Source organism: Schistocerca nitens, chromosome 6 (genome assembly GCF_023898315.1).
Source record: "Schistocerca nitens isolate TAMUIC-IGC-003100 chromosome 6, iqSchNite1.1, whole genome shotgun sequence".
NCBI lineage: Eukaryota > Metazoa > Arthropoda > Insecta > Orthoptera > Acrididae > Schistocerca > Schistocerca nitens.
The window spans coordinates 49,522,489-49,666,667 of NC_064619.1; the positions used below are offsets into that span (position 1 = coordinate 49,522,489).

A 144,179-nucleotide genomic window follows, 5' to 3' on the forward strand; every position below is an offset into this window, starting at 1 on the left:
GCTGCACATAGGCCAGAATGTAGGTTGTGGGTGGCAGGGGGTGTGGCCTGGAAGGGCAAATGCCTGTCCGTTTGGTGGTGGATGTGACCAAATCCACCTTGTGAGCCACCCGCAGACCAAAGAGGAGTAGAGGCAGAGTAGAGCTGTAGACCAAGTTGCAGAGAGGGAAATGATGGCAGCTTGTAGAGACCTGTATTATTGCTCCACCATGCCATTATTGTCGCAAGATTCTTGAATAAACTGTGTGAACTGCCTCCTGCAATCAGTGGTGATGTTGCAGGGGGTTCTTGAAACATGACACCCATGTGTGTATAAAGGCCTTTGCCACTGTGTCTGCGGTTATGTCAGGCAGAGGTAGTGCTTCAGGCAAAACCAATTTTTTCTTTTGTTTCCTTTATTGCTTGCTCAATATACATATTGAATAACATCTGAGATAGGCTGCAAGCCTGTCTCACTCCCTTCTCAATCACTGTCTCCCTTTCGTGCCCCCCTCCCCTCCCCCCTCTCCCGGCTCTTATAACTGCCATCAGGTTTCTATACAAATTATGAATAGCCTTTTGGTTCCTGTATTTTACATTTTACTCGTGCCACCTGTAGAATTTCAACAGGAGTATTCCAGCCAACATTGTCAAAAGCTATCTCTAAGTCTACAAATCCTATAAACATAGGTTTGCCTTTAACCTATATTGTATGAGAAGTCATAGGGTAAGTGTTGTGACAGTGCCACGACATTCAAAAGTGCCGCTACGTTAGGACGCGAACACGGCGATAGAGGCGCTCCGCAGCTCGGCCGAGCTCGGGAGCGCCACCTGGCTATGAACGGCGCCGGCTGCATGTCACGGCACGGCAGTCGAATGACGGACACGGAGTTAGTAGTATGTAACCCGCTAGTGTTTCTACTTTTGCAGATCCACGCAAATTATTAGTGATTAAAGGTTATAACATTTTGGCGACGAGGATGGGATATTTTTTTTCCTGCCTTTAACCTTGGGTGTTCGTGTCGGGGCAGACATGGAACAGCTTCTGCAAGCGCTCATTGAGCAACAAACACAGCTGACGGCTGCTATTCAGGCGTTGTCGACGTCGCTTACTCATCGTCTGTCTTCCTCTTCTCCGCCTCCGTTCCCTCCTTACGACGAGGCCGCTGAAGACTGGGAGGATTATGAGAAGCGTTTGCGGCAGCACTTCTTGGCTTTCGGCGTTGTCGACGCTCCTATGTGTAAGTCTTTATTTCTCTCTTGGATTTCCCCACGGATCTATCAGCTGCTATCTCAGTTAGCCCCTCTGCGGGAACCTGCCTCTCTGTCCTTCCAAGAAATGTGTGACTTATTGTCTACCTATTACCGAAAAAACACCCACGTCGTTGCCGCCCGCGTGGCGTTCTACCGGTGTCGTAAACAGCCCCATCAATCTTACCAGGCTTGGGCGGCGGAACTACACGGTCTGAGTAGGAAATGTCAGTTTGTCACGGACACTCATCATGAGTCTTATGCTGATTCAATGGTTCGGGACGCTATTCTACGGCTTGCTCCTGATAAAGAAGTTCGGCAACGTGCCTTACAACTGCCAAACCCGTCGTTGTCGGAAGTTCTCAGCATCGCTCAATCTTTTGAAGTGTCTCACGCTGCTGGTGCGCAAATAGACACGTGGTGTGATGTGGGCGCTGTACAGACCACTTTCGGCGCGGACAATTTGCCTGTTTCACAGGGGAACGACGATGTGGCAGCGGTTCACTCGCGTCAACAACGTCGCGTTGGGCCACCACGCTCGCAGCGAAAACAGCAACCACAGAAGAAGGTTCGTTCCACACTTCCTTCTTGTCCACGTTGTTTCGTACAGCATGACAGGGCCGCGTGTCCAAAACGTTGGGCCACGTGTAATTCCTGTAGGAAAAAAGGCCACATTGCTTCTGTGTGTCAGTCCCCTAAAGTTCCTGTCGACGAGGACGAGGCATCGGACATGGATGTTAACTGTGTGCTTTCTCAAACAAATAAGTTGTTTGTTACTGTTCGTGTTCTGGATAAAGACATTCGCATGCAAGTGGACACGGGCTCTGCAGTAACTCTCATTAATTCTCGCACGTATTTGGAGTTGGGCTCCCCTCCCTTGCCTCCCGTTACGCGAAATCTGCTTACTTATAATAAGCAGAAAATTCCTATCGTTGGCCAGTTTGATGCTTCCACTGCCTACAAGTCTGTTGTTAGGCCCCTCACGTTTTATGTGGTGGATCATGCGGGCACGGAAAACCTGTTCGGTTATGATGCTTTCCAGTTGTTCGGGTTCTCCATTGATGATGATGTGCACCTCATATCTGAGGATATTCCGTATCAACAACTGGATGGGTTGTGTTCTGAATTCTCGTCCGTGTTCTCTGCTGGTCTGAGTCGTGCCAAGGATTTTGAAGCCCACATTACTCTTAAACCTACAGCTCGCCCTAAGTTCTTCCGGGCACGCCCTATTCCGATGGCGTTGCGTGCGCCTGTCAAGGCTGAGACCGACAGGTTAACAGCTTCAGGGATTCTCCTTCCGGTTACCTCCAGCGAATGGGCATCGCCCATCGTGGTGGTTTCTAAACCAAACGGGAGTCTGCGATTGTGCGGTGATTTTAAAGCCACTGTCAACGCTCAGAGCCTCATTGACACTTATCCTCTTCCCCGTCCTGAGGAGTTATTTACTAAGCTCTCTGGGGGCCAGTTCTTTTCCAAACTTGACTTATCGGAGGCGTACCATCAGTTGCCATTGGATGCGTCTTCCAAGGAATTTCTCGTCATCAACACTCCTTGTGGATTGTATCAGTACCAGCGGTTACCATTTGGCGTCGCTAGCGCGCCAGCCATTTTTCAGCGGTTTTTGGAACAGCTCACGGCTTCCGTTCCCGGCTGCATCAACTACCTGGATGACATTGTTGTCACGGGGGCCTCCACTGAGGAGCACCTTCGCAATTTGCGTTCACTGTTTCGGGTCCTGCATTCAGCTGGGTTGAAGTGCAATCTGGACAAGTCACAGTTTTTCCAACCCTCCATTGTGTATCTTGGTTTCCACTTGTCCCGTGAGGGTATACGTCCTCTACGACAGCACGTTGCGGCCGGATATCAACGTCTTCCAAACACGATATTTCAATGTCATTACTTGATGTCTTCATCAGATGTTCCCTGTTATCAGGGAACACCTGATGAAGATGTCAAGTAATGACGTCGAAATATCGTGTTTGGAAGACGCTGATATCCGGCAGAAAACCCGATTTCCACGAGAGTTTTGTGTTATTTGTTTGTAATAAGTAAAAAGTGAGAAATGAAGACTATGGGTTATAAAAATTGTGATGTATGCTGATAACTGAAATTACATCCTATTAACTGTATTTTTAATGTATGTGTTGTAACCATTTATTGAACAATTGTTTGTAGTTGTATACCAGGTGATTTAAAGATACAAAAGTTGAGACATGGGCGTATTAATCATTATAATTTATACAAGTTCAATGAAAATAAAAACAAAATATTGATAAACAATATTGTTACTAAAATCTGATTAGTAATGAACATATCCTGTACAATAATGACTAGATTCAAAGCTGAATAGGTCTTTGTCAAGGGAGTTGCAGGGAAGTTTTATAGTGAAGTATCATCCCAATATCACATTACATTCTGACTTACAATCTAATTAGTCCATTATACAAAGAAATTAAAAAATAGACAATCAGATAAAAAGATATACAGAATCCCGTTTTTTATATTGTTTTTTGTTTTTCAACTTTTAAGGAATCCTAAAGAAAAGGTCGTTGAATGTACTGTATAAATTACAAAAGCATACTTCAATAACCAATGAAACTGTAACATTTTGAACTTTAAAACTGCTCTCCTGAAAAATCTATAAAATGGACTTACCCTTTCTTTCCATGTGGTCTTCATTATACAATCAATCTGAAACCTTATGGTGTCTCCTGGTTTCTTCCATGTATATACCATCTTTTGTGATTCTTAAAGTAAGTGTGATTAACCATGCAAAATTCTACCAGGCGGCTTCCTCTTTCATTCCTTTTCCCCAGCCCATATTCACCTACTACTTTTCCTTCTTTAACTTTTCATGCATTTGAATTCCAGTCCCCCATGATTATTAAATTTTCTTGTCCAGTAACTATCTGAATAATTTCTTTTATTTCATCATACATTTCTTCAATCTTCTCCTCATCTGCGGAGATAGTTCGCATAGAAAGTTGTACTACTGTGGTGGAAGTGGGCCTTGTGTCTTAGCTTGACTACAATAATGCTTTCACTGTGCTGTTCGTATCTGTGTTCCTATTTTTTTATTCATTATTAAACCTATGTCTGCATTATCCCTATTTGATTTTGTACTTTTAACTCATTATTCACCTGACCACAAGTCCTGTTCCTCCTGCCACTGAACTTCACTAATTCCCACTATATCTAACTTTAACATTTCCATTTCCCTTCTTTAATTTTCTTACCTACCTACCCAATTAAGGTCTCTGACATTCCAGTTCCGATCTGTAGAATGCCAGTTTTGTTTCTCCTGATAATGATGTCCTCCTGATTAGTCTCCACCCAGAGATCCAAATGGGCAACAATTTTACCTCTGGAATATTTTACCCAAGAGGATGCTGTCATCATTTAACCATACAGTAGAGCTGTATGTCCTCGTGAAAAATTAAGGCTGTAGTTTCCTCTTGCTTTCAGCCATTCACAGTACCAGCAGAGCAAGGTGGTTTTGGTTCATGTTGCAATGCCAGATTAGTCAATCATCGAGACTGTTGCCTCTGCAACTGTCGAAAAGGCTGCTGCCCCTCTTCAGGAACCACATGTTTGTTTGGCCGCTCAACAGACACTCTTCCGTTATGGTTGCACTTTTATACAGCTATCTGTATCGCTGAGGCATGCAAGCCTCCCCACCGACAGCAAGGCCATGGTTCATTTGCCTGTGGGTGGCCTTTCTTTCGATCTTACACTGATACTTCTGAGTTTTATACAGCTATTGTTATCTGGACTGTATTGAAAGTCTCCTAATCTAAAAAACACTTGTGTGCACCCCACACACAGTCCGTTCCCTTAGTAGCAGCCTCCAATGTGTAGTGCACACCTGACTCATTTAGGAGGACCCTACAGTTCTGAACCCTATGGCACAAGCCCAGGAAGTCACAGCCAGCTTGTCACAGAACCTTCATAGTCTTTGGTTCAGTCCTACAAGTGTAGTAGTTCACCTACTCTCAGAATATCACACCATCACCATTAACAAAATGATGGCCAGTTATCATGTGGCTGTGATATGTTCTTATGTTTAAAAAAGGAGTTTGTGATTACTAAGCCCATACTGGCACAGAAATCCAAGAGTTGTTTCCTGTTCCTGCTGGAAAATAATTACATTTTAAGTTTAGAAGTGGTTTATGTTCAATGTGAACAATTTAATCTTGGTTTACAAGTAATATTTCTTTCTACAGCAAGTGTTCAAATGGCTATCACAATCATTTTTATTTTTCACGATACTGGTGGAAGCATGGTTCAATACACAGGGGCACTTTGCAGGAGCAGCATATGTATTTTGTTCTTGTTTCCAGCTTTTGTAGAAGACTTTTGGCATCATCTGTGTGTTTTTCCCAAGATAGGTATTTGATCTCTTACTTTTGCCAGTTGAACATGATTGAATACAGTATTCTTGGTTAACAGGTTTACTGAGTGGTCTTTCTCTGTGCGGAATGTGAAGCCATCTATCAAATGTTTTGCGACTAATAATTAAAAGTTCAATTGATCTTCATATTATTCTTGCCCTGTATTAGTTTCGTGCAATATAAATGCATTTATAATCACCATGTCTAGAGGGAAGTAGAGAATATGATGCCACCACTTATGAGAATGTCGACCAATTGCATAACGTTCTCTAAGTTGATCAAAGTGTTTTACACCTCCCACTATATTATTGTCTGTTGCTACAGCTTGTGGACAAGTAATATTGCTGGCAGTACCACCCTTATTCTTCCTTGAGACAAATATGGTGTCTGTAGGGTTGCCCAAAGTTGTCAGAATAGTGACAGGTTTACTGTCCACCCATTTTATAGCTGCAGGACCATGTTTACGCTGGAACTGAAAGTCTCCTCTTTTCATGGTAGATTTCTCTTTCATCATTGGAGGCAACCCTTTCGGTTTGCTATCTTCAATAGTGTTTGTATTAGATTCACAGTGGTGAAGAAGTTGTCAAATGCTACCATATTGTTACTATGTTTCAGGTCTTTGGTTAAGCTAATGACTACACACTCTCCCTGAAACTTTTCTGTACATCCATCGGCTGATTTTTCCTATGTAAATATCAAATTTTGTGCTAAATACCACACATTGTATCCTTGTTTGACTGGCTTCAAAGGCATGTACTGCTTGAGTGATGTCCTTCCCTTGAAAGGTATCATGCTTTCATCCACAACCAATAACTTACTGGCAGTGTATGGCTTACAAATTGTGTTGTTTAGAAAGATTGTCAGAGGTCTGGTCTTATGAAGTTTATCATGGCGGATTCAATGTATTGTCATTTATGTGAATAGTTTCACATAACTTTTTGAAATGTTTGCATTTCATAGGCTGCAATTTATAAGGATTACCTAAAGCAGGTTCTGAACTCCAGTAGTGCACCATTCTGGGTAACACAATGATATCCATCAAGATATTCATTCCAAGCTAGGCCTGTAACTCGTCTATTAGTTAAACTTGTCCAGTTGTTTGTCACCTCACGTGCGGTCTGGCCAGACAACCATTTTTTCTTAATTGCTCTGCATACAGATTTGTCTGCTGAACCACATGCTCTAGCATCACAACTGTAAATAAAGAAAGGAAGTAGTCCGGCTCAGTTATTTTTTTTTAAAGTGGGCGGTTGACAACTGATTCTTGTTGTGTATACACATCAAAGAAAGTCAAAAACAGCAATGTTACCAGACCATTCCTCTTCTGCCAATGGATCTTCTTCTGTACTTATGGTACCATCACTAGAAATCTCAACACCCATAGTGCAGGAACCATGTACACTATTATTGATATCAGGCTGTGGAACAAAACATGGATCAGGATCCTTGCACAATGTCTAAAACAAATTCATTTTCTGTAGCTTTATCACTTCCTATTTCGTAGTCCTCAGGATTGGTAAGTAGTGGAAACAGCAACTCCAATGCTTCTTCTGGCGTGTATTTCTTTGTATAAACATATATACATTATTCTTTGTCATTTTCCTTTAAAAAATGATAAACCAGTTTTCAAATTATATTTGTTACTGGTATTAAAGTTTACTTAACAGACTGTGAAAACAATCCTAGAAACTTTGTCACGCAATAAAGGTATGAGCTGATACAGGTCACAGCAATGTATATTACAGAAGAGAAGTAATGTGTTCTGACAATAGAAGTGATCCCATGAAAAACAGAAAATGATTATTGCTGGAGTTTTCACACACCTCGTGCCCTGTACAACCACAAGATGCTTGGCATAGACAGAGGTGGTAAGATGTATTCCCAAAAGCTATGGGATATCAATAAGTTGGTGGTTAAGTATGCTTCCCTGGGACCATATTATTTTATTACTAGGTCGGAGTCATTTACCAGCCATGACTGGACAGACTGTGTCAGGGTTACATATATAAGATTTGGTTACAATTTTATACAACATAAAGAAAAGTATTCACAATAAGGGCAGATACAACATATTATGTCAATATTATTTTGTCCATTCACTTTGGTCAATCTTGAAAAATTCTTCAATAGAATATAATGAGTGTTCTTCAAGTCCTGTGCACCCTTCTTCTTCTTCTTACTTTTTTTAACACCTCTTTACAACCTGAAGATTGTCCCCATAACAGCAGACTATAATTAATATGGCTATGAAAGAGTGCATAATAAACTGTTAATAGGTACTGGTCGGTTAACACACCTTTTAGTGTTATTAGCAGGTATATAACACGAAAGAGCTTCGAACACACATACTCTGTGTGCTTGTTCATTGTCAGTTCGCTGTCTGTCATGAAGCCTAGTAGTTTGACAGCCTTCATGTTATCCTGGCAGCCAACGTTGCTGAGACTGCATATCATGTGTTGTGTTTTTTCTTGATTCATTTATTTTTCGATGAACCACTCTTTAATGCTTTCACCGAGTACGTCTGCTGCCAACAGAGTTGGTTCAGCCGTTTTCCCTTGGCAAACAGTGTGGTATCATCAACAGACTGTAGAACGTCATAGATACAACGTATATTATTGACATAGTAAGGAACAGGAGAGGTCCTGTGACGGATTCTGGGGGTACACCTTGCTCTAATTTTTGCTCTTGAGAGATTGCTCCATGGACTGATACTATTTGTCTTCGGTTTTCATGATGGGATTGAAGAATAGCTAGGACCACACCTTCAATACCATAACATTTTAGCTTATTAATCAGTATCTTGTGTGAGATGCAAACACCTTGCTCAGGTCGCAGTGTGTCAGAGCCATATCATAAAAGACAGGTTAATCTTGTGGTAAGTAGGCCTACACTTCCCCGACCTCCTCCAGAAGCCACTTTGGTGGTAACTACACTAAATAAGAACCATTAAAATACCGTTGTTTGGTGGGAAATATACTTTCCACAGTCCTGAACGTTTTATTTCAGTAAGAATCTGCGGCTGGTGCCGTGGACTCCCGCTAGATGCCAGGAGCGTACCAAAGTGGGACACATATTCCCGTAAACGCTGTAAAGAAATACATTTAATGGGAAATATATCCCCTCCCGCAGCGCGCGAAATGGTTGAAATATATGATTCGTGGCTTCATTAGTTGAATTTAGTTCGTACTCACCGCCACCCGAATACCCATCTTTGTCCATAATGTCTCGGGGCGCCTTTTCATTTCGTAGTGACAAACTTTTAACTTTTATTTTTTTTAAAAAATGATTTAACAGAAGCTTCATATTTTCTGCCGGCCGCAAAAGTTTGTGCTCATTCTGGGCTATAGGTTACATGCCTCCCATTGCTTCAACTTTTACCTAGAGGTAACTGTTGCACCAGTTGCTGTTTACGAACTATTCAAATAAGGCGCTATTACTTACGTAATGCGATGTAGAATTAAGCGGCATTTCTTCCTTCAAAAATTGTGCTAAATTATTGTATCTTTTCTTTAAAACAGTCGTATTATAAAGTAACTTTCCAAATTTAATTTTTCGCAACATCAGCATATTGATTGCCATTAATATAAAGTGAACGTGAAACAAAAATGACTAGTGAGTTAATTGGCAACCCTGAGGAAAACAGATCAGACGACGCGCGAAGTACATTTGTTATGATACTTTCTGACAGTCGAAGTCGTATAACGTAATTTACCGGTAAATATTTGTATTGAATCTTAAATTCTCCGTATTGTAAACATAACCTTCTCAGAGGACATTCGAAGTGACCTTGGAAACAGTGTTGCGGAGAGATAACCGATGCTTGCGAGTTAATAACTTGACATACTCATGACGAGATTAGGATTGTTCTTGTGTCTCGCATCGTCAACAACGAAGAGAACTTTCGCCACAATAAGTACAATGGAACGGAAAATAATAGCAGTCTGTCAACTTACAGCCACGAATGACAAAGATAAAAACTTCGAAACCTGTAAATCTTTAATCGAAACTGCAAAAGAAAGTCGTGCACAGGTAAGGCTGCTAACAAAAAACGCAGTTTTGCAGAAATCACCCCTTTCAAGCTACACCACTGTTCGAAATTTGATTACTTTATAAAAATTTCTGTTGACCTGGTGTTCAACACTTGTAACTCTGGTATAAAATCATTACCAAAAATTTTCAAAATACAGAAAACACATTGATGTCTGTGTACTATTTGTATAAATAGTGGCACGAAAGGTGTTGTCAGGGAAAATATGGATGAAAACAACACTAGAAACAAGCCAGGTTCCAAATATAGCAGCAAACAATGCAAAGAAAAGCTGGGAAATCAGACAAAAGTGAATACGATAAAAATTTCAATAAAGTACTACAAACTGCTGGGCCCAAGCCATGACAAGTTATTAAAGACTGTACAATTGTTTGTCAAACAATCCAGTTTGCTGTGTGAAATAGTTTTACGATCTGGGTTGTGCCGAGATCAACTTGTAGAAGCAACCACACTCACTGTTTATTTGGCTTACACAGTGCTGTAAGCCAATAAATGTATAATTGTTATTAGTATGTAGGATAATAAGTCATATTCAGCGTCTAAAAAATGTTTTTGTGCATTACTTTTATTAATTGCATTTAATCCCTGTGTCACCATATCTTGTATTTAGCAGATGGGTTTGTTAACTGTGTTCACCAAGTTAGTAACTATTACTGGTTCACTCATTCCATGTGTTACACCATATTCAGGTATAGAAGAATGACATATCATTGTCTTGCACCATTAGTTACTTCTTCCATAGATCTAGGGTGTGACCGTGTGTTATAGTTTGAGTGGCAGCATGTGGAACAGAATGATTACTAATCAGTGGTTTCAGTTGTGAGGATAATTGGATTATGAAACTTAAAATGCAATGTAGAAACTAGTGGTGCCCACCAGCTTCCTCTGTTTAGGGATGGGTTTTCTAACAGACTTAATGTGGGTTATCTCATGTAACCTACTATAACTTTACCTCTAATTCATGTAAATTTCACAGTACTTTCCTATGTGTTCCATCTTTCACCCAAACCACTTGAAGAAGTCACAGGGCATAAGATCTGGACTTTTGACAGACCACACAAATGGTAGTGAGCGACATTAAAATTTTTATCAATAAATTTAGACATGGTTGCCATTGTTAAAATTTGGGCAAACAATGTGCTATTTGAACTTGCCAGGACTGAACATTGACTCATGACATAGAATGAGATGTCATACATACTGGTACAAACCCAGCAGGAGCCAAACATTCATAGTATTTATTTTGCTGTTATATTATTTTTAATGTGTAGATTGTAGTTACAGACTGATCTGTAGCAAAGCCCAATAATAATAATAGAAATAATAATAATAATAATAGTAATTTTATTGTCATTAGGCCATTACAGCAATAGATCATGTCAGGCATATAATACAATATAACTGTTAAGTCAAAGAAAACAAGAGGCATGTCATTAATACTACAGAATTATATTTCAGTTGAAATAATCATTTATGTCATAGAATGGGTGAGCAACTAGCCATTCATACAGTTTTTGTTTGAATGCTTGTTCAGTTAGTTCGTGTACATATTGTGGAAGCTTATTAAATAATTGCCGAAAATTAGATGGGTAGATCACGTAACTAATGAGGAGGTATTGAATAAAATTGGGGAGAAGAGGAGTTTGTGGCACAACTTGACAAGAAGAAGGGACCAGTTGGTAGGACATGTTCTAAGGCATCAAGGGATCACAAATTTAGCATTGGAGGGCAGTGTGGAGGGTAAAAATTGTAGAGGGAGACCAAGAGATGAATACACTAAGCAGATTCAGAAGGATGTAGGTTGCAGTAAGTACTGGGAGATGAAGAAGCTTGTACAGTATAGAGTAGCATTGAGAGCTGCATCAAACCAGTCTCAGGACTGAAGACAACAACAACAACAACAACAACATTAAATAATTTGTGCTGTCAGTTCATAGCTGTTAAGTGACTTTGACCATCTGTGGTAAGAAGTATAAATGCATCTGCTCTTTCTCGCGTTGAGGAAATGTATATTTTCTCTACATTTTGCTTCCAGTAACTCTTTTTTTGTGTGGAGTAAAACATGGTAAATATATAGGTTTATTACAGTCATGATTTTTTATTCACAGAACAATGGCTTGCAGTGTGCTTTATATGGAGAACCAGTAATTATCCTAATGTTTTTCTTTTGTAGTATTAGGATGTCACGCACTGAACTAGAGTTCCCCCATAAAATAATACTATATGTTAGGATGCTTGGGAAAAATGCAAAATACAACGTTCTAACATAATTTTGAGGTACACAGTCCATAAATCGCCATGACAGAAGCATCGCTCTAGATAATTTACCAGTAATATATTGTTCATGTTGGCTCCAGGATAATTTTTCACCTATATATACCCCTAAAAACTTAACACAACTAGGAAAATCTGATGGAGGCTTCTGTTTTACACTGATAACTATGTGCTGCATTTTGTTATCATTCAGTAGGAAGCCATTTGCTTTAAACCAGTAGGCTGCTTGAGCCATTGTCTCTGCAACACAAGCTTTGAAGCTACTGAAATCATTACTACAATGAAGGAAAGTTGTATCATCTTCATGTAGTACTGTCGTGGACTCGATGAATGGTAGCAGATCATTTATCATCTGCATATAGTACTGTTATGGACTTGATGAATGATGGCAGATCATTAATCATTATTGAGAACATAAAAGGCCCCAGTACAGATCCCTGTGGTACACCTGTTTTAACTAATTCAATACTGTACTTTTCTTTACCTACACAAACAGCTCACTTGCGATCCTGTAGGTGTGGTTTTAATAGATTAAGACTGTTACCTCCACTGCCGTAGCACTCCATTTTTTCTAGGAGTATTTTATGCTCTACACAGTCAAAAGCCTTACTTAGATCACAAAAGGTGAATTGAACAGCAAATCCTTTATCCTCAAAAACTTGATGTATGTGTTTGACTGCTGAGTCTATAGCATCAACAGTTGACAAGTTTTTCCTAAAACCATACTGTGATTTGCTAATTATTCATGCATTTTCAAAGGAAACAGATAATTGGTGATATATTACTGATTCAAACACTTTTAGAGAGAGCTGGGACTATGGAAATTGGTCTGTAACTTGAAGGTGAGTCAGTATCTCCTTTTTTGTCTATTGGGACTACCCTAGATACTTTTAGCTCATCAGGAAAATATCCCTCAGATATACACTTATTTATGCAGTATGTTAAAGGATACACAATACAATCTATTACTTTTTTTAGTATGTCTAGATTATAACTATTTTGGTTTCTTGGTGGCAAAGCTAACTAATATCAGTACAAAATCATAGTGTAGCAGTAAGTCTTACTTAGGAAATACACAGAGTTGTAATAGAAGTGTGGCAACATAGGAATGGTCCTAAGTCGGCTGCATGTGTGTGGAGTAGCGTGCAATGAAAAATGTGAAAAGGCTAAGTAAACAATGCATAATTATTTTATGGTATCAAGCTAACTTATTCCAAGTATACACAAATGTAAGAGAATTGAATAAACATGAAAAAACCCATCTAAACAGCCAAAATCAAGTGACTTCCAAATTATCTAAAAATCAGGAACTTAAGGAAGTAGAATCTGTCAAATTCCTGGAGATATTTATAGAAAAAAATTATCCTTGTCTTTCCATATAAGCTACTTGGCAAAGAAGCTAAACAGTCTAGCATTCACAGTGACAATATTGCCCTGTGGCAAGTGGCATTGGCACTAGGAAAGCTGTTTACCACAGCTGTTTTGAAGCCATTTTCAGATACGGAATAATCCTTCAGGGGAATGCAAGTGATGTGAATAGAACATCATTACTTCAGAAATCTCTCTTTATAAATGTGTGTAACATTAAGTCTAGAGGATCATGCCCACCTTTATTCAGGGATATAAAAATTTTGACTGTTTCATGTATTTACATTAACGAACTTTTTGTCTTTATCCACATCAGTCCAGAATTATAGTAGAGGGAAACATTCCACGTAGGAAAAATATATCTAAAAACAAAGATGATGTGACTTACCAAATGAAAGTCCTGGCAGGTCGACAGACACACAAACAAACAACAAACATACACACAAAATTCAAGCTTTCGCAACAAACTGTTGCCTCATCAGGAAAGAGGGAAGGAGAGGGAAAGACGAAAGGATGTGGGTTTTAAGGGAGAGGGTAAGGAGTCATTCCAATCCCGGGAGCGGAAAGACTAAGGTAAGTCTTTCCGCTCCCGGGATTGGAATGACTCCTTACCCTCTCCCTTAAAACCCACATCCTTTCGTCTTTCCCTCTCCTTCCCTCTTTCCTGATGAGGCAACAGTTTGTTGCGAAAGCTTGAATTTTGTGTGTATGTTTGTTGTTTGTTTGTGTGTCTGTCGACCTGCCAGGACTTTCATTTGGTAAGTCACATCATCTTTGTTTTTAGATATATCAGTCCAGAATTATTTATAGAAAACCATTTTTAACATATGTATAACACAAGAAACAAAGATAATGTCGTATTTCCATCTCATAGACTAAAACTCTACTCCGGAGTCCTCATTAGATGGCTGTGAAGATTTATAGTAAATTAAAAAACAAATAACTTTCATGGTATGGAATTAGGTTTACTGGAGATAAGATTATGCATCATCGTAGTTCAAAAATGTTGTTACCCATTCATGAAACTTTTAAATGATGATGAAGGTTTCTTTGTTGAGTAATGATTTTTGTAAATTGAGATTGTTTTTGTTCTTTGTTTGACACATTGTGTGTATCTCAGGTACATTATGTATATTTATAAGTCTCCTGTATTTTAAGTGAATGATTTACGTGTGTGTTTCATGAGGCAGTAAAATTCTGATTCTGTTTATTGAGGAGGCAGTCCCAGACAGTCACATTGTAAAAGACTGCAAAAATAAGCTTTCGGGCAAATTCTGTAATGGCACATATTCACACAAGCACAACTCATATTCACATAGCTGCTGTCCTACAAACTGGAGCCTGACTGCCATCCAGGACTTTCCATTGTCTAATCTACGAGTAATAGAATTGTATGTTAGGTATAATCAACAGAGCTAGTTCATTTGTTAAGATATGGTCCTCGAATTCTGGAGGATGGAGGCTGATATTCAGTGCAGTCATCTTGATTTATATTTTCTGTGGTTTTCCTAAATTACTTCATGCAGTTTCTGGGATGATTGATTAAAAAAGATGACAGCTGACTAACTGCTCTCTTCTCTCCTGATTAGACATGTCTATGTTCATAGTCTGTAAATATGATTTATACTTTCCTTGTAGTAAGCTCTCACATATATAACTGTAAATTGATAATTGTGCAAATATCTTACTAATACTGAGATTGAAAGGGTAGAGTATGGTTGTGAGTTGCCAAAGTCCGTTAATGTGCTGTCCTGGATGAATGAGAATGACTGTAATTCTTGTTGTGAATAAAATAGAACAGAATAGAATTTATTCATCCTTGGACAGTTTACATGTTATTGGTGTAAATATTTACATATAAATCTAAGAGACATGTACATAAAAATTTGATGATATTTACATCAGTGACACATTGTCACATGTAATGTGAAAATTATATATGTGAGAACCTTTTAACCAGTGATTTATTGCAGCTTAGTATGACAGTAGTCAAAACTTTGTCATTTAAATCTGATTCCTCATATCTTTTATGAAGTGGTTCACTTTCTTCTTAAACTAATTTGCTATAAAAATCTTAAATGCGCTATAGGAGACAGAATGGGAAGATAGACTCCCAGTCTATTGAAAAATCTGGAGCCTAGATAGTTTGGCTGTTGTAAACCTTAGCTAGCCTGCTTCAGGATATACCATTTGATTGTTATATAATACAATGAATGGGAATGGACCCATTACTGAGCCCTGTAAAATGCTTTTTGTAACAGGAAATGAGTTTGAGCTTTGGTTGTTTATAGATACCACCTGCTCTCTGTTGCTTAGGTAAGACTCGATAAGGCGAGTAATGTTCTCTCCTACTCATATTACTGGAGCCTTTCGATAAGTGCACTATGAGAGGCCGTATCAAAGCTTTTCTCGAATCTAGAAGAGTTGGACAGAATATTTTCTTAGTCTCAAAAGTAGGATGTATTTTTGTGATGATAGTCTCAACTACTTTGACAAAGGAAAGATGAGGTCTGAAACCATATTGTGAGGAGCTAAATAGATCATTTTGGTTGATGTGCTGGTTCATCTGTTTGTGCATACAGTATGCTATAATTTTTGATATGATTGGTATAGTGAGATGGGACGATTGGACAATAGTTATCAAGGGATGCTTTATCACCTTTCTTATGGATAGGTGCCACGGTAGTAATTTTTGGGCAGTCTGGGAAAATTCCTTCATGTAGCATTTGGTTGGTGATTTTGGTTAGTTCTTTATATTTTTATTACTTAATTTGGAAGTCCTTTGAAATTTTCTGCTTTTGAGTTTCTAAGTTGGGCAATTGGTTCACTAACTTGTCTGTAGGGTACACAAGACCAGCAGAAGTTGTCATGTTGCTTACTGTCTAAAGCTGGGAGCAAAACTACAGCTTTATTTGAATCTTCATTCAGATTTTTATTTGCGTCAGAACTGGTAAAATGTCCATTTAAGTTATTTGGTTAGATTGGAATATTTTTGTGCTTATTTTTGGAGCTTATCTCTGTTTTGTTAACTTTCCGCACCGCTTTACACTTATTTGTTGAACTGAATATATAATTGTCGTTGGCTGTCCTCTTGGCAACTCTAATTTCTGGTCTATACAACCTTCTTGCTGTTGTGTAAGTTTCCTTCTCAGCTTGTCTCAGTTGCAGTCTGTCATAGTGTACCATCATTTCCCCCTAGGTTTGCTCAGGTATGGCATGTACCAGTTTCTCAGTTCTTGAACTTTATATAACACTGGTTCTGCTTTGTGTATTTTTGTGATACTTGGGACAACACAAGTCAAGGTTCTCCACTAATAATTCTAAAAATTAGTGAGTACTGTACCCCAGTTTATGTGATTAAGATTGACTTTTAACTTTCGTTGATTGGTATGGTTATTCTCCTAGGTCACTTGAAAAACTGTATGTTTTGTTGTTTAGAGGTTGCCTTAGCCAAAGCCCTGCATGATCTGATATTCCGAAGAAAGCATGCATTGTGCCTGGTGGGTTTGTCATTTAGACCGTAGAAGTTTAGCAATCTTAATGTGTCTAATAGGTGCTTCATATGTTTGGTCTTATACCTAATCTCTACTTTCATATCGCCGAATATCATAAATCTGCCATTTTTATATTTTAAAAACATTTTTGTCAATTTTTCAAAATTTTCTGTAAATTATTCTATGTTATTACTAGGGGAATGGTACACTGATACAGCTGTTAGTTGTCAACTTGGCATCAGTATTGCTGAAACATCAAAAACTGTTTCTATACATAAAAAACTTACATCTCTCACTTCATATTCTAAATTATTTGTTTCTTTGATATAGATTGAAATGACCATCGTGCTTCAAATTTATTCTACAGTAACATGTCACTAATTGGTATTGATAAGGTACACTTAAAGATTCAAATTCACTATGAATTAGCCAATGTTCATTTTCTAGCAAAACCTGACAATTTAATTCTTCCAACCATTAATCCATTTCTGTAAGTTGATTTTTAAGTGACTGTACATTAATATGTGAGAAAAACCCATTTTTTGCATTGATATCTGGCTGGCTAGACATGCAAAAGTCTTGGATACTGTCAAGTGGCTGCCCCGATGAAATGCATCAGATGACATATGCTGTGCCTCCATTGGGTGACTCACCATAAAAAATGCTGAGGTTCCTTCCTAGTGCATTTCAGATGAGATGTTTTTTCTGCAGGTGTTGTTGATAATGAAGGTGTTGGTGTGGTCTCGCCTGTGCTGTGAGAATGCCAGTTTAAGATGATTTCCTGTTGGGTATTTGGTTCCTGTTGTTGATGTCTAATCTAATTGTTTATATTTTTAACAAGCAGTTTTTCCCTAGGCCATTAAGGTTTATCCATGTAGAGTGTGTAATCAGCAGTCGTGTTGCTAACATCCAGGATTTTTAAATTTATGAAATGTGTGCATAATATTGATATTTGTTTATTGGCAGCAGTAATTTCCTTGTTTACTCATGACTGTGGAGATCAGTCGTATCGACATGGGACATTCAGTGTGAAAACATTTGTGTGTGTCAGCTGTCCTGGGCACTTTTTTGAATCTAGTTTTGCTTTTTAAGTTACTTTTTTGTTTACGTCATTTGACCAACTGCAAACACAACATAATCTTTCGAGGACAAACTTATTACATCTGTGGACCATGGTGTGTATTTTACTGATATTGGTATTCAGTGAGCATTTTATGTCTTTGTTTTTTTTGCTGCTGTCATGGGGAGACAGACTTGTTGCCAGTAGTTTCTGTTTTTCCCAAACTAGCATCCATACTGTAATGAAATGGGGATGAGATGCTGTACGTATCATTCTGTCATATTATGTTGCTTATTGTCTTTCCTTGAGTGTAAATTCTCACTAATAACATAGTTTCATTGTTTTTTTTTCTTTAAGATGGTCTTTCTTCCTGAAGCATGTGATTTCATTGGAGAAAGTAAGGATGAGACATTTGCATTGTCAGAGCCTTTTCCAGGCCCATTGATGCAGAAGTATTGTCAGTTGGCCAAAAACAATAATGTGTGGCTCTCTCTGGGAGGTTTGCATGAGAAGGTAAAATAGTTTTCTTTTTAATAAAACTGTGATGACTATGCTGTACATATAATCTGATTTACATTTTTATTTTCAGGTGTCACCCACTAAAGTAAGAAATTCACATGTTGTGATAGACAGCTCCGGAAATATGGCAGCAATCTATAGAAAAACTCATTTATTTGATGTTGAAATTCCAGACAAGGGAGTGAGGTTAAAAGAATCAGATTATGTTGAAAGAGGGAAAGAGATAATAGCTCCAGTTGAGACACCCATTGGAAGAGTTGGTCTCGCTATTGTATCCTTAAAATAAACTTGTTCTCAGTCATATTATCCTCTTGATGATAGTATATGCATGTGGTGCCCATATTTTAGGGCTTCTATTATTACTAATATAGAAACATTTTGCTACTGTTTCTACGTGATAAATACACTGCTGGAGAAAGAATTAATAGCCCTGGAAAGACATCAATTTTGATCCGATGATGGCATATAGCACATGGGGGATAGTAGACATCTGATAATGGTTTCAGCATGGTCCACCAACAGATAGCATAGTGGCATAGCTACCAGAGCACCATCTATCTGTGTCTACATTTTAGTAGGAAATGCTCGCAGCCAGAAAGCTCAGTGTGGTGTAAACATGTGAAGCAAGCGGGTAACCTTGCATGATGCACTCGTGTTTCGTACTGGCAAATGAGTGAGTTTGAAAGGAATTAAATTGTGGCCTTCCGAGTGGTAGGATGGTCCTTTCAGAGAATTGCCACTCAAGTTGGACGTGCTACGTCAGTGGTCACGTGGACATTCTCACACCCTAGATGAGGTTCTGTTTGTCCACACAGCACAGATGCCCACCAAGATCATCAAGTGTCAGACTGTGCACTATCTCAGCACAGATAAGAGGATTTGTGAGCCTAGACACATCAGCATGGCCTGTTACAGATTGATTATTAGCTGTGGGACTACAGGCACGCACAGTCTAACGCATTTTCCAGTCAGTGACTTGCTTGGCTCGGCTGGTGTCATCTGAAGATCACTTGGAAAATGAAATGGAATGCTGTGGTCTTCAATGATGAAAGCAGATTCTTTCTTACTGCAAGTGATTGTCATTTGTGCGTACAGTGTAGACCTGGTGAGTGCTGTCTTGTAGAGTAACACTCTGGCCCCTGCAAAAAGCTATGACTCCCGTTCAACTTTGATGTTTCTGGAGGGGATGCTAAACCAGTGCTTGGTACGTGCAGAATGTTGTTAGGCCTGTTCTTTTGTTGTTCTTGCAATAGGATGGTGGTGTGTTGTACCAAGAGAATAATGCTCGCCCACACACTATCCCTGAAGCTCAACACACCCTGCAAGATGTACTGCAACTTCTTAGCCAATGTGATCTCCGAACTTTTCTCCAATTCAGCACGTGTGGGATACGATATGACAAGAAGTGACTCACACACCTTGTCAATCGACAACAGTTACAGAACTGTGTCAACAAGTCGAGTAGGCATGGCATCACATATCTCATGACAGTATAATTGCCATCTGTATGATTGACCCTGTCATCCAGGGTCAGCATCTGCATTCCCACCTGTGAAGGCTACGCCACTTGCTGATATGGATGTTTCAGCATGAGTTGATACCTGGTACCTCAGATCCACTTGTTCTATTGATTTATAAATGTAATCACTTCATGTACTCCATATGCACTGTTGCAACAATAAATCTTGAGTTAATTGGAAACCTGTAAATGGGTGTATTAAGTTTTTTCTGGCAGTGTATTTTGTACTATGTTATATGAAACCACAGAATCGTGGAACTAATAGTTTTTTATTTTTGGACCACTGATTGCACCTTGTCCATATTCTCGTATTGCACATATACTTCATCAGTTCTTTAATGTTGTAAACTGTACCACTGTGAACACTTCCTTCAGGCTCTTTTCAGCTTAACATGTATATTTTTTTATTTATGTACTTGTTACTTGCAGTAACATAAAAGAGTGTGTGTGTGTGTGTGTGTGTGTGTGTGTGTGTGTGTGTGTGTGTGAGAGAGAGAGAGAGAGAGAGAGAGAGAGAGAGAGAGAGAGAGAGAGAGAGAGAGAAGTTGAATTTGCATGCAAGTGGCTTACTTATTGTCAAATGTCCTGTACTGCATCGTCAGCAGCAGCAGCAGAGATATACATTCATGTTGCTCCTGCACGTTTTCTACTGTCATCTGCCCACCTTCCATAAGGTATATTTCTCGATCCTTTTTTCTCTTGGAATCCAACAAAAACTTTTCATGGTCCGCCAATAACCCATTTGCAGCGCTATGTATTCTCTCTACATCTTCCACTCCAGTTGTGACGTTCGCCTGTTTTATTGTCTCGTTGATAGTCCTCTTGGTGTTGATGTACTGAGTTGTTATACTGGCTGAAAAATGGGGGGGGGGGGGGGGGTGGAAGTTCAACACTGAATACTGTAAATGATGTAGCCGACAGGTGCACATTTGCGTTTCACCGTTATTTTCTTTCACTGTTCATAACCCCCCAATATTACACACTTATATGGCCAGTTAACTACTGGTAAATGTTGATAAGCCTCATTAATAGTTTGCAGGCATACGTCAGCATACTGCTACAATAGTTTGCAGTTGAACATCTATGAGCAGTAAAAACCTAACCACACATTTCACAGTCTTTCAAATAAAGTGACTAGACACATGCCCTATTTGAGTTACACTTATTTCACAGTTAAGTTGATGCATTTTTGTTGTTCTAACCAACACAGGTTTCTTGTCTGAAACTCGCCCGATGACTGACTGTCTCGAGACCAAAAATCAGGCCTTATATAGCATTACAGTTATAGGCTCTGAAACTGCACATTGTTTGACATTTAATTGACAGAAATTACAATTGAAATAATGCTTCATTCAATTAATTGGATATATAGCAAAATTCCGTCTTTTTAACAGTTTCTTCTTCAACACAGGTTAAGCTGAATTATTTGTTTAAATGATGAAATTAAAAGATACAGTTACTCAAACAATATTTTTACAAGACTGGTAATTACTTTGAAATTAATTAAGGGCTTGCTCTGCTAACATGTTTCGAATAGATCCAAATAGAGGCTTTAAGAATACTATCAGTTGTTCCTCCAAATGTTTATAATTAGTACAGAATTATATTTGTTTATAAGTCAACAACAGAATTTAAGTTACGAAAATATTACTAATTTCATCCTATAACAAAAGTATTAACTAGGAACAGTTGAAATAAATTAGAAAATCAATTACATACATAAAACTTAAACACAAAATTAGATCTGGTGTTATGTTCTTTAAAACTGAGGGCCAACCTTTCTCTTTTATGAAAATGCAGATTATACTCACGTATGTTAATGGTAATTAGCCAGACATGAAAAAATGACTTTTAAGGAGGCAGATGGCAAAAAAAGAGGGGAAGTAAAAAGATCCCAGCTTGCTTCGTCACACAGTCCATCCCATGATGTATTTATTTCTTTTTTTGACTCTCCTATTAATTTCCATCAAGCATCTCCGAATTGCTCACAGGGAAACCCTCAATTTTTGGATTGTTTTTGCTTTAAAAGCCTGTGTCTGATTGCCATAAGTTAAAATTGTCAACATACACTGAATGTGAACATTACTTTTCAGGAAGTTGGTGTTGGAAATAATGTAGCTTCTCAAAAGCACTCGAAGCCATTTTTACTCTTATGGTCTTTTGCTGTTCATCCAATCATAGTCTTCAGCTGTTGTAAATACAAAAACACTTTAAACTACTGAGACTAAATCATCAGTATGGCTGTGGAAATTACACTGTGTGTCAACGATTTAAGAAAAAACATAATCTACGCAGTCACCTATGCATGGAAGAGAACACTTGATATTTAGAAACTGCATCAACATACATTCCGTATTATATATGACATTTTGTTGTTGGTACCTGTGCAATTTCTGGTTGCAGAGTGCAGTACTGCGTCATTTAAAAATTTCATTACTACTTCAACAATGATGGCAAGAAACTGTCTGTAGAGTTGATGCTTGTAGTAGAAGAAAAGAAATTGTATATTGTTACAAGCTTAGCTCTTCCATACATTAATGCTTCGCAATTTCCAATTTCACTCAAATTAGTAGGTTGAAGATGTTTGAAGCTTCAGATCTGTATGCTGTATATGTAAACAACTGTAACTTATTTAAATTACTAATTTTTATAACTAAATAATTAAATTAATATTTAGTTCTTACATCTGTCAATTGTATGGCCTCTAGGCCTATTTGGTAAATGTCAGACCACTGATCCAAATTTCAGTATTAAATCTTCAGTTGGTCCTAGGATTGCTTGTCACTTGTAGTTTCTTTCACCTGTGGCAATGATATATTAATGTGAAAAATGCCAAATTGCACTGTGACTCAGAGCTCATGATAAACTATTGGTCTCTGTATAACTGAGGGTTCAAAGCGACATTAGAGTGAAGCACAACACAATGTTCTAACCAACCTTGAGGTTGAGGACAACTCTTCTGTAGTCTCTCTCTCTCTCTCTCTCTCTCTCTCTCTCTCTCTCTCTCTCTCTCTCTCTCTCTCTCTCTCTGTGTGTGTGTGTGTGTGTGTGTGTGTGTGTGTGTGTGTGTGTGTGTCTCATATGCGTGTGCTGCCCACTATTGTGTCATGTGGGATTGGTTAAAGATCATGTAGTTGTGGTAGCATGCTTTCAGTCAGAAGGTCCAGGTAAATATTTGCAGTGCTTTGGCCTACTTCACTAAAGCTCCCTAATCATGTGGAAAGGCTGTGCTGATCTCCAGATGTACATTTTTTGTGTATCCAAGTTCCTGAAAGATGAAAGATTACATTATCTCTGAAACAGACTCAAGTAAGGAAAATCTCATCCGCAGACATTTATTGCAGCATGTTAACTCCAAACCCTTTTTATTATAGTTAATCTTTTTGTTGAGTGCCTAAAACAACTGCAATTTGTAAGGGTATAAATTTTGGTACAGTGATTCCTGTACAGTCTGACAGACATATAAATAGCCTTTTCAACAGAGTGATTGAAGGTTTATCTTACACAATCAATATTCTTGGTTATCTACTCCTCTCAAACCATACACTGTCCCTGTCTCCGTAAATTTCTTGTGCTTTATACAAACTGATGGATGTTGTGATGAATCCCCTCCATATTTAGTTCTGAAGGTCTGTCTGTACATCCAATTTTGATTCAGTAAACCTGTGCCTGTTCTTGGGGAGTTATATAACTCTTGTACATAGACCTTCCGTACTTCAGTTGTGTTTCATTGCTTAGAAGCTATTTTCCATCCTGAGCTCTTGATATTCATACAGCTGCTTCTCTTTCCTCCAAAGGCCTCTTTAATTTTCCTATGCACTATATCTATATTTGCCCTAGTTATACCACTTCTATAGACCTGCATTTGCCCTCTAACCATTCCTTGTTAGTGCTTCTAATTGTTGGTGTTGTTGTGGTCTTCAGTCCAGAGACTGGTTTGATACAGCTCTCCATACTACTCTATCCTGTGCAAGCTTCTTCATCTCCAAGTAACTACTGCTGCCTACATCCCTCTGAATCTTCTTAGTGTATTCATCCCTTGCTTTCCCTCTATGATTTTTACCTTCCACACTTCCCACCAAAACTAAATTGGTGATCCCTTGATGCCTCAGAATGTGCCCTACCAATCGATTCCTTCGTTTAGTCAGGTTGTGGCACAAACTTCTGTTTTTTCCAATTCTATTCTGTACCTCCTCATTAGTAATGTAATCTATCCATCTAATTGTCAGCATTCTTCTTTAGCACCACATTTCAAAAGCTTCTACTCTCTTCTTGTCTAAACTATTTATCGTCCAAGTTTCACTTCCATACATGGCTACACTCCATACGAATACTTTCAGAAACGACTTCCTGACACTTAAATCTATACTCGATGTTAACAAATTTCTCTTCTTCAGAAACGCTTTCCTTTCCTTTCCTTGCCATTGCCGGTCTACATTTTATATCCTCACTACTTCAACCAAATAAGTTGTGTCATCTACATATATTTTATCGCTTTTTCCAGTTGTATAGTTGTTATATTTGATATTTCGGTTGCCTTTTCATCAACTTTCTTGCTCTGAAATCACCTCTCTTGTTGGCATTCCACAACTAGTTCTGTCTCATCTTGTTATGAAAAGTTTTGGGTGATATTCCAACCTAATTGTTTGTTGTTGTTGTTGTGGTGGTGGTGGTCTTCAGTCCTGAGACTGGTTTGATGCAGCTCTCCAATGCTACTCTATCCTGTGCAAGCTTCTTCATCTCTCCATTCCTACTGCAACCTACATCCTTCTGAATCTGCGTAGTGTATTCATCTCTTGGTCTCCCTTTATGATTTTTACTCTCCGAGCTGCCCTCCAATACTAAATTGGTGATCCCTTGATGCCTCAGAACATGTCCTACCAACCGGTCCCTTCTTCTTGTCAAGTTGTGCCACAAACTCCTCTTCTCCTCAATTCTATTCAGTACCTCATTAGTAACGTGATCTACCCATCTAATCTTCAGCATTTTTCTGTAGCACCACATTTCGAAAGCTTCTATCCTCTTCTTGGCCAAACTATTTATCGTCCATGTTTCACTTCCATACATGGCTACACACCATACAAATATTTTCAGAAAAGACTTCCTGACACTTAAATCTATAGTCGATGTTAACAAACTTCTCTTCTTCAGAAACTCATTCCTTGCCACACCCAGTATACGTTTTATATCCTTTCTACTTCAACCACATCAGTTGTTTTGCTCCCCAAATAGGAAAACTCATTTACTACTTTAAGTGTCTCATTTCTTAAACTAATTCCCTCAGCATCACCTGATTTAATATGACTACACTCCGTTATCCTCATCTTGCTTTGGTTGATATTCGTCTTATATCCTCCTTTCAAGACACTGTCCATTCTGTTCAACTGCTCTTCCAGGTCCTTTGCTGTCTCAGAATTACAGTGTCATCTGCAAACCTTAAAGCTTTTATTTCTTCTCCATGGATTTTAATTCCTACTCCAAATTTTTCTTTTGTGTCCTTTACTGCTTGCTCAATACGTAGATTGAATGACATCAGGGATATGCTACAACCTTGTCTTACTCCCTTCACAACGACTGCTTCCCTTTCATGCCCCTCGACTCTTATAACAGCAGCCTGGTTTCTGTACAAATTGTAAACAGCCTTTCACTCCCTATATTTTATCCCTGCCACCTTCAGAGTTTGAAACTATATGTGGAAATTAATACTTGGTACATATGTCTGTGAAAGTAATGGTGATCACACATTCCAAGATACAGGAAACCAACTACCAAATGCAGTATCAATTTCAGTTTTACTTAAATTTATGGATTTGTTATGAGAAATTATGTATTATTCTTTTAACAGGTTAGTAGGTGCTATTTCTGTATTTCTGTGTCACAAAATTTTAGTACTCCAATAAGTACGTATTCTGACACATGTACCGGTATACTGATTATGTGTAGAAATTACAGTATTACTGATCAAAGGAAAATGAAGTGCTCCAAAAAATAATAAATCAAGAACTTGTTTGATACATATTCATAGGTACATGCAGCTATGGTGAGGCATCAGTAAGTCAATACAATAGCCTTTTGTTGGACAGAGGAGCAGATGTCAGTACAGATAGTTTAATTAGCTTCACATTTGTTTCTTGTTTTGTTTATCCTGTTTCATTTGAAGTTAGTTATGTGTAGGGAGGTGCAATTTTGTCAATTGCAATACTTGGTAGAAAGGTGTGAGGAAAACAAATGTATTGTTATATGAGGCTGGAGGCGTATCAGCTCTATACAACATTCTACAATTTGAAATAGTAGTGTGGAATTGTGAACATAAGTACTATGATTGACGCAGCCTGCATGCTTGAAAACACTAATGTGTCCTAGAAAGAGAACAGACTCAGTATTTATCTCCCTTCAATGTTCTGCATTGAGAAGAAGGTGCCAATGTACAGGGAGTTATCCAAAATTAACATTCGTCTTCTTCAGATGACACAAAATTTCACTAGAAGAAACATGTTTCATTATGCATTGGGTGGAACAATGGCAATTATCAGTGGCTGGACTGCATTAGCTCTCTCAGAGTTTGCCAGTGCCAAGTTTACAAGCAGGCGCTGTGGGAGCTGTTAAAGTTTGCAGACCATAGAGAATGCTGTCATGGCAGTCCCAACAGCTCACAAACTTATGAATGTTATGAACTAAAAAACTATACAGACTGTCATATCTAAATGAACTTTACCTAACTCAAATGTAAGCTAATACTGCTTAAGCAGGGACACTTTGAATTAGTAGTCCAGTATTGTCTTTGGATGTTGAGAAAATTAAATTTCACCAATTAGGATAGACATGTATATGTGTATATTGTGTTGTTTTAGGTACCTTTGCCCTCATACTTAGAATCAAGACAATCAAGTAGGTCTTCCTGAGCAAATGATGGCTGAGATGCATTTCCAGGAAGAATTGTCTGTTTAATAATTTTAATACTTGTTGTATCTTTATGTTTTGTCTACAACACGTTGCTGAAATATTGCCAAGACATTGGACCACAATCCAGCCTCGCACCACACTGCAGCTAATGAACTTCAATGCTATTGTTGTTGATGCACTTCCTGGCTTGTCTTCCTACTTCTTCGGTAAAATGAATACCAAAATAATGAAGTATGACTGATATAATCCCAAATTGGAATGTCCTACACCCAGTTTTTGTGTTGATTTTCTGTGGGGCATGGACAGATATCAGGATGTGAGCCAACCCAGTGCACTTAGGAGGCCACCAGTCTGAGGATAACAAAACTGTTTAATTAATTAATTTTCAAAGAAACTTCAATTCTAAAACTTGTCTCAGCTCACTGATGTGTCCTACATACTCTCTGTAGACTTATTTACAATGACCTTGCCATACATGGCTATTTTCTGGGCACTGATTCAGACACTGTTATTCCCAGGTGTCAATGTTTGGTCCACACTCAGATATGTCTATCTTCCTAATGCACTGTGGTAATGCACTGTGGTCTTCAATCTCTGTTCGACTGTATGTTGTGCCTACCATGAGGGCACTGACAGTGTTTTCATGCACTGGGAAGTGGTTTGTATTAGAGTGCTCCCGTGCCTGACAAAGTTACAATGTTCTCTAACACTATTATTTGCGTACATTAATTGCCAAGAGGTATCCACCTCTAGAAGTCAGTTTGTGTTTGGCTCAATAAGAGTCAGGATCTATTATTTTTGCAGTTTATTTGTAATTAACTGGTGTTCAGCAAAACCTGTGTTATTGAAGAAGAGGACATAAAACAATATTATGAGAAGGAAAGTTGATACTCACCATATAGCAGAAATGCTGAGTTGCAGATAGGCACAACAAAAAGACTCTCACAATTAAAGCTTTCTCCCATCAAAGCCTTTGTCAACTATACACACACAGACGTGCGCGCGCACACAAACACAACTCACGCGACTGCAGTCTCAAGCAACTGAAACCACACTGCCTGAAACTGCAGTCGTGTGTGTGTGAGGAGTTGCGTTTGCGTGATCTCTGTGTGTGTGTGTGTGTGTGTGTGTGTGTGTGTGTGTGTGGTTGATGAAGGCCTTGGTGGCCAAAAGCTTTAATTGTGAGAGTCTTTTTGTTGTGCCTATCTGTGACTCAGCGTCTCCGCTATATGGTGAGTAGCAACTTTCCTTCTCATAATATTGTTACATTCCATCCAGGACATAAAACAAGTAGCCTTAGCTCCTTCATCAGAGAGTAAAGGGGGGATAGGTTGGTGAAGTCTGGAACATACCTGTTGGGTGAGTGAGAGATACAAAGATAATGTGTAACTAGCATAGAGAAGCATTACAACCAGTTGATGAGAGTGAATATCTAGGGTAGATGGAGCTAACATTTGGATGAACATAAAAAGAAAGAAAGAAAAGAATAACAAGATTTTGTAAAACTAAACAGGGTTTAAAAAGTTTCTTATCTATTGCAAGTGGAATGCCTACAATCACTGTACTTACCAGTTTTGACTGTGAGATATGGACTTTAAATACAAAATCCATCCTCAAACTGATAGTTGCTCAGTGAGCAATGAAAAATGTGTGCTGGGAATTACTAGGAGGAACATTAAAAGGATCATGCAGTACACTGGACTGAAGTAATAATGACTACAATGAAAATGAAATGGGGTGGGTAAGTCATGTAGCCATGAATGGGCAGCAGATGGACCAAGAAGTTCTTTACTGAGCCCAAAGGAGAAAAGAGAGAGAGAGAGAAGAGTCAAGTTGTTGACAAAGTGGAATGTGTGATGATCACATTAGAAGATATGCTGGAGTGAAAGGGACACATTAAGCTGAAGATCACAGTCCATGGACAGTGGATGCCAATAAAAGTTCTTTACAATTGAAAAAAAAATATTACATAGGCAACTGATGCAATATCTTCCAACTCAGTGATTCTGAAGTTTTTAATTAAACTACTTTCGCATGTTACACATACTGTAAAATGATCTCCCTATAAAATGGTTACTCCCCAAGAGCAGGCACAGGTTTATTGAAGCAAAATTGGATATACAGACAGACCTTCTGAACTAAATATGGAGGAGATTCATCACAATGTCCATCAGTTGTATATGGCACAAGAAATTTACGCAGATAGGGACTGTGTTTGATTTGAGAGGAGTAGATAACCAAGAACATTGAAGGCAGTATTATAAAAAGGGAAGAGGAAGTATATGAAAATGATATGGGAGATATGATACTATGAGAAAAAGACTCAATTCAAAGCAAGGTCCCTGGAGGAGACAACGGACCCCCAGAACTACTGATATACTTGGGAGAACCAGCCATGACAAAACTGTTCTACCTGGTGTGCAAATTGTATGAGACAGGTGAAATACCTTCAGGCTTCAAGAAAAGTGGGATAAATCCAACCTCAAAGAAAGTAGGTGTTAAAAGGTGTGAATATTACCGAACTATCGATTTAATAAGTCATGGTTGCAAAATAGTGACACAAATTATTTTCAGGAAAATGGAAAAACTGTTAGGAGCCTACCTTTTGAGAAGATCAGTTTGGGTTCCAGAGAAAAGTAGAAACACACTAGGCAATACTGACCCTAAGACTTCTCTTTGAAGGGAGATTAAAGAAAGACAAACTTTTGTTTACAGCATTTATAGACTCAGGCAAAGCTTTTGACAATGTTGACTGGCATACACTGTAAAAATTTTGTAGGTCATGGGGGTATAATCCAGGGAGTGAAAGGTTACATACACCTTGTACAGAAACCAGGTGAAAGTTATAATAGTCAGAGGGCATGAAAGGGAAGCAACGGTTGAGAAGGGAATGAGGCAAGAGTTCTAGTGTGTACCTGATTTTATTCACTCTGTACATTGGGCAAGCAGTAAAGGAAGACACAGAAAAATTTTGAGAAGGAATTAAGGTTCAGGGAGAAGAAATACGACATTGTAATTCTATCAGAGACAGCAAAGGACTTAGAATATCAGCAGAATGGAATGGGCAGTATCTTAAAATGAGGATCAACAAAAGTAAAACAAGGGTAATGAATTTAGTTGAATTAAATCAGGTGATGCTGATGGAATTGAATTAAGAAATGACACACTAAAATTGTTAGGTGACGTATACTGTTTTGGCTGTAAAATAACTGATGATGGCTGAAGTAGAGAGGATATAAAATGTATACTGGTAATGTCAAGAAAAGTTTTGTTAAGAAGAGAGATTTGTTAACATCAAATATAAATTTGAGTAGGGAGGAAAAGATAGATTGCTACTTACCATAAAGGTGACATGTTAGTTGCAGACAGGCACAACTAAAAGATACTTACATATTAGCTTTTGGCCACATCCTTTGCCATAAAAAGAAGCGCGCGCACACAAGCCAGCACACCTCATGCACATATGACCAATACCTCAGGCAGCATCGGATTGGAATGCAGCTGATATGTAGAATGGAAGCAGCAATCTGGATGGGGTGAGAAAGGGGAAGGGATAGCAGTGTACTGGCGGGCGGGGTGGGGGGGGGGGGGGAGGCGGGGTGGAGAGAACACTGTATGGTGGGACTAGACTGCCAACAGGCACAATGTCAGGAGGCTGTGGGCACAAGGAGAAGGGGGGGGGGGATAAGGAGTGAAAAAGGAGAGGAGTGAGGTGAGATGGGCAGTTGCATTGGCAGAGGATGACACATAGAGAATGTGGTAGATGAGAATGGAGAGGAGGTGATAGGACAGAGGGGGTGCAAACAGTAGCTTGGAGGGTGGGAGGACAGTATGCTACTGTAGGTTGAGGCAGGGATAATTTTGGGAGCGGAGAATGTGTTGTAAGGGAAACTCCTGTCTCTACGGTCCAGGAAAGCTGGTGGTGGAGGAGAACCAGATGGCTTGGGTAGTGAGCAACCAATTAAATCAAGCATGTTACATATAGGTGCATGTTGTGTCACTTTGCTCTTGGTCATAGTTTGGCAGTGGCCGTTTTTCCTGGTGGACAGCTGGTTGGTAGTCACACCAGTATAAAAAGCTGAGCAATGATTGCAGCAGAGTTGGTATATGAGATAGGGTAAGCCTGTGACAGGACTGGCATAGGAAGTGCTAAGTAGGTAGTTTGGGCAGGTCTTGCACCTGGGTCTTCCACAGGATATTATCCTTTGTGTGTGTGTGTGTGTGGGGGGGATTGGAAGTGGCACAGGAATGGACTAGAATGCTTTGGAGGTTGGGTGAGAAACAGAACACCACCATGGGCACCTGCAAGGTGCTCTCCTATGCCAACCTGTTTATGGGCCATTTCCCAGCCTCCTAAAATGCGAAACCCCTGGTCTGGTTCAGGTTCACTGCTGATATCTTCCTAATCTGGTCTCAGGGCCAAGACATCTGGTCTTCATTCCTTCACTACCTCTTCACCTTCTCCCCCATCCACTTCAGCTGATCCTACTCAACCCGGCATGCCACCTTCCTGGATGTAGAACATCTCCTCTCTGATGGCTCCATCCACACCTCTGTCCTCATTAAACCCATCAACAACCAACAGTCCCTGGATCACTCTTACCACACCAAAAAAAAAAAAAAAAACCTATCGTACTGCCTGGCCACCCGGAGACAGTGTAGTATTCTGAGGGGGCTCACGAAAGCCTTTACAGACAAGGACTCTCCTCCATACCCAGTCCGCAAACAGATCTCCCATGCCATTTTCCCTCACACACCCAACCCTCACACTACCCATAAGAAACAGCCATGAAGGAATGCCTCCTTGATCACCCAGCACCACTCTGGTCTGGTGGTACTGGAACAACTGAATCACATTCTACGTCAGGGCTTTGATTTCCTATCATCATGCCCTGAAATAAGGGACATCCTATCCAAGATACTTCCCATCCTTCCTAAAGTGATGTGCAGTCACCCACCCAACCTCCACAACATCCTAACACATCCCTGTGCCACTCCCAATCCCAACTCCTTGCCACAAGCATGTGGAAGGTCCAGGTGGAAGACCTCCCAATCCACCCTCCCAGCACTTCCTATTCCAGTCCTGTTACAGACTTATCATATCCCATCAGAGGCCAGGCCACCTGTGAAAGCAGCCATGTTATATACCTGTTTTGCTGCAATCATAGCACAGTTGTTTATATTGGTATGACTGCCAATAAGTGTCCATCAGGACAAACGAGCACCACCAAAATGTGGCCAAGAGCAAAGTAGACCACCCTGTGGCACAACATGCAGCTGAACATAACAAGCTTCATTTCAATGGTTGCTTCACTATCCAAGCCATCTGGATCCTCCCCTCCACTACCAGCTTTTCTGAATTGCAATCTCCAAATTATCCATGCCTCAAGGCACGGTAACATACTGTCCCCACAGCCTCCACCAAACAGTTTCCCCCCCAGGGGATCCACAACTCTTTTGTGGATACGTGCGTAGCGAGCACGGGACCCCGAGCTGATGTGGCCTTCCTTCCTTTCCGGGCTGCATACCTTCCCTTTCCGCATCCTTCCCCATCCCCCATCTTCGCCCCCCCCCCTCACCTCTGGCTCTTTCCTTCCTTTTCTCCCCCTCTGGGGGAATGGTTTGTGCCTACGTCCGGAGACGGACGCTTGTAAATGTACCACATTCTTCGCCTTCCTTACTTGTAAGTCTTCGTCCTTCCTTTGTCCCTCTCTTTTCCTTACCTCTTCTCTCTACCCTTTTCTCCGCTGCGGCGTTTGAGACCTCTTCTTTCCTTTCCCTTTCCCTTTCTTCCTCCCTGTGCGTGTCTGAAGGCCGACCCACGCACTTCCATGCGTAGCCGGTGACGGGGTAACGCGTAATTCCCCGCCCCGGGTAGACAGGTAGGACACGTACGTACCCCCTGGTAACGGCCAGGCCCAGGGAGGGGTGATTACCCGAGCTGATACCTTCCGAAAGTGCCGATTGGTCCCTCCGTCCGTTTGTCGGGAGGTGTGACCTGAGGTGTGAACAATCACCTAAGGCGGGAGTGCCCTCAGAGAGGGCCCCCACAAGGGAGGAGCGCGCCATCGGAGACGCCGGTAATCATGGGGGATTCTTCCGCAATGGTTTCCTCATCTTCCACTATGTCTGCTCACAAACGTAAGTTCACTGAGTCTCAACCACAGTCAGTTCTTCCATCGTTGCCACAGTTCCTTGTTGTTTCTCGGTCTGACGAAGGTCACGACTTCTCCACAGTCAACCCTTTCATAATTCAGAAAGGTGTCGATGCAATTGCAGGTCCTGTAAAGTCTTGTTCCAGATTACGGAATGGCACCCTGTTGTTAGAAACACACAGTGCCCTCCAGGCACAAAAATTGCTGCGTACCTCACTACTACACACTTTCCCTGTCCGGGTGGAACCGCACCGTACCTTAAATTCCTCGCGTGGAGTTGTTTATACACGCTCCCTCGATGGACTGTCTGACGAAGAAATTCAGCACTCCCTGTCAGACCAGGGCGTAACGGCTGTTCATAGGGTTATGAAAAGGGTTGACACGAAGATCATTCCAACCCGCACTGTCTTTTTGACATTTGACAAAGTGCAACTCCCATCGAAAATCAAAGCAGGCTATGAGATAATTTCCGTTCGTCCTTACGTCCCAAACCCTACGCGTTGCTATCGGTGCCAGCGATTCAATCACACCAGCCAGTCCTGTTCTAATCCGGCCAAATGTGTTACGTGTGGCAGGGATGCCCATGAGGGTGCTTGTCCACCTCCATCCCCTCGCTGCATCAACTGTATGGGTGACCACGCTGCTTCCTCTAGAGATTGCCCAGTTTTTAAGGACGAAAAGCTCATCCAGGAAATAAGAGTGAAGGAAAAGGTGTCGACCTTTGCTGCTCGGAAGTTGTTCGCCAGTCGACAGCCCACCGTGCCTCAGACAGGCAAATACAGCACTGTCCTTGCTTCTCCTCGGCCAACAAAGGAGGCGGCCACGCAGACTTGCGACCTCACCTTTAGTGCCACGGTCGTCCGATCGGCCAGCGCAAAGATCGCCCGTTCAACTTCACCACTTTCGCCTGCCCACTCTTTGGCTCACCCTTCGTCGGGTTCTGCTAAATCTCGAGCCCAAAAGTCAGACACCAAGTCTTCGAAGAAAGAGCATACTCGTGAAGAGTTTTTACGTACGGCAACTTCACCACCATCGGTTCCTCCTTCCTCTAAACCTCATACTTCCAAGAAGGCTACAAAGAAACCCAGTTCCTCTCCTTCTCCGCCAAGGCGTGTCCCATCCACAGCGCCACCTGGTGGAAATCGCCCTCGGCCGTCTTCTGTGTCGCCGAGGCGCACTGCTGGTGGCCGGTCAACCGGCCGATCGCTGGTGGCAGGAGCTGCTCCTGACCAACCTATGGATCAGGATCTTCTGCCTTCGGCCGAATGCCATTCCATGCTGTCGGTCGCAAGCTCTGAGCAGTCGTTGAGTTGACAGCACCCTTGGTCACATTCCTCCATTTTCTGTTCACCCTATGTCCATTATCCACTGGAATATCCGCGGCATTCGAGCCAATCGGGATGAATTGTCGATCCTCTTACGATCCTACTCGCCGGTCATCTTCTGTCTTCAGGAAACAAAGCTGCGTCCTAATGACCGCTTTGTTCTCCCTCATTTTCAGTCCGTCCGATATGACCTCCCCTCTGTGGAAGGCACTCCAGCCCATGGAGGACTCATGATTCTTCTCCATGATACTCTCCATTATCATCCAATCCCCTTAGACAGTTCCTTCCAAGCTGTCGCCGTCCGTCTTTCCCTTTCTGGATACACGTTCTCTCTTTGTACTGTATACATTCCATCGTCCACACCAATGGCACGAGCTGATCTCCATCATCTTCTTGGTCAGCTTCCACCCCCCTATTTGCTGGTTGGGGACTTCAATGCCCACCACCCGCTTTGGGGATCTCCACATCCTTGTCCACGTGGCTCCCTATTGCTAGACGTCTTCCACCAAGCGGATCTAGTTTGCCTCAACACTGGGGTCCCCACGTTTTTGTCTGCCTCCACGACAAATTTATCTCATTTGGACCTTGCGATCGGTACTGTTCCGCTTGCTCGGCGCTTCGAATGGTTCGCCCTTGATGATACACACTCGAGTGACCACTTTCCATGTGTCCTTAGGCTGCAGCCTCAACTGCCATATATGCGCCCGCGACGCTGGAAGTTTGCCCAAGCCGATTGGACACTTTTTTCGTCTCTAGCGACATTCGATGACCGTCGCTTTCCCAGCGTCGACGATGAGGTCACACATATTACCGACGTTATTCTTACAGCTGCGGAACGTTCCATTCCACGCACCTCCGAATTGCCCCGGCGCCCCCCAGTTCCTTGGTGGAGCGAGGCATGCCGTGACGCAATCCGTGAGCGGCGACGTGCTCTTCGCATTTTCCGTCACCATCCTACTTTAGCAAACTGTATCCGCTATAAGCAACTCCGTGCGCGATGCCGTCGCGTCATCCGCGATAGCAAGAAGGCAAGCTGGCAATTCTTTATTAGCTCCTTTAACACCTTCACTCCCTCCTCGGAAGTTTGGAGTCAGCTTCGACGGTTCTCAGGCGCGCCTAGTTTCTCCCCGGTCTCTGGGCTCACTGTCGCGCATGATACCTTAGTGGACCCCGTCGCAATTTCTAACTCATTGGGTCAGCACTTTGCTGAGATTTCGAGCTCTTCAAATTACCCGCCAGCGTTTCTCCCGAAGAAACGTGCAGCGGAAGTGCGACCTCTTGCTTTCTCCTCTCAAAATCGCGAAAGCTACAATACTGTTTTCTCCATGCGGGAACTCCAACATGCCCTCTCTTCTTCTCGCTCCTCCGCCCCTGGATCGGATGGTATCCATGTCCAAATGTTGCTGCATTTATCAACCCATAGTCTGCGTTACCTCCTTCGCCTTTATAATCGAATTTGGACCGACAGTACCTTTCCCAGACGATGGCGGGAAGCTATCGTCGTTCCCATTCCGAAACCTGGAAAGGACAAACATCTCCCCTCTAGTTATCGCCCCATTTCTCTCACTAGTAGTGTCTGTAAGATTTTGGAGCGTATGGTGAATTACCGTTTAGCTTGGTGGCTGGAATCCCGCAGTCTTTTAACACCTGCCCAATGCGGATTCCGAAAGCATCGCTCTGCAGTTGACCATCTTGTTGCTCTCTCCACTTATATCATGAACAATTTTCTCCGGAAACGCCAAACAGTAGCAATATTTTTTGATCTGGAGAGAGCATACGATACCTGTTGGAGGACAGGCATCCTCCGCACACTGTTCTCTTGGGGCTTTCGAGGCCGGCTGCCCCTTTTTCTTCGCGAATTTATGGCAGAGCGAACATTTAGGGTGCGGGTGAACACTACTCTCTCCCGTACTTTCTCTCAAGAAAACGGGGTACCCCAGGGCTCCGTGCTGAGTGTTGTACTGTTTGCCATCGCTATAAATCCAATTATGGATTGTCTCCTTCCTGACGTCTCGGGCTCCCTCTTTGTGGACGATTTTGCGATCTACTACACCTCTCAACGGACCAGCCTTCTTGAACGACGTCTTCAAGGATGTCTCGATCACCTCCACTCTTGGAGCCTCGAAACCGGCTTCCGTTTTTCTCCCAGTAAGACCGTTTGTATTAATTTTTGGCGACGTAAGGAGTTTCTTCCGCCCTCCTTACATCTAGGTCCTGTCAACCTTCCGTTTTCAGACGTCACTAAATTCTTGGGTCTTATGTTTGACAGAAAACTGTGCTGGTCCTCCCACGTTTCCTATCTTTCGGCTCGCTGTCTGCGAACGCTCAACGCCCTCCGTGTCCTGAATGGTACCTCCTGGGGAGCGGACCGAGTGGTCCTTCTCCGCCTCTATCGCGCCTTAGTGCGCTCGAAATTGGACTATGGAAGCATCGTCTACTCCTCTGCTCGGCCGTCTATTCTTCGGCGTCTCGACTCTATCCACCACCGTGGATTACGTTTAGCGTCTGGAGCTTTTTACACTAGCCCTGTGGAAAGCCTTTATGCTGAGACTGCTGAACCTCCGCTGTCCAATCGGCAAGCGGTCCTTCTGAGCCGTTATGCTAGCCATCTGTCTTCCATGCCTGCTAATCCAGCCCACGACCCTTTTTTCGACGCCTCCTTTGATGTAGGGTATGCAGGCCGCTCCTCCTCCCTACTACCCCCGGGAGTCCGCTTCCGTCAACTGCTCCATTCTCTTTCCTTCCGCTTTCCTAAAACCTTCCTGACAACTTGGGGTACAGCACCGCCTTGGCTTCGTCCCCGGATCTGTCTGCTCCGTGATCTTTGTCAATTTCCCAAGGATGGTACGCCTTCACTTGTTTATCGTCGGGCATTTGCTGCTCTATGTGCACAAATGACAGACGCCACCTTTATTTACACCGACGGCTCGAAAACATCGTTGGGTGTAGGGAGTGCCTATATTGTTGGCGACGCCCCAAATCACTTTCGGCTTCCCGACCAGTGTTCTGTTTATACTGCGGAGCTTTTCGCTGTTCTCCAGGCTGTCCACTACATCCGCCGCCATCAGCGGATACAGTACGTAATCTGCTCAGATTCTCTCAGCTCTCTCCTCAGTCTCCAAGCTCTTTACCCTGTGCACCCTCTGGTCCACCGGATTCAGGACTGTCTGCGCTTGCTCCACCTGGGGGGCGTCTCGGTGGCGTTCCTCTGGCTCCCGGGACACGCTGGTATCTGTGGGAATGAGGCGGCTGATATAGCAGCCAAGGCTGCAGTTTCTCTTCCTCGGCCAGCTATTCAGTCGCTTCCCTTCACCGATCTACGGAGCGGTTTATGTCGCAAAGTTGCTCATTTATGGCATGCGCATTGGTCAACACTTCCCCGCAATAAATTGCGGGAAGTGAAAGCCCTTCCTTGCGCTTGGACCTCTTCCTCCCGAACGCGTCGTCGGGAGGAGGTAATTTTAGCTAGACTCCGGATAGGGCACTGTCGTTTTAGCCATCGGCATCTTTTAAGCGGCGATCCTCCCCCACTCTGTCCCCACTGCTCTCAGCTGTGGACGGTAAGACACCTTTTAATTGAATGCCCCTATTTTAATCCGTTACGCTCCCGTCTACAGCTATCGCCTGATCTATCGTCGATATTAGCAGATGACACGCGCTCAGCCGACCGCGTTCTCCAGTTTATTAGTGACAGTGAAATGACGTCAGTCATTTGAAGTTTTATCGGGGACCATCAACCCCTCTCTGTAGTGGACTTTTAAGCCTTGTTTCTGCTTTTCGTGTCCAATTTTTTGAGTTTTGTTCCCATTTTTGCTGTTTTCTATTTTCAGTTTTTATTCTTTCCTCAGTCGCGGACCGGGCGCTAATGACCATAGCAGTTTTGCGCCCTAAAACCAAAATAAATAAATAAATAACCAAACAGTTTCCACCCTTCTGTCCCATCACATCCTCCCTATTCTCACCTCCCACACTCTGTGTGTTGCCCTCTGCCAGTGCACACGCCCATCTTTCCCCACTCTTCTCCTTTCTCACTCTGCTTTTGTAACCATAGTTGCTACAATGACGTCATGATCGCTAATCCCAGTTTCTATACTGGCATTCTCAATGAGGTCCAGCCTATTTGTAACTACAAGGTCTAAGATATTTCTGTTGGGTGTGGGTTGCCGAGCTAGCTGGATAAGATAGTTTTAAGAAAACATGTCCAAAAGTATTTTGCACCACTGTCTGTCCGTATGCCCCACAGTTTATCCTTAGACATCCCATTCTGTATCTGGTAGGTTAAAGTCACCACCAACTAGAATTGCATGATCTGGGTATTTCTACACTACTGGCCATAGACTTTCTTTGAATGACTCTAGAACTGTCACAGCAGAATCAGGTGGCTGGTAATAGCATTCAGCAATTAAGTTGGTTTCACCTACGTCTTCGACCAAATAACTTACTGTTGCACTCAACTTCGACATCAATAGAGACAATATTTTTTTAAACTGTAATGAACACTTCCCCTCCTACGGCCTCCAATCTGTCTTTCCAATATACATTCCATGCATCGCTAAATTTCTCGGACCTTAACACTTTAGGTTTCAGCCAGCTCTCGGTCCCAGGAATAATTTGAACATGAGAGCTTTCCTGGAGGGCAGTAAATTCGAGGACTTCGTAACAAATACTATGACAATTTACTGATAAAGTTATGACAGTTGAAATGCGTTGACTCGGAACATGGTCTGACTCCCCCTGCTGCATATCAACTGCACTATGCATCCTGCACCATGCACGCTCGACGCTTGACATCAGGGATCACCAATTTAGTATTGGTGGGAAGTGTGTGGGATAAAAATCATAGACGGAGATCAAGAGATGTAGAGTAAGCAGATTTATAAGAATGTAGGTTGCAGTAGTTATTCAGAGGTGAAGAGGCTTGTCATATTTTGTGGACTGTTAAGATGCACTTCTTCCTTCAAAAAATTGCCTCCTAAATTCAGGTGCCTCTTATACTCGCAATTAATATAAAAATGTCCAGTGTTTGAAATCAAATTCCCACTAGTCTTAAAAATGGCCATATATCCGATGCCATGGGAAACATCTCTCTATCTGGCAACATTGGATTCCATTGGCACCAGCAGTTCACCAACATGACTGCGAGCTGGCTGAAACCCAAAGTGGAAAGCTCTGAGGTATTTAGCAAGTTCTTGAACATTTATCAGAAAGATAGATTAGAGGCCATAGGAGGGGGAGTTTTCATGGCAGTTTACAAAAATATTGTCTCTATTGAGATCGAAGTTGAGTGTGACAGTGAAGTCGTCTGGTCACATGTAATAGGTGTAGGTGAAGCTTAGTTAATTGATGGATGTTTTTACTGGCCAACCGATTCTGGTGTGGCAGTTCCAGAGTCATTCAAAGAAAATCAATGGTCAATAGTGCATAAATACTCAGCTCAAGCAGTACTAGTCGCAAGTGACTAACCTGTTGAGTATAGACTGGGATGTCTATGAATTCATTGTGGTAGGCACAGACAGACAGTCATGGGAAATATTTTTGAACATGTTTTCTGAAAATTGTCTTGAGCAGCTAGCTCGGCAGCCCGCACACAATGGAAATATCTTAGGCCTTGTAGCTACAAATAGGCCAGACCTTATTGATAATGTCAGTATAAAATTGCGATGATGTCATTATAGGAACTTCGATTTAGAAAGTTAATAAATTAGTCAAGAAGGCTAGGAGAGTGTTCTTGCTAGACAGAGCAGATAAGCAGTTATTAACATCTTACTTAGACAGTGAATTGGATCACTTAGTACTAGTAAGATGGATGTAGAGAATTTATGGGCAAAGTTTAAGCAGATTGTAAATCATGGTCTGGAGAGTTACATGCCTAGTAAGTGGATAAAGGATGGAATAGACCCACCATCGTTTAACAGCGAAATTCATAAGATGGTGAGGAAGCAGAGGCTGTCGCACCTTACGTTCAAAAGGGGATGCACAGTTGACAACAAGCAAAGGTTAATAGAGATTCATGCTCTGTGGTAAGAGCTATGCGCAAAGCAGACAACAGTTGCCACCATCACACTTTAGCAAAAGATCTGGCAGAGGACCTGAGAAAATTCTGGTTGCATGGAAAATTGCTAAGCGGGTCTAAGGCTTCCATTCAGTCCCTTGTTGATAAGTCTGGTGTGGCAGTTGAAGATAGCAAAATGAAAGCCGAAGTTCTAAATTTCATGTTCAAGAAATCATTCATGCAGGAGAACCATACAAACATACCATCATTTGACCATCAGACAGACCCCCATTGGGAGGACATAGAAATAAGCATACATGGTGTAGAGAAGCAAATAAACACCAAATCACCAGGTCTGGATGGAACCCCAGTTTGATTTTACAAAGAATACTCACGGCATTGGCCCTTACCTAGCTAGTGTTTATCGTGAATCTCTCACCCAGCACAAAGTCCCAAGTGGCTGGAAAAAGGCACAGATGACTCCAGTATATAAGAAAGGTAAAATAATGGACCGGCAAAATTACAGACCAATATCACTAACTCCGGTATGCTGCAGAATCCTTGAACACATTCTCAATTCGAATATAATAAACTTTCTTGAGACTAAGCAGCTTATGCCCACGAATGAGCATGGTTTTAGAAAGCATCGCTCATGTGAAAATTAGCTTACCCTTTTCTCACATGTTATACTGGGAATTATGGATGGAGAGCAACAGGCAGATTCTATATTTCTAGACTTCCAGAAAGCATTTGACATGGTGCCCCATTACAGGCTGTTAACGAAGGTACAAGCATATGGAATAAGTGAGTGGCTCGAAGACTTCTTTTTCCTCAGTGGTGAGTGTTCATCAGAGACAGCAGTATCATCAGGAGTGCCCCAGGGAAGTGTGATAGGATTGTTGTTCTCTATATTCATAAATGATTTGGCAGACAGGGTAGGCAGCAGTGTGCAATTGTTTGCTGATGACGCCACGGTGTACGGTAAGGTGTCGAAGTTGAGTGACTGTAGGAAGACACAAGACGACTTAGCCAAAATTTCCAGTTGGTGTGATGAATGGCAGCTGGCCCTAAATGTGGGAAAATGTACAGCTTGACACACTCAAGTCGTTTAAATATCTAGGCATAATGTTGAAAAGTGATATAAGGTGGAACGAGCTTGTGAAAACTGTGGTAGGGAAGGCAAATGGTCAACTTCAGTTTATTAGGAGAAATTTAGGAAAGAGTGGGTCAGCTGTAAAGGAGACTGCATATAGAATCCTGGTGCGACCTATTCTCGAGTATCGCTCGAGTGTGTGGGATCCGTATCAGGTCGGATTAAAGGAAGACATCAAAGCAGTTCAGAGGAGGATTGATAGATTTGTTACTGGTAGGTTCAAACAGTTACAGAGGTGCCTCGGGAACTCAAACAGGAATTCCTGGAGGGAAGGCGCGTTCTTTTCGGGAAACACTGTTGAGAAAATTTGGAGAACCGTCATTTGAAGCTGACTGCCGAACGATTCTGCTCCTGTCAATGTACATCACGTGTAAGGACCACAAAGATAAGCTACGAGAAACTAGGGCTCCTATGGATGTGTGCAGACAATCATTTTTCCCTCGCTCTATTTGCGAGCGGAAAAGCAGGGGAGATGACAAGAAGTGGTATAGGGTACCCTCCGCCATGCACCTTACGGTGGCTTGTGGAGTATCTGTGTAAGTGTGGATGTAGATGTACATGTAGATGCGACAAATATGAGTTGCGGGGATTGCTAACACTGTCTCCATCCCACCCGCCATCATAAACACAGAGCACTGTCCAGCCTATAATGCATCCAGTCTATGGTGCCAGTGAACTTGAAATCGAGTTGTGTTATCAGTAACAGGACAATACTTTTGTTATAGTTAGTTTCATAATGGAAAAAAATAAAAGGTATTTATATGGTGCAAGCTGTAAATTGAAAATAAAACAATGGAAAATCCTGGCTGGAATGTAACAATATTATGAAAAGGAAAGTTGCTACTCACCATATAGCAGAGATGCTGAGTTGCAGATAGGTACAACAAAAAGAATGTCACAAATAAAGCTTTTGGCCAGTAAGGCCTTCGTCAACAGATGCGTGTGCGCGTGCACGCACGCACACGCGCGTGCACACACACACACACACACACACACACACACACGCGCGCGCGCGAAGCAGTGTGGATTCAGTTTGTGTGTGTGTGTGTGTGTGTGTGTGTGTGTGTGTGTGTGTGTGTGTGTGTTTCGTCTATTGTTGACTAAGGTCTTACTGGCCGAAAGCTTTATTTGTGTTGGTCTTTTTGTTGTGTCTATCTGTGACAGCACCTCCGCTATATGGTGAGTAGCAACTTTCTGTTTCATAATATTGATAAATTGAAAATAATAGCATAGGCAGAACAACATAAAATCAGAGCAGCTGAGTGACATTTTGCCCCTCCACCAATAGAAAAAAAACCATTCACCATGTACGAACCAGTAAAAAAGAACTGAAAAGAATGAGGAAGACTAAATGCCCAAGTAGAGAACTGAAAGCAAAATGGCCAAATCTGGAAGACGAGAATTTTCAGGGATTTTAAAGGTCAGTTCAGTTTTACAAACTAAGAATTTTTTTAGTCTGGATTTGCAATCTAATAAGAAAAATGTTATTTTTTAAAAAAATTACGTAAACATTTTGGTGTGTCTTATAGTGGGTAGCGTCTTATAATCTGTAAAATTTGGTACACAGGATAGAGTAATGTGAAGAACTGCATCAGACCAGTCTTCAGCCTGAAGATCACAACAACAAGCATTATTAAGCATTGCTAGTTAGGTCAATTTGCAGTATTTTATGTGTCTTACTGCACATCAAAAACTCTAAATACAAGCAAACTATTCTAAATTTGTGAAGTTGGAAATTTTGAAGCATTAATGAAAGGCAGCCAAGAATGGCAGTATGCCACTGAACATGTCATACTAATTTAATTAGTTAATAGCATTAAAACAGATAGATGTGGTTAATACAGTGTCACAGAATGGAAAAAGTTGATTTGAACTGAAATGAAGCAAAAACTGAGACATCAGCACTCAGGAACTAGAAAGAAAATGATTTAGGAGTTAATTAGATTTAAGAATGTGAAAATATTATTAACGAAGATGGAAATAGAACACACAAACAATTAATGGAAAGAGAGTGCAAAAAACGTGAGAACAAAATATCATAGGGACAAACTGAGAGAGAGCAAGTGAGAGAAAAAAGATGCATGAATAACACAAAACATTATTTGAGATGATGATAACAGTGTAGCAGGTGATGAATGGAGATAATGACAAATAGAGAATGGCAACAATAAGAATAATGGCAGGAGTAGTTACTGGAAAACAAGCAGCAAACAGGTGGAGGCATTAATTTAAGCTGAAGCCTGTTTGTGAATTGCACATACCAAATATGTTCTCACCAGAAAATTCTGAGTTACTGTCATTTGGAAGCAGAAACATACATGAGAAAGAACCAAGATTTCTACTGTTGTGTTTTATACCTGTCAGTGTGAATGTGCGGCAGCATTAGGCTCTACCTGTTTCTGTTAATTGTTAATTGTAATTTGGTGATGATGATGCCAAACCATATTTATTTCACAGATGAGCAGTGTTTTTCAATTTTTCTATGTTGGCATGATGATTACGAATTTGGCAGCAATAATGAATTGATGTAGTTAAACCTGTACTTATAATACACTTTAACCTCCCCTAGCTAATGTTATACATCACAGTATCATCAAATGGCACATATTCTACTGTAAGACACTTCAAAACTTTGCAGTAGAAATCAGCTCTACAACAAGAGACTGGTTCTCACCATCTACTTGCGTAAGATATACATCCTCACTATTGTCTCTCTTCTTTTATTCCAGTCTCTCTCTCTCTCTCTCTCTCTCTGTGTGTGTGTGTGTGTGTGTGTGTGTGTGTGTGTGTGCGTGCGTGCGTGCGTGCGTGCGTGCGTGTTTGTTTGTTTGTAATTCCCCCTAAAGATCTCCACACACCTTGACTATCCCAACAAGGCTCACTCTGTACTAGAAACCTCTCTTCATTTTGTAGTTTTAAATCTATGTTTTTCCTACCATCTGATGTTCGCTTGTGTCATCAACATATATTTTATTGCTTTTTCCAGTTGTATAGCTGTTATATTTGATATTTTGGTTGCCTTTTCATCAACTTTCTTGCTGTGAAATCACATCTCTTGTTGGCATTCCACAATTAATTCTGTCTCATCTTGTTATGAAAAGTCTTGGGTGATATTCCAACCTAATTGTTTGTTGTTGTTGTTGTTGTTGTGGTCTTCAGTCCTGAGACTGGTTTGATGCAGCTCTCCATGCTAATCTATCCTGTGCAAGCTTCTTCATCTCCCCATTCCTACTGCAACCTACATCCTTCTGAATCTGCTTAGTGTATTCATCTCTTGGTCTCCCTCTATGATTTTTACCCTCCACGCTGCCCTCCAATACTAAATTGGTGATCCCTTGATGCCTCAGAACATGTCCCACCAACCGATCCCTTCTTCTTGTCAAGTTGTGCCACAAACTCCTCTTCTCCCCAATCCTATTAAATACCTCCTCATTAGTTATGTGATCTACCCATCTAATCTTCATCCTTCTTCTGTAGCACCACATTTCGAAAGCTTCTATTCTCTTCTTGTCCAAACTATCATCCATGTTTCAATTGCATACATGGCTACATTCCATACAAATACTTTCAGAAAGACTTCCTGACACTTAAATCTATACTCGATGTTAACAAATTTCTCCTCTTCAGAAATGCTTTCCTTGCCATTGCCAGTCTACATTTTATATCCTCTCTACTTCGACCATCATCAGTTATTTTGCTCCCCAAATAGCAAAACTCCTTTACTACTTTAAGTGTCTCATTTCCTAATCTAATTCCCACAGCATCACACGACTTAATTCGACTACATTCCATTATCATTGTTTTGCTTTTGTTGATGTTCATCTTATATCCTCCTTTCAAGACACTGTCCATTCAGTTCAACTGCTCTTCCAAGTACTTTGCTGTCTCTGACAGAATTACAATGTCATCCGCAAACCTCAAAGTTTTTATTTCTTCTCCATGGATTTTAATTCCTACTCCAAATTTTTCTTTTGTTTCCTTTACTGCTCACTCAATATACAGATTGAATAACATCGGGGAGAGGCTACAACACTGTCTCACTCCCTTCCCAACCACTGCTTCCCTTTCATGCCCCTCGACTCTTATAACTGCCATCTGGTTTCTGTACAAATTGTAAATAGCATTTTGCTCCCTGTATTTTACCCCTACCACCTTTAGAAAATTGAAAGAGAGTATTCCAGTCAACATTGTCAAAAGGTTTTTTCTAAGTCTACAAATGCTAGAAACATAGGTTTGCCTTTCCTTAATCTTTCTTCTAAGATAAGTCGTAAGGTCAGTATTGCCTCACGTGTTCCAATATTTCTACGAAATCCAAACTGATCTTTCCCAAGGTTGGCTTCTACCAGTTTTTCCATTCGTCTGTAAAGAATTCATTTTAGTATTTTGCAGCCATGGCTTATTAAACTGATAGTTCGGTAATTTTCACATCTGTCAACACCTGCTTTCTTTGAGATTGGAATTAGTATATTCTTCTTGAAGTCTGAGGGTATTTCGCCTGTCTCATACATCTTGCTCACCAGGTGGTGTAGTTTTGTCAGGACTGGCTCTCCCAAGGCTGTCAGTAGTTCTAATGGAATATTGTCTACTCCGGGGGCCCTGTTTCGACTCAGTTCTTTCAGTGTTCTGTCAAACTCTTCACACAGTATCGTACCTCCCATTTCATCTTCATCTACATCCTCTTCCACTTCCATAATAATGTCCTCAAGTACATCGCCCTTATATAGACCCTCTATATACTCCTTCCACCTTTCTGCTTTCCCTTCTTTGCTTAGAACTGGGTTTCCATCTGAGCTCTTGATATTCATACAAGTGGTTCTCTTTTCTCCAAAGGTCTCTTTAATTTTCCTGTAGGCAGTATCTATCTTACCCCTAGTGAGATAAGCCGCTACATCCTTATATTTGTCCTCTAGCCATCCCTGCTTAGCCATTTTGCACTTCCTGTCGATCTCATTTTTGAGATGCTTGTATTACTTTTTGCCTGCTTCATTTACTGTATTTTTATATTTTCTCCTTTCATCAATTAAATTCAATATTTATTCTGTTACCCAAGGATTTCTACTAGCCCTCATCTTTTTACCTACTTGATCCTCTGCTGCCTTCACTACTTCATCCATCAGAGCTACCCATTTGTCTTCTACTGTATTTCTTTCCGCCATTCCTGTCAATTGTTCCCTTATGCTGTCCCTGAAACTCTGTACAACCTCTGGTTTAGTCAGTTTATCCAGGTCCCATCTCCTTAAATTCCCACCTTTTTGCAGTTTCTTCAGTTTTAATCTACAGGTCATAACCAATAGATTGTGGTCAGAGTCCATATCTGCCCCTGGAAATGTCTTACATTTTAAAACCTGGTTCCTAAATCTCTGTCGTACCATTATATAATCTATCTGATACCTTCTAGCATCTCCATGCTTCTTCCACGCATACAACCTTCTTTTATGATTCTTGAGCCAAGTGTTAGCTATGATTAAGTTATGCTCTGTGCAATATTCTACCAGACGGCTTTCTCTTTCATTTCTTACCCCCAATCCATATTCACCTACTGTGTTTCCTTCTCTCCCTTTTCCTACTCTCGAATTCCAGTCACCCATGACTATTAAATTTTCGTCTCCTTTCACTACCTGAATAATTTCTTTTATCTCATCATACATTTCATCAATTTCTTCATCATCTGCAGAGCTAGTTGGCATATAAACTTGTACTACAGTAGTAGGCGTGGGCTTTGTGTCTATCTTGGCCACAATAATGCTGTTTGTAGTAGCTTACCCGCACTCCTATTTTTTTATTCATTATTAAACCTACTTCTGCATTAGCCCTATTTGATTTTGTATTTATAACCCTGTATTCACCTAACCAAAAGTCTTGTTCCTCCTGCCACCGAACTTCACTAGTTCCCACTATTTCTAACTTTAACCTATCCATTTCCCTTTTAAAATTTTCTAACCTAGCTGCCCGATTAAGGGATCGACATTCTACGCTCTGATCCGTAGAATGCCAGTTTTCTTTCTCCTGATAACAACGTCCTCTTGAGTAGTCCCCACCCAGAGATCCGAATGGGGGACTATTTTACCTCGGAATATTTTACCCAAGAGGACGCCATCATCATTTAATCATACAGTAAAGCTGCATGCCCTGGGGAAAAATTACGGTTGTAGTTCCCCCTTGCTTTCAGCCGTTCACAGTACCAGCACAGCAAGGCCGTTTTGGTTAGTGTTACAAGGCCAGATCAGTCAATCATCCAGACTGTTGCGCTGCAACTACTGGAAAGACTGCTGCCCCTCTTCAGGAACCACACATTTTTCTGGTGTCTCAACAGATACCCCTCCGTTGTGCGTGCACCTAGGGTACGGCCATCTGTAACACTGAGGCACGCAAGCCTCCCCACCAACGGCAATGTCCATGGTTCATGGGGTGTAAGGGGGGGGGGGGGGACCTAATTGTTTAAGAAGTTTATTTTCATTTGCACGTGTTATTTATTTAATTTTTTCTGGAACAAAGGGGCTCCGAGTGACCAAACCATTTGAGTTTATACTTTTGTATATGGGATGTGTTCTTGATTTGCTCCTATCTGAGAATGTGGGGGGAGACATTTTGTTCTAAATAGGTTGTGTTGATAATCCATTGTTCGCAACACAGTAAGATTGTTTGTCATTTACTTTCATTCAACTTATTTGTCAAATATTCAACAATTGATAATACCTTAATTCAGTCCATTGCTATGATATGAGGTTTCCAGAGCTGAGTCTGGTGTTAGCACGACATGGTGCACAGATTCTCACCTACCCTTCTGCATTCACATTTGAGACTGGATCTGCTCACTGGGAGACACTCCTAAGAGCCCGAGCCATAGAAAGCCAGTGTTATGTTGTAGCTGCTGCCCAGACTGGCAGGCATAACAAGAAGCGGACGTCTTGGGGGCATGCTATGGTATATCTTTTTATCTTTTCTTGCTTGAGAAACCTGCCATGAAATGGTTGTTGTGACAGTGAACAATAATAATCATTGTAAGAATTAAGTTCATTTAATAGTTAGCTTCTAAAAATCATACATTTTATGAAGATCGTAAGTTCCACAAATCTAATGTTTATCATTTGGAAGAGGGATTGCTATTTAGTCTGCAAGTGAGTTTGTAAACTATGACTAGACTTGAAGATTAAAACTTTTTCTCTTATATGAACATATCTCACAAGTCAGAACTATTTGCTGGACCTGGTCCCAGATGCAGTTTATTGCCCACAAAAAAGCAAATATTTGTATTTGAGCTCTTGTCAGTTACACAGTTTTAATTTGTCAGAAAGATTCTTATTAATGGCAGTTTTAGAATAACTGATAAATTTTTAAAAATGTTATGATGCCAACAAAATGTAAGTTAACTTAGCCATTTTGAAAGGTTTTGTTAATTATTACAAAATAGTTATAGACCATGATACGGAAGCAAATAAGGTAGGCAGAATGGATTTTTAATAACAAGTGTAATCACAGATAGGTACCGAAAATTGGAAAGTTACATCTAGGTACCAGAAGGGTCTGCACAGGAACCCTGAGATAGCAAATGAGTGCAGGAAAATGCACAAATGAATAGGTGAGAGTGGGAATTGTAAGGATGAAATAGAAGAAAACCTAGATCAAACACTAATTATTAATGAGAAAAACCTAAATAAGACAATATGTATTTATTTTTATAAAATACACACTTTTATGCTTTACTTACATCTTAATAGCAGTGTTTTATTAGGCATGACGCATTTTGGCAGGATGCTGCCACCATCATGTGCCCATCTACTAATTGCACGTATTTTGTGTGGCATAAGTTTTTTGTTATTGTTGCTGTGTCAGTGACATTAGATGGAAAGTTTAATTTGTTCTGCCAAAAAGTGTACTGAAAGCTGCAGTTCAACATTTTTTACTGTGTGTAGAAGATCTTTAAGTGCTTTTTCATATTTTTCTACAAGTTTTACTGACCACTATCTCAGCTAAAGGAAGATACTGACCAGCTCACTTTGCTTTATGTGACTGTAACATATTCATAATGTATAGTCATGCACATGAATCAAAAACCAACAAGAAGGGAGGGACACAGATTTATGGCTGTAGGTGAGATTTGATTTTCAATTTATGATGCCCTTGTAGTATTTATTCATTAGAAGTATGCAGGTGGACAATTGTCAGCACACATGTACGTAGCTATTGCCATTTATTTGGGCTTCTTTATAACTTACTTTTCCCACTATACCTATCCAACACTATAGCTTTATTTTTCTGTTCCAAATCATTAAGAATCTTCTTGCTCACTGACTTCAAGAACTCCCCTTTACGAACACACATCCTTTTTATCTAACTTTCTCACAATCCTTTTGTTCTTGTTTGTTTAATTCACCTCTCATGACTTAAATGAAATCTTATTTATTCTTTTATTTGTCCCCTTGTCAGCGTTCAGTCATTTAATGTATGTACTTATGTATTCCACAAACCATAGTGGAGTGTGTTGCAGAGGACACCTTGTACCAGTATTAACTACTTCATGACTCCATTCTTTCATTTTTTAAGCAGAACAAGGAAATAATGACTGTAACTGTATGTTTCTCTTTGTGCCCTATTCTCATGATACTTATGTGAGATGTATGATGGAAACAATAAAATTGTTCCACAGTCTACCTTAAATACCAGTTTTTTGTTAGTTACCAAACAAGGTCTGAAACATGTAACTTTATTTTCCAACAATGTCCATTTATATTCCGTATAAATAAATGTGATGTAAGAAGGAAATACTTGTATTCAGAAATAGGTAGATGACAGTAATGATGACAATAGTGTGTTAATGACATTTAATCTACAGCTAATCAGTTACTATCCCTAAAGTACTTACTTAGTGAACCTAGGTAGTTATCAATCATTTGTCAGTGTTTTTATTCATTTCATGCTAAATTCCATAATCTATGTTTGGCCAAAGCATTAGGTGATATCTTGACAGTTCTTGAAAGAGAAGCCTTTGGTTTTGAAAAATTTGGAGATATTTGCTGTTAACTCTTTCTGTTGATCCTACTGTAATATTTAAAATGTGTGCTAGCGCAAACTATCTACATTAATACAAATTTAAAAATAGAGGAAAGGAACTTATGAAATGCATCACTGTGTGTTGTTTCTTTCTTCAGGTTGTGGACCCATGGGGTGTTGTTATAGCTCAGTGCTATGAGGGTACTAACATGGCACTTGCAGAAATAGACCTGAAGTATGTGGACAAAGTCAGAACATCAATGCCTGTATGGCAACACCGAAGACTAGATTTGTACCCTGAACTTGTGCCACTGAAAAATGAGGGTGACATAGCTAATGAAAATACTGTTTACCAGTTTGGTCAAACATCAGTTAGTGCAGATGCTGTTTTTTACAGAACACCCTACACAATTGCATTTACAAACAAGAAGTGTGTTTTGCCTGGTCGTATCCTTTCTTGAAAATTGCTGGCTAGCAAGTGTCTTTTTCTTATAACCATTACGTTCATATCTTTTAATACAGGATGCCAGATGTGAAGTAATTCAAATTTTGAAATATTTTATTTGACATATCTTTCTGGGTGTTCATATTCGATTTGAGGTTTTCTACTCCCTCTTGGCATGCACTGGATTGCTAAGAGCTTGTGTGCAGATGACATTACAAAAGAAGAATGAAGTAGTTTCTGCATTGGTTTAAAGGGTTTTAGTGCTCCTTTTTGTTCTACCGGCTATTTGGTTGTTTTTTCAGTTGGTTCATCCATAGATCATTTTGCAATAATTTAGACATGTCATCTTAATAAGACAGTAAGGCACATTTCAAAAATAAATACTTGCTGGCATGTAATAATTTACAGTTCCAGTGTCCCAAGGTTTTATACATTGTGTACTATGCTATTTTCATATTCATGTTAATTGACAATGTTGCACTATTCATCATGCTCTCATCACTATTCACAACACATGGCACACACTGCATAAAACCCTTTCAGCCAACGTGAGGACCATGTTCTGTTAAAATCACAAGGGGCTAAAAATTTTAAACAACAAAAAAAAATTATGTGTAGATACAATGCGTTTACAATAAAATGACTCACAGATAAACAAATACAACTTAATTTTGAAATCCATATTGTTCTTACAGATTTTGAAAATGCTTTTAATTGAATTGTCAACAATGTAAGGAAAGGATAGATGGCTACTTACCGCAAAGATGACATCTTAAGTTGTAGACAGAAACAATTGAAAGATACTTACACATAGCTTTCGGTCACAGCCTTCATCAGAAAAAAAGAGAAAACCACACGCCATTCATTCACACAAGTAAGCACACCTCACGCACACGTGACCTCCAATTTGATTGGTTTGATAGAAATAAATTAGGCGCAATTATGAGTGACAGTGAATATGCACTGTACATTATAAGGACAATTAAAATCTTGTATTGTGAAACAAAGTACTACTGAATCCAGGAAAGAAAATGACAAATGAGATAAAAATAAAATAAAAAGGAGTTATATATCTAAAAACAAAGATGATGTAACTTACCAAACGAAAGCATTGGGATGTTGATAGACACACAAACAAACGCACACACAAAATTCAAGCTTTCGCAACCAACAGTTGCTTCATCAGGAAAGAGGGAAGGAGAGGGAAAGATGAAAGGGTTTGGTTGCAAAAGCTTGAATTTTGTGTGTGTGTTTGAGTTTGTTTGTGTGTCTATCAACATGCCAATGCTTTTGTTTGGTAAGTTACATCATCTTTGTTTTTAGATATATTTCTCCCACGTGGAATGTTTCCCTCTATTATATTCATATCATAAAAAGGAGTTAGGCAGAGAGGTTCTTTTGACATTTACACTGAAAATGACCTTAAAAATTGAAAATCATATAATTATCCAGGAATTAAATTAGATAATCCCACCAATCTAAGTGGATCACTGTTTGCAGGTGATAAAGTAATAATATAAGAAACAGAAGATGACCTCCAGTTAGCAGAACATTGGCAAATGAAGTATGTAGAGAATACTGTCCTGAAATTTCATTACGTGAGATGAAGGTTATGGGTTTTCGAGGTAAATACCATGTGTGGTCAAGAATGGTAATTAACACCAAACTAATTGAACAGGTGCCATATTTGAAATATCTGAGTTGTAACACAAATTATGATTATAATAGTGATATAGCTGTAAATCTGCACAAATAAGCAGAACAGTTAACTGTATAATTGAAAAAGAAACAAAAATTAAATTTTAGATGACTGTGCTGATAAAATTATTGTTGTGTAGATGTGAAAGTTGACAAGTAACGGAAGACTGAATTTGGCACAAACATGATGAATAAATTTAAAGAGTGATTACTGATCTTGGAGTCTGTGTTGATATAGGTCGATATAAATTTGAAATTGTGGATGTCCATCAGACATTCATATAGTGTCTTGAGCTTTAAAGGAAACGTATTGTGTGTGTGTGTGTGTGTGTGTGTGTGTGTGTGTGTGTGTGTGTGTGTGTGTGTGTGTGTATTAATTGCATGTTCTGGGGAAAGCAAAAAGCATTTAGAGGACAATACATGCCAGTACATTGCTCCTCTTTCCTAACAGTTATTGCACTGACTTATACAGTGTACTGAGAAGTTATGTTTTCTCATCAGCAACAAATGCTGCAGTGGAAAGATTTAGAGATTTGAACAAATGTGGTTATTTAACATAGCCATAAATAAAAGATTTGGTTTAATCCTATGTGCCTTATGATTTTGGACCTGTTTTAATTGTGTAAAAAGACACTCATGTTCTATATGTGGGGTCACACTGGAGTTTTTAATAGGTCTCACACTTCTCCCTTCTAAAGTATATCTTTGTTCCAAAATAAAGAAAGGTAAGTGGAATTATCATTTTATTTGCCAACTGCATCTTCACATAAAGCTATTGTGATCATAGCAGCTTCCTGCATTTGATTCTAAGAAGTCTTGAAGACTTTAATAAAAGTGTTGAATAAAGAGAAAAGTTATTGTAGCTATCTCAAATTCACTCAAGATTTTATTGTTGTGGAGTATGATCGTTTCATGTAAATGTTTGGATTTTTTAAGCCAACTCAATTTGCAAATAGACTATTCTTACAGTTTCTGTTATTCACTTTAGTCTAGAAGCCAACTACTACATTTACAGGTATACACAAAGCCTGAGCCTAAAAGATGCGTTCTTGAACAATTGAGTGGTTGATATTTTGTTAGTTGTACATATGTGTTTTTTACATTAATAAGTCTCTTTCTAAGATGGTGTGAATAAGTGTGAAGCTATATATGCTTATTCAAGTAATTTTAATATAAATGCGATACAAGTAAATTTCACTGTTTTGCTGTTAGTTGGACTTGTGCCAACTGTTTTATGTGAAAATACTGGAATTAATTAAAGTATAATTATTTCACTTTAAGGACAAGAAAGATATTCAGTTTTCAGAATAACAAAAAGAATAATGGTGATATTATTTTACATCAGTTGACCAAAATATGAGCTTTAGAATTGTGGAAAAATGATAATGATGAAAACTACTGGATAATATTAATGTTTTATGTACAAGATATTAAACAAATGCAGACAGAAAGAATAATTATCATCATATTGTTCTTATTTTTTCTTCTCAATTTGCTTTAAATATTCTTAAAATCAAGAAATATATATATGAAATCCAAACAGTGTAATATGAAAGCATTGTGTATAGGTGAATTATTACTGTAAATCCAAAATAACAAGTTATAATTACAACTCCATTGAAAGTGGATTTGCACTGTTTAGAATATGTCCAGCATATGTAAACACTTGTGCTATTGTGTATAATGTTTTGTGTGATGCAACAAGCAACTGTGAGCAATATGTGTATGGACATAGCTTGTTGCACAAGCTGCTTTATGTTTTCAAATATTTTAGTGATGACAAACCTTTTATAATGTGCTATTTTTATCCACATGACTTTTGTGTGTGAGATCAGTGTACATGAACATGTTTCACAACAATAGATTTTAAGACTTGAAGATGACAGCATAATCTGTTTAACCAATTGTCTTAAGTAAAAAAAAATATTTTATGTGATCTTGGCTGTTGTTGAAAGGTTAACAATTAAACAGATCGCCCTTCAGTTCTCACAAAATGAGAAAATTCAATCAAGTTGTGGTAAACTGTGCTGTTAATTGAGCATGGGTGAGAAATACAACATGCTACGAAAGAAGCTGTCATTGAGGTTTTTTCCAGAGTTTTTTTCTTTCCCTCTCTTATTTGTATCAATAATTTGGTTTATTCTTTATTACGTGCTTCATGGAACATGTTGAAATGAGGTCCTCTCAATGTAAATTGCCTATTATTATTTCACAGTTCTCCTATTGGTAGTGTATATCTTGTCATTGGAGGATAATGAAAGTTCCATGATAGGGTATTAAGATGAGTGATCAGCCTTGAAAGGAGCATAAACTAATATTTAGTTTCTTAGCTACTTGATTGTTCAGTGTGTTTATGACACAATATTAGTGGAGTTAGTGACTTTTTTCTTCTTTTTCTTTTTCTCTTCTGTATTTTTGCCTGTTACTTGCCATAGTTTACATGGTTTCAAAAGTTTTTCCTTACAACTATAATCAGATGTTCTTGTAGCACCTATAAGACCAGCAAAGCGAATACAAGACCTAACTAAACATGAAATATCAGATTTATTCAGTGCTGTGCAAAAAGTTCAGAAGTCTGTGGAAAATGAGTACAAAGCAAACTCGTCCACAATTACAGTTCAAGATGGAGTTGATGCTGGGCAGCATGTGTTTGTAAGTCTGTTTCCACTACCTATTTTAATTGTACAGTATGTTTAATTATTTAATTAGGGTGCCTCAGTGGGTACTATTTTTTCTCTCTTAATGTGGTATTACACAAATATTTTCAACGTTCTTTTTGATATCACTGGCTACATAACCGGATATGAATGCTGCAGAGACATTTCAGTAAGCGCAGTGTACTTCTGTAGCAGTGATGATAAACTGTAGAGCTGTGTGGGTTGAGTGCCAGTATGAAATAAAGGAGGACAGTTAATCTTGGGTGTATGCAACCATGTATCTGGCTGTTGTTACCATCAACCATTTGCTGCTGTTTCAGTGATTGCTAAGAACTGCTGTTTTTGGTGACTAGTAAGGAAGTGTTGTTCATCTAGTCAAATGTTCTTTTTTACCTGTTAATGCAACAAAAAGTGCACATCTTACTTGTGGTGCAGGATTGTACCGAATTTAACAGAACAAGGAACAATTCCAGTATTTTAACGATAACCTTCTGGGAGGTTGTTTTATTTGTGCCGTAACTATTCCAATATGGGTAAATGTTTTCTAGTGATGTAACTACATTGCAATTCTTCATTGTAGTTGTACTTGACTTGTAATATCAGTTGTCTATGTGGAAAAATTTCATTGACCATTAGACATAAATATTACTAATTCATAACTGAAGAGCTCTGAAAGTGATTTAGATTTCTCTAGCTAAAAATATTGGTTTGAACTGAGTTGTTGCTGCTGTTACTGTTATTGTTATCTACAGTGCAAAGATTGGTTTGATGCAGCTCTGCACACTTGTTTACACACACACACACACACACACACACACACACACACACACACACACAATCATCATCATCATCATCATCAGAATTTCCTTCCAGCACGCCGGGTAGGAACTTGGTGAATGATATGCCTACATTGGTTTTTGTCCTGGTATAGCTTTTCCCTCTCCACTACATCCCATGTTACTCCTCTCCTCTTGAGATCTTTCTTAACCTGGTCTGTCCATCTCATTCTGGGCTGTCCACCTGGTCTTCTTCCTGGTACCTCCATCTCCAAATACTGGTGTGGGGTTTGAGTTGGGTGCATTCGCTCCACACGATCGAACCACTTCAGTCTCAAAGCACTCGTCCTCTCCTCTGCTGTCAATGTCACCTGCAGGTCTCTCCTTACATAATCATTCCTGACTCTGTCTCTCTCCTAGTTTTATGTAGAGCTGACCTAAGGAACTTAATTTCACATGCTTGCATTTGACTCTCTTCCCTCTTATTTATGACACAGGCCTCTAGACTATACATCAGGATTGGCAGGAGGTAAGTTTTATAAATGGTCTGTTTGGCTCTTTGAGGGACTTCCTGGTCCCAGATTAGATTTTGTACTTGGTGGAAGAAGCTAGATTCTTTTGTTATTCTGTTTAAGACTTCTAGTTTGGAACTTCCATCGTGTGATATGATGCTTTTCACACATTCAACCTTCTTCCCCTCCAGTATGATGTGACAAGGTGTGGGTGTCCTGCTCATCTTCATTGCCACTGTCTTGTTCCTACTCACAGTTAATGTGAATATTTTAAATTTTGTGTTCCAGTTACCTAGTCTCCTCTGAACCTCCATTTCCGCCTCTCCCCAAATGGCGATGTCACCAGCAAAAACAAAAGGATTGAGATCTTCATTTTCTTCTGCCTTGATTTTTTTCATGATTGTGTCAATAAGTGTAATGAAGAGTAAAGGGGAGAGCGAACTTCCATGCTAAACCTCTCTCTTTGTCTTAAACCATTTTGATCTTCCCACGTCCTACTACTTGTACACTGCTCTCACAACCATCGTACAGCATCTGGACTTTTGAAATTAATGAATCAGGAACATTATGTTTTCTCTGAATTCCCATATTTTATCCCTTGGTACACTGTCATATGTTTTTTTCCAAATCCATGAATACTACTATCAACTCCTTTCCTTTTTCCCAGTACTTTTCCATTTTCTGACAGAGGGAGAAAATGAGATCTATTGTTCCCCTATTACTTCTGAACCCATGCTGTTCTAGAATTTTCCACAATCTTTTTTTCTATGAGCTTTCCCATTATCTTAAGACAGTGTGATAACAGTGTGATTCCTCAGTAGTTGGTGCATTTCTTTCTGCTACCTTTCTTGAACAATGGTATTATAATTCCTGTTTTCCATTCATCTGGCACTTTGTTTTCTTTCCATATCACCCCCAGTACCTAGTGGAACCATTGTATCCCATGGATTACTGCGGCTTTAATTATATCTGCTGTCAGCTCATCTACTCCAACCACCTGCCCGCTTTTCATCTATTTCAGAGAATTCTCAGTTTCTAACCAAGAGATTGGATCCTGCTGCTCCTGTAATTCAATGACTTCAGTGTCACTTTCTTGTGCACCTTCCCCACTTTTCATCTCTTCTCTGATACCTTCCACATCCCTGATAATATCCCCATCCTCTGTTTCAATCGCTTTTATGTCTTCTCTGTCCGAACTTTTACTTTTCAGTAACCCATATAGTAGTTTTTGGTTCTCTTTGCTATCTAGGTGAATATTTCCCAACTCTTCACCTTTTCTTCTTTCACAATTCTCTTTGCTTGGAGTTTCTTTTGTCGGTATTCCTTCTCCAGTGTTATCACCTTGTGTTCATCTTTTGGCACTAGGCACTGGTTCTGATCTCTTTTTTCAAACTCCATGGTTTTCTTTATCATATTACGTTTTTTAATTGCGTCTTTTACTCTATCGTTCTACCAACTGATTTCTTCGTCCTTCACTTTACCTTTTGTTTTGCCTCATATCTGCACAGCACTATTAACTGTTGATGTTCTAAATTGGTTCCACTCTTCCTCTACACTACCCCTTTCAGTTATCGGCAACTTTTGTGCTTCTGGATTTTAGAAACTTTTCTTATTTTCTTCTTCTTTCAACTGCCACTCCTTAATTTTTGGCATTCTTTGTACAGTATTCAAACTTTTCTTCTTATAATTTAGATCAACTACTAGTAACCTGTGGCCACTAGTGCTCACTTGGTATGACTTTGGTGTCCCTTACTTTTCCTCCAATTAATTTGTCTGTTAATTGTCTTAGATTTGCTACACCAGCCATATCTAGTAATCTTATGGCTATCTTGTTTCTTGAAGAATGTATTCTTCACTAAAAGATGATTTCTTATGCACAGATTTAGAATTTCTTCACCCTCAACATTTCGTCTTCCATATCCATTTCTGTTCGTGCCAATCTGAGCATTCAGATCCCCAATTATCATGATGTTGTCTTCTCTTACTAGGTCTACCTGTTCTTCACACACACACACACACACACACACACACACACACACACACACACAGATATCCTCTCTTTCCTTCATTATTCCTTGACACATCAAGAGTTGTTCCGTCATCCCCTTTTTAATCATCAAGTTTCATAAATCTCTTTTTACCCCAATTCTATTCAGTACTACTTCATTAATTTTTTGATATAACTATCTAATCCTCTTCACTCTTCTGTAAAATCACATTTCAGGAATTTCTGTTCCCTTCTTGTTAATTATCATAATCATTTCACTTACAGACAAATACCTTCAGAAAAGGTTTCATAATACTAAAATTTATATCAAATGTTTACATATTTCTCGCTTTCAGAAAAACTTTTTTTGCTGTTGTCAACCTGCATTTTATATCCTCTCCACTTAGACTGGCCTATTAATTTTCCTGCCCATGTAATAAAACTCCTGTACTACAGTTAGTGTCTCCTTCACTAATCAAATTCCTTCAACATCACCATATTTAATTCATCTACATCCCATCATCCTTGTTTTACTTCTGTTGATGTCCATCTCATAACTTCCTTTTGAGACATTATACATTCTGAATAAAAAGTTCTCGGGCTTTCAGCTGTGTCAAGTGATTAAAATTACATAAGTTTTCAGACAAGCACTGCTTGGCCATTTTCAAGTGGCAAAGGAATGTTTGGCCAAAAGCTCACGTAATTTTAGTCTTTTAGATGCAATTGAAAACTTAAGAACTTTGTATTCAGTGTTACTGCTGCGAGACTCTGCAGTCTTACGCTATACATTCTGTTCACCTGTTCGTCCAATTTTTTTGCTGTCACTGTTAGTGCTGCAATATCGCTGACAAACCTCAGTGTTTTTATTTCTCTCCATCAACTTTAATTCTGTTTGCTAATTTCTTCTTGGTTTCCTTTAATGCATGCTCAATTTACGAATTGAGTAATAAAAGGTGTAGGCTTACAACTCTGCCTCGCACTGTCATTATTTGAGGCACTAACATGGGAAAGCATGTAAGTCATAAAAGCTACATTTTACCTAAGCAGAAAACATTTTTGGTCATATTAAAAAAGATTTTCAGTTGTATAAACTGATTATGAAACACAAAACTCTTGTAAAACAAACTCATGCCCCACAAACACGTGTAACTTCTCCCTGTATTATCAAGAAGCAGGCATAGATAATAATTGTACAACTTTATTATTTATATTCATATTCCATGGATCATAATTGTGACATCTTGGTGGATAGATATGTGTTTGTGTGCGAGTGTATACCCGTCCTTTTTTCCCCCTAAGGTAAGTCTTTCCGCTCCCGGGATTGGAATGACTCCTTACCCTCTCCCTTAAAACCCACATCCTTTCGTCTTTCCCTCTCCTTCCCTCTTTCCTGATGAGGCAACAGTTTGTTGCGAAAGCTTGAATTTTGTGTGTATGTTTGTGTTTGTTTGTGTGTCTGTCGACCTGCCAGCACTTTCATTTGGCAAGTCACATCATCTATGTTTTTAGATGTATGTGGAATGAATTAGTTTTATAATCAAAGTATATCTAGAAAATATGGCAACATCCTGACCATTTACACAATTTCTTAAGTGTGGGTTTTTTTTACCCGTGTTCATTGTCTCTCTCACCTTTCTCTGACACACACACACACACACACACACACACACACACACACACACACACACACACACAAAATAGTACTACTACTGGGACTACACATTCAGAAATTCTTCTAGGGATTAGAAGGAACTGTCAAGCAGATACGATATCAATTTGTGTTTGAAGTTAATTTTTTTCCATCAAATTCTGTACATAACTAGTCAAATGAAAACCAAACACGTGCAACAACAGGAGCATGGAATAGTTCCATTCAAAAATATTTACCACACATGTTAATATATTTATCCCACTGGGACGGTTGGTCGCTGACAGATCCACAACTGAACCCATTGTTTTACTTCCTCACCTGACTGAAATGGAAGTCTATGCATGTCCTTCTTCAGGTTAGCAACACAGTGAAAATGACACAGTGAATGATCTGGGCTGTGGGGAGGATGTTGCAATGTTTCCCAACCAAATCGCTGAAGCATTGCCTTTGTCCAATAGGCAGTGTGAGGTCGGGCATTATTGTGCAACTTCAACTGCAGATGCCCTCTGCTTATCAACTTCCTCAAGAGTGGAACCACAGTCAATGTGCAGCACTACCCTGTGCGGAAAATGCATAGTGCTACAAACCAAAATGGCCAGCTGTTGGACAGAATCACCCTGTTACTGATAACACCCATTGATTGTCCCGTCATAGATGGTCAAAAATTTTTATGGGTGAATGCCTCACTTTTTTTCTGTGGTACAGTAAGGCTGTGTGATGGATAGTGTAAATTGTTTCCCATTCTAATATCATATTTATGAGTGTTGTTGCTGTTTTCAGACTGTGATTGATTGTTGATAACATACTTCATTAGGGAGTAAATGTATGGTAAGGCTATTGTCGAGATGCCAACTGTTAAAAAGAACTGTCTGTTAGAGTTTCCAGAGTGGACACCACAAGTTATTCTTATTAGACATTTCTGTGCAATAAACACTTTTTTTTTCTCTGTGATGAGTTCCCCAAGAATTTGATGCCGTAAGACTTAAGTGAATGAAAATAGGAAAAGTAAGTCAACCTTCTTACAGTTTCATCTCCAAAATTTGATATTATACATAGCAAAAGAGTTGCAGAGCTTAGATGTTAAGGATCTGTAACATATGACTTCCAATTCAGGTTCTTATCCACTGGATTTAGAATTCACTTATCCACTGGATTTAGAATAATCTGTTTCATTTATTGATTTAGTCTCATGCAGTATTTGTAATCACATGGTCAGGCATTGTGTAATTCTGATTGCGTGTAACGTCTTTTATCTAAGTTCAGTGACACTCAATTTGCAGAGAACTAGTTATTAATTTTCAATTAAATATCATTTACATTTTCAAAAAGTGAAGTTTCTCCATTGGGCTGGATTTTAATACTTGCAGTGACAGCAAGGAGATTTATCTCTGCTTGTTGGATGTATAAAGGAAAATCATATGTGTGTCACAAGGACACAAGAAGACTCAGTTTTAATCCCTGCAATACACTTCTAGTGATTATTTCCCATTCTGAAGTACTGTTTTATTTTGTGCACTTCCAGAGTTTATTAATGCAACACAGGATTTTATAGCTAAACAGTATGAAAACCGGTCACCAGCAGTATCTCTGATACAATAATATTTGAGCTTCTGTCAACTGCACAGTCACATGCTTTTGATAAGTCACTGAAAATACCGGTTAGCAATATTTTGTAGTTGAAATGTGGCGTAATCTGATTTGTGCATTGAAAAGCAGTGTGATCTGTGGAGGGATGTGTTCGATATCCAAATCAAGATTGAAATATCTTATTTTGAGAGAGGTGTGTTACAGTTTATATATATACAATTATTTTCTATTGCCTTTGAGAAGGATGAAGGGGATGAGACTGGTTGTTAATTATTGATATGTCTTGCTACCTTTCTGTTGTAAAACACATTAGAATAGGTCAACATTTTACATCTACATCTGTACTCTGCAAACCACTGTGAAGTGTGTGGCAGAGGGTAGATCCCATTATATCAGTTATTACCATTTTTTTCCCTTTTCCATTCACTTACACACATGGGAAGAAAGAATGCCTAAATGCGGCTGCACATTCTGTTCAAAAATGGCTCTGAGCACTATGGGACTTAACATCTGAGGTCATCAGTCCCCTAGAACTTAGAACTACTTAAACCTAACTAACCTAAGGACATCATACACAGCCATGCCCGAGGCAGAATTCGAACCTGCAACCGTAGTGGTCGCGCAGTTCTGTAATTAGGCTGATTTTGTGTTTTCAATTCCTGTGGGAGCAATATATAAGAGGGTGTAATATATTCCTAGGTTCTTCTCTTAAAGCTGGTTCTAGAAACTTTGTAAGTAGGTTTTCAAGGGATAGTTTGCATCTACCTTCAAGTGTCTACCAGGTCAGTTCTTTCAGCATCTCTGTGACATTGTCCCTTGGGTTGAACGAACCTGTGACCACTCATATAGCCCTTCTTCGTGTCTGTTCAATATCTGCAGTCAAGACTGTTTGTTATGTGTACCACAAACTTGAGCAATATTCTAGGGTGAGTCACACAAATGATTTTTAAGCAATCTCCTTCATAGATGTTTACCCACACAGCTGGTAGACTGACTGAGCCTGTGTGACCATTTTACTTCATATCCCTACAAACTATTACACCTAGGTGTTTGTATGAGTTGAGTAATTCCAACAGTGACTTGTTGATATTACAGTCCTGGGATGCTTTTTTTTTTGTAAAGTGCATAATTTTACATTTCTGAACATTTAAAGCAATTTGCTCATCTTTGCACCACTTTGAAATCTTATGAAGATCTGACTAAATATTTATGCAGCTTTTTTCAGACAATATTGATAATGAAACTGCATCCTCGGCAAAAAGTCTAAGTTTCTATTAATGTTGTTCACAAGGTCATTAATAAGCACTATGAACAGCAAAGTTCCCAGCACGTTTCCCTGGGGCACACCCAAAGCCGTTTGTACATATAATGATGACTGTCCATCCAAGGTACTTGCTGTATCCTCCCTACCAAAAAATTGTCAATCTGGTCACAGGATGTCATTTGAGAAAAGTGCAAGTTGAGTTTCACATGATCGATGTTTTTGGAATCCGTGCTGGTTGACTTTGAGATGGGCACATCTGTACATGTTGTTGAGATAACAATTGAAGGAATTGTGTTCGCTGTTGTTGTATTTGAGGTGGGAATTTCAGGAGATGGGACCTGGATAAACTGAAAGAACCTGAGGTTGTAGAGAACTTCAGGGAGAGCATTAGGGAACGATTGACAAGAATGGGGGAAAGAAATACAGTAGAAGAAGAATGGGTAGCTTTGAGAGATGAAATAGTGAAGGTAGCAGAGGATCAAGTAGGTAAAAAGACGAGGGCTAATAGAAATCCTTGGGTGACAGAAGAAATATTGAATTTAATTGATGAAAGGAGAAAATATAAAAATGCAGTAAATGAAGCAGGCAAAAAGGAATATATACGTCTCAAAAATGAGGTCGACAGGAAGTGCAAATTGGCTAAGCAGAGATGGCTAGAGGACAAATGTAAGGATGTAGAGGCGCATATCACCAGGGGTAAGATAGATACTGCTTACAGGAAAATTAAAGAGACCTTTGGAGAAAAGAGAACCACTTGCATGAATATCAAGAGCTCAGATGGAAACCCAGTTCTAAGCAAAGAAGGGAAAGCAGAAAGGTGGAAGGAGTAAATAGAGGGTCTATACAAGGGCGATGTTCTTGTGGACAATATTATAGAAATGGAAGAGAATGTAGACGAAGATGAAATAGGAGATACGATACTGCGTGAAGAGTTTGACAGAGCACTGAAAGACCTAAGTTGAAACAAGGCCCCCGGAGTAGACAACATTCCATTAGAACTACTGACAGCCTTGGGAGAGCCAGGCCTAGCAAAACTATACCATCTAGTGAGCAAGATGTATGAGACAGGCGAAATACCCTGAGACTTCAAGAAGAATATAATAATTCTAATCCCAAGGAAAGCAGGTGTTGACATATGTGAAAATTGCCGAACTATCAGTTTAATAAGCCACGGCTGCAAAATACTAACACGAATTCTTTACAGACGAATGGAAAAACTGGTAGAAGCTGACCTCGGGGAAGATCAGTTTGGATTCCGTAGAAATGTTGGAACATGTGAGGCAATACTGACCGTACGACTTATCTTAGAAAATATATTAAGGAAAGGCAAACCTACGTTTCTAGCATTTGTAGACTTAGAGAAAGCTTTTGACAATGTTGACTGGAATACTCTCTTTCAAATTCTGAAGGTGGCAGGGGTAAAAAACAAGGAGCGAAAGGCTATTTACAATTTGTACAGAAACCAGATGGCAGTTATAAGAGTCGAGGGGCATGAAAGGGAAGCAGTGGTTGGGAAGGGAGTGAGACAGGGTTGTGGCCTCTCCCCAATGTTATTCAATCTGTATATTGAGCAAGCAGTAAAGGAAACAAAAGAAATATTTGGAGTAGTAATTAAAATCCATGGAGAAGAAATAAAAACTTTGAGGTTTGCTGATGACATTGTAATTCTGTCAGAGACAGCAAAGTACTTGGAAGAGCAGTTGAACGGAATGGACAGTGTCTTGAAAGGAGGATATAAGATGAACATCAACGAAAGCAAAACAAGGATAATGGAATGTAGTCGAATAAGTCGGGTGATGCTGAGGGAATTAGATTAGGAAATGAGACACTTAAAGTAGTAAAGGAGTGTTGCTATTTGGGGAGCACAATAACTGATGATGGTCGAAGTAGAGAGGATATAAAATGTAGACTGGCAATGGCAAGGAAAGTGTTTCTGAAGAAGAGATACTTGTTAACATCGAGTATAGATTTAAGTGTCAGGAAGTCGTTTCTGAAAGTATTTGTATGGAGTGTAGTCATGTATGGAAGTGAAACATGCACGATAACTAGTTTGGACAAGAAGAGAATAGAAGCTTTCGAAATGTGGTGCTACAGAAGAATGCTGAAGATTAGATGGGTAGATCACATAACTAATGAGGAGGTATTGAATAGAATTGGAGAGAAGAGAAATTTGTGGCACAACTTGACTAGAAGAAGGGATCGATTGGTAGGGCATATTCTGAGGTATCAAGGGATCACCAATTTAGTATTGGAGGGCAGCGTGGAGGGTAAAAATCATAGAGGGAGACCAAGAGATGAATACACGAAACTGATTCAGAAGGATGTAGGTTGCAGTAGATTCTGGGAGATGAAGAAGCTTGCACAGGATAGAGTAGCATGGAGAGCTGCATCAAACCAGTCTCTGGACTGAAGATCAAAACAACAACGTATTTGAGGTTTTTTGTACCTTTACTGTTATTTTTACGTATATAGTCTTCTTATGCCCCAGACTTACTTTCTCTTTGGTTGTCATTAGATTCAAAAGTCCTGCAAGTAGCAGTAGTGAAGTGATAGTTTCTTGAAGTGCTCTCTGGAAACCTGGCAATAGAACTTTTGACAAATATGTGTTGCCGTATAAGCTATATGAAATGCACAACTCATATCATAAAGATTTTTAAATCTATGTTTAAGAGTAGCAAACTTTATTTGTCATGGATTGTGACTTTTTTATGTTGGGAAAGAGAAAATGTGGACTATTTTACTCTGTATTTCCTCTTGTGGCTATGAGACTGAGGGTTCCTTTGCTGTAGGTTTTGACTAATAATGGTACCTCTCTTCTTGTTCTTTTAGTAAGTTTTCAGACAACTGACCACATACTTGCGAATGATCATGATGTGATGTAAAGTAAAGTAATGTTGGCTGAAGTAGTTGTATTTGACTGATTGTTTTGTACTAACTCCTTGTAGATAGTAATGAACATGCAGAGGGTTTCAGGATAACCTCTGCATGGATTTCATTTCTGTTTCTCAAAGAATAGCCACATACTCAAATTGTTACATGTTTCTATAAATCATTTTCTGTTTCTACTTGAGTCACTCAACTACATACAGGAGATAAGACGACAAACTCAGACCTAAAAATACCATAGTTTAAAACATTATATCAGCTTTGTGAGACACTGATTACTTTATGCATTACTGTATAATGTAATCAATGCTGATCATAGCATTAATAATAATTCTGTCATTTTGTTTTGATCTCGTATGTGGGAGTTACAGTAGGGGAAACGTGCAGATATTACTAAGAAAATCTATATGAGTGATAAGAAAAAAAGATTATATTGTCTTACACTGATACAGGATGGGACTGAAACTAGAGACAGCAAAATTATAATGCTTTAATAGTGGTAGTGAGTACTGATTCCATGAGAGGGCTCAAGGAGAAATAAGTGCCGTATTTAGAGGATCACTGCCAAATATATGAAGAGTGTATATTAATGGTGTCATTGAGGAGTACACAGAATAGTTGTATAGTGGGTTTCCATTTTCAATCAACTTTGTAAGTCAACCATTCAGACATAGTGATTTTAGTGTAAAACCACATTTTAAGAGAAGTGGATCAGTGATCTCATCATGAGGACTCCATAAGCACGTCCGACTGTGGTGAAAGCCTCTTATTCCTAATCGAAACACTGTTTCCTTTGTTGGTTTTGGGTGTGGTGATTGTCGGGTCAATACTAAAACAAAATGCAACATCATACCACCAAATGAGGTTTCACATTGGTTGAGATACTGGACAGCAGTTCAGATTCCCTCATGAGCATCCAGTTTTAAGTTTTCTGTGATTTCCCTAAATTGCTTAAGATAAATATTCAGATAGTTCCCTTGAGAGGGACAGCAAGTTTCCTTCACAAGTTGAAGCTTTTACTCCATCCCTAATGGCGTCCAGTGAAAGCATGCTTTGTGCTAAGTGCGAGAAAAATGTTAAAAATAAAGAATTCAGTGTTTTGTGTGGACAGTGGTGTGGAAAATCATTTCTCACGGAATGTGTGGGGCTCACCAGAAGTGAAGATCACATTCTAAAGTGCTCAAAAGGTCGCTTAAAATACGTTTGTGACAACTGTGAAGTGAGGTTAGCTGCCGAAATCTCAGAAGACATCAATACAGCGAAACATGAACAAATCTTGTACTCTAAGCAGCAATGTAGTGTTGATCTAGTGGCATCAGTGAGTAATCTCACGCAAATTGTGAAAAAACTTACCAGTGATAACAAACAAATAAAAGAAAAACTAGACACTGAGATTGGCACAAACTCTAAGTTAGAAATATTGGTACCACGAAGTGAAGAAGCATCTTAATCATCGAGAAACACAGCAAGACAGTGTGCAGAGGATGTAGAAAACAACATGCCATGTATTATAGCCGGAAATAAAGAGTTAAACATCCCAAATCTGAGGCAAAGTTGAAATACAGGTCTGGAGTGTGTCAGAGAAGCAGCACCTATCACCATCACCAATCACAACAGCAGCAAAAAACCTGCAAATTCATCAAGTGGTAATTTTCCAACGAGAAATAACGTTGAAGAGCCAAACATTGCTAGAGTGGCAATGAGTGTGTCAGTGAAACTCAACCCCACATTAAAAACAAACCAAATACAGACATAAACAATCTAATGGATGAAAACTCTTCGGAAGGCATCAATATAGACTGGCAAGAAGTGAAAACAAGTGAGGAGGCAGAAGAAATTCGACTTTATAGAAACAAGAAAATGAACTGGCCAAAACCACTGAAGACATAGAAAAGAAAACAAAACATCTTACAAGACTGTACTACAAAATGAAAATCTGGTGAACTGTGTTTGAGGCCCACTATACAAACGTTTGTGAATGCCAGTACTAAAAACAGAAATAGAGCCATCATAGGTATTGGCGATGAAAAGGGAATGCTGTATGGTAACAAAAAAGCCTGGTTTCACCTAATCAAACTAAGAGGTGGCACCACAGCTGAAACTGTGACTAACTTCTTACAGAACACTTTTAAAAATCACAACAGTTTTACAGTTGAAAAACTGGAAACAAAGGGATTAAATAATAGCTTCAAAATTGGTGTTGATTTTGACCTAAAAGATAAAATAATTGACAACAGTATATGGCAGAAGAACATTGTGATAAAACGTTTTTTATTCCAGAGGATGCGCAGTGCACCAGTGCGATAAACTCGCAAGACCAAGGACATTCCAGTGAAAAAGGAAATGATATAATTGAAGAAAATGCTGTCTTACTTATAGCGAATGTAAATGTGCAGTGCCTCAGAACAAAACTTGATACATTATCACTGTTTGTTGACGAAGTGAGACCTGATTTATTATGTATATGTGAACACTGGCTAGCCCAACCAGAAACAGAATACAACAGAAACATTGAATATTTAGAAATGGTGAATGCATGGTGTAGAGAAACTATTATCCATGTTGTGTGGCTGTGTATGTAAATAGTAAACTCAGTGCCAATAAAATTGATATACGTAAATTTTGTGTAGATCTAGACCTAGAACAAGCAGCTATGGGCTATTCGTAGGAAACTTTCTGCCAACAGGAGGAACTATTTGTCTTGACACAATTGTGACAAACCCAAATAGTTGGGACTACAAAGTAAGTGTGGTGGACCCTATACTAGCAGATCACCATGCATTAATCATGAAGTTATGGACAAACTCAGTAAGTACACAACAAATTCCCAGCTGGCATCCAAATTATGTATTCAGAAATAGAGTTATTACAAAAAAAGCTTAGATGATTTCAAAACTACAGTGTCTTCTATAGATTGGCACCAAATAATTGATGAATTGCCATCAAACTTTGCATTCGACCACATGTTCCAGAACCTTAAAGTGAAATTTGATGAACATTTTCCATTAAAACCCAAAAGATATTCAAATGCTAAATCAAAATGTAGACAAAAAACTATCAAAGTAAAGAGGTGGTATACTCCTAGACTAGCCAAAATAAAATGTATTGTCCAAATACTAAATGACAAGGTCAAAGCTGCTAAAGATATGGGTATTAAGGATAGACTGTACTCTAGTTATTTACAGACCAAAAGGATCTACAGAAAGGAAGAATAAAAAGCAAAGAAGGAAATCAATGCCAGATTTATTGAAGAAGCTCACAATCCTTCTAAAGCGCATGGGATTTGGTTAATGAGCACAGGAAAAAGCCCACCTATTGCTCTAATTCTTGCAGTCCAGATGAGTTTAATGACTATTTTATAAAAATAGTGGGAAACACAGTAGATGAAATTCCTGACTTTGGAATAGATCCTGCAGCTGCTGTGAAATTTGAGAATAAATGTAGCATGGTAATGTGGAAGAGAGTGTATCCAAAAGAAATAATAAAAATTGTAAAAAGCTACAAATCTTCACGGAGCCTTGATATCTATGGCATGTCCTATACTATGTTAAAAACTATAATCAGTGAAATTGCACAGCCATTAACAGTAGTAATAAATAAAAGCCTCCGCACAGGGGAATTTCCAGACTTCCTGAGAGTAGCACGCACAGTGCCTGTTTACAAAAAAGGCAGTCCACATGAAGTGTTGAGCTACAGGCCCATATCTATAATACCAGTACTAGTGAAGGTGATGGAGTTGATAATGAAAGAACAACTATTAAGTTACTTTAAAGGAAATAGTCTCTTTTGTGATGCGCAACATGGCTTTCGGAGGGGCAGGTCAACAACAACAGCTGTACTTGACTTAGTTAAAAACATAAGTCAGGGTTTTGAAGACAAAGAGTCTATAGCACTAGTACTCTGTGACCTTAGTGAGGCATTTGACTGCATCCCGCATAGGGCCCTGCTCAGAAAGCTAAAAACATATGGTATAGGGGGATCTGTCCTGCAAACTCTTGAGTCTTACCTGAGAAACAGATGACAGATTGTCTCCATGCAAGAAGCTGATTCAGGTAAGAAGAAGCTACAGCATGGTGTGCCACAGGGATCGGCCCTCCCTTGCTGTTCCTTATCTTCGTAAATGACATAGGCTCCAATGGGCACACCTTGCAGTTTGCGGATGATACAACCTTGTTCTCAAAAGGAGAGAATGTTGTACAGGCAGTCCAACAAGCAGAAGTCTTGTTCAGTGAAGCTAAGGTCTGGTTTATCATGAACAAAATGAAAATTAATGAAGAAAAAACACAGAGGATGATATGCAGCCTCAGCAATACTGGAGCACTGGGTAACGCAGCAGATGTTAAACTTCTGGGCTTTCTCATTGATACCAAAGTAACCTGGCGACAGCATACCAAACATGTATGTTCCAAACTTTCACGGGTCCTGTACCTCTTGATGAAACTGAAAAGTATAGTACCAGAACAGTCCCTGCTAACTGTGTACTATGCAATGTTCCACAGCCACATCAGTTACTGGCTGTTGTTTTGGGTCCATTCTGCAGGCTGCAAGAATGTTCTTTTACTGCTAAAGAAAGCAATGAGGATCATTACTTCAAGCAAAAAAATGAACTGCCTTTTCCACATAAAGAGAAACCATGATATCTACAGAAAGAGAAATGAAGTTCACAAATACAGCACTCGCAACAAAGACAGTATCGACATGCCAAGGTGTCGATTAGCAAAGACACAAAACAGCTACACAATGGTGGCCCTAAAATTGTTTAATGCTCTATTTGATGACATTCAGTCTTTACCATGGGAGCAGTTTGAGCTGCAGCTCAGTTCCATGACTCCAAAAGCAACCATTATATTTAATTTAATTGTATACTTGTATCTATTTTATTGTTGTGATATTATTGTAATCTAATTTATAACTTAAATATGTCTTCTGGTATTAAATTACTATCATAGTAGAGTTGTGCTCATGTATTTTGATAATGTTGTATCTTGATGCTGTCTGTCCAGCTATGGCTGGTGAATGACATAGAATTGGTAATAATATTGACCTTGTCATCATCAGGAAGTTAAACCATAATCTTTGTTCTCCAACATCATAGTGTTTGAATGACTAAAAATATTTGTGTGTAAAGTTTCTGCATCAAGCAGTCTCCCAGGTGTTCCACAAGGAAACATGCTTCGTTCCTTGGGATTGCCAACTGCATTGTTAGAAGAATGTTGTAACAAAATGTTGGGGTACCTTGACACAAAATTAATGCAGTGCAAGAACAAAGCAAGAGGGACTGGAAAACATGTCAGACCTTTCTTCAAGAAATTCCAAAATACTTGCCTTATGCAGCTGTTGTATTGTTTAGCCACATTTTCGTCTGTATGTCAAACTGTACCTTTCTTTTGCACTTTTGCCAAATTTGGATTGTGCAGGTAGAATGATCATGGTTTCTCTAGTATCAGTCACCTTTTAAATTAGTGGCTGTCAGTGTATGCAGGAACTACCTGAAAGTCTTAGAAAAGAGTTGGTCAGCCAACAGGCTGCCTTTGTGGAAAAAATAGATGTCTTCAGGAAGCTCCATAATATTATCAGGGATTACTCTCTTTTGCAGTTGTCTGATGTGTTATTGTCAAAGACTGATTGTAAGCCGGGACAATAAAGAACTTTCTTCCACACAAGTGACTTATAGGTTGGTGCGTCCCATATACTCTCTCATACTTTTTTCTGTACTAATTGTGAAATGCACTGTGCACGAATCTTGCACTTGGGCACCCCTCTCTGCTTAGCATCCCAAACAAATGCTACTAATTGTGGTACATGCTGTACAGGAATCTTAACAGCTGTGGCGCCCCTGACAACCCTGTCAGCGTAGTGACCCAAGCGGCAGCTTCTATCGCTTGAGCCTTAAACTATACCCGAGTGCAAGTATGTAATGCTGTTAAATATTGACCAGCCTTTATCTAGGAGGTACAGTTACTTCAAGATAGATCTACCACCATCTTTTTCCTCTTCTCCTCCTTCACATTTATGTATTTATTTCTTGATTTCATCCATGATATATGTTTAAGAGTTTGTTTGCCTTGTATTTTGTGTAACAACGTTTACACCACTGTTTATTTTGTGTTATCTTCTGTTCTGTTGTCACCCACCTTAACCTAGTCTGCACTCCATTCTGTATTCTTATATGCTTCCTTCGTCAGCTGCTCTGCTGTGGTTTTGAACTTCACAGGTTTTTAAAAGAAGTCCGCTGCTGCCATTTTAAAACTGATTTCCCTCTCATTCTGCTTTTCTGTGTGTACCCTGACAAAAGGGATTGAGTGACTTTCTTGCTGACTGATTGCATCATCTTTTCCAGTCAGTCCATTCCTCTATTTTTTTAGGTGAAGAAACCCACATTTCTCTAAGCTACCAGTAGTATTTTTGGTATCTTTCTTTTTCTGTGCATATTAGTCTGTTACAGAGAATTCCTTTTATCAGTAATATGTAAATTATTGTTGGGTCCAGTTTCAAATAAAACCTTCTAGGTGTAGCCTCAGAAAAAAAAAAAAAAAACATGTTTGCAATTAAATATCGTGCTTGATTCTAGTGAAATTGAAGTCTGTTTGAGACCTTATTGAGTAATGTAATTATCAGAGACTAGTTATCAGTGAAAACTATCATGGTAATACAACGTGTTTGTGATGACTATATGCGCTTGCTCATAAACTAGTGACCTCTCTGCCTTGATGTAGTGTGCAGTTGGAGATAAAGTTGATGAAATTATTATTTACTCTGTGCTGATGACCTGGAAGTTGTCAGGTGATGGAATGCAAACTCTAAGCGTGGATTACATGGAACTGAATAGGTGTATGAAAGTAGAATAAACAGAAGTGAGTAAAGACCATTTTAAGTACATAGAGGTGAATGGTTGATATATGTACACACGTGAAACACATTAGAAAATTGAACCAACGTTCAAGGTTTCATTCTTACGAATCTGTTGCGTGTGTTTATGTGCTACCTATCATTTGGAAATGGAATGTTGCTTTTGCACATTTTTGTTCGTTGTTTCTTTTGTAGAATTTCCATTACCATTAAGTAGCAGCATATATTTGTATTTCACAGGGTGTAATATTGCGAACAGTCTAGCTCTTATAAGAGAGGAATTTGTTAGCCAAAACTTAATTTCATAACCTGCTTTGCAGTTGAATTTGTAGTGCAACATCTTTTAGTATAAATGGATCAGTTATTAATATTGTTTTTTTCAGCATGTGCATGTTCATGTAATTCCAAGAAGGCCTGGGGATTTTAAGGAAAATGATGAAATATATCGTGAGCTGGAAAAGCATGACAAAGAAGAAACTGGATGGAGAAGTGAATCCGAAATGGCAAATGAAGCCGCAGCTTTGAGGAGACATTTTTCACCTTCCTAGTTAGTTCGTTTTGACTGTGTATATGTCTAGATGGTCACTGCTGTTTTAATAACCTGTTGTGTATATTAATGTATCTTAAATGAGAGAGATAGTAAAATAATCTTTACTGATTCTGCATGTCATAAAATCAACTTTTATCTATAACTACCTATCAACACGCAAGTCGCTGATGTGGCATCAACTCGAAAGACTTGCACCAGGCAACCGGCCCACGCGACGGGAGGCCCTAGCCATACGATGTTTCATTTCATCTGTTCATTTACACAATCCAAATTATTTATCTGTTAGTGGGATACTGTCAACAGTTATAAAATTCCAAATGCTCCATCCACTAGCAGTATCTTATCAAAGTTTTGTAATCACCTTCGATGCAAAGGTACTGCAGTCTTTAACTCATGACATGCTTGTCGGTTTCATAAGGTTTTCTTGAGGAGATGGCTAATTTATTCATAAAACTGAAACAGAACAAATTGTTCTATTAATGATTAAATTGCATTAAGCCTTCACTACTTCACATTAAGCAGCAATTCTCTAACTGAAGTTTGTAAGCAGATGTTATATTTGCTCCGAATGTTGTGTGTTACTGCAACATTAATTGTTTTGTCGATGGATAACAGGCATTGTGTCTATGTATAAGGCATTTCCCTCCACAGAAATAAATCACCATAAAAAATAGATACTGAGAACAATTACCTAAGTGAGGTGATGCAGTTAGTATGGTGTTGCCCATGTTATTACACATGTAATGCTTTCCAGTTGTGTGGGATGTGTTGCTTAATGACCTAGCTGATTATACAGTTTGTAAGGGGTATAAGTGCAGATATTTTGATATGTAATACCTTAAGACATTGATTGCCATGATATAGTTGGCATACCGACCCCTTGGGGCCACTTACTTTTTTTCAATATCCTGCTTTAGTTTGCTCCAAGTAAACTTGTTAAGTGCAAATAAAGTGAAAATATGGTATTTTAGTTTCTTTTTTAATTTTTTTGTGTGAGTTATATATTATTCACATGGCCCCAGAGTAAAGGTACCAGGTGTGTCATTTTATGTCGCTAATAATTTTAGGCTTGTACTCCTGTCAGTTTTTTATTCTACTGCATTATTTGTGTGCACTTCCATTGTTGCTTCCCTGCATTGTTGCTACAGTCTTTATTCAGTGTTGTTTGTTCTGTAACAGAGTGATATTGTGGCAGAAGAAAATGTCTCGTAGAAGTTACGAAGATGAACAAAGGCATGTGCTGTAGCTTTTAGATGAAGTTATGGGCATAAGTGATGAAGATTCTGTGTATTTATTTGGTGATAGCTCAGACGAATTTTTACCAGAGGAGGCCGGAAGCAAAACCGGAAGTTCTGATGATAAAAACACATCAGTGAAGGTAGGAAGCATAGTTTTATGTCCATATTCAGTCAAAGAACCAGAGTTCACAGCGGTAAAAACCAGGCAACAAAGCACCTCTAACTGTGTTAGTGCCATAACTACTGCAGTTGATTCAGGTTCAATTGAAGAAAAGTGTAATATCAGAAAGTTCTGAAGATGAAGATGACACACTTAGAACAAATTCTAATGAGATTGTCTGGGGGCCAGTTACGGGTAGAAATATGAAAAACTTTACATTTATTCATTCCAGTTCTGGTGTAAATGCTTCTGTTGCACCAACTCTCAAAGGCAAGACACCATACAATTTTCCAAATGTTTTGTAACTGATGAAATTTTAGAATACGTGACTCAACAAACTAATTTGTATGCAAAACAAGTCTTAGGAAGTCATTCATTAACTGTTAATTCACGACTGAAAAAGCGGACTGACATCAGCAAAACTCAAATTGAACAATTTTTAGGATTTTTGTAGTGGATGTCACTAAATGTAAAACCAAGGATTCCAAATTATTGGTCAAGAAATATGCTCTATCACAACAATGTAAAAACACGTTATGTCATGCAATCGTTTTGAAATGCTTTTATGTATGTGGCATTTTTCCGATAACAACCAGTGCCCACCGGGAAACCGCTTATTCAAAATTCAACCTGTTATTGATAAATTACTGCAGAGATTTAAATGTGCAGTTGGGCTGGAGAAAAGTTTGCATTGAAGAAACACTTGTGCCATTTTGAGGAAGACTTAAGTTTCATTCAGTATATAAAAAGTAAGTGCCATAAATTCGGAATAAAATTGTTCAAACTTTGTATGAAGGGTGGCTACACATGGAATATGAAAGTTTACTGTGGGAAGAATCTCAATCCTGGCGTTCCTCTTGCCACTTCTATTGTTATGAGCCTTATGAGTGGATTACTAAATGAGGGCAGAATCTTATATACAGACAATTTTTACACAAGTGTTCATCTAGCACACCAGCTTCTTGAACAGTCAACACATTTAGTTGGTACTCTAAGATCAAACATAAAACTAAATCCTCAAGATGTTGTACAGGCAAAACTGAAGAAGGGGCAACACAAAGCAAAGGAAAGTACCACAGGTGTAGTAGTACTGAAATGGAAAGATAAGAGGGATGTTCTGATGCTGAGTACCGCTCATGGAGAAGAAGAAGAAGCAGAAGTTCAAACCAGGAAGAGCACAAAGAAAAAACCAGCAATGATAATTGACTATAATCAGTCAAAGTCTTATTGATCTTTCTGACCAAATGAACTCGTACTCGCATTGTGTAAGGCGGGGTGTGAAATGGTACAGGAGCTTGCAATTGAATTGTTGACAAGGTCAGCAATGGTAAATGCTCATGTGATTTACCGATACATCAACAACAAGAAGATCTCTGTCACAGAATTCAAAGAGGAAGCGACTTTGAGACTACTCCATACAGAAGATGCCCGAGACAACTCTCACCAAAGCCCCTGCGTTACCTGCAGATTGTCCACTTGTGAACATGGGAGCAGCCAGACAGGTGTACAGTGAGCTACGAAAAAAATGAATGAATTTTGACGAGAGCAAGCTGTCAAGAAATGAAAACAAACTGCATGGAAATGTAAGAAATGTGACTCATATTTTTGCGTAGAGTGTTTCTTCATAAACCACAGTGCATACAGGTGTTAGAGAAACAGAGTGGAATGACCCAAATTTTTCGGTTTCATTGTTGTTGTAATTAGAGTTGAAGAATGTAAATAAAACTGTAAGTGATTTGCAATCTACTGTGTATGTAATATGTCGAACTAAATAATAAAAAGAAGAAAAGTCCAATACGACTGAGCCATGTGAGTTATATATAACACATGAATTAAAATGTCAATAACTACTCTTGGGCTCTTGAAAACTGTAGGCCACGAACATGATTTGTTACTGCGACAATAACTTACTATAACACAGAGTCACAACACGCTCCTGTGAGTTACAACTGCACCATGGAGCTTTAAATGGAAAAATGTTCGTGAGTTGTATTTACTTCACGTGGCCCAAAGAGAACAGTTCCTCTGAGTTATATTTAACTCACATGGCAATCAATGTGTTAATATGTTCACACATCAGTATGTTGGTTGTTTTTTCTCTGCATCGAACCGTCTTCCCACAAACACGTCGCATAATTTACTACCTGACTTTCCTGAATGGTCGTAACAATGCCACTAAGTCGATTACACCTGTTGCAATAGACTAAATGTTTTGTGTCCACACTTCAAAGCCTGAGTTGCTGCCCAGGGGAAAAAAATGTTGATGGTTTGCTCTTGCCATATGTACTTGTAGGTACTACCAGACCTAAAAACACACGATGTGTTAATAGCTATAGTTATCAGTCTGCAAATGATGGAAATACTGATGTAACAAATTTATGAAACAGATAGTTGCTCCTCACCATATAGCAAAGATGCTGAGTCGCAGATAGGCACAACAAAAAGGCTGTCATAAATAAAGCTTTAAAGCTTTCGACCAGTTAGACTCGCCAAAAACACACACACACACACACACACACACACACACACACACATGTGCGCGTGCAACTCACATACATGACTGCAGGCAACGGAAGCCACTGAGGTGTGTTGTTCAGTATATTGTGTCATCATCAATAGTACTATCTGCACTTATAGCCATTATTCTGTTCTAGTTTCTTAAAGGTTCAGGAGGTACATATATTACTCAATTAAAGAAAATGATCCCAAAGAAATTTGTTTATTCTTCAAAGTATACCTGTGTACAAAGTTGGCATTTCTCATTCGATTTTGCTGAATGTTTACATTGTTTGATTTAGCCACATACCCCAGAAGATACATACATAATGAACAGAAAGTAGAAGTTTGGGATACAAGCTGTCCATCTTGCATCCATATCATTGTTGAAGTTATCTTCTTGTGCAACTTGTATATGAACTGACTCAATTTAGCTTCGGATCTAGGTCAAATCAATTTTACACGTAGCAATGCACTTAAGTATATAACCATTACTGTCTTTTATGATACTAGTAGGATATGTTTGAAATATGCATATATTGTTTGCGGTGAGTAATGTTACTGTTATATGTGACAGTACTAGCCATCCACGTGAGTTTCTCCAAGAAGAACCAGGAATTTTCTCTTGGTGTCTTTCTTAGCAGCATTTGTCATTTTAGCCATCCTGAAAACCACTTTGACTCGGAATTGACCATTGGATCTGGAAGAATTGATGGTGAAGGATTACCTCCAACAGCTAAAAATGGTAAATGTCAAGCAGAAGAAGAGTGGCCAGTGTACACAACAGATGGTTGCTGTAACAGGCAAGGGAATACTCAGTGATGGGCAGGGGAAGCAGCTCACCACCACCATCAACAATAGCATAATTTTATGATCTCCACGAACTGATCATCCATTCTGCCTTGTTACACTGACATCCATATCGGTTCATTATCACTTTGCAGCAATTCAGAGACACTGAGTAGTAGCAAGTGCACCCAGAATCATTAATAATTTGTTGTGAAATCTCTAAACTAGTTCTCCATTTGCCGCTATGCTCCTTGAAGCTGTTCTGTGTTACTGGCCAGTGATAAAAGCTACTAAAATGAGAAAGCATTCACACAGTTTCAATTGTCACTTTGAGAAAAAATAAAAAAAATAAAAAAAAATCAAGCTATAGTTATGAAAATTGGTGATGGAGTTAGTCCTTCTGTACATATGCAACCTTCAGCGTGTCATATTTTCCCCAATGGATGATTTAGGGGAGACCTTGCTTGAAGAAGTCTGAATTTTTGCCAGTCCCGGAGATGATCCACCATGAAAATTACCTCATCATCATTTTGGAAACACCTATCACACGATGTTTTCTTATCCAAGGAAAGAAGAAGTCACTAAGTGCCATGTCAGGTGATTGCAGAGGAGGGAGGGGGGGGGGGGAGACAAAATTTGAATTTGGTTGATACCCCAAAAATGCAGCAAGTGTAATGCTGTCCTGTGCAGAGTTAGCTGTGGCTTTGTCATTTGAGCAGAAAGGCCGCTTGGACAGCTTTCCATAACACTTCATCTGCACAGCTTCCCATAATATTGTCAGGAGCTTATGGTAATAGGCTCCTGTGACAATTTAGCCTTATGAGCATAATAGCACAGTCATTAATAAATGGTTTAAAGCTAATTCACTGTCATTAAACTTTGAAAAGATCCCTAATATATGAAGACGTGCTGGTCGAAGAGATTGACAGTGTTAAATTTGTGGGATTGCAACTCGATAATAAATTCAGTTGGGGGGCATACCACAGATTTGCTGAAGTGCCTGAATAAGTCTGTATTTGTCAGATGTAAAAAATATAAATATTTTGCTTACTTCCATTCTTCACAGAAGCGCCAAAAAAACTGGTATAGGCATGTATATTTTTTGTATGATAAATTTATTAAAAGTGCGTAACTGTGTTTCATTCTGTGTATTAAGTCTGTAATTGTTAAGAGTTCTGGTTTATTGTAATGTATCCTCATATATTGAGATTCTCCTGACAAATGATCAGGGTAGTATTATATTCAGACAGTGGCATTGCTGCAGTGGTAACACTGGTTCCCATCAGATCACCGAAGTTTAGCACTGTCAGGCTGGGCTAGCACTAGGGTGGGAGACCATCTGGTCTGCCGAGCACTGTTGGCAAATGGGGTGTACTTGGCCCTGGTGAGGCAAACTAAGTAGCTACTTGATTGAGAAGTAGGGGCTCCGGTTTCGTAAACTGACATAAGGCTGGTAGAGCGGTATGCTGACCACATGCCCCTCTGTATCCACATCCATTCCCATATTCCCATTACCCCTGTTGGCTGAGGATGACGTGACCGGTTGGAACCATTGTGCCTTCATGGTCTGTTTGAGGGGAGCTTAGTTTAGTATTACATTCAGATGTTTTATGTTATACTTTATGGCTTGTTCCACACCCCGAGAATCTTCTCATTTTAGGGTCTGTGGAATGAAGACTGAATCTGATCTTATCTAATATGTTTTCACCACACCATGGGAGTGTCCAAAAAAACACTCAACATCTCCTCATCCGATGTTAGCTGGGTCATCTTCACCTTTCTTGGCAGTGGTGAATTCAACTTTTCCACTGCTTAATTTGCTCATTTGTCTCAGAATCAGAGTGACAGATCCAGCTCTCATTCATGGTGATTAGGTGACTAAATAAGTCATTGGGATTGACCAGATACACCTGTAACGTTTCCACTGCTGCCATAGTTTTGTGAGCTTGTAGACTTGGTGTAAGCAGTCATGGATCCCGCAGGCAAGGCAACATTTGTTGTCTTAAAGTTGTTGAAAGCTGACCCATGACTGAGTTTTACTTTTCCCACTTTCGGTTCGATGATGATACTCCACCCAGCTGTTGTGCCTTTTTTGATGTTACATTGTTGCTATACATTTTCACCAACTCAGCATGGATTTGTTATCACTGTATTCCTTCCAGTGCTGGAAAAAAAATTAGCATAATACTTCACTTTATCTGTGAATTTTGCCCTCACTGAGTGCTACAGTTTTGTGGTATGAGTACTTCAGCACATACCAGGACTGCAAACTTATACCTGCAAACAAGTAAAAAATTAATTATATAACTTTAGTTTCTAGAAATACAAATTAAAGTTGTATGACTATCCCTCATATGGAAAGCATTCGTAAGGAACTGAACTGAACTGCCGGACAGCAAAATAATACCTACTGTTTCTCAGTTAACAAGATTGTAAGTACAGCAGTAGTTGCATCATTAGTTTGTTTAGCAATGCAGTTTATCAATAGTTTTGAGTTTAATTCAGTGAGAGATTGTGCTAAGTTTCTTGCATCTTCCAGCGACAGAATTCATATGAATTGTGACTCTCCTCCCCCACCCCAATGACGTTCTTATCCCTTGATGATAGGTTATAGTACCAAATAAAATAGTTGTCACACACACACACACACACACACACACACACACACACACAAACAAACAACCACAAATGCAACTCACATGCATGTGACTGCAGTCTCTGGCAGCTGTAAGCACACTGTGTGTGGCTTCACCTGCCAGAGACTTCAGTCATATGTATGTGAGTTGCATTTATGGGTGCACAAGTGTGTGTGTGTGTGTGTGTGTGTGTGTGTGTGTGTGTGTGTGTGTGCGCGTGCGCGCCTATCTGCGACTCAGCATCTCCACCATATGGTGAGTAGCTAGTTACCTTTTCATAATATTGTTACAAAAGCACATGCACTCTAAGTAGTGGACATTAATATGGGTCATGTCCACCCTTCGTCCTTGTGATGGGTTAAACTCTGCTGGAAACACTTTCAATGAGGTGTCTGAATGCAGGAATGCCAGCACACTCTTCCACTTTAGACAAGACCAGAAAAGGTAGTGATGTTGGAGGCTGGGTGTTTGGAATGAAGTTGATGATCTAACTCATCCTAAAGGTGCTCTGTTTGGTTCAAGTTGGTAACACTTGGCAGACCAGTCCATTTCAGGTATGTTATTGCCCATGAACTGTCACCTCACAGGTGCTGCTTTATGACAGGGTGCAGTATTATGCTGACACAACCAATCTTTGTCTCCAGAATGTTCCTCTACTGTACACAGTAAACAATGGTGTAAAATGTGTTCATAACCTTCTGCATTTATCGTTCCGTGAAATGCAATAGGGGAATCACACCCTAACCATGAAAAACACCACCATACTGAAACACCAGCTGCATCGTAGTTCACTGTTAGCTTACACACGACAGCAGGTAATGTTCTCCAGGCACTCACCAAAGCTAAAACCTTCCATCAGATAGATACACAGCATGATGTGCTTAATGACTGTAAATAATTTGTTTACGGTCATCCACTGTCCAGTTGCTGTGCTCTTTCTACCACCTTAAGCGTCAATCAGCATAAACTACAGAAATGTGTGGCTTATGAGGAACTGCTTGACCATTGTACCACATTCTTGTAACTGCCTACAGCTCGTGTGCTGGTAGTACTTCAGAAGTAACAAGTGATTCCTTCCATCGATTTATTTTTTACAACCACCCTTGGCAATGCTCCACAGTCCCTGTTCTTTAGTATGTGAAGTTTTCAGGGTCTTGGTTAGCTGTGGTTGTTGCTATGAATTTCCATTTCACAATCATATCACAAACATTCCACTTGGGCAGCTTTATCAGTCTTAAAATGACCCTGATGTATTTGTTACTCAGATTACATCAAGTGACTAGTCCCTGTTTGATATCATTGAGCTCACCTGACTGACCCATTTTGCTGTTACTTCTTCTCTACTGACAAGACAGTATGTACAAGTGATATTTTGAAAGTAAGTTTCTTCATCATTTTTGAAAGAGAAGATGGTACACCATGTGACACCATATGAGCCTACACCAGTTGCTGGTTCAACAATGGAAATGCCACTAGCAGAAGAGGAATGACGTACGAGGGAAGTGCCGAAGAAGAGAGAGTAGCAGAGATCAGCATGTCTTAGGTTATTCAAGTACGCATCACGGTGGCAGAAAAATGTGTACTGACAACGTGGTCACCAATGAATGTGCAGGCTGTTATCATTACGAATGGGCAGCTAGTATGTCTGTCATCCATGAACACCAACATGCCACGCATGGTGAAGATGTCACGTATCATCAAATAGTTGGTCGCTGGTGTTGCATGTTCAGAGAAGGAGGGCAGAGTGTGGAGGATGAATGTTGAAGTGGGTGTCCCTCGATATTGAGGAATGAAACAACAGTGATAGAATACAGGACGTGATGTTAGCAGACAGGCACATAACGGTGTCAGATGTGGTGTCTGCACTGTGTATTGGCTGTGCTCAAGCTCATCACGTGCTCCATGATGTGTTGGATTGCTGCAAGAAGAGTGTCGGAAAACCTGACTGTGTATGACGAGTGCAAGAATGAGGTTCAGTCCTGATCACTTGATGCAGTACATATGAGACAGAAATGAGTTCCTGGTCAGAATCATCACAGGTGGTGAGACATGGGTGCACCATTTTACCCCAGAATCCAAGGCTGCCTCAGTGATGTAGAAGCATCCCAGTTTACCAGTAAGGAAAAAATTCAATATGTCTCACCCTCTGCAGGAAAGGTTGTGGTCACAGTTTTTGGGGACACAGAAGGTATGAGTCTCCTTGGTTTCCTCCGGCAAGGGACCATCAATACAGCATGCTAATGTGGGACCCTCACCACACTGAGACCTGCGATTTGACGACAGAGACCAAGGCTCATTGAAGGTGTGCCACTAACGCAAACCACAACAAGGCTCACACTTGATCAGATTCGTTGCTTTGGATGGGAGGGATTGGATCAACAGCCCCAAGCTTGGGCCATCAAACTTACACTTGTTCCCTGTGTTGATAGCTGCACCTTTGCATTGGAGGGCTCGGAGTTTTACCAGTGTGGTTTCTTCAGACTGAGAGCACGCCACGACAAATGTCTCAATGTCAGTGCCAATTATGATGAAAAATAGTGCAAGTTGTATAGGTCATGATGGCATGATGTATTTGTTTTGACAATGAAGTTTGTGTGAAAAACAATGATGAAACTTACTTTCAGAACACCCCTTGTACTTTAAGTCTGGTGGGTCCACCTCTCATGAGACCTAATCGCCAATTCTGCATTACATTGGGGTGTCTGGATATCTTTGATCAGAGAGTGTACATTTGGGGCTATAAATAGATTACTTTTGCTTTACATATTCATTGCACCCTGATCTGGATATTACTCTTCATTGTATCTAATCCCAACAAGTGACAGCCCAAATCTGTAAGCCACAATTCTTTAAATAATTAAACTCCCATGTATAAAACACTTTGAAATGCCTAATTACTTTACAGCTGAGTTAATGTATTAAATTATTTTATGTTAAGTATGTAAACGAGAAAAATTTTGGAAACTGTTTGAAATGACATGTAAAGTTTGTTGGAATTCGCTAAGTGCTCTCATTCCCAAATACTGGGTGAATATGAGGTTGGTTTGATAAGTTTGGTAAATTTCTGTGAAAGAATAGAACATTTTTATTGGGCATTCATGATTGGTAAGCTCGATTATTCCAAGGATCGTATGGTATAAAGAATTTCAACAGTGTACAGTTCATTGTTGACAGCCATATGAATTTGTCGGTGTGTCGACTACGAATGAAAATGAGAAAACCGAGTTCTGTGCTGTTATTGAACATTTTCATTTGAAAGGTTGGACTGCCACGCAAATCAAAACAGAACTAAATGAGCATCACATGATCCATTTACTTTTAGATTAATGAATTTAAATGTGGTCAGACAAGCACCGAAGACGGAGCATGCTCTGGCCGTCCAGTTGAGGTCACCACAAAGGAAACCACTGACAAAATCCTTGATATGGTAATGCAAGGCAGCTAGATAAAAATTTGTGAGATTGCTCACACTGTAGGCATCCCAAGTGAGCAAGTTCATGGTATCCTACTTGGAGAATAAGCTATGAAGAAGATGTGTGCGGGAGGAGAGCCGCGATTGCTCACAATCGATCAAAAGCGCGCTCGGCACAACATTGGAGTATAATGTCTGGCGATGTTTAATCGCAATCAGCAAGACTTTTTGCGCCAATTTATGACTGTTGATAAAACCTGGATCCATCATTGCACATCAGAGTCAAGCCAGCAGTCAAAACAATGGACAAAGGTTGGTAGAAGTACACCAAAGAAAGCAAAAGACCATTTTGTCAGCTGGTAAAGTGATGGGCACTGTTTTATTGGGATTCCCTAGGAACATTTCTCGTAGATTATTTGGAAAAAGGCAGAACCATAAGAGGATCCTATTATGTTTGATTGTTTGAAACTCGCGTTGGCTGAATACAACGATGATGACACGCAAAAAATTGCTCTTTCACCTGGATAATGCACTATCCCACACGTCAGCTATAACAATGGCGAAAGTGCATAATTTGGGTTTTGAATTGGTTCCTCATCCACCCCATTCACGACACTTAGCCCCAAGTGACTTCTTCCTGCTCCCTAACTTGAAACTTTGGCTTACCGGGAAGAAATTTTCATCAAATAGTTGCCATCAACGAGTATTTTGCAGAGTTTGACAGAACCAATTTTTCCGATGGGATGAAAAAGATGCAGGATCGCTGGACCAGAAGAGACTATGTCGAGAAGTAAGGTGAGTTGTTAACGAAAAAAACATTTTTTGTTGCTTTTTTACCAGATTTATCAGACTACCCTTGTAGATCCTGGATAATCTGTGCGTCATGTGAGCTATGCTGCATCAAAATGTATACACAGTTTCTAACAGTAATACTTGCCTGGCTTTGTTAAACCTTTAACTTAAGGTTATGCATAGATTATGAGAGTATCTTAAATTTTTAAATTCGATCAATAATTGTACGAACTAATGAAAAACAAATTTTTGGTGGCTCTGGAAGCTGTTAGATACGCAATGAGGAGCGGGTGACCATGCATCGGGGTAATATATTAGGTTGGTTCATAAGTTCGTAGCGTTTTTGTTCTGCATGTTGGTATAGTGAATGCAGCTGTGAACACTAGATAATGGAGTGCCAAGTCGAGAAATCGGAACATTTTCCGACATATTCTTCCGTTTTGAATTCTGTGGAGGCAGCCAGAAACATTTCCGCCGCGTATGAGGACATTGCCATGAGGTGGAGCACGGCCAGAAAATGGTTTTCTCTTTTAAGAAAATGATTTTCTCTTTTTAAGGAGGATCGTTTTGACATTAGTGGCTCCCCACATTCAGGAAGACTTTCACGGTTTGATGAAGAGCGTTTAAACGCATTAATCCACAATGATCCAGGTCAGTGTACTCGTGAACTGGCAGATGTGATGAACTGTGGTCATTCCACCATAGTGCAACATTTGCATGCAGTGGGGAAGGTTCATCGGGTGTAAGGGTACTGCTCTAATACAAACCTACAAAAATGAGCAGGTAGATATGTACATCTCTGCTTGTTCATTATCAATTAGCTAGTGAGAAACACCAACCATTCCTATCCTGCATCGTTACTGGTGACCAGAAATAGTGTCTTCGTGTTGACATAATGAAAAGAAAGGAATGGTTGAGCTCAAACGAAGCAGCGCTCCCCGTACCTTTGACCTGCGCGCATCCAGAAAAGGTAATGTCGTGCACCTGGTGGAAAAGCGACAGTGTGGTACACTACGAATTGCTCCCGCAAAGTGTAACATCACTGCTGACGTTTACTGTCAACAACTGAGACGCCTTGCAGGTGCAATCCAGGAACAGTGACCAGGAAGACCGAGAAGTGATGCTGCTCTATGATAACACCCACCCACGTTCTGCTAGACTGAAAAAAAGAACACTATACTGGAGTTGGGTTGGAAAGTCATTCTGCACCCACCTTAATCACTTGGTCTTGCAGCCTCAGATTTTCACCTTTTCTGTCCTCTGTCGAAGAACCTTGAAGGAATTTCCTTTCCGGAGGTAAATGGCTCCGAACAAGGTTTGACAAGTTCTTCGCCTCAAAATTATGTGATTTCTAAAGTCGCTTAATGGAGAAGTTAAACCAGCATTGGCAGACTGTTGTAAATAGTGAAGGAGAATATATTATTGACGTCTAAAGTTTCTGTGATCTATATCTTTTGCATATATTAAACTTACAGAAAAACGTTGCGAACCTATGCACCAACACAATAGATCACTGTTGTAATGTATTGGCGACAGGCGAGGAAAGTCGCTTTCATTGCTGTGTTCATGCAGTGTGCGATTTGCAGGGGGGAATGTGGGGGATTTCCCCACCTCTGCATCAGACCATCCCCTCCTCTGGTTTTAGTTTATGTATCCCAACCTGGGATGTTTATTTCCCACGCACTGTAGTAAAACTTTACATATAATTTAAATTTGTGGAGCCGAACACTGAAAGTGTTTAATAAGTCTTACTATTAATACTATTAATATGTTTCAGTTTTCTATCATCAGAATAAGTACAGCTTTTCACAAATGTGCCTATACTTTTTGAATTCCCCTTGTATACCTGTATGTAGATGATTTTGTAAATAAGCTTTACCTATAATGTACTTTTAAAGATATAACAAGGGATGGCTTTTCTGATAGTGCATACGCGTGAATAGTGAGTTTCGGCACTAACATCTATTTATAAATAGCTGTTTAACCATGCGTAACGCCACAGTCCAAGCTAGTAACATATATAATTCTACCAACCCCCTAAGTCATCCCCCCCCCCCCCCACTGGTAAAAGCACAAATCGCACCCTGTGTTCATGGAATAAAGCCGGGTTCACACACGCTACTGTTACGTCACAACTTGTGGCTTTCTGAAAGGGCATCGCGAGCTACCGTTGTTAATGCAGAACGCCACAAATTCTACGTAGTTGCACAGCTTTCAGTTGGCATGTATTGAAATCATATGGGTGGGTGTGAATGTTGTAGTGCAGGTTACGGCATTAGGGCTGTGACAAGATTTAAATAAATGGAAGACAAATGTTGGACCCGATAACAGATTTCACACAGAGACAAATCGGGGGCACAAACATTTTTATAAAAAAAGTAACATTCCGAGACGAAAATGCTATGTGCAATGTCAAACTAAGCAACAACTGGCATGTAAATATTCTCGCACCACTCTTCCAGATTTTAAGATGTTATTTTGTTTATTGATATAGGTATTTTGAGTAACTAATTTCTAGTTTAACAGCTGCCACATTATAATCGGGAGTTATTTTCTTCATACAATCCACAATTTATACAATGCTTGGTCTCACACATAATGAAGTTTATGCGACTAACCTTTTTGGTTACATATATTAATTTTATTTATTTATTGATGCAAAAACCTTTTAATATTGTGCGATATGACATTGGTTTGCGCGCGTGCTCGCGTATACACACTCACACACACTGCAGAAAATCAAACATACGTTACTGTCTTGTAGTTCCAGGAACTACGAGGGTGTACCTGGCGACCACTGTTTTCATCCTTTTTTTTTTAATAAAATGAAAACACACTAAAATCTAGTGGACCACAAGAGCAGTTTCTCCACGATAAATGCGACAGAATGCTCGTGTTTCGAAATACTGCTACCAGGGTGGAATGGTGGGCAGTTTCTCCACGATAAATGCGACAGAATGCTCGTGTTTCGAAATACTGCTACCAGGGAGGAATGGTGGAAGAAAACTGGCGCAACAAAGTACAACCTAGATGAACTTTTTCTGGGATGACAAAACTTGCTTCTCTCAAGTAGCGCCACTAAAAACTGGTAGTCCACACATGCAAATGCATTGCAATCGCAGCATGCCACTAGTTGTGGCGACGCTTTTGTTGCGTATGTAAACCCGGCTTAAGTTTTGTTGAAGATTACTCCAATCACTCAGAGACCAGACTCAGAGCCGCCAAGGCGCACGTCAAAGCAGTAACATTGAGGCGAGGTCGCCCTTATTTAGCGGCGGAACGGCGGACACATCATTCCGCTGCCGCAGACCCAGTTTCGCGGAAGTAGGTTTCTGTGTCACCACATTCACAGATGACGGATGAGCCGGCGCTTTTCGGGCTACGCCGCCCTATTGTACCGACCAAGGTTGTTTCGCGCGCAGCAAGGCATGGCGGTCCGTCCCTAGAAATATAAGGTGGAACCTAGTCTCTCGCCGTTATTGCGCCTAGCTACGTAATAATTTTAAAAAATGGATATATATATATATATATATATATATATATATATATATATAATTGAAGTACCGTATTCGCCAAAGAAACACAACATATGTATTCCTAGTATTACGAGAGGAAATTCTAGAAATGGACGGTGTCGAATTAAAAGACCGGTACAAATGTGTGTCCCTCCATGTCGACGTCCTATAGAAGTCATGTAGACTGATAAGAGATGATCGGTTAGCCTCTGTGCCTCTCATGTAGTTAGTTTATAAGCAGTGCTACAAAGGCACCGTCAGGTGAGCTACACGTGATGTTTCTGAGAGAGGGAAAAGTATATTTTAGTCGGTAATAGGATTTTCGAAACTTTAATTCAAAAAATGGTTCAAATGGCTCTGAGCACTATGGGACTTAACTTCTGAGGTCATCAGTCCCCTAGAACTTAGAACTACTTAAACCTAACTAACCTCAGGACATCACATACATCCATGCCCGAGGCAGGATTCGAACTTGCGACGTAGCGGTCGCGCGGTTCCAGACTGTAGCGCCTAGAACCGCTCGGCCACTCCGGCCGGCGAAACTTTAATTCAAACTCTTGTCAGATGTTCATGTTCTTTTCCGCCTCGATAAGATGTGCATGTAGTCAGAAAGTTTCTTTTATGCATACCTGTAGCTGCACGCAGAGAGGTCACGAAGTTTTAATTATAATCCTCAAACAAAGTTACATAATTACTTTGCTTTCAAGTTGTCAATGGGCTGCAATTTTGTTTTGGATCTTCTAGCGGCGTGCTGTGGTATTGTTGCGCGGGATTTCTTAGTCTACGGTACAAGGACTGCAGTCAAGTACCTGCAAAGAAACAAAAAATTTCATTAGGCTACTTAAGTTTATTTTTTCGAAGTGATAGTTAAAACTTTAGACTCTGCCTCGTATAGCTTCAGGTGATTAATATTAAGCATAAAATAAACTTCTAGGGCACACGTATAGCTGAAAGAAAAGAAGAAAAATAGAAAAGACGGGTAAGCAACAAGCGTTTGATTTAAAGTTTCTAAATTCCCGCAACCAACTTCAGTACACCATTTAGCTCTCTCTGCATCATAGCCTGTAGTTCTCCTAACGCTGTTTCGTAGCCCTGCTTAAAAATAAACCCCATGATGGGCCTCTTGGCTAACGGATCATGTGTAGTCCATCTCCATGCCATCATTAGGACGCCAGTATGAAGGCCCTGCTGGCCGTTAATGTCCAAACGAGAGCCGTCATTTCTCGTTAGCGTAACATCCCATTCCAGTTTTTCTACCACGTATTAGGTATTAGCAGTTATGGGAATCGAACCGCGGTCCTCCATTAGCAGTCACGCTGATCGCTGAGCTATTTGACGTGATCAGTATTAACAATGTGAACAACTAATCGTCTCCTGTGTGTCTGATACTGGCTCTCTAAACTAGTCCATCATCGTTGCGGAAATAACGTCCTCTCTCCCTATTCCATATCCATGTACGAACAATCCGTAAAACTCTCGTACGGATTGAATAGACCTGTCGCTGCACATCTCACAATTCCTTTACACTATGGCTTTGTACGCGATATCCTTTCAACTACACTACTCTTCCCGACAATTTTTCCAATAAAACGAAGTCTCTCATTGGCTCTCAGTACAAGTAATTTTATGTTTTAATTTTCTTTCATGTCACTTCATGGAGTAGTTACACCTAAATTAATAATTCGTCTTGTGGTGTGTAACTAATGCTTCACACAGAGACCGACAAATCTTTCCCTCCTGCTCATACGCAGTATCTTGCGTTTATAAACATTTAACACAAGCTGTCATTCATCTGGATACTTATCTTTTAATTAATTCCGAATATCCCTTGGCTTATTCCAGGGCGCTGCTGTCATGCGAACAAATTTGTATGTGTCGTTAGCATAATATTCTGAGTTAAACGACTTCTTTACATTCGGTTCCTCAGCCACCAGAGCGATAACATTTCCTCAAAAATTAAAATTTATTTGTATCTGGCTACTAGTCAGCTCTCTCTTGGAGGCAATTTTAGGTGTTCGGTTTGCGTTTCTCGCAGTTGGTCAGTTTCGGTCTTGAAGCAATTTTCAAGTGATACATACAATACAGAATGTAAACGATAACTGTCTACAATGTAAAACAGTGAAACTGGCGAAGTAGAGACGAAGAAATTGATATAGGATGCTTGTGGTCGATCATCAAACAGGGAAACAGCCTCAAATTGTCCTACAAAAACGGCGCTAGTTTTTCAGAATCACTAGACAACAGTAGAAAAGTAAATGGGATGAAATAACTGTTTCTGAATTATATCGACCACGTTGATAACAAAAACGACAGTGAAAAACTCGACTTAGCTCTCGTTTCCAAGTTAAAGAGGATGCGTTTATTTATAGTTACATGTTATTAGCAGTCATTGTCAATTGCTTCCCATATAGACTGGTAGAGCGAGTGATAAGAGTTTGAGGCAACAATGGCGGTGAGTATTTTATCGCTATTTTTAGCTTTACTTCTTTGGAAGGTAGGAGACGAGATACTGGCAGAAGTAAAGCTGTGAGTACCGGGCGTGAGTCGTGCTTCGGTAGCTCAGATGGTAGAGCACTTGCCCGCGAAAGGCAAAGGTCCCGAGTTCGAGTCTCGGTCGGGCACACAGTTTTAATCTGCCTGGAAGTTTCATATCAGCGCACACTCCACTGCAGAGTGAAAATCTCATTCTGGCTAATCTTTGTATAGTTTGCGTATCTGGGGAGCTACGAAAATCCCCTCTTCTATTTTCGCCTCACCAAGACTTGGTGCCCCCGAAGTTTCTACTTCTTCCGCGACTTCCGCGCCAGGTTTTACGTTCGACGCCATGGCTGCCTCAACCAACGTTTTATACGAGGATTTGGAGGCTTTGCTACCACTACCAGGCCACTCAACTCCCCTGCCAACGGTTGTTGCCGCTAACGGACAGTGATTCGTGATCTCCAACGAAGTTAACCTCAAACTTTGCAGCTCTACAACGGCCGAGTGGTACACTGTTACCTCAAACAATGGACTCAGGTTTCGTGTCACCGGACTGTGCACGTCAACATGTGAAAGGTGAAGTGGACGATTTCCAGAATCGCGCAACGATCGATCGCTCGTGTAGTGTTCAAAGGGACCCAAATTCGCACACGTGCTTTGATCCTCTAAGCGCCGCAACTTCGGTTACAGTAGTGCCGTGTGCAACGCCACCTTTCGCGCAAAACACACACGGGGTCAACTGCTATCGAGCTATGCCAAATTGCCTTCCTCACAATTTAATAACGGACAATTTTATACATCACGTTCGCCAGGCACAACCACCAGATCTGCCACCCAGTTTCTCGACCACGTGGATTCGAGCACACCCAACGGCGCTTCACCATCCAGGAACGTTGTACCATGACAATGTGTCTGCCAGCAGGTTTCACCAGTGATTTGTGGTCCTACCACATGGGGTGCGTCTCCGATGTACACAGAAAACTCTCGCTGTTGCCACACCAAGTACCAAACCACTTCCCCTACCCCCCCCCCCCCCTCACTCATGGGGGGCCCCGATTCCGACCATACAGCCACTCGCTCCTTCCGTAGTACCGTCTGCACCTGCCGCACTGGCCTTCTGCGTCATTTCCGAGGTGGACTGCGCCTTCTCCAGTCCAGTTTACAGGAATTCCTCACACGCCGCTCACCCGTTCGTTCCCACAGTACCGACCGTGCCTGCGACGTCGTGCCTCCGTGACTGATCAGGGACATTGCAACCGCCTGTTGTTTGGGACGTGTTTGCTAGTAACACGCCCACGCCAGTAGTGCCGGGTTACAGGACAGCCTATCTTACCACGGGACAGCAGACCTTCCAAGATACGCCGAAGCCACACTCTTCCTCCCCCCCCCCCCCCCGTCCCCCGTCCGCTCCTGGCCGTCTGTCGAAGCTACCTCCTTTATACGAGGACAACCCTGTTTCGTGGTTCGCGCTTGTGGAGGACCTTTTCGAGTTACATCAGGTGACTAACGACAACTCTAAATTTCTATGTCTCGTCACGCACCTCCATGACCACTCAGATTTAATTTGTGACCTCCCCCTTTCGTCACTGCCGCCGCCGAAATACGAGTTCGCCAAGAAGACAATATTGGACCGACTCGCCTGATTGCCACAGGAATTAATGATCAAGATCCTGCATGAGGAACACCTGGGGGACCGCACTCCATCACAACTCTGGCGCCGCATTCAGCTACTTGTGAGTGAACACACAATGCCAGACGTTACCCTGTGGGCTGTATGGTGTGCCAAGGTATCTTCTAACCTGGAGATACATCTGCTACCGCAATCCTTTGAGTCTATCAGCTCTCGCCTTCACATCGCAGATCAGCTGTATGCACTACTGTGACAAAAACAACCAGCACACTTCTCACCGCTGGTTGGCATTACGCCACCTGTTTACCAGCCGTCTGCGGGCAGAGGCAGGGCTCGTTCCGCCTCCACGCCATCTACACCACCGGGCAGTACTCGTTCGCTCTCTCATCTTTCCCAGCACTCAAGAATTGCACACGCACCAACGTCCTGGTTTACATTCCAGAACAGATCAATGAGGAGAAACCACGCCGAGTCCTGCGGGGAACTTCACAGGCGTCCTCAAACATTGCACTCTGTCCTCTCGGCCGAGCGCTCGTTTATACGTGACTGACATTTCGTCGCAGCTTGTTTTCCTTGTCGACACAGGCGCTGACGGATCCATCATAGCTACACCGTTGGCTCCTCCCGTTTTTTCACCGACGAAGTCGCTTCTACGCGCTGTCAACGAATCAACATTACAAACTGTCAGCCCTGCTAAAGTTATGGTGCATCTATCTCCTTCTCTACGTTTCCCATGGACTTTTTATATCGCCGACGTTGACGAACCAATTCTCTCCCCGAACATAGTCCAAGGTCCAGTGCTATACCACTCTTCTGACACTCAGATACCGTGCTCAGGCACTTATGCTCGTCGTTCCGTTTCCGTCGCGACATGTGATTTGGTTCACCCTCACGGACAAAATTGTGACCTGCATCACTAAACTTCTCGAGGCAGGTATTCTACAGCCATCGGTCAGCAATTGGTCTTCACCGATTCACCTCGTCACCAAACACGATGGTTCTTTTCGAATGTGTGGTGAATACAGACGCTTACATGCTCCTACCATCATGGACAATTACCCATTGCTGAACATAAACGATTTCACTCATATGTTATCGGGTGCCACAATCTTCAGTGTGATTGACCGTAAACGTGCCACCAGGTTCCCGTAGTGCTGGAAGACATTCCAAAGACTGCTATCATCATGCCGCTCGGTTTGTTCCAAAACAACTTCATGCCATTCAGCTTAAGAATGCAGCACAAAAGTGGCAATGTTTCATTGACTCAATCTTACGACAGTTCGAGTTCTGCTTTGCATACCTGGATGACATCCTCATTTTCAGCAAGTCGACTGAGGACCATGAAGATCTTTTATCCCAGGTCTTCCAACCTTGAACTCCAACAGTGTTGAGGCCAACAAAGGTAAATTCCAACTGTGCCAGTCTTCTGTGACATTTTTGGGTTACACCGTCTCTGCAGACAGAATACAGCCTCCCAAATCCCGCGTGCAGGCTACCACGTTATTTCCACCCCCAGCTACACACAAAGGACTCTGACATTTCCTGGGTGCTATAAATTACTACTGCTGACATCTACCTTCTGCCACTGCCGTGCAGGCCCCGCTGATGGACTTGCTGTCCGGCAAACAGACTTTGAGCCTTAAGCCAATCCGCTGGACTGAACCTATGGTAGAGGTCTTCAGGGCTCTAAAGACAGCGTTAGCTCACACCTTCGTACTCGCCCACCCTGATCCGTCTGCCGAGTTGGCTTGGCTCTGAGCACTATGCGACTTAACTTCTGAGGTCATCAGTCGCCTAGAACTTAGAACTAATTAAACCTAACTAACGTAAGGACATCACACACATCCATGCCTGAGGCAGGATTCGAATCTGCGACCGTAGTGGTCGCTCGGCTCCAGACTGTAGCGCCTAGAACCGCACGGCCACTCCGGCCAGCTCTGCCGAGTTGTTCATCGCTACGGACACCAGCGACACCGCGGTCGGGGCAGTATTGCAGCAATGCAAAGGCGACACAGTTTCACCCTTCATTTCTTCTCTAAAAAACTGTCTATAGCACAGAAGAAATATTCCGATTTTGATAGAGAACTTCTGGTGGTCTGTGAAGCCGTCAAGCACTTTCACCCTGACATCGAGGGCCGTTATTTCTTCATCCTTACTAACCACAAACTACTGGTGGACGCCTTCTGCAACCCTCCCGAGGACCCACCCCCTTGGCGTTTCCGCCCCTTCGACCTGGTCTCTCAATTTACCACATCAAAGGCACGGAAAACATCCCCGCTGATTTCTTTTCGCAGATCAATACTGTCTCACGCATCGTCGATTTATCGGATCTCGCCGCTCTCTAGGCCTCTGACGAGGAATCTCAAGCTCTCCTCACAGATCCTCAGACATCGCTTGTGTTTACCAAAGCCAAGTTCCCCGGCGTTTCAGACGAAGTGTGGTGTGACTCTTCTACCGGCACTCTGCGACCGTTGCTCCCTCCCACGTTGAGCCGACAAGCCTTCGACACCTTGCATAACCTCATCCACCCTAGCGTCCGCGCCACCACAGGCCTCATCACCGAGTGTTTTGTTTGGAAAAATGTTAAGGAGGACTGCCAAACCTGGGCATACAGCTGCGTTTCTTGCCAAAGCAACAAAATCGGACGCCACACCTCCCCCCTAGGCAAGTTTGACATTCCACAAGGACGTTTTCGTCATGTACATGTCGACCTTATCGGCCCTCTGCCACCATCAGAGGGCCACAGGTATATCCTCTCCACAAAGGACCGCATGTCTCGTTGGGTGGAAGCTGTTCCTTTACCCAACATCACAGCAGAAACCGTGGCAAGGGATTCGTTTCATCATGGATTGCTAGGTGTGGTTGCCCGTCCAACATCACCACCGACTAGGGTTGACAGTTCGAGTCTGCACTTTTCACAATTCTATGTAACCTTTGCAGTATTAAAAAAAATTGAAACAACAGCCTACCGCCCGCAAAGCAACGGTTTAGTGGAACAACGGCACCGCACCCTTAAAACAGCACTCAGGTGCCATGACTGCCTCTGCTCTAAGGCGCTTCCTTGGGTTTTACTCGGTCTCCATTCGACCTTTAAACTTGACTTGCAGGGAACCATTTCCAAATTCGTTTTCGGCGAGAACCCGGTTCTACCTGGGGAACGTATCCTGCCTCAAGCACCCGAGGATTTCCCCATCTCCCCAGATTTTATTAGTAGAATGTGCACCCGCTTTAGACATGCATGGCTACACCTGCCTGTTAGTAAATCCCAACCAGACACTTACATGCCAACTGCACTCAACACATGCTCGCACGTTATGCTCAGGGACGATTCTGTTAGACAATCCCTACAACCCACATACCTCGGCCCCTTTGAAGTACTCGAGAGGAGCGAGACGATGTTCAACATTATAGTTAAAGATCACCCGCAGACCGTTTCACTACACAGGCTCGAGCCTGCTTTCGAGAACTCCAACGCCCCTCTGCCATCCCAGTCGGACCATCTGGACGAATTTTCCATTGCTGAGCCCGATAATGAGTTAGCTCATCCCAAGGTAGGGTCTTCTCCTTCTGATGATTCATCACCACAGTTTGCAGGTTTCCCAACCGTGTCGTCATCAACCCCATGCGCAGGTTTTGTTGACGTTTCATCTACTGGAGAGATTTGCTGCGTGACTTTCAACTTGCGCTGCAATGTACCATCTAAGCACGTCGACAATGTGTCGATTGTCGCTTTTGACGACCATGTGCTCGTGTTCCTTACAGACACTGCAGACTCGACACCCAGCGAGGAACTAGATGTCAAGATGGTGCATAGCCTGTCCCTCCCACGAGAGTGCAATCCACCAAGAGTTCGTGCATTCATCTCATCAGATGGCTCGATCTGCATGAGGCACGCTCGCACGCCACACCCCTCCCCACACCTATACTCCCGGGCTGGCCGACGCATTGTCCACCCCCGCTGGCTGTCTGATTACGATGTGGACCTGCAGCCTGTCACCGCGCCTTCACACGCCGCCCTGACTGAGATGGAGCTTCCAGTCGTGCGCCTACCGCCTCACACTACTCACTCCAACGCCCATGCCCACACGACCTCTGCACAGGCCGTACTCCATAGTGTGTGTGGTGTCGATAGGTCACATCGACCACGTAAAGCATGACCTTTGAACTCTAACTGCTCTGACGAGCCGCTATGTTAATGTTCCAGTCAGCCTTTGTACCTTGTACAATGTACATTGTGCTGATATATATGGTTGTATAGACATTTATGGGAACAGTTTGTTGTGTATACACTTATTTGTATTCCCGTGTCCTATAGAATCTCATGCCATCTGTTGGTGTTGTATTAAGACTGCAGATTGTGCTGCCCTCTGCAGCAGATATATAACTTCTTAACTGTAAATGGACGTGTGAAAATAAATGTGCGTGAGCAGAAGTTTTACTGTGTCGATTTCTTGATTTCACTAGCGTGTAGCAACATTTTGGTGCCACGACCCGCACACATGTAAGGCTGCATCATCTCGGTGTGCGAATTGTGTTAGGGGAACTGCGGAAAGAATTTTGGATTCTGTGAGGGCAACAAGTTGTTTGGGGAGTTCTTCACTCTTGCCTACCATGCAAGATAATACACAGTCCTTGGTATGGAGAGATGGAGGCTCCTCTACCACTGGACAGAGTTCTGCCTTCGAGACCATTTGCAGTAACCTGCAGCGATTTTGCTGGACCATTATACGTCAAATCTGGACATCAAACAAAGAAGTCCTACATAGTCGTATTCACATGTGCCACAACACTGGCCATTCATACTGAACTTGCCATGGATATGTCCACTGATAGATTTTTGAGGCCATGCAACACTTTGCAGGATGTAGGAGCCTACCAGTCACTGTCTAGTCAGACAATGCTACAACATTCCATGCAGGCAACTCAGAACTGTCACAGCTTCTCAGAACCATACAGCATACTGACGGACAGCTCTACTGTGCCCACCATGGAATCACTTGGAAATTCATACCACTATGTGCAGCTTGGTGGGGAGGCTGGTGGGAATGAACGGTAGGCTCTGTCAAGCGCTGCTTCAGGAAAGTTCTTGGTCGCCCCCAGGTGGATGAAGAGTGTTTGAACACAATCTTAATCAGCATAGAAGCCGCAATGAACTCACGACCCCATCAGTCTAGGAGAGAGCGATACTGCATTGACGCCATCCCTCTTTCTAAATGGTGAGAAATTAGTAACAATTCCTTGTGGGCCAGAGCCAGCAACTAGAAGGGACCTTGCAAGGGAGTTCAGACTTAGACGAATGGTCAAAGAGGACATTTTGCGTAGGTGGAAGACCGAATAATTCCTGCTGCTAAGACAATACCATGAGGTAAAGGAATACCCTTCGCAAAGAAAACCGAGAATTGGATAGGATGTTACGCTCCAAGAAGACACCAAACCATGGCACTTGTGGAAGAGGGCTGTGGTGGAAGAAGTGTGGATGGCAGAGACAATAAAATACGGTGCATCGTCCTCTGCTAGGCGGATGGTATGAAGATCTGTCGACCTGTCCAGCTGGTCATCCCCGTCGAGATGGGCCAGGGTGGGGAGGATGTCGGGGAATAAAGAATCTTATGCCATTTGTTGGTGTTGTGTTAAGGCTGTAGATTGTGCTGCCCTCTACAGCGGATATATAACTTCCTAACTGTAAATGGACGTGTGAAAATAAATGTGTGTGAGCAGGAGTTTTACTGTGTCGATTCCTTGATTTCACTAGTGCGTAGCAACAGATGGTAACACGTTGCGTTATGCAGTAGCACACACTTGAGACTTTATTTGGAGGAGTCGATGAACCACCTCCACTTATCCCTTTTATAGTCACGGCCCACAGCCATCATTAGCCCCTGTACATCACTACGAAATACCAAGTTCTTGTCACTTTCGAAAAATGAAGGAATTGCACATGGCAGCTATGAAACGCAGTCACGTCTACCGTCAAGGCAATTCCACTGTTGTAGTCTTGACGACAACAGTTAAGCTTTACCTTTCGGCCATTCCATATCTCTCCCTAGTCCATTAAGTTCACACTGCATAATTCTGTGAATCTCTCTAGACTTATTGTTACGCACTTTCACAATCTTTTGAAGAACTGGGTTTTGATGGTCATGGTACAGCACTAGTTTCATTACAGCCCTCGTCACTATCACAGTCAGGTGGGACAGGACAAGACAGTCCATCTCCATGAGGCACCGGTCTCTTGGCCGATGGTATGGTAGGGCACCATATATAAAGGGAGACTTTTTCTTCTTCTAAATACCATGTGTTAATGGAGTTGTCTTACAAAAGTAACAATCATTCACATGGTTTGATGGTTCTCGCTAGATCATGGGTATGGCAAAGCCCATGGAGGATCTTTTACGATTCAGCCATGAAGACTCGAAGTACAAGATATACAACATACAAGGTCTGTTCAAAAAAATTTCAGATTTTTTTCAGTAGTCTAAATGGCTCTGAGCACTATGGGACTTAACTTCTGAGGTCATCAGTCCCCTAGAACTTAGAACTACTTAAACCTAACTAACCTAAGGACATCACACACATCCATGCCCGAGGCAGGATTCGAACCTGCGACCGTTGCGGTCACGCGGTTCCAAACTGAAGCGCTTAGAACCGCACGGCCACACCGGCCGGCTTCAGTAGTCTGATCAGTGAAATTTACTTCTTCTTTCTACAGTCAAACTTGGATGTGTTAGAAAAAAATATAAAAGTGTGGAGAAGAATAAAGTCTAGATAAACAAATATACACTCAAAGATGCCTGAATGAAAGAAAGATTGCCAATTTTATTGGCATGCAAACCAAGATGAATCTGAACAAATTAAAGATTGAGAACCCTAACCAAGAAATAATCAATTTGATTTCAAAATTTGAGGAAGAGACAATGACTTTCTATTCCATAGTATTTCATTACCTAGAGAAATAGGCTATTTCTTTTAATAAATATCAAGTATTTGATTGGATGACGCTATCTAAAACGCCAGATTGGAAGATGATTGAAAACCTGGCTAAAAATGATGTGAAGATTTCAGGCGACAATTGTTTTCAGGAAGATATGTCTGTGAACAGCTTTTCAGAAACTAAGTGTGACTCGGAAGAATGGAAGGTTAAACATTCCATGGAAGAAAAGTGGATTTACTTTCTTAAAGAGGCCGAAAATTCTGAACACAAATGCCAATTGTTAAAATTTGCGAGTATATGTTTTCTATTCCCGCACACAACGCCATTGTGGAAAGAGTACTTTCGCTGATGTCGGCCCAGTGGACTGATGAAAGAAATCGACTGCTGCCAGGGACTGTGGAATCAATCTTACAGTGCTAGTTTAACTATAAGCTGGTTTGCAGAGAGTTTTAAAAATAGGTAAAATGGAAAAAAAGACTTGCTGAAAAAGGTGAAATCTTCCGAAAATTATGGTGTACCAACTACCTCTGCCGCAACAGTTCCACGTAATTGTGTTCTAAATAAAAAGTAATTGCATTAAATACAATTTTTACTTCATATCTACATCCCCCCCCCCCCCCCCCCATCTCAGAGTGTCCAGACGAGGTCGCAGCTAGGTATGGCAACCCTAAGCTTGGAGGAAGACGAGAGCGTACCATGTGTAAACTCTTCTTGTATACTCCAATAGAAAATTCCGAAACTTCTAATGTTCCGCTGGAGTGTCAGAAGTCTGTAGCGACCATCACAAGCTACTGACAAAAACTCTTGGGCAACAATGTAGCTTAAACAATGTATAAAAATTCTAGCTCCAAAACACAATGCATTGACGTGCGTCGCGTTACAACAGAAGAGCTTTAGAAATTATGATGAGAAATTATAAATAGAAAAACGAACCGGGAGAATAGAAGCAGAACAATTAAAATATTGAGACATCTTTTTGCACTGCGGATCATTACATATAGTAAACCAAATCTGACAAACAAGCAAAATTTCAGATTCATGCAAAAACAGCAGAAATTAGATTTGTATTCGGGAAAGGTGAGCGGAAATCTAGAAATTTACACTCAAGAGCCAGAGAAACTGGTACACCTGCCTAATATCGTGTACGAACCTCGCGAGCACGTAGAAGTGCTCACAACGTGGCGTGGACTCGACTAATGTCTGAAGTAGTGCTGGAGGGAACTGACAGCATGAATCCTGCAGGGCTGTCCATAAATCTGTAAGAGAACGAAGGAGTGGAGATCTCTTCTGAACAGCACGTTGCAAGGCATGCCAGATAAGCTCAATAATGTTCATGTCTGGGGAGTTTGGCGACCAGCGGAAGAAGAGTGTACCTGAAGCCACTCTGTAGCAATTCTGAAAATGTGGGGTGTCGTGTTTTCCTGCTGCAATTGCCCAAGCCCGTCGGAATGCACAATGGACATGAATAGATGCAGGTGGTAATAAAGGTCCTTACGTATGTGTCACCTGTTAGAAGCGTATCTAGATGTATCAGATCCAACTGTACACGCCCCACACCATTACTGAGCCTCCGCCACCTTGAACAGTCCTCTGCTGACATGCAGGGTCCATGGCTGTCTCCAAAACAGTACATGTCCATCCACTCGATACAGTATGAAACGAGACTCGTCCGACCAGGCAGCATGTTTCCAGTCATCAACAGTCCAACCCATGTCGGTGCTGACGGGCGCAGGTGAGAAGTAAAGCTTTGTGTTCTGCAGTCAGCAAGGGCACACAAGTGGACCTACGGCTCTCAAAGCCCATATCGATGATGTTTCGTTGAATGGTTCGCACGCTTACACTTATTGATTGCCCAGCACTGAAATCTGCAGCAATTTGCGGAAGGGTTGCATTTCCGTCACGTTGAACGATTCTCTTCAGTCGTCGTTGGTCCCGTTCTTGCAGGATCTTTTTCCGGCCGCAGGGATGTCGGTGATTTGCTGTTTTACCGGATTTCTGATATTCATGGTACACTCGTGAAATGATGTACGGGGAAATCCCCATTTCATCGCTAACTCGGAGATGCTGTGTCGCATAGCTGGTGCGCCTACTACAACACCGTGTACAGGCTCACTTAAATCTTGATAACCTGCCATTGTATCAGCAGTAACCGATCTACCACCTGCGCCAGACACTTGTTGTCTTATATAGGCGTTGTCGACCGCCGCACCGTATTCTGCCTGTTTACATATCTCTGTATTTGAATACGCATGTCTGTACCATTGTCTGTGGCGCTTCAGTGTATGTACTTAATTCAACATATATATTATATTCATGAATAATAACCGAGGTTTAAATCAATTTTTTGGGCATCTTATTCGAGAAGACCAAAATATATTTAGAAATTATAAACACATCAACAAAACATGTTTCATCACTTCGATATGTCATGCAGGTGTGCAACTACTGTCATAGCTACTCGCATCTGCCGTGTGTGGGTTGCTCGGAGCAGGGAGAGTGCAAAGTGTATGGCGTGGAGTTGGTGGGATGCGTGAGAGAACAAACTCAGCCTTCGTGTACCGCAAGTAAGCAGTGCAGGGAACAGAAACCTGCATTTTGAGCTTCCGCGAGCTCCTAATAATCTGTTTCCTCTTCCAAAATGGAGCAGAAGGTAACTCCCGCGACGGGCCAGGATCCACGTCTTCACTCACTTTCGAAAAAGTCGCAATGAAAGTTGCGCAACAAAACACAGGCAGCGATGACACAGCTCAGCAACAAAGTGGACGACAATGCAGTCAACAGCGGCTAATGCTAGCCTACAGAGTTGTCAACGCATGTCTGCAAATCAGTATGGCACGAAGTCTCCCGACTTCTGCTGATCACAACTAGGGAGTCTGCATGCCAACTTACTGTTGTTGTTGTTGTGGTCTTCAGTGCTGAGACTGGTTTGATGCAGCTCTCCATGCTACTCTATCCTGTGCAAGCTTCTTCATCTCCCAGTACCTACTGCAACCTACATCCTTCTGAATCTGCTTAGTGTATTCATCTCTTGGTCTCCCTCTACGATTTTTACCCTCCACGCTGCCCTCCAATGCTAAATTTGTGATCCCTTGATGCCTCAAAACATGTCCTACCAACCGATTCCTTCTTCTAGTCAAGTTGTGCCACAAACTTCTCTTCTCCCCAATCCTATTCAATACCTCCTCATTAGTTACGTGATCTACCCACCTTATATTCAGCACTCTTCTGTAGCACCACATTTCGAAAGCTTCTATTCTCTTCTTGTCCAAACTAGTTATCGTCCATGTTTCACTTCCATACATGGCTACACTCCATACAAATACTTTCAGAGACGACTTCCTGACACTTTCTTGCTGAGCTGTGCCGTCGCTGCCTGTGTTTTGTTGCGCAACTTTCATTGCGACTTTTTCGAAAGTGAGTGAAGACATGGTTCCTGGCCCGTCGCGGGCGTTATCTTCTGCTCCATTTTGGAAGAGGAAACAGGTTATTAGGAGTTCGCGGAAGCTCAAAATGCAGGTTTCTGTTCCCTGCACTGACGACTGTTCCCGGATGATATTCCTGTACTGGTTGGAAGGTCAGCCCTGACGTTTGTAAACATCCCCACAGTTGCCATGAGCGCTACCTATGGGCGAGTCACTACACTCAAATGGAGTGCAGCATTTCGACTGTAAGTAAAGCATCATTAGGGACAACATCCATCATGCCAGGAAGGACAATCGCGACAAATGATTGGGATCGCGTCATCACGTCACTTATGCACAGTCATGTTGTGCTGACATGGAAACGGTTCCAGTTGACAGGTAGTGTTGATGACTTAGACCGTACAGGCCGTCCACATTCGACAGATGGACAGGATGATTAGTATCTAAAGCTTGTGAGTCAAAGGAAACGCGGGCTGAGTGGTCCAGAACTGAATTCAGCTTTCGAAGAGGCTACAGGATCTCATGTATCGCGTTGAACTGTTAGCAGACGGCTGCATTATATATGTCTGTGAAGAACTTTTCAGAAACTAAGTGTGACTGAGAAGAATGGAAGGCTAAACATTCCGTGGAAGAAAGGTGGATTTACTTTTTTAAGGAAGTTGAAAATCCTGAACGCAGATGCCAGCTGCTAAAATTTGTGAGTGTATGTTTTCTATTACCGCACTCAACGCCACTGTGGAAAGAGTCTCCGTTTTTGACGACCATGGCGAGCACCATGTCGTACACCAGGAGAAATCAGCCGGAATGGACGCCTCAGGATTAGCGTCGTGTGTTGTTTACGAACGAAACTCAGATCTTTATGCACCCTGATAATCGCAGACATGTTTGGCGACAAGCTGGCAATATCGAATACCACCAACGCTGTACCCCACATGTGCATCAAGTTGGTGATGGAATTATGTTTGGGGTAGCATTACATGGGGCCACACCATGTGGTAGTTGAGGACAATCTCACTTTTCTACGTAACAGGAACAGGATTCTGCAACCAATAGTGGGACCGTATCACCAACATTATGGTGACAATTTCTATTTAATGGATGATGACTCACATACTTATCGTGGTGTTCTCGTGAACACGTTCCTTCAGCATGCTAGGAATACAAGAAAGGAGTGGCCTGCATGTTCCCTGGACAGGAACCCAATCGAACATGAGCGGGATGGATTGAAACGAGCTGCTTTTGGATGTTGACAACGACCACGTACCCTGTGCGACTTACACAGTATCGCCACTGGAGTGTAGAACAGTTTGAACCAGGCTTCGTGAACTCAACGATGGTATGGCACGACAGATTCATGCTTGCATCCGAGCGAGGGGACGTTCCACCACGTATTGACGCTGCTCAAGAGTGCTGTGAAGACCCCCCCGCCCACACCCTTGGGATACAGATGATTTTTATCTTTACACACTTTTTTTAATTTGGTTACGAGGTTGTGCCGGGGCTAGCAGTGTATTTAACACCAAATTCTTCTAGAATCTTCATATATAAATGATGCTCAAAGGCCCCCCTATTCTAGCTCTGACTTTTGCTGTTGCACATGGATTAAAAAGAAACACGAACTGACTGTAATCGACCCTGCAAGTGAAGTAGAAAAGAGTTTGGCACCTGCAATAATTTAATTTGATAAATAAGTTAAATAAAGGAAATTTTCATTAACGTAGTGAGAAATGAAAGGGTTCCTCTACCGATTAATGGAATGACAGTTCTGTCCAAAACAACAATATGATTTATTATGACTAAACTCAAAATAATAAACAAAACATATGAAACATTTACAATACATCAAATTGGCTCAAATTGGATACTCAAATAAATGCTGTGAAGGTGAAGTTGTCCATAAACTAGATTGTGACATTTATGATGAAGTGGTATGTGGAGCCAATTCCTTGCAACTCACATCTTAAGAGAAACACACAGCCAACCCAACATTAATTGCTGCTACAGTACTGAGAAGTCAGACAATGAACACCCGAGACAGAACAAAGTTAGAAAACACAAACAGGCGCGCTCTGCTGAGCTCTGATTATCACCTAGCATAATTCGCTAAGCTGCCGGTGCTGCAGACATACATTACCAAGCTGTCTTCTTAACTGCAAGATCGTGTTGATATGGCGTACCACAGGCGATCGCTGGTTGCTTCGACGTTCTGTCGTGGTGATTATAATGTCGCGAGTATAGCCTGAAACAAATTATCCTGGTCTGGTTGTTCCAGACTAAAGACTTCCTAGCAATACAAATGACCCTCTGAGGGAGACAAAAAAGACCTGTCACACAATCACTGATGGCACAGTGATTAATTTTAACAAGCGAAGTCACACATTAACTCCGATACAGTCAACTTTAGCCAAAACTGCTGAAGACAGACAACATAGGCCGCTTGTACGCACAACACTCAATTCCCAACTGTACTCGGAAAGTTACGTTGAAGTCGAAACTTCAGCAACTTCGTCAGTTTCAATTAAATAAAAGTATATTAGACAGCCAACGGAAGGCAGGCTGTCCAGAGCAGCGAGAGCTCAGACTTGTAACCTACTCTTACCAAAAGGAGAGAGCCGACTCTCACAAGAGCACCCGTGCAAACCTAACACAGAACAGTCCTGCCTCCATGACAGTGGCCGTGGTTAAACGTTCCAATCAGCACCTCGAAAACTGGCAGAAAATTCCACTCTATTGCTGAAGCACTACCTTTCCACCAATGGAGATTCTTGGCTCCAATTTCTGCGCCGATTTTGCTACATCACGGAGCTATGCCCTGAGCAAGCCAATCACAGTTACGATTTTGCAGAAAACGCGGGAATTTGCCCACCAAGACTGCCTGGGAACACAAGTCTTTCCCACGCCTCGCTGGTAGCCCGCCAGAAACGGTTTTCAATAAGTTTCTGCGAAGTAACGGAATCTTTAGCCCAGCCGCTACTTCAGGCCCCTGTGGGCGTGTCGCCGCCGCTCTTCTGACAATGTCAGCATCTGGAAAGCATTCACTCGAATCCCTCACACCCGGCAGCTTAACCCTATCAAGATCAGCAGAGCCCGCCTGTCACCAGACCACCCGGGTGACGAGACGCTGCGTGGGAAGTCCGCGTGTGAAGGAATAGTGACTTTTCACCTCATGCAATTAGAGAGGAAGATCGAATTACTCAGAGAAATATGAGAAGGGGCTCTTGCCACCTCTCATGGTAATCTGGACACATTGCAAATTAATATATGTATGCGAGCCTCAGAGCCAATTTTTATTTTCTGTATCATGAATTTCGAAATAAAGGGGTGATTTTAAACTTTTGTTGTGTGTGTAGACCAGCTGGAGAGAATGAATTTATTTACAGCAGATAATACAGGAAAGAAATAAATTTAATTTAAAAAATGCACAAAACATTCACAGCCATTGTAAAAGCATTAAGCAATGTTAATAGCAAAATGCCACATTCGATAATAGGATATAATAGATATCCTGACAAACTAGTATACGAGGTGCGACAATAAAGTAATGAGACTGATTTTCTTTGCAAGATGTGGCAACCCTCCAGTCTTGCGTAGGCACAATATCTTTGGCCTTGGTCTCCTAGTCCAAACGGCACATCGATGCAACTGCTCAGTCGTGAGTTGTGCTGTAATAAGTTAACACGTGTTTGTGTCTCTCTTCACAGAAATGGAACCACATAATATTGCGCAACAGTATGCCATTTCTTTTTGCGTTAAATTGGGTGAAAACGCGACGACAACTTACGGTAAGCTTCAGAAGGCTTTTGGAGAGGAGGTTATGTCAAGAGCTCAAGTTTTTTGTTGGCATAAAATGTTTAGTGAAGGCAGAATGAATGTCGAAGATGAAGACCGCAGAGGACGACCATCAACCTCACGGAGGGATGTCAACTTGGCCAGGGTGCATGAACTCGTATAATCTGATCGAAGATTATCCGTGAAAATGATTGAAGAAGAACGGAACATCAATCGAGAGACGGTTTGTCTAATAATAACTGAAGATCTTGCTATGAGAAAGATTTGTGCAAAAATGGTCGCCAAAAATCTCACACCACAACAGCGAGATACACAGAAAAATGTGGCAGCCAATCTGTTAGAGCAAACGGAAATCAACCCAGAATTGTTGAGCCGTGTTATCACTGGTGATGAAAGTTGCTTTTTTTCAGTACGATCCAGAGACAAAACGCCAAAGTTCGCAATGGTACTCAAAGGGATAACCCAGACCAAAAAAAGCTCGCACGTCAAAGTCAAAAGTGAAACGCATGCTTGTGTGCTTCTCTGATTTCAATGGAATTGTTCATAAAGAGTGGGTGCCTCCTGGACAAACAGTTAACCAATATTACTACAAAGAAATTTAAAAACGTAAAATAGTTCTTCGTGTCCGTGCCAACATTGCTGATAATTGGATTCTGCATCACGATAATGCGCCATCCCATACTGCTCTGTCAGCACAGCAATTTTTAACCTCAAAACAAATTTCAGTACTACCACAGCCACCTTATTCATCAGATATCGCTCCGTGCGACTTTTTTTCTGTTTCCAAGAGTCAAAACGGCGGTCAAGGGACACCATTTTGAAACAACACAAGATGTCCAAAAAGCTGTGACGAGGATCTTAGAGGATATTACAGAAGATGAGTTCCAGAAATGTTACCATCAATGGCAGAAGCGCTGGAAAAAGTCTGTGCTATCGGAAGGGATCTACTTTGAAGGAGACTACACTAAACTTTACTAAAACGGTAAGCAACATTTTTTTCACATCAGTCTCATTACTTTATTGTTGCTCCTCGTAAGTCTCAAAAACGATGTGCCAAGACTCAAAAATTATTATAAACTGAAGAACATACACAGATGAATTTTAAAAAATAAAGACGTACGACTAGGCTGCCATGTATAATATCACATTCAATTTTCGTCATCTATAATTCACAAATAACCACATCAATGACTGGTTGTAATTTAATCACAGGTGTATTGGTATTTAAAAAAGAAGTTTTAAAATCACTACGCGGTCAATATTATTCGGAAATTCCTATGTAATGCGGAATTGACGAGTAAGTGTCATCAACGGCCAGCCGCCCCAGGATAAGTGGAGATGGGGAGTAGGCCTACTGTGTCGTCAAAGCAGTAGTGACGCCAGAATCGATCGGTCGGGAGAGCTTAGTGACTTCGCACGTGGACTAGTCATCGCATATCACGTGAGTAACAAGTACATCAGGGGCATTTCAAACCTTCTAAATCTGCCCAACTTGACTGTTGGTGATGCGATTGTGAAGTGGAAAGCGAAGGAACAACGACAGATAAAAAACGAAGGAAGAACGACAGATAAAAAAGACCAGGCAGACCTCTCGTGCTGATGCAGAGGGCCCGTCAACAGTTGCAGAGGGTGGCTGTAAAACATCGCACGAAATCAGCGGAAGGAACCAGATGTGAGTTCCAAAGTGCTACCAGCTCTCCAGCTATCACAGTGACTGCATAGGGAGTGAACAGGCAGAATGGCCGAATAGCTCCTCATAAGCCCCACATATCAGTGGTCAGTGCCAGTCGATACTTCAAAGAGTTACGCCATTGGGCAATGAATGACTGGAAACGAGTGATTTGCAATGATGAATCGTGCTAAACCCCGTGTCAGTCCAACGGAAGCGTTTGGATTTGTCGGGTGCCTGGAGAACTTTACCTGCCACCATTTGCAGTGCCAACAGTGAAGTACCGAGCAGCTGGTGTTACTGTATGGAGATATGTTTCATGATTAGCTTGCGGATCCTTATTGCGCTACAGAAAACGCTAAATGCGGAAGGATGTGAACACGTCTTGCAGCATTGTGTATTACGAACAGTGGGAGGGACACTTCGGAGACATTTATTGTTTGTATTAGCATAACAACCTGTCATAAACCAACATCTCTGAAGCAATGGTTTTATAAGTCTACCCCTGCTATTGTAATTTAGTGCGCTTTTACCTAAATAATAGAAAAACCTTTCTTTATGTTGTCATGTACACTATATCCCAACAGAACAAATAGTCCTGCTACGGAAAAAGCCACGTATAACCCTCTTACTAAAATTTAGTTTAGTTTCCAAATAAAGTACACTGAGGGAGAATAGTCCTGTTAATAGCAAAAGCTAATCAATAGAGGTATCCTTTTTATAGGATTTGACCGTGTGTTGTGTCTAATGGATAAGTAAATCAGACAATTCAATTCTTTTCCTAAGATTTTATGCAGCGGTTAAATAGAAACGCAATATGAATAATATTATACTGAAGCTAGGACAACTCAGTTCCAAGTTTATTTACTGGTTTAAAACACTTACTAATGGTCGCCAACCTATCCAGGCCATGAAACAGTGAAGTATTGAAAAAGCAGAAGTGTGAATTTTGCCTACTTTCTTGTTACTGTTTAATTTGGTTCTATTCCACGTAAAAAATGTTGGTGCAGACACTGGAATTTCTTTTTGACTACTACACCGTTATACACTGAGTTTTTAAAAGAGAAGAAGCTCAGGAGGTAATTCATGGTAGCTAAAAAAAATTGGGCAGAGGGGACCTATAGGAAAGCATTTTCTATTATAAACAAACTTAAATACTAAAATGCTTAGATACTAAAGCAGGCACTTTTTATACTGAACATTTCACTTAAGAAAAACCTCTTTCTTACTGCAATTTACTTTCAAAACCTGTTCTTCTTTGAACTAACCCTGTAAAGTCATTTACCAGATTATAATAACTTGGCCACACTCTGAATTTTACGTACACAAACTTTTACTACAACACTTTGCAATTGTTAAGAAAACACAAAAACAATTTAAATGGCACCTCTTTATATTAACTTGGCACTTCATAAGTCTGTAAAATAGGATACTCGGATTCATCAAACACCAGGAAGGAACCCTATATAAATGTATGATTAGGATGAAATAACATGGTGAACCACTTTCTTTAAAATTCAAGAATGATTATTAAAACACAGTTTAAATTAATGGTTCACGCTGTACAAAAGTAAATTTACTATAAAAGTCTTTTCTGGTAGCTATAGCTTGGCTGTGGCGAACAATTGTGGGCGGCTACACTGCCCACAGTACGGCCTGCAAGTCTCTTGCTGTGTGGGCTCAGTTTCTCTTCTTGGCGTTGGTCAGATCTACAAACAGTAACCCAACAACTCGAAGCTATGCCGTAAGCCATTTTCAGTCTCCATCCGAGGCATTTTCTACGAATTTGCAGGCAAAGCTCCTCCTGCTCCACAAAGGTGTTGCCTCAATCACTGCTGCCTACAGGCTGTGTGACTTACTTTCCGTGCTTGCTCTAAGTAGAGCGCCAATTCGCCCTTACCACCTTTTCCACTCATCCGAACCACTTTCGTTTTAAACGAAAGCACACTGGGTTTTACATAACACCTGTTTCTTATATTGTTGCTAAGCGTGACCATTTCTTAAATTATCAAATTTACATTAACATGAACAATTTATACACACAAATATTTTTAAATACTAAATGTCATCAGAAAATTATTTAACATAATAAACAATTTACATAGTAATTTACTTACATTACTCACATACAATACAAAGAACTTCAGCCTCCAGTATAACACACTTTACTTTACATATACCAGTCTGCGAAAAATTTTTAAAGGAAAAAAAGTATATAAAAATTTTAAATGAACCATAAACAAATATTGTTACAGTTTGTAGTCAACAACATTCCTGAAATCGATTGGCCTGCCCGCATTCCCGATTTGAACTCAATGGAACACTTTTGGGCTCAGTTAGAATGTTGACTTTGTTCCAGACTCGAGCGTCCACAGACATACATTTTTAGACTGGCAATACCATATACAGAATCATTGGTGTTACTGAAGCCAGCTCTTAAGTATGGCAATATGGCAGCGAGCGCAAAGGACGTGTAAATAGCTGTTTATTTACTGACAAAACAATCGTAAGAAATGGCGATAAACTGATATAACTATGCTACCTTTAGAGTTTTGAGAAAATGCTTAATATGAGGGTCGCTTCAAAAGAGATGCACACTTTTTTTTTTAAATCCATCTTTTTTTCTACATGTTTGAAAGTTTTACAGTGTGTAAATACATCCTTTAGGAACAATATTTTCAATTCTCCACATAATTTCCATCCCTCTCAACTGCCTTACGCCATCTTGGAACCAGCGCCTGTATACCCACACGATAAAATTCTGGACCAACCTGTTGGAGCCACTGTTTGGCAGCGTGCACAAGGGAGGAATCATCTTCAAACTTTGTTCAATGAAGAGAGTCTTTCAGTTTCCCAAAGAGATGATAGTCACATGGAGCCAGGTCAGGACTGTAAGGCGGGTGTTTCAGTGTTGTCCATCCGAGTTTTGTGATCGCTTCCATGGTTTTTTCACTGACATGTAGCCGTGCATTGTCGTGCAACAGCAAAACATCCGCTTTTGCCGATGTGGTCGAACACGACTCAGTCGAGCTTGAAGTTTCTTCAGTGTCGTCAAATACGCACCAGAATTTGTGGTGGTTCCACTTGACATGATGTCCACAAGCAAGAGTCCTTCGGAATCAAAAATACCATAGCCATAACTTTTCCAGCAGAAAGTGTGGTTTTGAATTTTTTTTTCTTGGGTCAATTTGCATGATGGCACTCCATCGTTTGCCTCTTCGTCTTGGGTGAAAAATGATGGAGCCATGATTCATAGATTATCACAATTCTTCGAAGAAATTCATCTCCACCGTTCTCGTACTGTTCCAAAAGTTCGCTGCATACCGTTTTTCTTGTTTCTTTGTGAGCCACTGTCAACATCCTGGGAACCCTCCTGGCATAAACCTTTTTAACGCCAACACTTTCAGTATTCTGCAAACACTTCCTTCCCCTATCCCAACGTAGCGTGACAATTCGTTCACTGTGATGCATCTGTCAGCAGTCACCCAATTCGTTAACTCTCTGCACATTGTCTGGAGTGTGTGCAGTACGAGGCCTGTTCCTGCCGCTGCGAGGAAAATCCTCAATATTGCCGTGCCCGCTTTCATCATGTAACCTGCCTGCCCACCGACTAACTGTACCGCGATCGACAGCAACATCTCCATACCACCTTTTTCAACTTCTTGTGGATGTTTCCCACTGTCTCGTATATCACAGCACGGGAATTCTATGACAGCACGTTGCTTCTGACGAAGTCAAGGGTAGCAGCCATCTTGAAGACATGCTGTGACGGCGCCACTCACGGGAACAGGTCGAACTAAGTTTGAAAACAAGCGGGAAGGATGTATCTACACACTGTAAGACTTTCACACATGCAGAATGAAAACTGTGTTTTTACAAAAATAGTGTGCATTTCTTTTGGAGTGACTCTCGAACTTTCGTCGTGTTTGGTTGTTATTTCTCGTGCAGCAGACGGAAGATACAAGGAAAGGAACGTATCACAGTGCTAGAATAACTAGAAACATCGTACGTATTTTTGCTTTCGTGCTGCACGTAATCCTAAACAATTAAATTACTGTTATCTGAAATACTGGCAATGATTAAATAGTTTATGTGCATTTTAGGAGGTTTCATAAATCTAATAGTAACAGACGTAGCTTAATGACGTGTTCTTATCTATTTTTTATCAACTTTGGCTTTTCTCCGAATAGTATGCTCGTTATAAAAGTGCTCCTATAATTAGAAGGTGCTATTTGTCGTTGATAACACGTGTCTTTATTCATTTGAGTGTTCTTAAGAAAACTACAGCCTGCTTTATATGTATATGTGTAACTTGATGTTCTTCTCATAACACGATTCTGCGACATAAGTATGTGTTAACCTCAAACTAGTACACGAATATTTGCTCAACTGCAGAACTTGATTAGACCATCTCGTAAAGATTAAAACGTCATTTGTTTTCAGAAAATTGTAGTAGTACCGTACTCAAACTTGCTGACGCCATCTTACCTCACAAAACGTCAGGCTTCACTAAAAGATGCATCTTTGCCACTCTAGCTATGGATGTCTGTACCAGCGTCCAACGGCAGTAGCTTCTATGGTTTCGACTCTTGGGGAAGAATGGACGGCTATTTCTTTCCTGACATTCGAAAACCCCACAGAAACTATCCCCAGCGGAGCTCAAGCTATCATAAAGGCGAAGGACGAACACAATCCATATTAATGTCGACTAATAGGTGTCCGGATACTTTTGATGGTATAGTGTGTGTTACCATATCCAAAGGATGCCACAATATTTCGAGAACCAGAAGATGCTTTGCAGTGCTCACTCTATCTTTAAATAATTCTTTTAAGGTCTATGACTAATCACTGAAATGACACCATGTATCCTCTCAGACCGTGAAGTATAATTTCGTTTTCTCCTCGCCTTGCCGGCGCTTAGCTTTTTTTTTTCTCTCAGGCAGTCAGGCAGTGTATCTTACAAATTGTTTCTGTGTATTGAGAACATTAATAATCCTCTTAGGCTTGGTTACGGGTACGCCGCCGGCCGCGCTGGTCTAGCGGTTCTAGGCGCTCAGTCCGGAACCGCGCGACTGCTACGGTCGCAGGTTCGAATCCTGCCTCGGGCATGGATGTGTGTGATGTCCTTAGGTTAGTTAGGTTTAAGTAGTTCTAAGTTCTAGGGGACTGATGACCACAGATGTTAAGTCCCATAGTGCTCAGAGCCATTTGAACCATTTGAACGGGTACGCCTGATGTTATTTTCGTTTATGATGAACCCTCACCGTGTAGTATAACGTACTGAGATGTATTATTCAGCAGTTCAAAGTGACAGTTATGTATCAGCGAAGATACGACATAAGAGCCTGTTTTAATTACCAGTCGTTAATGTGTTTCGGGGATTCGAGGGAGCCAGATGACAGCGACGGGTCTCCGTTGAGTGGCATCGCCACTGCCGCCCAGGAGGTTCTACAGGACAGTACCTGTTGTTTGCAAACAGCCTTGGCAGGCGAGGCCCGGGTCACGCGCCGCTGCAGCGGCTGTTGCGCCAGCGCCGCTTCCAGCCGTGATGTGAGCTGATGTGATGTGATGCGAGGCGCATCCTCGCCCCTACAGCGGCGTCCCCGCCAGTTTGGCAGCACCGGCGCCGCGGGCCACACTCGCACTGGAGCCGCTCGCAGATTCTTTCTCGCTGTAAGTACCACACGTTCCTGCAGCTGTGCAACTACGTCTACATCTCATACGTGCTCTGCAGGCAACTGTGAAGTGCATGGCAGAGCATACTTACAAGGAAGCCTCCCCATCGCACCCCCCTCAGATTTAGTTATAAGTTGGCACAGGGATAGGCCATGAAAAACTGAACACAGATCAATCGAGAAAACACGAAGAAGTGGTATGGAACTATGAAAAAAATAAGCAAAATATACAAAGTGAGTAGTCCATGCGCAAGGTAAGCAACATCAAGAAGGGGCTCGGTTTACGAGCGCCGTGGTCCCGTGGTTAGCATGAGCAGCTTCGGATCGAGAGGTCCTTGGTTGAAATCTTCTCTCGAGTGAAAAGTTTAATTTTTTATTTTCAGACAATTATCAAAGTTCAGGCACTCACACATAATCAACTTCGCTTTCCAAAATTCCAGGACATGTTCAGATTTGCTTGGACATATGCAGGATTTGACGGTCTACACACGGAAACATTTTAAAACGTAAAAAGCATATGTTTTGACAGAGCATAGGGAAAACGGTGCGACTGTGAAACTGTTGCATTCATTTGTTGCGGTTTATGTGACAAACTCTTATGTTTTCATCACTTTTTTGGGAGTGATTATCACATCCACAAGAAAATCTAAATCGGGCAAGGTAGAAGAAACTTTTTACCCATTTGCCAAGTGTGCAAGTTAGGTGGATCGACAACATATTCCTGTAATGTGACGCACATGCCGTCACCTGTGTCGTATAGAATATTTCAGACGTGTTTTCCTGTGGAGGGATCGGTTGACCTATGAATTTGCGATCAAATGTTTTCGGTTCCTATTGGAGAGGCACGTCCTTTCGTCTACTAATCGCACGGTTTTGCGGTGCGGTCGCAAAACACAGACACTAAACTAATTACAGTGAACAGAGACGTCAATGAATGAACGGTCAGAGTGTAACTTTGCGAAAATAAAGTAAAATTTTTACTCGAGGGAGGACTCGAACCAAGGACCTCTCGTTCCGCACTTGCTCACTCTAACCACGGGACCACAGCGCTCCTCAGCTTAACTGCTCCTTGATGTTGCATATCTTACACTTGGACTACTCAGTTTGTATATTTTGCTTATTTTTTCATAGTTCCACACAACTTCTTCCTGTTTTCTCGATTGATCTGTGTTCAGTTTTTCAAGGCCTATCCACTGTGTCAATTTATAACTAAATCTGAGGGGGGTGCGATGGGGAGGTTCCCTTGTTAGCATTGTTCTTCCCGTTCCGATCGCGTACGCAGCGCGGAAACTACAGCTTAGGCTGCACTCACAGTAGCATCGACGTCGGTGGGTTCCGCCAACGACCGACGTGCACCGAAGACGGACGATCTTTTCAAATCAATTCGCCGTTACGTTAGAGAACACAATGCAGCTGATCTCATCTCCCGATCTTACAGTCTTCGGATGACAGACGGTGAAAATTAAAACTGTTTCCCTCGGTCGGAAAGGCCGACGTCTCGTACACGAAAAGTGAACACTGAGGAACTGATAAGTTTAGTCCAACCAAGAAGCAGTGTGTGGCATCCTGAGGATGATTAATATCATAATCGTGGTATACTCGTAGCTGGGCATCTATGGACCGAAATCGCGGAAACCACAAACAGGCAAAGTCTTTGTAGGAAAAAATAATTTGTTCAAGTGGGTGTCACTTATGCTTAAAGTTACTGCAGAGAATCTGTCTGCATCTACATCTACACGGATACTCTGGAAATCGCACTTAAGGGGATACGGAATCGGATTTTGGGTTAAAAAATCGAATTTTTTTTTATTGGCGTATTATATTCTGCCATGTTTCCTCTTTAAAATGACGTATCATACATAGCTCTACTACAATTATAACTATTTTATTTTTATATATTTGTGAGATCGGGTATTGCGCTTTAGTTATACACGTCTCTCGTGGCTGACCATGAACTTTTTGGCAGTACCTTTAAAGTGACATGAATTCAAATATCCCGGTTTCCAGCGACTATTTATACACTAGTTGCCCGAAAATGTTTCTCTCTGGTTTCCTCAAGTTACTCTTTGACTTTGTGGCGGGACTGTTTTGTAAACAGTGTGATATAAGAAAGTAGTTGTTGTTGAGTTATTTCGTGTTTAGTGCTTCATTTTTCGCAGTGAAAATGCCTAGAGCTAAAGCAAAAGTATTTAAAAAGCGTGTGAACTGGCAAAAGAAAAGAAATAATGATTCATTAGCAAAGCAAAGCAGTTCATCATCATCACTGTTGGAAAATGTGAATCCACTTATTACTGATTTGCCGAACGAACTTACACCAAATGAAAACAGTGCATCTCATAAAAAACTAAGAGATTTGGAAGAGAAATATAATTTACTTGATAGAGGGAATGAAGTTTTTGAACTCATTGATACGAATATATTGTGTGAAGCTCTTGAAAACAGTTTGTTCTGCAAAAAATGTCATGGAAACGTTTCTCTGAAAGTAGAATCCCATGTTGGCCTGGCTGCCCAGTTTAATTTAATATGCAGTGTTTGTAAATACAGCTGTAAGTTTCCAAGTTCGGTTTCAGTAACTGTAACTAATGGATACAAGAAAACTGAACTTTATAGTGTAAATATTAGGTTAGTTTATGGATTGCGAGCAATTGGTAAGGGCAAAGCAGCTGGTGATATGCTATGTGGTGTTCTAAATCTTCCAAGTGCACCTTCAAAGTTTGAAGCTTACAATTATGTACTAGGATCTGCAGTTGAAGATGTAGCACAGAAGTCAATGCAGGTTGCTGTGGAAGAAGCAGTGGAAGAAAATGACGGCAGTCGTGACCTCACAGTGGCGTTTGATGGCACGTGGCAGAAAAGGGGCCACACCTCCAACAATGGTGTTGTAACAGCAACTAGTGTTGATACTGGCAAGGTTAGTGATGTTGCAATAATGTCTAAATACTGTAGGTGCACAGGCAGGCTGAAAAATGAACACAGTGATGACTGTATTGCTAATTATTATGGTAGTAGTGGTGGCATGGAGGTTGCTGGGGTGAAGAAAATTTTTCATCGCTCTTCACAGTGGTATAATGTTCGCTATGTCAAATATCTGGGAGATGGTGACTCTAAAGCATTCAAAGAAGTTTTGGAAAGCAAACCATATGGGAACAGTGTAAATATAAGCAAACTTGAATGTATAGGACACGTGCAGAAGAGAATGGGTGCCAGGCTGAGAAGGTTAAAATCAGTTATGAAAGGGAAAAAACTAGATGATGGGAAAACCTTGGATGGCAGAGGAAGATTGACTGATTCCATAATAGACCACATTCAGAACTGCTATGGCCTTGCAATCAGGCAAAATACAGGCAATCTTGAAGAAATGAGGAGAGCTATATGGGCTTTATATTTCCACACCGCATCCACGGATGAGCATCCACAACATGGTTTGTGCCCCAAAGGTGAAAACAGCTGGTGTAAATACAATAGGGGACTAACAACAGGAGAGAAATACATTCACCACCACAGTCTACCATCAGCCATCATGGCAGAAATAAAGCCCATTTTCAGAGATCTGGCTGACAGAAGTCTTCTGATGAAATGTCTTCACGGAAAAACGCAGAACCCCAACGAGTGCTTGAATAGTGTGATATGGCATCGTCTCCCAAAAACAGTGTTTGTCGGAATTAATACACTACATTTTGGTGTGTATGATGCTGTGGCAACCTTCAATCTTGGAAATATAACTAAATGCCAGGTCCTTCAAAAGTTGGGTATGTGTGTTGGTTCTTTTTAGATCAGCACAGACTAAGGCATGCTGATAATATAATCAAGACATTAGTGAAAAAAAGCAAGACAGGTGCAGAGGGGTGCCAAAAGAAGACTTGAAGATGATTATGAAGACTGTGAAGGGGGTATTAGCTACGGATCAGGAATGTTTTAATCTTCTTTCTCCGTTTCCCGTAAGTTTACTTTTTACTTCATCTAGGAACATTATCTCAGGTACTGGTCAACCTAGAAGTCTGAAATTTTTATGACGTAGTGACATAGGTCTCTATTACATACTGAAACAACGATTTTTTAATTACTTGATTTACAAAAGACTTAGGGGTGATAGTCTAGTAAAAAGCGATGGAAAAAATTTACTTAAAAATAAATGTACAATATCTCTGTAAGAAAATACTTTGACAATAAACTGTTGTTTCAGTATTGTTGTAACATATGAATGCACATACAGTAAAATTTTTACGTCTCTGTCTCCAGTAGTTTGTGAGAAAATGTTCCCTATAGTAGGCATATATTAACATTGCGGGGATAGGTGATTCCGTATCCCCTTAAGCGCCTGGCAGAGGGTTCATCGAACCACCTTCACAATAATTCTCTATTATTCTACTCTCGAACAGCGCGCTGAAAAACCAACACATATCTTTCCGTGCGAGCTCTGATTTCCGTTATTTTATTATGATGAACGTTTCTCCCTACGTAGGTCGGCGTCAACAAATTGTTTTCGCAATCAGAGGAGAAAGCTGGTGATCGAAATTTCGTGAGAAGATTGCGCCGCAACGATAACCGCCTTGTTTTACTGGTGTGAATTCCAAATCCTGTATCATATACGTGACTCTCTCTCCCCCCTATCTCGCGACAATACGAAACGTGCTGCTCTTTGTTGAACTTTCTCGAGGTACTCCGTTAATCCTACCTGGTATGGATCCCAGACGGCGCAGCAGTAATCCAAAAGAGGACGAACGAGCGTAGTGTAGGCAGTCTCTTTAGTAGATTCTTTGCTTTGCCTTCCCCACAACATTTTCTGTGTGTTCTTTCCAAGTTAAATTGTTCGTAGTTGTAATTCCTAGGTATTTAGTTGCAATGTTATGAAAAGGAAAGTTGCTATTCACCATATAAAGGAGATGTTGAGTCGCAGATAGGCACAACAAAAAGAATGTGTCACAAATAAGCTTTCGGCCAACAAAGCCTTTGTCAAAAATAGACGACAGACACACACACACATACACACACATTCACGCAAACGCAACTCACAAATAGCAGCATGGCTTCAGCTGCCAGAGACTGCAGTCATATGTGTGTGTGAGTCGCCTTTGTGTATGTGTGTGTGTGGGGGGGGGGGGGGGGGGGTGTCGTCTATTTTCGACAAAGGCCATGTTCGCCAAAAGTTTATTTGTGACAGTCTTTTTGTTGTGCCTATCTGTCACTCATTATCTCCATTATATGGTGAGTAGCAACTTTCCTTTTAACGTTTTTTTTAACGTGTGTGAAATCTTATGGGACTTAATTGCTAAGGTTATCAGTCCCTAAGCTTACACACTACTTAACCTAAATTATCTTAAGGACAAACACACACACCCATGCCCGAGGGAGGACTCGAACCTCCGCCAGGACCAGCCGCACAGTCAGTGACTGCAGCGCCTTAGACCGCTAACTTTCCTTTTCATAACATAATATCTTAAAAATGAGATCGACAGGAAGCGCAAAATGGCTGAGCAGGGATGGGTAGAGGACAAATGTAAGGATGTAGAGGCATATCTCACTAGGGGTAAATAGATACTGCATACAGGAAAATTAAAGAGACTATTGGAGAAAAGAGAATCACTTGTACGAATATCAAGAGCTCAGATGGAAAACCAGTTCTAAGCAAAGAAGGGAAAGCAGAAAGGTGGGAGGAGTATGTAGAGGGTCTATACAAGGGCAATCTACTTTAGGACATTATTATGGAAATGGAAAAGGTTGTAGATGAAGATGAAATGGGAGATATGATACTGCGTGAAGAGCCGGCCTGTGTGGCCGAGCGGTTCTAGGCGCTACAGTCTGGAATCGCGCGACCGCTACGGTCGCGGGTTCGAATCCTGCCTCGGGCATGGATGTGTTTGATGTCCTTAGGTTAGTTAGGTTTACGTAGTTCTAAGTTCTAGGGGACTGATGAACTCAGAAGCCTACAGAATATCAGACCAGCTGTGTGGCTGGATTGAAGAGTTTTTAGCAAACAGAACACAACATGTTGTTATCAATGGAGAGACGTCTACAGACATTAAAGTAACCTCTGGCGTGCCACAGGCGAGTGTTATGGGACCATTGCTTTTCACAATATATATAAATGACCTAGTAGATAGTGTCGGAAGTTCCATGCGGCTTTTCGCGGATGATGCTCTAGTATACAGAGAAGTTGCTGCATTAGAGAATTGTAGCGAAATGCAGGAAGATCTGCAGCGGATAGGCACTTGGTACAGGGAGTGGCAACTGACCCTTAACATAGACAAATGTAATGTATTGCGAATACATAGAAAGAAGGATCCTTTATTGTATGATTATATGATAGCGGAACAAACACTGGTAGCAGTTACTTCTGTAAAATATCTGGGAGTATGCGTGCGGAACGATTTGAAGTGGAGTGATCATATAAAATTAATTGTTGGTAAGGCGGGTACCAGGTTGAGATTCATTGGGAGAGCCCTTAGAAAATGTAGTCCATCAACAAAGGAGGTGGCTTACAAAACACTCGTTCGACCTATACTTGAGTATTGCTCATCAGTGTGGGATCCGTACCAGATCGGGTTGACGGAGGAGATAGAGAAGATCCAAAGAAGAGCGGCACGTTTCGTCACAGGGTTATTTGGTAACCGTGATAGCGTTACGGAGATGTTTAACAAACTCAAGTGGCAGACTCTGCAAGAGAGGCGCTCTGCATCGCGGTGTAGCTTGCTGTCCAGGTTTCGAGAGGGTGCGTTTCTGGATGAGGTATCGAATATATTGCTTCCCCCTACTTATACCTCCCGAGGAGATCACGAATGTAAAATTAGAGAGATTAGAGCGCGCACGGAGGCTTTCAGACAGTCGTTCTTCCCGCGAACCATACGCGACTGGAACAGGAAAGGGAGGTAATGACAGTGGCACGTAAAGTGCCCTCCGCCACACACCGTTTGGTGGCTTGCGGAGTATGAATGTAGATGTAGATGTAAGTCCCATAGTGCTCAGAGCCATTTGAACCATTTTTTTACTGCCTGAAGAATTTGACAGAGCACTGAAAGACCTGAGTCGGAACAAGGCCCCACGTGTAGACAACATTCCATTACAACTACTGACAGCCTTGGGAGAGCCAGCCCTGACAAAACTCTACCATCTGGTGAGGAAGATGTATGAGACAGGCGAAATACCCTCAGGCTTCAAGAAGAATATAATAATTCCAATCCCAAAGAAAGCTGGTGTTGACAGATGTGAAAATTACCGAACTATGATTTTAATAAGTCACGGCTGCAAAATACTAACGCGAATTCTTTACAGACGAGTGGAAAAATTGGTAGAAGCCGACCTCGGGGAAGAAATGTTGGAACACGTAGAAATGTTGGAACACGTGAAGCAATACTGACAGTACGACTTATCTTAGAAGAAAGATTAAGGAAAGGCAAACATACGTCTCTGGAATTTGTAGCCTTGGAGAAAACCTTTGACAATGTTGACTGGAATACTCTCTTTCAAATTCTAAAGATGGCAGGGGTAAAATACAGGGAGCGAAAGGCTATTTACAATTTGTACAGAAACCAGATGGCATTTATTAGAATCGAGGGGCATGAAAGGGAAGCTTGGTTGGGAAGGGAGTGAGACAGTGTTGTAGCCTTTCCTCAATGTTATTTAATCTGTATATTGAACAAGCAGTAAAGGAAACAAAAGAAAAATTCGGAGTAGGAATTAAAATCCATGGAGAACAAATAAAAACTTTGAGGTTCGCCGATGACATTGTAATTCTGTCAGAGACAGCAAAGGACTTGGAAGAGCAGTTGAACGGAATGGATAGTGTCTTGAAAGGAGGATATAAGATGAACATCAACAAAAGCAAAACGAGGATCATGGAATGTAGTTGAATTAAGTCCGGTGAGGCTGAGGGAATTAGATTAGGAAATGAGACACTTAAAGTAGTAAATAAGTTTTGCTATTTGGGGAACAAAATAACTCATGATGGTCGAAGTAGAGAGAATATAAAATGTAGACTGGGAATGGCAAGGAAAGCGTTTCTGAAGAAGAGAAATTTGTTATCATCGACTATAGATTTAAGTGCCAGGAAGTCGTTCCTGAAAGTATTTGTATGGAGAGTAGCTACGTATGGAAGTGAAACATGGACGATAAATAGTTTGAACAAGAAGAGAATAGAAGCTTTCGAAATGTAGTGCTACACAAGAATGCTGACGATTAGATGGGTAGATGACATAACTAATGAGGAGGTATTGAATAGAATTCGGAAGAAGAGAAATTTGTGGCCCAACTGAATTAGAAGAAGTGATCGGTTGGTAGGACACGCTCTGAGGCATCAAGGGATCACCAATTTAATATTTGAGGGCAGCGTGAAGGGTAAAAATCGTAGAGGGAGACCAAGAGATGAATACACTAAGCAGATTGAGAAGGACGTAGGTTGCAGTAGGTACTGGGAGATGAAGAAGCTTGCACAGGATAGAGTAGCATGGAGAGCTGCATCAAAACAGTCTCTGGACTGAAGACCACAACAACAACAACAACTTTGTTCAATTTATGGCCTCTAGATTTGACTGATTTATCGTGTAACCGAAGTTTATCGGATTCTTTTTAGCACTGATGTGGATGACCTCACACTTTTCATTACTTAGGGTCAATTGCCAATTTTCTCACCATTCAGATATCTTTTCTAAATCGTTCTGCAATTTTTCTGACGAGTTTACTAGACGATAAAAGACAATATCATCCTCAAATACCTAAGACGGCTGCTCAGAAAGTCTACTAAATCTTTTATATAGATAAGGAACATCAGAAGGCCTGTAACACTACCTTACGGAACGCCAGAAATCACTTCTGTTTCACTCGATGACTTACCGTCAGTTACTACGAACTGAGACCCCTCTGACAGGAAATCACGAACCCAGTCATATAACTGAGACGATATTCCATAACCACACAGTTTCACTACAACCCGCTTGTGTGGTTTAATGTCAAAAGCCTTTCGGAAATATAGAAATACGGAATCAATCTGAACTCCCTTGTCAATAACACTCAACACTTCGTGTGTGTAACAGTTTGTTGTGTTTCACAGGAACGATGTTTTCTAAATTCGTGTTGACTTTGTGTCAATAGACCGTCCTCTTAGAGGTAATTCGTAATGTTCGAACACAAATATGTTCCAAAATCCTGCTGAATGTCGACTTTAATGATATGAGCTTGTAATTTATTGGATTACTTCTACTACCTTTCTCGAATATTGATATGACGTGTGCAGCTTTCCAGTCTTTGGATATGGATCTTTCGTCCAATGGGCGGTTGCATATGATTGTTGAGTATAGATCTATTGCATCAGCCTACTTTGAAAGGAACCTATTTGGTATACAGTCTGGACCAGAGGACTTGCTTTTATTAAGTAATTTAAGTTGCTTGCTTCACTACCCCGAGGATATCTACTTCTAAGTTAGTCATGTTAGCACCTGCTCTTGACTCGAATTCTGGAATAGTTACTTCATCTTCTTTGGTGAAGGAATTTCGAAACGCTGTACTTAGTAACTCTACTTTCAAAGCACTGTCGTCGATAGTATTTCCATTGCTATCGCGCAGAGAAGGCATTGACTGTGTCTTGCCACTAGCATACTTTACATACGACCAGTATTTTTTCTGATTTTCTGCCGGGTTTATAGATAAATGCGGAAACTATTATAAGCATCTCGCATTGATGTCCACGCTAAATTTCGAGCTTCTGTAAAATATCGCCAACCTTGGAGATCTAGCGTTCGTTTAAATTTGGTATGGTTTTTTTCATTGTTGCTGCAACAGTCTTCTGACCCGTTGAGTGTACCAAGAGGGATCATCAGCTCCGTCGTTTGTTAATTTATTGCCGGCCAGAGTGGCCGAGCGGTTCTAGGCGCTACAGTCTGGAACCGCGCGACCACTACGGTCGCAGGTTCGAATCCTGCCTCGGGCATGGACGTGTGTGATGTCCTTAGGTTAGTTAGGTTTAAGTAGTTCTAAGTTCTAGGGGACTGATAACCACAGCAGTTTAGTCCCATAGTGCTCAGAGCCATTTGAACCATTTTTTTGTTAATTTATTTCGTATAAATCTCTCCACTGTTGCCGACACTATTTCTTTGAATTCAAGCTATATCTGATACACACTTACACTGTTAATTTGGAAGAAGTGTAGGCTGCCTCTCTTAAGGGCGTCACATGACTTTTTATCTGCTTTTTTGAATAGGTATATTTTTCGATCATTTTCCGAAGTTTGGGGGTTACAGTATTCAGTCTCGGAACAAACCTGTGCTCACTAATCCCTGTATCCTTTTGATGCTCGTTATTAGCTCAGGATTGTTTGTTGCTAAGAGGTCAGGTGTGTTCTCACAACCATTTACTATTCGCGTAGGCTCATGAACTAACTGCTCGAAATAATTTTCAGTGGATATGTTTAGCACAGTTTCGGATGATGTTTTATGCGAACCTCCGGATTTAAACATGTCTTTTCGCCAACGTATCGAGGGTAAATTAAAGTCACTACCAACTATACGCGTATGAGTCAGGTATGTTTCTGAAATTAAATTCAAGTTTTGTAAGAACCTTTCAGCAATTGTGTCATCTGAGTTGGAAGGTTGGTAAAACGGTCCAGATATTATTTTATTCCGGTTGCCAAGAATGATCTCTGCCCACACTAACTCGCAGGAACTATCTACTTCAATTTTGCAAGGTAAACTACTTCTAACAGCAACAAAGACGCCACCGCCAGCTGTGTTAAGCCTATTGTTTCGGAACACTGATTTTCGCAAAAAAATCGGCTGAGCTTATCTCCAGGTTTAGCCAGCTCTCTTTGCGTATAATGAATTGAGCGTTCTTCCTGTGTTCGGGCTGCACCATTTGTGACTGAGTCCCTTTCTCTGTTTTCCCGAGACCCTCTAATCTAAAAAACCGCCCAGTCCAAGACACAGAGGCCCTGCTACCCGTGTAGCCGCCAGCAGAGTGTAGTGAACTCCTGACCTATTCAGCGGAACCCGAAACCCCACCACCCTATGGCGCAAGGCAAGGAATTTGCAGTCTGTACGGTCGCAGAACCGTCTGAATCTCTAATTCAGACCCTCCAGTCGGCTTTGTAACAAAGGTCTGCAGTCGGTCCTGTCGACTATGCTGCAAACGGTGAGCTCTGCTTTCATCTCGCAGCAATACTGGCAGTCTTTACCACTTCTGTTAGCTGCTTGAAACCAGAGAGAATCTCTTCTGATCAAAAGTGACACACATCATTGGTACCGACGAGAGCCATTACCAGCAGTTGGCTGCACCCTCTGCTCTTCATGGCCTCTGGAAAGGCCCTTTCCACATCTGAAATGACTCCACCTGGTATTCACACCGACGAGAGCCACTACCAGCAGTTGGCTGCACCCTCTGCTCTTCATGGCCTCTGGAAAGGCCCTTTCCACATCTGAAATGACTCCACCTGGTATTCACACGAGTGTACCTTGGCTTTCTTCCCCTCCTTGGCAGCCATGTCCCTAAGGGACCCCATAACGCGCCTAACATTGGAGCTCCCAACTATCAATAACCCCACCGCCTGTTATTGCCCGGATCTTGCAGGCTGAGAAGTTCCCTCTGTAGCAGGTTAAGCAACGGCATCTGGCCGAGGGACAAAGTCAGCCACAGACAGCACCTGGAGCCTGTTTGTCAGACTACCCGGGGAGGCCTTCCGTGCGACTCCCTGGGAAGTCTAAATGCTTCAAATGGCTCTGAGCACTATGGGACTTAACATCTAAGGTCATCAGTCCCCTAGAACTTAGAACTACTTAAACCTAACTAACCTAAGGTCATCACACACATCCATGCCCGAGGCAAGATTCGAACCTGCGACCGTAGCGGTCGCGCGGATCCAGACTGAAGCGCCTAGAACCGCTCGGCCACTCCGGCCGGCCTGGGAAGTCTTTCGCCACCTGCCACGCCTCGAGGCGAACTCCCACCCGACCACAGGTGAGGGCTCAACCTCAGTGCAAGAAGTAATTGGGCTGGTCACCAGTGCTGGCCGATCGCCTGACTCAGACGTGCTGGACGTCTGTTGGATCCTCACGCACAGCCCATAACAGTGACGCCCATCCACTGCAGCCTCAAGCTGTTTTGTATTGTGGTAGATCGGCGTTAGCCGTTTTATATACACTGGCGGGAAAAAAATGTCGCAACACTAAGAAGGAATTGTGCGACATAAACGAAAGTGGGTAGGCGTGTTTCTACACCTCAAACATGGTGTCTATTCAAATTTCGTGCCAGTCGCGTGAGTTGCGCTAGTACCGCCATTATGAGGTTGCGATTCAGGTTTGCTTTAAATACATGCTGTAACGGCCACGTTAGCGTTAGTTACCTTTGAGATTGGACGTGGTGAGTTGATGTTACTCAAGAATGCGTTTAGGGCGACAAAGACGCCTTTATCAGCACTGAAACCTGTGGCTCAAGCACCTCACTGAGTTTGAACAAGGCTGTATAATGGGACTATGAGAACCTGGATGTTCCTTCTGCGATACTGCCTAAAGAACTGAAAGGAATGTAGCCACCGTACATGAATGCTGACAGCGGTGGTCACGAGGTTGTTCTGTCACAAGAAAATTGGGCTCCGGACGACCATTGCTACCGAGAGGGAAGACCATCGTGCATGAAAGGCATTCGATACAGTTCCGCACTGTCGCCTGATAAACAAAGTAAGAGCCTACGGAATATCAGAGCAGCTGTGCGGCTGGATTGAAGAGTTTTTAGCAAACAGAACACAGCATGTTGTTCTCAATGGAGAGACGTCTACAGAGGTTAAAATAACCTCTGGCGTGCCGCAGGGGAGTATTATGGGACCATTGCTTTTCACAATATACGAGGCCTGTTCAGAAAGTAAGCTCCGATTGATTGCCAAATTGAAACCACAGTGAACATCAGAAATGTTTTACTTGTAACAATTAGCTACACCTTTCAGCTACTTCTCTACGTAGTCGCCGTTCTGACTTAGACTTTTGTCATAGCGTTGTACCAACTTTTCAATACCCTCATCATAGAAGGCAGCCGCCAGTGCTTTCCGCCAATTCTCCACGCTGGCCTACACCTTGTTGTCTGTGTCAAAATGTTGTCTTCAAAGACAGCGGTTCATGTGACCAGAGATGAAACTCAGGGGGAGACAATTGCGGAGTTTATTGTGGGTAATCTAACATTTCCATTTGAAAACGATGCAGGAGCATCTTCATTGCCCCTGCAAAATGCGGCTGAGAATTGTCTTGAAGAAGAAACAGCACGACAGTTATGTAATGTTAGCTGCATAGCTTCAGGCGAAATTTCTCACCAGGCCCTCGTACTTGGCGGCAGACACTATTTTCTAGACATCTTTACGCACTCACTGCGAGCTCAGAAATGAGAAGAGCGACGTGATGCTAACTGGGGTTATACTAGAGACACTACCCAACACATCTGTGCAAAGCTTTATCGGATTTTCATAGTCGTTTCCATTTCGCGACCGATCGGAGCTTACTTTCTGAACGCCCCTCGTATATAAATGACCTAGTAGATAGTGTCGGAAGTTCCATGCGGCTTTTCGCGGATGATGCTGTAGTATACAGAGAAGTTGCAGCATTAGAGAATTGTAGCGAAATGCAGGAAGATCTGCAGCGGATAGGCACTTGGTGCAGGGAGTGGCAACTGACCCTTAACATAGACAAATGTAATGTACTGCGAATACATAGAAAGAAGGATCCTTTATTGTATGATTATATGATAGCGGAACAAACACTGGTAGCAGTTACTTCTGTAAAATATCTGGTAGTATGTGTGCGGAACGATTTGAAGTGGAATGATCTTATAAAATTAATTGTTGGTAAGGCGGGTGCCAGGTTGAGATTCATTGGGAGAGTCCTTAGAAAATGTAGTCCATTAACAAATGAGGTGGCTTACAAAACACTCGTTCGACCCATACTTGAGTATTGCTCATCAGTGTGGGATCCGTACCAGGTAGGGCTGACAGAGGAGATAAAGAAGATCCAAAGAAGAGTGGCGCGTTTCGTCACAGGGTTATTTGGTAAACGTGATAGCGTTACGGAGATGTTTAGCAAATTTAAGTGGCAGACTCTGCAAGAGAGGCGCTCTGCATCACGGTGTAGCTTGCTGTCCAGGTTTCGAGAGGGTGCGTTTCTGGATGAGGTATCGAATATATTGCTTCCCCGTACTTATACCTCCCGAGGCGATCACGAATGTAAAATTAGAGAGATTCGAGCGCGCACGGAGTCTTTCCGGCAGTCGTTCTTCCCGCGAAGCATACGCGACTGAAACAGGAAATCGAGGTAATGACAGTGGCACGTAAAGTGCCCTCCGCCACTCACCGTTGGGTTGCTTGCGGAGTATAAATGTAGATGTAAATGGCGTATGGCTCTGGCGCATCGTACTGCATTAGCAGGAGCAATCTCAGCGGCAGATGACATCACAGTGACACAACGAGCTGTTACAAATCGGTTACGTCAAGGACAGCTCCGAGCCACACGCCCTGGAGCATGCATTCCACTGACCACAAACCACCGCCATCTGCGACTTCAGTGCAGTCAAGCGAGCGCAAGCAGGGTGGAGGTCTGTTGTGTTTCGTGATGAAAGCTGGGTCTGCCTCGGTGCCAATGAAGGTCGTGTGTCGGTTACAAGGAAGCCAGTTTAGAGGCTGCAACCCTCCAGTCTGTGTGCTAGACACACTGGACCTAAGCCTGGAGTTGTGGTCTGGGGAGTGATTTCGTGTGGCACTCTCGTGGCTATCCCGTGCACCGTAACTGCAAAACAGCACGTCACTCTGGTGATTCGACCTGTTGTGCTGCGATTCATGAACAGCGTTCCAACGAGAGTTTTCCAACAGGATAACGCTTGCTCACACGCCGTTGTTGTAACCCAACATGCTCTACAGATGTCGACATGGTGCCTTGGCATGCACGATCACCAGATCTGTTTCGAGTAAAACACATATGGGACTTCATCGGATGACAACTCCAACGTCATCCACAAACAGCATTAACCGGCCCTGCAGTGACAGACCAAGTGCAACGGGCATGGAACTCCATCCCACAAACTGACATAGCCGGCCGGTGTGGCCGTGCGGTTCTAGGCGCTTCAGCCTGGAACCGCGTGACCGCTACGGTCGCAGGTTCGAATCCTGCCTCGGGCATGGATGTATGTGATGTCCTTAGGTTAGTCAGGTTTAAGTAGTTCTAAGTTCTCGGGGACTGATGACCACAGATGTTAAGTCCCCATAGTGCTCAGAGCTATTTGAACAAACTGACATCCAGCACCTGTACAATACGATGCATGCACGTTTGCATGCATGCATTCAACACTCTGGCTGTTACGCCAGTTATTAATGTACCAGCAGTTCACATTTGCAATGGCTTATCTCCCTCTCACATTTGCCTCTGATCTTGCAATGTTAATCACTTACGTATGTTATCCAGCCTAATGTATTTCCGAAATTTCACTGTTCTACATTAACTGTTCTCGGGGTTGTGATTTTCTTCCGTCAGTGTATTATTTTTACTCATTACTAGGGTATTTACGGTAGTAGGATGGTGATTATGTTATATGAAATGGTCTGCAAATGTGGTGCATATGTTTCCACTTTCCAGTGCTTTAGGTATTGTTAAGTGGGCTGCTTCTGTGTTGGCAGCGCTGTGTAGCGCTTTGCATTGGATCTCTGACTGCGCTTTCTTTGTAAGAGACTCTATGCCTGGTTGGACTCGTTGTTGGAAGTTAATAGCCAGTAGTGTTGGGCAGTTGGAAGTTAGTCGCCAGCAGTGATGGAAGTACTGTTGGGCAGTTGGAGGTGAAGAGCCAGCAGTGATGGATGTTACATGTGAGAAGTAAGCATTGATGGGGGGTAGAGGGCTGAAGTGTTAGCGTAGGCTAAGGATCTGGAAGTATCCGACTTGGAGATTGAAAATTCTTCATTTCTTCATGATTATGTATCTTTGTACTGGATGTCAATGACGATTTATATTCGTGTTTGAAATGGATGTCACATTATTAAGGTAAAAATATGTTATTTGGTTTGCAACAAAATCTTTCCTTTGCTAACCCCATGCCAATTACTAGTTAGTGGCTTCAGTAGTTAGAATCTTTTATTTAGCTGGCAGCATTGACGCTCGCTGTATTACAGTAGTTAGCGTAATGAAGATTTTTGTGGGGTAAGTGCTTAATGAAATGTATAGTTTATTGTCAGGGTTGCTTCTAATTCAGGGCCATTCTTTTGTATTAATTATTTGAAGTCAGGTTGCAAAAAATTTTTTTTTTTTTTTTTTTTTTTTTTTTTTTGTTTAGCAGTCAGATTGCGTTGCGCTAGAATATTGTGAGTCAGTGTTGACATGACAAGAAAAAGTAAAGATAAAGTAGGCTCAAGCTCAGTACATTCAGTTTTACTCAGCTGTTTGAGAATCAAATAACGTAGAAGTTTCATCTTCTCAGTCATTCAGCAATTTAGGTACAGATTCACACATATAAATAAAGAAGTTTCAGTATTCAGAGCATCATATTCTAACATTTATGTTTGTCTTTCACACGAATGCTGAATGACAGTAATTGAAGTTTAACTGGCATGTGTCTGTTTCACTGAATTTTTCTGACGTTTTGCGGAGTGTATGAAATTTTGCTTTTGAGCGTCACCACCAATCATCTCGACTGTGTAATAGAACGTAAGTAGGGTGTTTAGGTTTTTATGTCGGTAACGCCACGTAGCGCTCTGTGTGAAAATCACTGACTGTGCTGTGTGCAGTCTGTGGCTGGTCGGACTCATTGTTGAAATATTCGATTGTGTAGTGTTGGGAAGTTGGATGTGAACAGCGCGTAGCGTTGCGCAGTTGGAGGTGAGCCGCCAACAGTGGTGGATGTGAAAAGAGAGATGCCAGAGTTTTGAGAGGTTATTATAAGCGGACGATGTGGACGTGTGTCCGCCAGGAAAAGGAAATTTGTAAAGATGGATGTCATGAATTGACTTTTGAACAGTATTAAGGTAAATACATTGTTTGTTCTCTATCAAAATCTTTCATTTGCTGACTACGCCTGTCGGTAGTTAGTGCCTTCAGTAGTTAGAATCTTTTATTTAACTGGCAGTACTGGCGCTCGCTGTATTGCAGTAGTTGTAACGAAGATTTCAGTGAGGTGATTCATGACAGGTATAGGTTATTGTTCGGGCCATTCTTTTGTAGCGATTTTTGAAAGATTGCGTTGCGCTAAAAATATTGTGCTTCAGTTTAGTGATGATCAGAATAAGTAAAGAAAAAACTGTTTGAGTACGTTGAGTTTTGCTCAGCTGTTTGAAAATCAAATAATGTAGAAGATTACCAGGACAGTCATTCATAATTTTTCGAGGTGACGTTACAATGTGTCTGTTTTACTGAATTTTTCTGAGGTTTTGCCGAGTGTCTGTAATTTTGCTTTTGAGCGTCACCACCAATCATCTCGACTGTGTAATAGAACGTTTCTCTGTTCATCTCATACGTTCGTAAAACTTGTTTCGTTACTCCAATAAACTGCGGAAAGTGGATACAGTACCGGCCACATTCTTCTCGAGACAGATGTAGCTCATTCACACGCATTTTTTTTTTTCGTGATACCCATCCCGCCCAAGGAAGTTATGACCTTCTCGACAGAGCATATTCTAACCTAACCTAGCGTCCTTGAACCGTGCCAAAAACTAACGAGGGAGATGGGTCGCATTGTGACGAAGCTGTCAGCTGATGTTACCAGGTCGCCTCTGGCGTCTATGTCTGCTGACCGTTGTCGGTGCCTCTCTGAACACAGTCTTAGACGTCTCTGCTCGCATCGTACTCCCTCTGACTTTGCTGTCCCTATGAGAGAGATGGGCTGGGAACTGAAGTACACTGAGGTGACAAAAGTTGTGGACTACCTCCCGACATCGTGTCGAACCTCCTTCTGACCGCGTTAGTGCAGCAACTCGACGTGACATGGACTCAACAAGTCACTTGCAGAAATACTGAGCCATGCTGCCTCTATAGCCGTCCATAGTTGCGATAAAGTTGCCGGTGCACGATTTTCTGCAGGCACTGACCTCTCAATTTTGTCCCATAAACGTTCGATGGGATTCATGTCGGGCGATCTGCGTAGCCAAATCCCTCTCTCGAATTGTCCAGAATGCTCTTCAAAGCAGTCGCGAATGATTGTGGTCCGGTGACATGGCGCATCGTCATCCATAAAAATTCCATCATTGTTTGGGAACATGAAGTCCATGACTGGCGGCAGATAGTCTCCAATTAGCCGAACGTAACCATTTCCAGTCAATGATAGGTTCAGGTGGACCAGAGGACCCAGTCCATCCCGTGTAAACACAGCCCACACCATTACGAGCCAGACCAGCCTGCACAGTACCTTGTTGATAACTTGAGTCCATGGCTTCATGGGTTCTGTGACACGCTCGAACCCTACCACCACATCTTGCCAACTGAAAGCGAAATTCATATGACCAGCCCACGGTTTTCCAGACGTCTAGGTTCCAGCTGATGTGATCACGAGCCCAGGAGAGGCGAAAACGTGGTGTTAGCAAAGGCAGTCGCCTCGTTCGTCTGCTGCCATAGCTCATTAATACCCAAATTTCGCCGTACTGTCCTAACGGATACGTTCGTCGTACATCCCACATTGATCTCTGCTGTCATTTCAGGCAGTGTTGCTTGTCCGTTTGCACTGACGACTCTAACGGAAACGCCGCTGCTCTCGGTCGTTAAGTGAAAGCCATCAGCCATTGCGTTGTCCGTGGTGAATGGTAATACCTGAAATTTGGTATTCTCGTCGCATCTCACTATGGATCTTGGGATATTGAATTCCCTAACGATTTCCGAAATTAAAACTATGGATCTTGGGATATTGAATTCCCTGACTATTTCCGAAATTGAGTGTCTCATGCAACTAGCTCCAGCTACCATTCTTTTAATTCCCTTTGTGAGGCCATAATCACGTCGGAAACATTTTCACACGAATCACCTGAATATAAATGACAGCTCCGCCATTGCGTTGCCCTTTTATACGTTATGTACGCGCTACAGTCGCAGGTTCGAATCCTGCCTCGGGCATGGATGTGTTTGATGCCCTTAGGTTAGTTGAGGTTTAAGTAGTTCTACGTTCTAGGGGACTGATGACCACAGATGTTAAGTCCCATAGTGCTCAGAGCCATTTGAACCGTTATGTACGCGATACTACGGTCATCCATATAAGTGCATATCGCTATCGCATGACTTTTGTCACTTCAGTGTGTATTCCTATGTTCGTCACTTCATGGTTCTTGGAACTTCATAAGCAGCCTACCACGGGGTAGATAATGTCGTCTTCAAGCGTTTGCCATTTCAAGTTTTTTTCTAGCGTTTCTGTGGCGCCCTTCCGTGAGTCAGACAACCATGTGACAATTCGTGCCGCCTTTCTTTGAATACCTTCAATACCATGTGTTAGTCGTATCTGGTATAGGTCCCACACACTTCAGCAGTATTCTAGGATGGGTCGCAAGGTAGTTTTGTAAGCACCACCCTATGCAGACATGCATATTCCCAGTATCCTGCCAGTGAAATAATGAATGCCATCTGCTTTTTGTGCGGTTGAGCCTATGTGGTCATTCCATTTAATATCTCCATAGACTGTTACACGTAGGTATTTGCGTTATTTCACTGACAATAGGACTGCGCATTCTCGACTTCACTGATTTCGTCCAAATTTATGGCATATGCAGGTCTTGGCCAGAAATGAAATAAATGTGACAGAAGTGGCAACTCCGGGTGGTCGAGCTTTAGATAAAATAGCATTTTTGGTGCGGGTCGAGCGAGGGAAGAGCCAGTCACGTTAGCTTAATTTCTAGGCAGCGATTGGTGCAGTGGAGATAGTAAGCAGCGGTAATCCGATGGTCGTGGGGTCCAGTCCTGTGCGGAAACTTTTTTCCTTTCTTCTATTTTCAATTTTTACGTTAATTATACTGCAAATAAACCGCAAACATATTCGGTATATTGCAATGATTAGTATTTTTATTAGAGGCCGTAAGGCAGATCCACACCATTATAGACCTATATCGTTGATGTCAACCTGTTACTGTAGAATTATGGAACATGTTTTATGCTCAAGAATTATGACGTTTTTTGGAAAATGAAAATCTCCTGTATAAAAATCAACATGGATTTCGTAAACAGAGATCCTGCGAAACTCAGCTCGGTCTGTTCCTCCATGAGGTCCACAGCGCAGTGGACAACGGCGCTCAGGTTGATGCCGTGCTCCTTGACTTCAGTAAGGCATTTGACACCGTTCCTCATTGCGTTTAATGAAAAAATTATGAGCTTACGGAGTATCGGAGCAGACTTGCGATTGGATTCAAGACATTCTTGTAGATGGAACTAAATGCGTCGCTCTTCACGGGACAAAATCGACAGATGTAAAGGCAATATCCGGAGTACCATAGGGAAGTGTGACAGGACCCTTGCTGTTTAGTGTATAAATGATTTATTAGAAAGCGTCGGATGCTCTTTAAGGCTATTCACAGATGATGCAGTTGCCCATAACAAAGTAACAACCCCAGAAGATAGTAAGAATTTGCAGAACGACCTGCAGAGAATTGATGAATGGTGCAGGCTCTGGCAGTTGCACCTGAACGTAAATAAATGTAACACATTACCCATACACAGGAAAATAAATCCACTACTGTACACCTACAGTATTGATGACAAAAAGCTGGAGACAGCGTCTGCAGTAAAATATCTAGGCATAACTATCCAGAGCGACCTTAAGTGGAATGACCACATAAAAGAGGTAATGGGAAAAACAGATACCAGACTCAGATACATCGGAAAAATCTTAAGAAAGTGTAACTCCTCCACGAAAGAAGTGGCTTACAAGGCGCTTGTTCGCCCGATTCTTGAGTATCGTTCTTCAATCCGGGATCCCTAACAGGTAGGAGTGATAGAGGAGATAGAGAAGAACCAACGAAGAGCTGCACGTTTCGTCACGGGGTCGTTTAGCTGGCGAGAGAGCGTTACGGAGATGCTAAACAAACTCCACTGGCAGACTTTACAAGAGAGGCGTTGTGCATCACAGAGAGATTTACTATTGAAATTTCGGGACAGCACTTTTCAGGAGGAGTCGGACAACATAGTATTCCCCCCACATACATCACGCGTATTGATCACGAGGAGAAAATTCGAGAAATTATAGCCAATACAGAGGCTTACCGACAATCATTCTTCCCTCTCACTATTCGCGAGTGAAACAGGGTTGGAGGAATCAGATAATGGTACCGAAAGTACCCTCCGCCACACACCATTAGGTGGCTTGCGGAGTGTGATGTTGATGCAGGTGTGAAAAGCAAAAGAAAAAAAAATCAAATTAAAAATAAATTTCCTGGGAAGGATTGTAAGGCTTACACGAGAACTTCGCATATAAATTAGACTCGTTTTACTATTGTACAGTTCACAATTTACATGTGTTGGGTGATATTCATCGCAAAAACAGGGAAACTTATTGTTCCTGTCCACTTGCCAAGAGCTGCTTGAAGGTCAAAAAGTAACTAACGGAATACAAAGTTATGTCCGCGTAAATTACAATCCCTTCTTTGAAAGTTATTTTCAGAGCCATCTTGGACGTTGTAAGTGCAGTCCTTTCTTGGAAATTATTTGCAATTGCAAATTTGCTTTTGCCTTTCCTTTTCATGCCGTTAATGAAGATACAAAATATTCAGGAATACTTCGGCTTATTTGTAGTGTAGGTAACGTAAAAATTGACAGTAAAAAATTTAAAAAATGTTTCCGCGTAAGACTCCATCCCAAGACCTCCGCGTTACGTCTCTGAAGTCTTTCTGCTGCATAGAAACGACCGTTGCTTCAGTGGCTCATGCCTTGCCCGACCCCCGCCAATGATGCTACTTTTTCTAAATGCTTGGACATCTGGAGCTCCTAATTCTATCCCATCCATTTCTGTCCAGAACCTGTATGTACCACAATTATGGACGAAATCGCTGATGACGAGTAGACCTTGTCCTCCTGTGAGTCCAACCGTGACTCACTGATGTGTTAGTCAGAGGACACTAGTTTCCTGCGTTTTGTGAAGAGCACAACTGTACATTTCTGTACACTTAGAGCAAGTTACCAATTTCTGCACCACTTTGAAATTCTATCTAGCTCTGACTGGATATTTATGCAGCTTTTTTCGAATAATACACTAGTGGCCATTAAAATTGCTACACCAAGAAGAAATGCAGATGATAAACGGGTATTCATTTGACAAATATATTATACTAGAACTGACATGTGATTACATTTTCACGCAATTTGGGTGCATAGATCCTGAGAAATCAGTACCCAGAATAACCACCTCTGGCCGTAATAACGGCCGTGATACGCCTGGGCATTGAGTCAAACAGAGCTCGGGTGGCGTGTACAGGTACAGCTGCCCATGCAGCTTCAACACGATACCACAGTTCATCAAGAGTAGTGACTGGCGTATTGTGACGAGCCAGTTGCTCGGCCACCATTGACCAGACGTTTTCAATTGGTGAGAGATCTGAACAATGTGCTGGCCAGGGCAGCAGTCGAACATTTTCTGTACCCAGAAAGGTCCGTAAAGGACCTGCAACATGTGGTCGTGCATTATCCTGCTGAAATGTAGGATTTCGCTGGGATCGAATGAAGAGTAGAGCCACGGGTCGTAACACATCTGAAATGTAGCGTGCACTGTTCAAAGTGCCGTTAATGCGAACAAGAGGTGACCGAGACGTGTAGCCAATGGCACGCCATACCATCACGCCGGGTGATACGCCAGTATGGCGATGACGAACACACGCTTACAATGTGCGTTCGCCGCGATGTCGCCAAACACGGATGCGACCATCATGATGCTGTAAACAGAACCTGGATTTATCCGAAAAAATGACGTTTTACCATTTGTGCACCCAGGATCGTCGTTGAGTACACCATCGCAGGCGCTCCTGTCTGTGATGCAGCGTCAAGGGTCTCCGAGCTGATAGTCCATGCTGCTGCAAACGTCGTGGAACTGTTCGTGCAGATGGTTGTTGTCTTGCAAACGTCGCCATCTGTTGACTCGGGGATCGAGACGTGGCTGCACGATCCGTTACAGCCATGCGGATAAGATGCCTGTCATCTCGACTGCTAGTGATACGAGGCCGTTGGGATCCAGCGTTCCGTATTACTCTCCTGAACCCACCGATTCCATACTCCGCTAACAGTTATTGGATCTCGACCAAGGCGAGCAGCAATGTCGCGATACGATAAACCGCAATCGCGATAGGCTACAATCCGACCTTTATCAAAGTCGGAAACGTGATGGTACGCATGTCTCCTCCTTACACGAGGCATCACAACAACGTTTCGCCAAGCAACGCCGGCCAACTGCTGTTTATGAAAGCGGTTGGAAACGTTCCTCATGTCAGCACGTTGTAGGTGTCACCACGGGCTCCAACCTTGTGTGAATGCTCTGAAAAGCTAATCATTTGCATATCACAGCATCTTCTTCCTGTCGGTTAAATTTCGCGTCTGTAGCACGTCATTTTCGTGGTGTAGCAATTTTAATGGCCAGAAGTGTACTTCATTATGGGTAACTGTATATTGTCTGCCAGATCATTAACATAGATTACTAAACCCTGCTAAAATTTACCATTGCATTAGGATAAAAAAGGGGATTTTGGACTTTATTTGGTATCTAAATACCATTGGAGATCTTATAATTGAGATTAACTAATGCAAAATCTGTAAATTATGACTTCCTTTGAATAAATTATGTAGTAAATTTTCGATGGTTTAGTAGCAGTTTAACATTTTCCCTCCGTTAGTATTCTAGGGTTAACACACAGTATGAACAGCAATGGCCCCAAAAGACTTGTCTGGGGTACATATGAAGCTATTTCTACCCATATGGGTAACTTTCTGTCGAGGATAACAGGCAGCATCCCCCCCCCCCCCAGTCGAGCACATACGGGACATCATCGGAGGACAACTCAAGCGGATTCCACAAACAGCATTAACCGTCCCTGCATTGACTAACCAAGTGCAACAGCATGGAATTCCATCCCAGAAAACTGACATCCGGCACCTGTACAACACAGTGCATACACGGTTGTATGCTTGCATTCAGTAATCTAGCAGTTACACTGATTTTTTTTTATGTACCAGCGTTTCACATTTGCAATGGCTTATCTCGCGCTTACATTAACCTGTGATCTTGCAGTATTAATCACCTAAATATCTTACTTACACAAAAGTATTCCCAAAATTTCATTACTCTACTTTAGTTATTTTTTTGGTGTTGCCATTTTTTCCGCCTGTGTATATAAGGATTAGGAGTGGACTCAAAATCGAACCCTGTGAGACTCCCATTGTGACATCGCCCCAGTCACTAACATTTTCTACTCTTCCGACATTGTTTGCATTAAGAGGTCGCGGAATCGAATCCCGGTCGGAGCACGGAAATTTCTACCCTGCCTTCATCTCTCAAAAATGTGACAAGTCGCCAGGGGCGACATATGGCTCGCATCTCCCGATAAACTGCAGGTCCTCTTTCCCCGGTTGGATAACTTAGGTAGATAATGGACATGGAGGTCGCCAAAGTGGTGTGCAATTGAAAGACTTGTACTCGGCCGTTGAGCCACATGCAGTCATTATACAGGGCGTATCAGAAAAGTCATCTGATCTTTAAAAAAATCATAACTATTATGTTATTTGAGACAGGTGTCTGAACAACCTACTGTTGGAAAGAGCAAAGTTTCGAGTTTTACATGGTTCCCGCTAGGTAGCAGCAGTGTACGCCCACTTCAGTTCTCGTAAAAACGGCGTCGAGACAACAGACAGCGTTTTGTGTTCTACATTTTGCGCAGTACGGGTCAGTAATAACTGTTCAGCGTGACTTTCGTACTAGGTATGGTGTGGATCTTCCAATAGCACAGAACATTAGACGATGGCATGAACAATTCCGAGAAATGGGTTGTGTGTGTGTAAGGCTCGTTTCACACTGGGACACTGGTGACTGTGCTGAACACTCTCGGATCCCTGGTGTCCGACACCGTAGGTATAGCCAAATGATTAGTTAGTGAAACGTACTCGTTCAGAGGTAGCAACTAAATTTCGCTGGCCTTTTAAGGTCCGAAAAATAAGGTATTAAATTTGAAAAAAGAACGTACAACTTACCAATTTTGTTTTTCTTATCCATGCTCTTCTCATTGAAATCGGGCACAAACTTCGTTATAATTTCTTGCCATGCATTCGTTTTCATCACTTTGTTGCTATAGTCATTGCTTTTCACATCCCAAATAGCAGGATGGCCTTCTACTTCACTTACAAAATCTTCCGTGTTAAGCAAATCTAAACTCATGGGTAAAGTGAGAACAGTATAATGTACAATGAATATTTGGCATCACTTTCTCATTAATGACTACCTGTCTGTAGGCAAATCAGCAGCGCTGTGTCTGTGACCTGTGTCCCAGTGCGAACACTCCTATTAAAACTAATGCATGTCCGGCGGTGACTGCTGTGAACACAGCGATAGTGTCCCTCACATGTGGCGAGGGTGAGTCACTGCTGGGTCACAGTGGATCGGGGAGGCGGTGTAGTGTCCCGGTGTGTACGCTCCAGTTCAAACGAATGTATCTCTGTCGGTGACCGTCGCTGGTGACCGTCACCAGTGTCCCAGTGTGAAACGGGCCTAAAGGTAAATCGTCTGGCCATCCCCGAGTGTCCGGTTCCTCTCTCCCCCTCCCCCCCTCCCCCCTCCCCCCCTTCACCGGTCCTTGTCCCGTCCCCCCCCCCCCCATCTGCCGTCGTGTCTCCTCTATGGCGCAGTTTTAAGTGAGCGTTCAGTGTTGTGCGTCCCCTTCCAGTGTTGCGAACAGCCACCATACTGTCGATAGGTGTGTTTTAATTCTTACGAGAAGAAACCAGACTGTCGCCATTTTTTTTAATTGTGCCTGTCTAACTACTATGTATTTTACTCAGCATCACCAACACTTTATTTTTTTATTTTCACTTCGCAACTTTTCGCCATTTCGCAGTTTTAACCAGTCACCGTTTTATCACCTGATTTTAACGTTTTATTATCTCCTCATTATGATGTTACCTTCTGTTGGCTGCAGAGCGGCATGTGACGCTGCTGGCAGCCCTCTCCCCCCTCTGGGAGAAATGGAAATTCAATAAAGCAAAAAAAAAAAAAGAGTGTCTGACACAGACTTCGAACGCATCCGCCGTAGTTTCACAAGGAGTCCGCAGAATTCCGTTCGCCGTGGAGCTCGACAGCTCAACATAACCCCGATGTCCGTCTGGCGTGTGTTGCGTCGACGTTCGCATATGAAACCGTACAAAATTCAGCTACTGCAAGCTCTTCTTGAAGGAGAGGAGTTCTGTAACTTCGTTCTCGACAAGATGAGGATGACAGTTCTCTTCCACGCTTAGTATTTAGTGACGAGGCAACATTCCAATTTAAATGGAAATGTGAACCGTCGTGATGTGAGAATGTGGGGTACGGAACAACCACATGAAATTGTACAACATGAGAAGGACTCTCCAAAATTTAATCTGTTTTGTGCAGTTTCGTGGGAAAAAGTGTATGGTCCATTTTTCTTTGCCGACACTCCTGTCACATGAAGCACATATCTCGATATGCTTGAGAACTTTCTTTTCCCACAGCTGGTGACTGATTCGAACGATTTCATTTAACTACAGGATGGGGAACCGCCACACTGGCATCTGGAAGTGCGGTAATTGTTAAATAATGGATTTCTGCACGACGGATTGGTCGCACTCGACGAAATGATTCACCCTTACATTACTGGCCTCCAAGGTCACCGGACCTGACTGTATATGATTATACCGTGTGGGGTTTATAAAAGACTCTGTTTATGTGCCTCTGTTATCAGCAACAATGAATGAACTGAGATATCGCATAACAGCAGCTGTGGAAGGTGTAACTCGAGACATGCTCGCTGCAGGATGTGAACAATTTGAATACCGCATTGATACATGCCGTGTATCTCAAGGGGGGCATATTGAACACCGTCTTCAGGCCACGAGTCGCCTACCGGGACCATCCGACCGCCGTGTCATCCTCAGTGGAGGATGCGGATAGGAGGGGCGTGGGGTCAGCACACCGCTCTCCCAGTCGTTATGATGGTATTTTTGACCGAAGCCGCTATTAATCGGTCGAGTAGCTCCTCAATTGACGCCACGAGGCTGAGTGCACCCCGAAAAATGGCAACAGCGCATGGTGGCCCGGATGGTCACCCATCCAAGTGCCGGCCACGCCCGACAGCGCTTAACTTCGGTGATCTCACGGGAACCGGCGTATCTACTGCGGCAAGGCCGTTGCCCATGTTGAACACCTATGAAAAGATATGAAAAAAACTTTTTATGTTTCCCGTTCATCAAAAAACAAAATTCATGGTATATGTTTATTAGTTTCAGAAATATAGACGTGCCAAATCGTATGATTCTTTTTGATACATCCCGTATTTTATACATGCGATGCCACGTGTTTAACCCTATGGACGAGTTCCTTCAGATTCAGCAAGTGCTATTTTTGTTTTACAGCTACTTTTGTGATGTTTTGTTGATTTATAGATGGCATTAAATTTATAAGGATTAGCTAGTAGCTGAGCATGCAAACTGGTTATCATGATGTATTAATTGAACTGGCGCAGATTACTCGTAAGGGCCACTTTTCCGTGCTTGACTAAATATGTAATGTAAAACGTCTATACACCTGGTTTTAAGTGGCACTTTTAAAGAACGCGGAAGGTAGTTGGAGGCCGAAAGTACTCTTCTCTTGATGTAGTACACCCTAGCTAATTTTTCCAGAGCGCGATCACTCTGATTTTGCTCTTTCGATGTGTCTTCTGTTAGTCGACAACCATAGGCTCTGCAGCTCTGTGAATATTACGGTCTTGAAAACTTGCCCCGTCCAGATGCAGCTTTGCCCTTGTAAACGCTCACGCAATGCGCCTACTTCAGCCCTGTGGTGGCAGTGAAACTGAAACTTAGGGGGGGGGGGGGATTCGCTGCACCCAAAAGGATGTTTGCAACGCGCGTTACAGCATGGACGTGAATGTGAAATTATGAAAGTTTAAATTAGCCTGTAACTTGGAAATGGTATACTATTTATTGAAATCGTGTCTAATTGACAGCCAGGTACTATTATACATCTCCATCTACATCCATATTCCGCAAGCCACCTGACGGTGTGTGGCGGAGGGTACCTTGAGTACCTCTATCGATTCTCCCTTCTATTCCAGTCTTGTATTGCTCGTGGAAAGAAAGATTGTCGGTTTGCCTCTGTGTGGGCTCTAATCTGTCTGATTTTATCCTCATGGTCTCTTCGCGAGATATACGTAGGATGGAGCAATATACTGCTTGACTTCTTGGTGAAGGTATCTTCTCGAAACCTCAACAAAAGCCCGTACCGAGCTACTGAGCGTCTCTCTTGCAGAGTCTTCCACTGGAGTTTATCTGTCATCTCCGTAACGCTTTCGCTATTACTAAATCATCCTGTAACGAAGCGCGCTGCTCTCCGTTGGATCTTCTCTCTCTCTTCTATCAACCCCATCTGGTACGGATCCCACACTGCTGAGCAGTATTCAAGCAGTGGGCGAACAAGCGTACTGTAACCTACTTCCTTTGTTTTCGGATTGCATTTCCTTAGTATTCTTCCAATGAATCTCAGTTTGGCATCTGCTTTACCGACGATCAACTTTATATGATCATTCCATTTTAAGTCACTCCTAATGCCTACTCCCAGATAATTTATGGAAGTAACTGCTTCCAGTTGCTGACCTGCTATATTGCAGCTAAATGATAAAGAATCTTTCTTTCTATGTATTCACAGTACATTACACTTGTCTACATTGAGATTCAATTGCCATTCCCTGAAGCATGCGTCAATACGTTGCAGATCCTCCTGCATTTCAGTACAATTTTCCATTGTTACAAACTCTCGATATACTACAGCATCATCCGCAAAAAGCCTCAGTGAACTTCCGATGTTATCCACAAGGTCATTTACATATATTGTGAATAGCAACGGTCCTACGACACTCCCCTGCGGCACACCTGAAATCACTCTTACTTCGGAAGACTTCTCTCCATTGAGAATGACATGCTGCGTTCTGTTATCTAGGAACTCTTCAATCCAATTACACAATTGGTCTGATAGTCCATATGCTCTTTCTTTGTTCATTAAACGACTGTGGGGAACTGTATCGAACGCCTTCCGGAAGTCAAGAAACACGGCATCTACCTGGGAACCCGTGTCTATGATCCTCTGAGTCTCGTGGACGAATAGCGCTAGCTGGGTTTCACGCGATCGTCTTTTTCGAAACCCATGCTGATTCCTACAGAGTAGATTTCTAGTCTCCAGAAAAGTCATTATACTCGTACATAATACGTGTTCCAAAATTCTACAACTGATCGACGTTAGAGATATAGGTGTATAGTTCTGCACATCTGTTCGACGTCCCTTCTTGAAAACGGAGATGGCCTGTGCCTTTTTCCAATCCTTTGGAACGCTACGCTCTTCTAGAGACCGACGGTACACCGCTGCAAGAAGGGGGGCAGGTCCCTTCGCGTACTCTGTGTAAAATCGAACTGGTATCTCATACAGCCGGGTACTGCAGTCAGACTGACTTTACTTCGATGCCGTCTTCAGGCACTGTATGAACTGCGGAAGTGCACCACATACCCTGTGTTCGAACTTGCTCTGACGTAGCACTGGACATGTAAAGGCTGTACCAACGTGAGATGGAATCTTACCACCCTTACAAAATTATTCTAATTTCTAGAATTATTTAATTAAATGTCCAATACACAAGAAATTTATCTTAATCTGAAGAATTACGAATTTCCATGAGTTATAAGCTTTACTGACTTCTAAATCCATGTTTTCGTCTTTCGCACTCACTACTCTTCCAGCTGAAATGTAGTGCGGTTCGAAGCTCTGAATAGTCTATGAAGCGCGCTAGAATCACTTGTGGCGTTGACGTCCTTCCTTCCACGTTTGCTTCTTTAGTACTTTCAACATGGATATCGGTAGCACGTGATATCCTGGTGTTAGTTGCTCAAATAAAAACGCACTGTTAGTTGCTTAAATAAAAACGCACAACTCTCTGTTGAGATTCCTTAAACTTTAATTCCGGTCCGAGGTTACTTCTGTATATGCCGCAGATTACGGCGATTTTTCATTCCACATGTCTATGCAGATGCCTATCTGACGTCCTGAAACCTAGAGCTACAAAATAAGTTTTGGCTGGATGACGGTCGGTTCCCAAATATTAAGCTTCGC

General features: G+C 41.4%; 1 protein-coding gene and 1 pseudogene across 2 annotated transcripts; one reads left to right on the plus strand and one right to left on the minus strand.

The window, feature by feature from the left end:
- The first annotated feature begins 9,252 nt into the window (after window positions 1–9,252).
- Window positions 9,253–73,394, plus strand: LOC126262548 (nitrilase and fragile histidine triad fusion protein NitFhit). Of its 2 annotated transcripts, XR_007546740.1 has the most exons (8): window positions 9,253–9,649; window positions 18,222–18,377; window positions 18,454–18,653; window positions 48,141–48,354; window positions 50,580–50,868; window positions 55,041–55,216; window positions 68,571–68,692; window positions 73,117–73,254. XR_007546740.1 is itself a non-coding variant. In XM_049959233.1 (7 exons), exons 1-7 carry the CDS (start codon window positions 9,467–9,469, stop codon window positions 73,279–73,281), a joined length of 1,383 nt encoding a protein of 460 aa, XP_049815190.1. In that variant the 5' UTR covers window positions 9,255–9,466; the 3' UTR covers window positions 73,282–73,394. The 2 variants fall into 2 exon arrangements, 1 of the variants encoding a protein (XP_049815190.1); XM_049959233.1 differs by lacking the exon at window positions 68,571–68,692 and having other exon boundaries at window positions 9,255–9,649; window positions 73,117–73,394.
- Window positions 73,395–141,098: 67,704 nt separating this feature from the next.
- LOC126263911 (5S ribosomal RNA) lies at window positions 141,099–141,216 on the minus strand (annotated as a pseudogene).
- Window positions 141,217–144,179: the final 2,963 nt, after the last annotated feature.

Coding starts and splice junctions, on each gene's coding strand:
- LOC126262548 (XM_049959233.1), top strand. CDS start 9,467: ATGACGAGATTAGGATTGTTCTTGTGTCTCGCATCGTCAACAACGAAG. Junction 18,378..18,453: donor TGGGAGGTTTGCATGAGAAG/GTAAAATAGTTT, acceptor TTTTATTTTCAG/GTGTCACCCACTAAAGTAAG. Junction 18,654..48,140: donor GGAAGAGTTGGTCTCGCTAT/TGTATCCTTAAA, acceptor TAATTCAGTCCA/TTGCTATGATATGAGGTTTC.